This window comes from Heloderma suspectum, chromosome 2 (genome assembly GCF_057233095.1).
Source record: "Heloderma suspectum isolate Gila_16-S chromosome 2, 16-S_ref, whole genome shotgun sequence".
NCBI classification, from domain to species: Eukaryota; Metazoa; Chordata; class Lepidosauria; order Squamata; family Helodermatidae; genus Heloderma; species Heloderma suspectum.
The window spans coordinates 119,100,069-119,209,657 of NC_139459.1; the positions used below are offsets into that span (position 1 = coordinate 119,100,069).

The 109,589-nt window shown below is 41.9% G+C and overlaps 3 protein-coding genes across 13 annotated transcripts; 1 reads left to right on the top strand and 2 right to left on the bottom strand.

Annotated features, from left to right (window-relative positions):
* Positions 1-3,559: 3,559 nt before the first annotated feature.
* PLAA (phospholipase A2 activating protein) lies at positions 3,560-29,393 on the bottom strand. Of its 2 annotated transcripts, XM_084834616.1 has the most exons (14): positions 29,162-29,393; positions 24,800-24,993; positions 21,976-22,076; positions 21,744-21,864; positions 17,189-17,356; positions 16,073-16,208; positions 14,479-14,648; positions 12,736-12,893; positions 12,403-12,622; positions 12,060-12,128; positions 10,730-10,801; positions 8,574-8,675; positions 5,855-6,019; positions 3,560-4,795 (listed from the first exon to the last, which is right to left on the bottom strand). In XM_084834616.1, the coding sequence occupies exons 1-14, from the start codon at positions 29,308-29,310 to the stop codon at positions 4,230-4,232; spliced, it is 2,391 nt and encodes a 796-aa protein (XP_084690742.1). In that variant the 5' UTR covers positions 29,311-29,393; the 3' UTR covers positions 3,560-4,229. The 2 variants fall into 2 exon arrangements, with proteins under 2 accessions (XP_084690742.1, XP_084690744.1); XM_084834618.1 differs by lacking the exon at positions 24,800-24,993.
* Positions 29,394-29,490: 97 nt separating this feature from the next.
* Positions 29,491-100,369, top strand: IFT74 (intraflagellar transport 74). 10 transcript variants are annotated; one of them, XM_084834624.1, is made up of 21 exons: positions 31,521-31,748; positions 33,348-33,438; positions 34,408-34,550; positions 35,697-35,832; positions 37,933-37,981; positions 39,450-39,548; positions 39,717-39,777; positions 40,023-40,082; positions 42,168-42,229; positions 53,761-53,899; positions 55,657-55,719; positions 57,571-57,714; positions 59,547-59,587; positions 60,892-60,971; positions 65,623-65,676; positions 68,217-68,314; positions 70,364-70,490; positions 88,496-88,659; positions 89,859-89,984; positions 97,221-97,281; positions 99,415-100,369. In XM_084834624.1, the coding sequence occupies exons 3-21, from the start codon at positions 34,431-34,433 to the stop codon at positions 99,528-99,530; spliced, it is 1,800 nt and encodes a 599-aa protein (XP_084690750.1). In that variant the 5' UTR covers positions 31,521-31,748; positions 33,348-33,438; positions 34,408-34,430; the 3' UTR covers positions 99,531-100,369. The 10 variants fall into 10 exon arrangements, 8 of the variants coding, with proteins under 8 accessions (XP_084690747.1, XP_084690745.1, XP_084690750.1 ...); XM_084834625.1 differs by having other exon boundaries at positions 31,521-31,682; XM_084834621.1 differs by lacking the exons at positions 31,521-31,748; positions 33,348-33,438 and adding an exon at positions 29,491-29,654.
* On the bottom strand, positions 42,143-52,078 carry LRRC19 (leucine rich repeat containing 19). The gene is made up of 5 exons (XM_084834629.1): positions 51,966-52,078; positions 49,072-49,161; positions 46,866-47,376; positions 45,283-45,465; positions 42,143-43,710 (listed from the first exon to the last, which is right to left on the bottom strand). The coding sequence occupies exons 1-5, from the start codon at positions 51,996-51,998 to the stop codon at positions 43,403-43,405; spliced, it is 1,125 nt and encodes a 374-aa protein (XP_084690755.1). The 5' UTR covers positions 51,999-52,078; the 3' UTR covers positions 42,143-43,402.
* Positions 100,370-109,589: the final 9,220 nt, after the last annotated feature.

The window sequence follows — 109,589 nt, forward strand, 5'->3', positions numbered from 1 at the left end:
CCCCAGCCTTTTTGGACCCCTGGGCACATTTGGGAAAACTCCCATGGGCACCACCACAAAATGCCTAATCAGTGGATCACCGCTTGGATTCTACATGTTGCATCTATGGATCGTAGGTTGTGTTTTATTCAGCAAAAAACTTCTGTGTCTATTGGACACCACAACATCTCTTTACTAACGGATTGTCTAATTCACCTAATTGCTGGTGGTGCAATACAGCTAATGCTTCTTTTAAACATGCTTTGGCAATGTCCAGTAGTTGCTTCTTTTGCGGGGGGAGGTTATTACACAGATACATTTTTGTACTGGAACAGTCTTTAATATTTGCTGATGTACATGCAGGTAAATAATTTAAAAGAGCTTCATGGAAATTAACAAATGCTCAGTAGAAGTGGATTCTCTGCACCCTTTTGACAGCTAAATGACTGATATTACAACACTGGAAGGGATAAACACTCAGTTCCTATAATGCAGTGGATTGAGGACCTTACGATACTTTCTGTATTTGAATTGGTGGCATATAGACACCACCTTCAAAGGGATTCTTCTTCGGATATTTAGTCCACTTTTGTTGAAGCCTATGTATAATTGCTAGAATGTTGTATGCATTTCTTACATATCCATGTACATATATTTTAAAAATGGCATAAAATAAATTTTTGGGAGCCTGCAGGCACCACAGTGAGGACCTATTTGCGGGTGCTATTGGAAGTGCTCATGGGCACCAAGACACCCACGGACACTGCATTGGGGACCACTATTCTAGAGGCAGGACTTCTGCAGCAGTGAGTCTGAAAAAATAGCTTCTGGAGGAACCCAGCAGTAAGAAAGCCTCCATAAAGTCTATCAGAAATTTCTGTCAGCCAACCCAACAGCTGTTAGGTTTTTCTTTTGTAGGCAGGGCAAAGATCAGGCATGCCTGTCAATATTTACATTTGTTCTGTATTAGAACATGCCTTCTCCCCATATCCACCTCTTGCAGATACTTTTCTCGTTCCTTTTACAGGTACTATTAGGCCCAGCATCAAGGAGAGGCATAACTGGGCACCTGCAGAGGGCCCACATCCCAGCATGGGCCTACTAACAGGCCCCTGGAGTTGCTCCTCTTCTCAAATGCAGCCTACTTGTTCACCTGCCTCTCGCTCTGACCCAGGCAGTGGTGGTGGGGAGGAGGAGGAGGAGCAGTAGATGCCACTGCCTGCTTGCTGACTGGCTCTCTGTCTATCAGGCAAGCAAATGGTAGCAGTGATGAGAAAGAGGGGGAGGAGCAATAGCAGCAGCTGACAATGGCAGTGAAAAGGTAGACTCATGGATGGACGGGGCCCATGGAGGGTGTCTTGCCCAAGGGCCCTCAAAAACCTGGAACTAGCACTGGGTACTGTACGGGGGGGGGGGTGCCCCCTCCCATATAGCATAGCCTTCCCCCATCTGGTGCCCTCCCGATGTTTTGGACTTCCAACTCCCATTAGCCTCAGTATGACTAATGGTAAGCAAAGCTGGGAGTCTCTGTAGTCCCAAGAATCTGGAGGGCACCAGCAATTTCTTAAAAGCCACAACAACAGGGAGCTCACTTTGTGACTTTTAAGATACTTAATAAAGGTATGATATTACTGTTTTTCTTTCCTTACTGGAGCAACTCGGCTACCTGCAAATGCTGGCTCTTGCCCCTGCCAATTTTATATGTTTGCAGTGGCTGGCATGTAAGTAGGTATCAGAACATTCTGAAAATGAAATTGGCAGTAGTTTCAATGTAGGATAGGGCTCCTGTACCTTCTAACATTGGATACAAGAAGGGAGTTTTAGAAGGTGTAGCATACAAGGCTGAGAAAAACCAGACGTGCTACCCTTCCTTCTGCACAGTTGTTAGAGGGGCAGAAACCCTGTCTTTGCAGGAGATCATTCTATAAAGCAGTGCAGAAAAACTGCTAACTTAAGGGTGTAAGCCTCTTGCATAAAACAAATGGACCCTTTCCCATCTCCATGATTACATTGAGGTCTAGGTCAAGACGTGGAGATTTAGGTCTAGACCAAAGGTGGTGAACCTGTGGCCTCTAGATGTTGTTCGCTTTCAACTTTCATTATTCCTGACCATTGACTGTACTGGCTAGGGCTGTTGGGAGTTGGAAACCAGCTGCTGGAGGGCCCCAGGTTTCCACCATAGCATAAACCAGCCTTCCAAAAGCTGGTGCCCTCCACATGTTTTGAACAACTCTCAGCATCTCCAGCAAGCATGGCCAATAGTCAGGAATGATGGGAGTTGTAATCTAACACATCTAGAGGTTACCAGTTTAAGGAAGTCTGGTCTAGACTATACTTGATGCAGACACCAGCCTGGAAAAAAAAAACCTATCCCAAAACACTACAATATTTTAACAAAGTCTTCTACAACTCACCCAGCGGTGTAATGTAGAGCCAGTGTGGTGTAGTGGTTAGAGTATTGGACTGACAGGAGATTTGAGTTTTAGTCCCCACTCAGCCATGGAGCTCACTGAATGACTTTGGGCCAATCACTGACTCATCCTAACTTACTTCACAGGGTGGTTGTGAGGATAAAATGGAGAGGAGGACCCTGTAAGTCTCCTTGGGTTCCTTGCATGAGGATAAAGAGTGGGATAGAAATGTAATAAATGTTTTAAGAGCATACAGCTATTCACCAAGTAATTCTAGATGCTTTTGCAGGAAGATATGTCCCCATTTCCCCACAACTTACATTCTCCAGCTTTCCACACAAATGTGTTTCATTTTTATCTGAACTATTTCAATTCTGCCTGTCTTAAAAAGATATCACATATCTTGTCCTCTGGTTGAGTTGAGCATTGTTTAATATCAGTGGGAAATGGGAACACCTTGCATATATTACATAGTGGAACAGAATATCCTTGCGTAGACCAATGCTTATCCTTACATGCTTGGTCAAGAGAAGTAAATTGACAGCGCAATCCTATACATGTCTACTCAGATCTAAGTCCACTGAGTTCTGTGGTGCTTACTGACAGGTAAGTGTAGAGGATTGCAGCTGAAGAGACTTCAGTTTTATCAAGTATGATGTGTCTACTAAAAAAGAGATTCTTGACAAACCTTGGCATAGCACATTGGAATCTGGCAAAGCACCTTCTCCTAACTACGGAAATTTTCCAAAAGTAAAATGTGAACATTCAGATCTCAAATACTTATTTGCATATTTAGTGCTGCAGCTATATTTCTAAATGCACAAGAACAAAGGATAAACACATGAGCTGCATGTTTCTGATAAAGAACTAAGAACTAATGCTGACATTTAGGTATAAGGGATTAGACTTTAGAATGAACATCTCATCAATATGAATGAGACAGCTCATACTCTGCAGCATTATTATTGCAATCTGGCTGGCTGCAGATAACATTACACTTTCTTCAGCATTGGGAAGGTTATCACTGAATCCAGAGGGAGATAGAGCCACATGTATTCCAAAGGAACATTTTACAGAAAGATAATAAAAAAAGGGGGGAACCCCATAGCACACCTGGAAATGCACACTTCTTTCCTAGCATACTAGATTCTATCCTATTTTTTCTATAATCAGATAAAGAAAAGAATATGTGAAAGTAAAAGTTCTTGCATTATCTTCAGTTTCACAAGTAATCGGGCAGAGTGCCTCAATGTAAAAGCTAGAGAAATGAGTAGAAGTTATACCTTAAAATAAAAGTTTAAACAGATAATAAAGCTAGGATAACCTGTTCTTACACTCGGTGAGCTACATCCAACATTACATGAATGGACATCTGCTCATACAAGAGGACCCTCCCTTCCCTGCAGCCCCCCATGCCCTTATCATAAACATGCACACACACCCACAAACTGCTCAAGAGGGTTCCTCTCTCCTCCAGAGAGAATTTGGGGGACACATGGAGGCTGCAGGGAAAGGGAATCCATTCCACCAGTGGTGTCTGTTCTGGTAGAAGGACACCATTAGATACAACCCAGTGAATCAAGATTGCCTTGTTGATTTCTGCTTTGACCTTTAAATTCCCAACACTAAGAAATACCAAGGACAAACTGCACAGCAGGCTGTCATGAATTGCAACTTTGAAGGACAACACATCCCAGATCAGTGTGCAAAAAGATTTTATTTAGATTTTTTTCACTTACTGTCCAGATAGTTAACCCACAGTATTTATTCAATTCTTGTAAAATATGAAAAAAATATCTTCAGCATAGTTCTAGACTCTCAAGTACTTAAAAAAAGAGGTTAGAGCAAGTTAAGGACAAACCTACAGCATTCGTTTACTTTAGCTGGTTCTGATACAGAGGAATATTTTTTAATTTGAGAGTCAACCCCTAGAGACTTAGCTAACTGTACAGCGTTTGAATCACCACTGATTAGTGTCCCAAGAGCCACAAGCAATCTAAAAATAGCTTCAAGGTCTTGCACAGCTTCCATGACTGTGCTGATCACTGACAAACACTGAGCTTTGCCCTCAATATTGCTAATTTTATGTAAACAAACAGCATAGTTCAGAGCCAGGGTAGCTAGTGCAACGTGAATGTTCTTATTGCTGCACAGTTTCAGTTCTATTGCTTGTGACATTATCGAGTCTCCCTGTGACATCATGAGCTTTTGGCCAACTGAGTGGGTAAAACAATTGCAGAAAATTCTAAGGGCCAGCATCTGGTTGGCTTGCTTTTCTCCAGGGTTCAGAAATTTGATAAGGTGGCTGCAGAACTGAATGCCATCCTCTTCACTGCAGAACCTTTCATTCACGCTGGGATGCTTGATTGATAATCGAAGAATATCTAGCACTGGAAAAACAATGTCTAAAAAGAAAAATGTAGTTACATTGTGAAATTCTACAGTACTTTCAGTAGATTTGTGACTCTAATATTAACAGTTCACCTAGCCTGAACACCCTATATTAGGAAAGAAATAGGATTCTTCTCTGAAACATTTACATTTCATATTTATTTAACTCAGACAAACACTGAGAAACTAAATGTCACACATGCTAAAATAGGCTAGCTCACTGAGGCTGTAAGTATGATAGTAGACTGAGTAGATAACTTATTTATAAAACTTTTGTTGGCTATTGCTAAAGGCACGGCATCTTTGCTCTTCTGCTAAAGGCACAGCATCCCCAAGCCTATCAACAACCGCTATATGAAAAAAGCAAAACAAGAAAAGAAGTTTTAGGAACCCCCCGAATTTGGACAGAAGTGTTTGTTCTGAAAGTCAAAAGTATAGCAAATCGCCAAGTAAATCTATGCTTTAAAATGTCTGATGATCATATGGCATTATATCTACCTTTTTAACTGTTTAACTGAAAGCCTACAACATGAGCCATTCTAGTGCAAGCACAGCATCCACATCCTGAGGGATCAGCATAATGCTCGGCAGAGCCCCATTGCCCATCTTTCCTCCTTGCTGCATGCTTTGGGCCATTCTCAGGAGCATACCTCATTTTTCATATAAGGGCTGAGACAGATGTATCTACCCTACGGCTACCTAGTGAATTCTTGGCTGAGGTAAGATTTGAACTAAGGGAATTTCCCAGCTCAAACTCATAGCCAATTCCTGCAAAAAACAGAGCCTGCAATCAATAGGATTGTTGAGGAGGTGAAAGCCTACTCTCTCCACAAAAACTAGTCACGAGGGGCAGGGAGAGCTTTAGCCACCCTGCGTATCCCCCCTTAAATTACATTTCTATGGGAAAATGTAAATAACAAAAGATGGATTGCACTACCCAGCAGTCCACACACACACCAACTATCAAAACAGGAATTTTGCTGGTAATATGAAGTAAGGTATTTGTGGGGTAAAAATGGCTTCATTAAAAATATAATTTTTTCAAATTACTATTCCCAACAATGATTTCATACCATTTGGCCAGTTAATTGCTTTCCACAAAGTTTGCTGTTGCTGCGCAGTGGGAATTTCAACAGAGTTATTGCATATTATAGACAGCATCTTTTCTAGAAGACCTAAATCATCTTCCGTTAACTGTTGTTCTTCAGGTGCACTTCCATTAAGTTCTTTCAGTTTACCTACATGACAAACAAGAGATGTTTTAAAATTATTCTATGCAACCCTCTGCAATCCACATACTTCTTTTACAAAAATACTACTTGATCTTTCTGCTAACTGTTGATTCAATTACATTTTAGTACTCCTCATATAGTGTGGGCATATTTCACATCGGCCTAGATGCCTGAATTACAGAAGTGGCCAACTCCTACTCAGTGGGAGTTGCCCACTGAGATTCAATTTTACGGAATCGCAAAAATGTTTACAAATTGAGTTAGCGCTGTGCATAAACAGCTTGCTCTGTAGTATTTGTGTAACAGTTCTTGGTATTGTTTCATAACTGTTTATATTCAAAATAGGTATTACTTTTCTCCTCATTTCCCCATACAGCTAGGTGTTAAATGTATGTTTGGCTGCCTGTAAACAGTTATCCTGATATAGAATTTGAAAAGGAATCCAGGAGACCACCTTATTCTAGCACCTACTCTGAATTCCAAAATTATTTACGATAAGCATCTCAAAAATAATGAAACTAAGGTTGCAGTCCCGAGAGCACTTAAGTAATCAGCACTAGACACAGTAGAAAGTACTTCTAAAAGTAAACATTTAGGACTAATTTACAACTAAGAGGGTGGCCATATTAGTCTACTGCAGCAAAACCAACAACGGCCAGGTTCACATGTAACGACAACCCAGAGTACAGGTTGAGTATGCGTTGTCATTGAATCATGGGATTGTTGAATCGTGAGTTGTCCTTACATGCAAACCCTGTGCTGTGGTTTAACTATGGGTTAACCATGAACAACTCAAGAAGAGAAACCATGGTTTGTTGCTGGGTTGTGAACTTTGGGCTGTATGTTGTTAATCAACGCAGGATTTGCTGCTGTTACATGCAAAGGGGGCATTTGTTATATTTAGGACTGGTGGAAGTTGAAAGTTCGACACTAAAAAAGTTATTCAAGAGTAATTATGATTGCTTTGAGCTTCTGAAAACTAAACCATAGATCAGTGTTAAGCACATGCTTTGCAAGCAGAAGGTCCCAGGTTCAATCCCATTGTGGCTCCAGTTAAAAGGATCAGGATGGGAAGTACCTTTGCTTAAGACCCCAGAGAGCCACTGCTAGTCAAAGAAGATAATATTAATCTACATAGACAGTCTACCTTGGTACAAGGAAGTTTTCTATGTTCCTGACTCTTGAGAATGCCTTTACAAGTTTGTTACCTATGTTCCTTGGAGTTGTATGGTCCGTGGGTGCATGTTCCTGTCCTGGGACTCCTTGTCTGATCTTATGAATTATCTGAAAATTGTGAAAGCTCACAAGCTCACTAAGTAACTGAAGCCTAATACACTATTGCCAGCATTTTAAAAAATCATTTTTCTTCCATCATTAGAATTAATAGTCTGCGCTCCAATTCAGAGACTTACCTGGGCAGCAGTGCAACTTATATAGTAAAGATGAAGATAGGTGCCCCTCCCCTCCACCACCTACCTGAAGTAACATGGAATGGGTTGTATCCAATGGTGTTGTTCCACCAGCGGAAGGGAAACCACTGGGGGAACGGATTTTGCCTTCCCCCTGCAGCCCCCAAAAGCTGCTTTGGGGGCATGCAGGGAGCTGAAGGGGGGGAAGAGAGGATGGAGCAGTCCCACTGCATGAGCAGAAGTTCTGCTTGCATAACTGTTGGATCCAACCCAATGTGTGTGTGTGTGGGTGGGGTGGGGTGGGGTGGGGTGGGGGAGGAGATGGCACAAATTAGCTGATCATGTGCACAGGCCTTCCTGTGAAACATTCACATGTTCTTTGAGGTACACTGTGGAGAAGAGGGGCTCCAGAATGCAAGTCGGACTGCTGCCTGAGAAAGGTGTCTAAACAAGCTTGAGTTACACCAACGTCCCAGATGATTTAAGAAGTGCATCCTAATATTCTCTCCTTGAGGCAAAAGACATTCTTGTAATGAAAGTCAACAAGCTTGAAACTAACCTTACTTTTTCTAATGCCTTAAGAGCAAAAAAGGTTTGTATCGTACAGGTTTGTACACAAAAGTCCACTTGCTACAAGGCATATCCATGATTAGGTTGCTGCTCACTGTTTGCACCCCTTGTCATATATTCCAGCTGCATAGAAAGGGGAAAGTAGGCAGTACTTTTAATGCTCCCCTCATAGCAAAACTGCTATCTAGGGAAGACTGTGGTTGACAGTTTACCATAGGGGCAAAAAAAGCAAGTACAATATATTTAGGATTACCCCAGTTGTAATGGAGTACCAGAACATTCACTTCTTTCCAACAGGGGAAAGCAAAGCTCTGTGAGATAAACAAGAGATACTGGAAGAGACTGACCTGCAATATGTATACTTTATGAGAAGCAAGTAGTTACTTTAAAACATATATTAAAAACATAAATCCTGTGTGTAAGCAAACTACCCTATGTGTATTCTCAGACATATAAGCAGGGCTGAAGGGGTCTGTCTGAAAGTGACAGGGGATTAAATTATATGTTTTACAGGACTAACATGCTTGAAGGTTAATTGCTTCTTGAAAGTGTCATTTAATAAGCCATATAAATACACTCACCCAGTATTTGTGTAGGGTTGGCCTGATCAAACGTAACAGCTTCTTTCTTTGGAAAATAAATATTTTCAGCTTTCATTGTAGTTGATTTGTAGGCACTAGTCCCTAAAAGCAGTGGGGAGAGAGAGGCTGGCAGTTGTTAGTAACTTATCAGAGAACTAGTTTTGCATATCTGAAAAAAAAAGTACTTAAGGTTGCTTGTCACATATTATTCAAAGTATAGCAAAATAATAAGTTATTCCCTGTCTGGTATTTTTTTGAAAAATACTTAAGTTCACTGAACGGCCTCGGACAAGTAATTTATTCTCAGGTCCAACCTATGTCTCGGGGCTGTTATGAGGTTCAGACGCTACTCTTTGCTCCTTGGAGGAAGAGCGGGATAAGAATCTAATAAATAACTCCCACATGAAAAGGATTATATGAACAGTATTTAAATACTAACAGTTCAGTTAGATTTTTTAATATATTTTGTTTACTGAATCAGAATAATTGTTCAATTGAACATTGAAGGGGAAAAGCCTTCAGGCCATGCTATCCTTTTTCCAGGGCTCATCCATCCACCAGTAGTCCCACAGCAGAAGCATTACATCCTTATCAAAATATAAGGGGGTAGGGAGTCTTATTCGAGGTGGGTTTGTCCAGGCTTCCCTAACTTCAAGAGCCTTGTTTTTAAGGCTCTAGCAGCAGGCCAAAAGGCAAGCACATGAAAAGCCCCAGGAAACCCTAGTGATTGACAGCTGATGGTGTCAATCATCTATTAGAATTTTAAACTGCCCCAGGTTTAATAAGCCAACAAAAGATACATATGAATAAAATGAATGATTAACTTTGGGTAATATTAGACAGATTATCCAGGAGACCAAGTTTATTGTTTTCCTGCTGTTCTTCCAAGGGGCCCCTCCCCATTTTATCCTCAGAAAAACCCTTTGAGGTAGGCTATACTTAGGGACAGTGGGCAGTACCCAATGGAATGCAATCGCTAATGTAAATGTTATTGCGCTAGCACAAACTACTCTAGTGCAATGCTATTGGCACTGCACTAGATTAGTTTAGGCTAGTGCAACGTAATTTGAGTTAGTAGTTGCGCCTTATTGGATACTGCCCAGTGACTGAATGGGGATTTGAATCCCGGTCTGTCCGGTCCAGTTCAACACTCTAACCGCTACACCACAATGGGTTAGGTCAGAAGGGCAACATTAGCTGGTAATGGGGGTACTGCCCAGAGAAGGCTAACCAAAGGTTCACAAGTGGCTCTCTCAAGCCATCGTGTTATTTACTTAAAACATCTATGTAGTGCTGCACATCTAATCAGATTTTGAGGCACTGAAGTGGTTATAAAATCACAAGTATCTAAATTCTAGACATTTTTATAACCAGTTTTATTTAACGAAGCACAATAGATATTGGGAAATTGATTCAGGTTCCAGATTTTGGAACTTGGAATCTAGAACCTAAACTAATTTTCCAGTATCCATTGTGCTTTGTTAAATAAATATAATTTTGCTGCTATGAACCAACTGTTAACACTTAGCAGTCTGTCAAGCCCAGGTAAGACCGCTACAGCTGGTACACTCCCCTGCTCCCAAGCCGCCTTGAGAACACACTGGAAGCCGCCTTGAGAACACACTGGAAGCCGCCTTGAGAACACACTGGAAGCCGCCTTGAGAACACATAGACTGTTCACCTGAGCTCTTCTTACCCTATTCTTTCTGTGCTCTTTACCACTTCCCCTTACCTCAGCTTCCCCTCAGCCTCTACTGCAGTTGCTACCAAGCTCACTTACTTTTTCCCATACCCACTTTCCTTCTTCTGTATATCTGCAGCTACTGCTGTTTCTCAACCAAAACTAACCATACCACATGAACCCTCCTCACTACAGTATTCTAAAGGGTAAGTAACTCTTTAAATCTTGCAGAGAAAGTGTGCTCAGCTACAGTAGCTCCATGCTCCTTTTCTCCAGTTAGAAAATAGTGGCTGCAGCAATACAAAGGAATTCAAGTTGATTAAGTGGCAACAAGAGGCTTGGGGTGGGGGGAGAAAAGAGCGACAGTGCCACTCATCTGCTCTATCCAGGATAATAGATAAAAGAGACCAACTGAATGGCTGCAATGCAGATCTTTGGCATAGTTAGTCTCTACTGTGAAAGCCTACTTACTAACCTGTAAAAGGATCAGCTCTACTTAGAGGAGCTGCAGGGTCAGATGCTGAACCTGGGACGTAGCGACCAGTACCTAGAGATAGATGAGCACTAATGAAGTTGTATTTACAACGCTTACGTAAACATCTACAGTATAACATGTCACTTTAAAAGACACAGCATCCATGTTGAAGTATTTACCAAAGTTTGACATAATTATAGGCTATGCATGTTTACTCAGAGGTAAATCTCACCACATCATACAAGATTTACTTTTTATTATTTCTACACACACATCCTTCAAATTGCTCTCTCTCATGTAGTTAGAAGACTAAAACTAGAAGACACGAGGCAGAAATGAGTATGACAGCATCAAACAGTTAATTCCCACAGCTACTGCTGTATTTACATGTGGTGGCCCTCCTGATGTTGTTGGACTGCAGCTCCCATCAACCCTAGTCAGCATAGCCAAAGGTGAGAGATGATGGGGAGCTGCAGTCCAACAACACCAGGAGGGCCGCACGGTTCCCACCCTGGCTTACAGGCTGGTAAGCGGGAAGCACTTCAATGGTCTGCTTAAGACTGAAGGTAAGCTAATACAACATCTCCATGGGAGTACAAAATATAATCCATTCCTATTTATCACCTTAAGCATATTTTATTTGCATCTGGTTATATTAAGCAGTCAACACTGTCAACTGTTTTAGTAGATGATGTTGCCTGGGCTACAAAACAGATATACCAGGGTGTTCAGACAACTGCGTTGGGGGGAAGAAGCCATCATGGCTCCCCCCCCCGGCCCCCACACATGCCCTACACAGGGTGGCCATTTGCATTATTTCCTGTGATGCAGCATGGGTTGGCGTGTTGTTTGAACCCACTGCACAGCGCGGCAGGGGTAGCTTCATACCAAACCATCAACCACTACTGCAAGTCACGGGTGTAGGGTGGGTACAAAGCCACCACTACCATACACTAGGTTCAGATGACATGCCAACCCACACTGCATTGTGGGGAATAATGCAAATGGCAATCTTGTGTGTACAGCAGGGGTGGGGGGAGAAGCCACAATGACTTCTTCCCCTGACGCAATCATCCAAACCCAATCTATATGTTTCTTGAAGCTTATCTTCCAAGTTGTCCTACAGGATGGTCAATAGAACATTTCTTTGCCTGATCAAGGTCTGGAACCACAAACTTGTGACCACAGTTAAAAAGAGAGTTTGCTGGTCTAGCCCCTTCTTTTCATGTGGGGTGTCTCCCCAGCCTCAAGCATGCTACAGCAAAGCCCAATGTCTACATTTCTTTTTCACATGCATACAAACTTTTACTAGCTTTGAGACAAGTACTACCTGTAAACGGATCTGCTGCAGGCCCTTCATTAGACCCTGAGAAAGAACCTGGAACATAGCGGCCACCACCTATGAAACGATAAACCCAAGAGAAGAACAAGGGTTTTTTTTTATCCCACACACTATTAAAACAGTGAAGCTCTCTTATTAAGTTCAAACCAAGACTTTAAATAAATACTGAAGTGCCCACAGCTTTAAGTATGCTCTGCTTCATCAGCCTTAAGTGAAAAGGCAAATTAATGCTTCACAGAATGGCTGGGAACATAAGAAGTCTGACATCCTGCATTACATCTGTCACATATTTCAGAAGCAAGACAAAATAAAGGGCCTAGTGCTTTGTTACCTGTGAAAGGATCTGAAAATTCATTGTTTGTATGTCCCAGTGTTTGTCCTTTGGTATTATCTATTATGAATTTGGCCACCTGATCCAGAAACATGGCATTTAGATCATTCTTCTGCAGGAAGCTATATGCAGTCTGCCATGGATCATCACTGACATTGTACGGCAACTTGTAGGAAGGTCCACCTTCACTCACATCAATACTGAAAACATAGTCGTATTCCTTTATATGGAAATGAAAAAGAAAGTGATTGTTCTACATAGCTCCAAAGCAGACAGCAAGAATAGGATGCGCAGTAGTGCTTTAGTAAACATTAGGAATAGAAGAGTACTTACCCTTCCTTCAAATAACACTTTTCCAGATGTCTGCTGTGTAGCTCCAGCTGAGCCAACAACATCCCCAATTTTGATCCACATGCTCTGACTAACGCTCCACTGGTAAGCTTCAACTTTTCCACCTTCTTTAATAAGTCTTGTCTGACCATCCCTTGTACCTTCAAAGAGAGGAGAAAATAAACTGCAGGCCTCGAAAGAATGATTTTTATAACCAATGCTTTCTCTCCTCAAAAACAAGCAATAAATTCAACAGTTGGAAAGAAAGCTTACAGATACAGAACATTTAGACAGCACAGTTCTGTTGAAGAAAGAACTCTGTCCCAGATCCAGTGTGCACACACATAGAAAAGAGAAACTATTGTCAATTTTCTGGAAGGGCTGCAAGCACAGAGTCTCAGAAGCTGGATCATGGGTGAATACAGTAGCTGCTGGCACAAAGTGTCCCTGATCTATTTTAGGGCAGTGGCAATTGCTCAAAGGGCCTCTGTGCCACAGTTACGTTGACCACAACCGTCCTGGCTTCCTAGTTATCTGTGTGTATTTTGAGCAGTGACCGCAGTCAACCTGTATCACTGCATGTTTCATGACATTTTAGTAAGCTGCATGGGGGAAATGTGCATGGTCGTTGCAGTGGTTCTATTTAGCTATCACTGCTCGTAGATCTTTCCTCCATGAATGTGTGTTGTGCTTTATAAACCATCTTAAAAGCCACTTTGTTGGAGAAATACATCATTGCAAGGATTTTCAAATATAGCCTCGTAAGAATAAAGTATTTGTTTTTCCCTTTGGTACTGGCCGCAGCCTCTTTCAGATACTAGCTAAACAGTGAATCTTATCACAGAAACAATCAAGCAGAAACAAAGAGAGCAATGAAGCAGTTAAGAGAAAGAAGATAGCAAGTAAACCCACATTTCAGAGTAAAAATGTATAGATTGAACACCCCAGCTTTGCAATGGGTTGGATCCGTCTAAAATGAATTAAAGATTACAGGGTTCAAGGAAACAGCAAGTTCGAAAGACTAAACAAGTCTGGTGTTCTGGGAATAGTAACCCTGCTATTTTACTTTTTTATAAACGTGTTTAAGGCTGGGTAGCAAGTTTGCTGTTCTGACAATGCCTGCTGAAACTCTATCCAACACTGCCTTGAGAGAAAGGTCCACTGAACTGCGTGGGACTTCCTTATGACTAGACTTGTAAATTTAAAAATCCTGTACTACCATGGTGGGAACACAGGACTATAGATCTGTCATGTTTGTACCTTATACTTTATAAAACTAGCTTTCAGGGCTCATGTCCCAAAATTGCCTAAGGCTCTATGAACTTGGAGGTCATCCTCCAAGCATGAGAGCATGTTTCTATGTACCTGTGTCCCCTAGCTGGATTTTTAATGAAAGATCACTCTAAAGCAGTAATTCCTAAAAATTATACCAGGGCATACCAGATGAACAGGAATCTAGGTCCGTGTTCAGGTCAGCCCTGAACACAGCTATAAACTTGATAATATTTCTGCTATCAACATTATTTTATTTGCAATGTTCTTTACTTTCTAGTTCTCATGTTATTCTGTTACAACTGGCAGTGACAAGACAGCAAGTTATCATACCAGAATGTATTAATTTTTAGCAATTAAGAAAAAGTTATTTAGCAATTAAGAAAAAGTTAGAACATGCATATTAGAAAGCCTTGTATATTTGTTTGAACTGGGGAGGGGGGTGGAAAGTGCCATAGAAATTGAGAATTATACCTGGTTCATTCAAATGCTCTCTACCAGGAAGCTCATCAACATTGATATCACCTAAATCACCAGTTTCAGGATCAATAGTTGATTGAGAAAGCTCATTTTCAAAAGCCTGAATCTCCTCCAGACTTGCTGTGCGCTCCAAAGATTCTGTAAACACTCTGATAATGCCATCACTGAAAAAAGGAAAAATAAAAATATTTTCATTATCCAAGGAAGCAGTTCTGTTAATATATTCCTTCCCTTCTTGCTGCTGTTTTCCCCCTTAGAGATCCAGATGGCAGAACAAACATCTGATATTTTATCTTTATTATAAAATGTATACCCCACCTTCAAAGAGATTTTTTCCCAGATGACAAGGTGACTGAGTTCAGGATAATCCAGTGAAATACAGCAGGGATGGGCATACTTCAAGTCTGCATGGTCTTTTATTTTTAAAAATGCACATGCTAGAATCCATGTAAGCCAGTGATCTAATGCAACTGTTTTACATTTACAAAACAAATTTACAAAATGCAAACTCACAGTGAGGGCGTAACTAAACTGTGTTAAATAATCCCAAGTACAGACTCTTAGTTAAAAACAAAATTGCCTTCCTTGCTCAGACCAAGCTTGTCCTAATTTTCTCTCACAACAACCACCACATGCCTCTAGGAAGCCCACTGGTATAGCTATGCACTGTTTGTCCCCATTATCTGGAGGTCAGAAAGCTTTACTGCTTTTGATTATGGAGGTCCTATTTGTGGCTATGATGGCTAATAGCTTTTGGTAAACATGTCATCCTTGACTACCAATTCAATTTTCCACAGGCCTCTCTGCTTCCTATTTCAAAAATGGAGATGAGGGTGGGGGCATGAGTCAGAGCTGCTCACTGCAACACATGGAAGTGGCAGTAGCAGTTGCTGGGGGGGGAAGCCAGCTGCCTATGTTTTTCAAAAATCCAGAACACCAGCAGGGGTTGTCTACCAAACATTGGCCACTGATGGACTACGGTCTACCTTCTGCCAATCCCTGAAACACATAATGAAATGACCAATATACTTTTAAAACAACTCCGAACAATACCCATTTATTTGATGGCCTCATTTGGACATAGTGCTAAACCATGGTTTAACATTATGAGAACGAGCCCCAGATTTGTGCATATCCCCCTCCTCCAGTGCAGCCGCAAGGAGTTTGGAAGCTTTCATGTCTGTTTTAGATTAACTCTAGCTTGTCATGTCATCTGAGCCCAGACAAACTACAATTATTCTTAACTAGTGTTTGCTGAAACAAGCCAACTTCAAACCAGAGTTTATGAAGCTGGCTTGTTTCAACTAGATTCTCCACAGTTTAGGGTTAGGGCATCATGCTGAATTGTGGTTAATAAAAACTGGAAGTGGAAGCTTCCAATCTCCTCCTCACAGACACACCAGTGGAGGAGAGGGGAGGGTGCAAGCCCATGGCTCGCTGACACTAGTTCTCATAACACTAAAACATGGTTTAATGTTATAAACAAATGCAGTCGATGCCTTGTTATGCCCCCAATCATTTCTTCACACTATACAAAAGAGACATCTTTATTGATGGATAGCATGTTAGCAGACTGAAGCTTAGGTACCTTGCCCCAGCAACAAGGTCTCCATTGTCTAACACACAGCAGCACCAAATAGACTGAGCTGGAAGTCTGATTGTCTGTGTGCATTCCCCTTTTCTCCATATTCTGAGTGATCTGTCTTCACCAGTGGTAACAAAATCTATAATGAGACAAACCGTTTCATAAATAGAAAAAAAAAACAAATTTAAAACTAGCTTCCTGTATATCTGATTTTCAAAACACAATCATACAAACATTAATACATATTACATGTATATGACAATCCAATTCTAATGTCTGACATTTTTACTTATGACTTTGGTGATCTAATGCATTGTAACCCACACTGGAAGATGGCTCTCTGAAGCAGCTTTTTGAGGTGTACAAATAAAACTCACTAATATGCCAGTAGAAGTGCTTCCACTCATGCTAAAGGATCTTTTGATCCAAGCCATTAGTTTTAACTAAATCAGGGGGAAAACCTGTAAGCCAAGAACTGCTTGCCAATCAAACCACTCTCCTGCCTAGCTAGCTAAAATACAGGATTGTTATTAACATTAACATTTTGTCAGATTGCAAGGGAACTAAAGAAATCTGTTATTTGAGTTTGTACACAGCACTGAAGAGGTTGTTTGGCATCCCCTTAAGCCCCGAACTAGTCATTTTCAAACTAAGTTTGGGGAACCGTGAGGGCTCCTTGGAAGCTTATCAGGATCTCCCAAATAAGAGGAAAGTTCTGCAAGTCACCTTATCATTACCTTCATTTAAGATGTTCAGTAGTTGGGCTTGTTCTAAGGTGCACTCTCAGTCCAGGGGGCAATGGTGAGGACTAAACAAGCCTGGGCAGCACTCCACATATACTGAGTGAACACCCTAGAACGTGACCCAAGCCCCTCTACAATCCACAGAGGTTCTGCGGCAGATGCACCAGGATACCTTGGCAGATAAATTAACGTGGAGAAGATTCTCCTAAGGTAGGAAGTTTGAAAACCATTATTTTAATGATAGGAAAAGAACACTAGGAAAGGAAGTTCTCTTTCATCCTAGTTTAGTTTTACATATACGACTGCTTAGAAGGAACACTCCTGTTTCTAACATTTCTAAAAAAAAAAAAAAAGTGTCTTGAGGCCACATTCTTACCTTTACTTTGTGGGAAGACAGATATGCAGTATATATAATTGGTGTGCCCATAGTAAACTTGAAGACATTCTCCAGATATCTGCCATCGTCGAATGCTGGCATCATTTGCACAAGAAAGAAACTCTGTCTCACTTAAAATAGCTAAGCCTCTTACACAGTCTTCATGTCCTTTATTAAAAGAAAGGTTTGATAGATAAATCATTGGTCTCATTGATAACTTTTGAAAATATACTATTCGCTAGACATGAAATGCTGAAACCTCCTTAAATGACTATTACCAAGGCTTGTGGCCAGGAGGGAGTGCAGAACCTGTCAACAACAACAATTTGCTTCCCCTAGTCAGTGTCTCTGCTAGACTATAAGCCTAGCAAGTATCATTCATATTCGTAACCTCAGACTCATGACTGCTCTCTACTTGAGTTTTCTGTTGGAGATTGGAGGCTATGTCTGGAATGTAAGGTGGCTCAACTTCTGTCCAAGCATAGGCAGCTGAGAAACATTATACTGGTGCTTCAGTGTGAGCATTTAAGATTAAACTGAAAGCCACTCTTAACAATACTATTTATGAACCACATTCAAAACATACAAGCATGGAAAGGCATTCCTCAGTGTCGCTGCTACAGCTTAGAGCTCTGCTTTCATTGGAGGCATTTTAATTGTCCTTCCTTCTATATACCAATACTGATTTGGAGATGCTCTATGCCCATGTAGCCAAAACTGCACCACCTGCACTCATGGGAAAGGTATCAAGACTCTACCAAAAAATCTGCAGAAAAAAATGGGGGGGGGGTTGCAACCCACCAAATAGCCCAAAATAATTCAGTGGAGCAGAAAACATGGTTATAGCTGTGTTGATCCATGAGAAAAAAAACCCTAAAATTTACAGGTGGGCAATACGTTTATTAGGACCAACCAAAATGTCACAAAATAGCGTGCAGACTTCCATATCATCCCCATAACTCCAGTCTCCAGAACAGACCCCTGAGTGAGCAAGAGGAAGAGAAACTGACAACCAAGTAGAAGCAGGGAATAGACTGAAATGGCTAGAATAGCAGGGCAGAGACACAGATATAAAGGGTAGAAAAAAACATTGTCTGGATAAGTCCTTCCTGGTTCACACCAAGAAGCTACACTTATGTGTCCCCAAGGTAGAAGTGAGATCTGCCAACAGACTTCAAAGGAAAAACCCAAGATTTTCATGTATGTGTCGACCCCACCCATCCAAGTGGGGTCGACACCAAGTACAACCCAATGAGGACTGAGAATGCTCAGTGGGCACAGAACACTGACAGTGTGTTGGTGGGGGGGTGGGGGGAGGAATGGAATGGAGTAGCTGAAACTTTGAACAGAAGGACTGCACTCTGCAACATTGTGCGGCAGGGTCCCATTTGATGATTATATTCCTAGATGTAATTGCCTAATTATTAGGGCAGGCAATTAAACAATTTAGGAGATGAATTAATCAAACATTTCGGTAAGCTTGTTGTGACAAACCCTTGTATATTAATGTAGCTCAACAGTGAAGTAGCTCAACAATAAACCCCTGTATATTGATGTAGGTCAACATTTTTTAAACTAAAAAGCATCTAGTAAGTTGGTACCATTCCAGAATGCCTTAATAGGCTTCTCATCTCTTTGTTTCCCAATATGCATCCAAAACCTTAAGCTCCTTTTTTTGAACAGACTAACTGGCTCAAACTGGCCAAATCCTTTGGGATGCAAGCTTAGAGTACTTAGGGAAGTGGGTCCAGATACTAAGTAAATTTCTGATTTGCTGGTTAGATCACTGACATCAGAAATGGGGGTTGGACAGAGTAACAATCAGTTTCTTCTAAGTGTCTGGCTTTTACTGAAGTCAGTTTCCCATAAAAGAGTTGACTCACTCCTAAGGATAGCCTTCCTTATATGATCTAACTGGAGGCCAAGATGCTTTCTCTCAGACTCTCTTCTCCACAATGAACTCTGCATATGCTCTGGAACTCAGGAGTCTATTCAAGTGGATAACATAATTAGATAAGTTAGATGACTTTTTGATTTTATTTGTGTGGGGGGGGGATAAGAGAGAGAGAGATTGTTGCCTTCCCTTGTTTTTCCCTTTCCCCCAAATAAATGACTTTTTTTTAATATCTGGACATCTGGTTCATTGTTTTAAAAGGGGATTCTCACTAAGCTCTTCCTCGTGCAAAAGACTGCACAGTTACAAAACTATCATTTGTGTTTTTATCATTTCATCATTAGGATTTTTACAAGGTTTTTGTTGAGTTGTGTGTTTCTGGGCTTTGGGAAAGAACATCCAAAGCATCTTTTTTTCCTTCCTAGGGCTGGGACTAAAGGTAACAGGACTCTGAAACTTCCCAAGCAGGTGGACAGACTAGGGTATATCAGGAGATTCATCTTGACTGGTGGCAGCATTCAGTAATTATTTTTTGTGGAACCCTTGTAAAGAAGGGGTCCAGTAACAGGAACAGTTATTCCAGCTCCTAGTCCATAACACTTGTATATAATCAGAACTTCAGGGCAAGTCCCATTTCAAGCATCTGAAGGCAATGCAAGATCTTGTTACAAGGAAGGCAAACTTTACTTTCCCCTTTATTCCTAGATTAAGGGTGTATCTCAGGTGCACTTTCCATGCAAAAACTCAAAAGTTAGTGGCTCTCATTTTGCACATTTAGGCTATTGTCACTGGCAGTTGAGTACACGATATCTCCAAGATTACCACTAACCATTTTCTTCTTATGAGCAAAAATAGTAATAAAAAATACACAGGGTACAAAATTATCCCAGAAAACAAATAGACTTTCCCAGACTGTAACTTTGTACTCTTGCTCAAGTTACAAATTCACCCCAGCTAAGTTTCATTCGTTCAGTCCTAACTTTCATTTCTTCACACCAAGTTGAGTTTCTGTTCTCTGCCACACTTGGTTTCATTTTTTCTTTCTTTGTGCTAGCTCCTAACTGCTCCTCTTTCAAAACACAAAGATTTAAAAGCACAGCCCAAAGTGAAAGAGAAAGACTAACAGCAGCTCTGATTTCAATCTAGACCTTTCCACAATGAAGAGGCATAACCTTCAGGCAAAAGCTTCTGAGAACTTCTCCCCCATTCTATTCTGTGCTTCCAGTACAAGCTATACTTTTAAGAGACACAGAGAAAAATCAGTTCTAGTAGGAAATTCAAGCATGAAGCAACCCTCCAGAGATTGGAAATGTTTAGGAATGGCTAGAAATCTTCACAAATCATTAGAAACCTAGCTAAAGTTGTTTATTCTGTATTCAATAAAAACTTACTTTTATAAAAAAGACAATTATAATCAGTTACTGAATGGCAGTACAGACATACACAAGACACAATGTGTGTATATGTATTTATGTGCAAGACATGTGATGGTGTACAATGCGTATTGTGACAAATACTGACTTCTATTGCCAAAACAATTTAGGGCACAATCCTAGCCAGCCTTGCAAGCTGGGGAGTGCTGGGAGGTGTAGGTCTTTTCTCTGACTAAACATGCATAGGATTGTGCCCTAAGTTTCACTGTGGTTCATTTGTACTTCATTCACAGAAAAATCTACCTAGGCATAACCAATTTGCACTTCCCCCACCTCCCAAAACAGTTTTTCTGTCACTGGGTGACAGAAGTTTTAATATTTTCTCTCTCATTCTATCGTAACAGCAAACAACCTCAAAAAACAGCCCAATCCTACATATGCTTACTCAGAAGTAAGTCTCACCAAGTTCTTTGGCACCTTACTCCCTAATGAGTAGGTTTAAGATTTCAGCCTCACTTACCTGGTACCAAGCCCCACTGAACTCAGTAGGACTTATTTCCAAGTAGTCATGTATAGAATTGTGCTGTGTGTCACACTCACAGCCCCACCAATAAAAAAATCCATCACTGATCAATCTCAACTACAGCTTATTCAACTTAACCAATTATAGATAATTGATTGTATTTATATAACACCTTTCTGCCAAAGCACACAAGGTGGTCTACAACTCTAGAATATTAAAAGAAGCAAATCATACAAAATTTAGAATCGAGTTCTCATACTGACTGATGGACCCTTCAGGAGCTTGCAATTGAAGCTTATCCTACTAACAGAGCATATTTACATGCTCAAAATAGAGAGTATGAACAATACTCCCAAAGTCACAGTGTCTCCACAATAACTAAAAGTAAGATATTAAGCACTCCAAGACACCCAAGTATTAGAAAATTCTGACACACATTTGTGTCTCTAATAGCCCAAACTCTGGATTGGATTGGGAGATTTCCAATGTTAGCCAAACGCCGATCTAGGCTTGCAGAATGCAAGCTGAATTTACTAGTACTAACACAGTTAGAGAACTTGCCATTTCCTCCTCTTCTAAGTGAGCCTTCAGGATAGGAAAAGATACCTATTTCTACAAATAAAGGTGGGGCGGGGAGCTCCCAATACCTCATTATAAAAGTCATAGAGAAAAATGTAGCGCTTTCAAATTCTCTGAAGATTACAAAGTGATGGCATATAAATATGCAACATTCATACTTAGAAACTGATTTAGTCAAATACCTACCAGTAAATGTTCTCTCGCATCTACCTGCCTTCCACAGTTTAATGGTTTTATCAGCTGAACCACTCAACATTAATCCCTGTTCAGGTAATATCTTCACAGCCCAGACTGCTGCAGTGTGGCCCTATAGTAGAAATAGAACTTTAATATTGCCAGAGACAATCTAGGTTTTCTGAAGCTCAAAGTACTAATCACTGTTGATAATGAACTGTTGTCAGTGGCAGGGCTTCCATACCTGTAATGTCATCATGCATTTGTCATTCAACCAGACTTTGGCTGTCGCATCCCATGAGCCACTAAGCAGGGTGCCAAATTTCCCAGATGAGAGGCTACAAACTGGAACAGAAGATTAAATCAGCATTGTCAAGTTTCACTTCTAGTACAGTTGAATAAGGAAAAGAATTCTCATATGCTAGCAAAGACAAAACAACTTCGATTTGGATATATTTTCAGATGAACACTGCAAGCCTAATTATATGGCAGGGCAAGGTTTGCTAACTTGATTTTCATTACTGCAAATGCAAATGGTGATAAGGATTATCATACAGAACAAGAGAACTGCAGCCAAGGTTTTAGCTGATGAACACCTGTGCAAGTAACATTCTTTCCTCCCAGTCATCAAAAGACTGTGGAAGAATATCCTTGCCCACCCCATGCTCTGTCGCCAATCTCTCACTCCTGCATGATACTAACACCCCAACCACACTGTTTCCCCTCCCTATGACCATCCTCTGAGATGCGGTTCACACGTAACAGCAACAAATTTTGGGTCGCTGCCTAAAAATGGCCATAAACCGCATGCTGGGGGCAGTCCATGACCATTTTGAATATTCAATCCCCAACATTCAAACCCAGATACTATAGGTTAATCATACTACATTTAGTAGTTAGGTTAACTGGGTTTACTCACGATTAACCTATAGTGTCCGGTTTCGGACATCACATAGCAACCCCCAACCAAGGGCTGAATATTGAAAAAGGCTGCAGAGTGCCGGCATACACTGCAGTAAATTGTGGGTAAATTAGCTATGGATGTCTGAGGAATCCAGTTGGGGGGAGGGGTGGAGCTTGACGAGCTTTCGTCAGCTTGGCCTCCCGGACTCTGTTCCATCTTTTGCCAGGTGGCCTGACTTGGCCCACAGCAAGTCAGGCCAGCTGTCGGATTTCCCATATTTTTAAAATTTGCATTAATAGACATTTGTGCAAATTACAGGAGCAATTTGCATAAATGTTTATTCCCACAAATTTTAAAAAAATTAAAAGTCCCCGGAATTAATGGAAAACTCTCAGCTCACAAATTCAAGCCAAATCAGGTGTGCCACGGAAGTCCAGCAAACCTGACCCTTTCAGGATTTCCTGGCAACGAACATCCATAAAAGTAATCCACGATTTACCACCATTACATGCAAACAGCCTCTGTTTCGCCCTCCCCAATACATGCACTGTTGGTGGCTAGGCTTCATGCCCACAAGTACAATATAATGTAAGATCAATGCTATGGATAACATTTTTATAATTAGTTACTGCATAAATTGTATGCGTATCAATACCCAGTTTTTGTTACACAACAGCGTGGCCTTCATTTAAAGAGAACATCTGAACCTGCCCTAATTACAGTGGTTAAAAAAAAAAGTCAACATTCCTGAAACAGACACTCAATTGTAATATGACATTCCCTAAAACAAAATAAGGACGCGATCCTATGCATGTTCCTACAACTCCCAGTATTACCTAGCCAGGCATGGAAGTTGCAGGACGTTTTTCTGTCTAAACATACATCGGATTGCACCCTAAATTAGTGAATCTCGACACCCTATAGCAATTATTTTATTTAACCAATAATATAGCAACATCTAGCTGGTACATTATTTTTATATGATCATGCCAGCAGCAAGATCTATTCTGACCATGATGTGGCAACACATGTTGGAAACGTCTCTGCTAGCAATGTATGCTAACACAGATTCATTGAAAATTTTGCAGTACAATGGGTTTTATTCTACTGTGTCTGTCCACCTACAGAACAGACTCCAGTGGCAGAATGGATTTTCCCTCTCCCCTGCTACCCCCAGATCTATTCCAGGCAGTTTGGGGACCCTCTGGAGCAGATTTGGGGGCACGGGGATACAGGGAGGAGAGGAAAACAAAGTCCTGTTGTGTGAGTGGAAGTCTCCTCACACAACATTGAATGGAACCCAATGTTGAGTGGCACATTTTCAGAAAAATGTGTATTGTCACATTATTGATGGTGGACTTCTGGGAAATTCTCCAGACAGTTGCTACACCTTGCTTAACTCAAATCAAGGATATATAATTGAAATTTTAAAGATACTGTTGATTTAACGCCTGGAACTAAAATAGTTACTTGTTGCTAACTCTGCTTTCAGGTCAGCCATTCTAATAAATATTTCTTGTTCTTATTATTATGTTGTACTACTTGTATTTATGACCTATTTATCACCAATCCCTCTTTTCCGTGTTCTACCGTACAACCCCAAGGGGATGCTATGGAGCACTGGTGACGAAGCTGTGTCCCTCCAGATATTGTTGACTCTAACTCCCATCAGACCCAGCCAGCATGGCCAATGGTCAGGGATGATGGGAGTTGCAGTCCAACAGCATCTGGAGAGTTAAGGATTCCCCACCTCTGCTGTAGAACAATTTGACTAGTTATAGCCCGCAATACCTTGGCAGAACTCGTAAATATTCTTGAGATAAAAACTTAACGTATAAGCACTATTTAAAAATAATCTGATATATTACCTTGTTTTCGGTTGTGGTAGTATAGTAACCCCCTGGAGAATTTCTCAGATGTCAATCAATGATAATCCAATTCTACACATTTTCCTGAAAATGGTGATGTGCCACTCAATGTTGTATAATAACATTTTTCTATGGTTACAGTTTTTTTCAGGAAATAAAATGTCCACTCATTACAGTACTTCAAAGGAGCTTAATTCTTACATACAAAGAACTCAACATACAAAGCCAAGCTGCTCTGTGAACCATTATACTTCAAAAGCAGTATATTGAAAATAATTAAAAATATTTTTGCTTGCCTGTGTTTTTATGACCCTTAAGGACATACAGTGGTGTAGAGTTGTCCAAAGCGAAGATGTAAATGTTGCTGTCATTACTACCAGTGGCAATTAATCCACGTGGGTAAAGGTCACTTGGAGGGATGACACACACGCAAGAAACAAAATTGGTGTGGCCACTCATGCAGTGCATTTCAGTAAATCCTCTGTTGGGACTAAAGAGAAAACAGTTGCCAATGTTTTTATATTCCTACAAGAAATCTTATCCATTCATCCAAACAGAACCTACTTTGTACCTAAACCTCAAAGTACCACTTTTAAAAATAAGCTGAGTTCTGAAGAAAAAAGTACTTTGAAGAAAGGAAACAGCTTAAGGGCACAATCCTATGCATGTTAAGACAGAAAGAAGTCCTATAATTCCCATCATTCTTCAACCAGCTATGCTGGCTGGGGAATACTGGGAGTTGTAGGATTTTTTTCTGTCTAAATATGCATAGGATTGCACCTTAAGGGTGCAATCCTATGTGGATTGCCAGTCACCTCCAAGCCTGGGGACAACTGCCTATCCAGTGCAGGGCAGGAGAAGTGGTGAGGAACTGATCTCCTCCTCGCTCCCCTGCCTTGTTTTCATGGCTAGACAGCTGATTTCGTTTGTCTACATGAGGGACCTCGGAGTGTGGGAAGGGCAGCCGGACAACACACAGGATATGTCATACTAGCACTTCCAACCTCCCCACCCCACCCCCAGATGGGGCCGATCCACGCGGCCTATGAGGTGGCGTGGGAGGGGGTGGGGGTCTGTTCTCTGGGAACCAACCTATCCTATGGCCATCTAGCCACTGACTAGTAGCCATAGGATTGCACCCAAAGCGTACCTTATAAAGGTGTCATTATTTTTTTCTTAAAAGCAAAAATATGAGACTTACTAAAAATTAAGATGGCTAGAACACCAAAAGTCACTATGCTCTTTTAAAAATTATTAGCCTTAAAGTATTTTTATTTTTTAAGAACTGCTTTGGGAGGCAAGTATGAATCTCAGAGTAATTTCTGCTAATGAAAAATATTGAGTACAGATCACATTATACATAGTGTACACTGTAGTATAAATGTTGGCACTGTATACTATATATTTTCCTTGACTTGATCTTCATTTTTTATGTATTATGGCTGGTTGACTAATTAATCCGGAGTGATTAGTAATACATCCTGCAGAATTGAGCTCCATGTTCGATCAGTCAAAGCTTCTGTCTTGCACAACTGTAGTCAGTTTTGTCACTGATCTCATTGGCTGTCTTTGGACTAATTTCTACACATAATCCTTGGACTCATATGCTCCCTTGACTCATCTTCTCTTCCAGTGAGGCCATGAGGCAATTGGAAGCTTTTGTTTCCATTTCAACTAATTGTGATTTTGTTGTTATGTTACCAACCTATGGTTAGTCTCATCTACAGTTTGTCCAAGCAAGCTAATTTCAAACCATAGTTAATTATCCTGGCTTGTTTAGACAAATTCTAGTTAAGACTAATCCCATTTTGTTCGAGTTTACACATAACGCCAAATTGCAGTTAGTCGAAAACTGAAGCCAAAGCTTCTAATCTCCTCCTTGTGAGCACAGCGGAGGAAAGGGGAGTGCACAAGCCCATCGTTTACTGTTACATCCGAACCCGGCCATTGTGTTTAGAATTTAGCTATGCATTATCAGCTTTTATGTGAAACTTTCATGGCACCTAAATTAAAGGTCTGCTCTACAAATTAGCAATCCATCTTGATAAACTTTTAAGGGCGCAATCCTATGGAGACAGGTGGCTGCCTCCAAACTTGGAGGCAACCGTTTATCCAATGCAGGGCAGGAGAAGCACGGAGGGGATTGCTCCCTCCACACTTCTCCTGCCCTGCATTTGCGGCTGGACAGCTGATTTCGGCTGTCTAGCCGCAGGAAGGTGGAGTGGAGGAGGAGGCTGCCGGACGACACATTGGATGTGTCGTACCAGCATTTCTGCCTTCCACGCCCCGGAACTCCCCGTTTTGGCCGCTCCGAGCTACTCTTGTGAGCGCGGAGCACAAGACTGTTCCAGACTATCTGTGAGGCAGCGTAGAAGGGGGAAAGGTTGGTTCTTTGAAAACCACATATCCTATGGCCATCTCACCACTGACTAGCGGCCATGGAATTGCTCCCTCCATCACTCATTTTTTCAGAAACTCTTGGTTCAGGCTGAAGCACAAATAACCCTATGTTGGCTAAAACCATCACTGCCTTGAGAGTTCTTACTGAAGCATAGGATAGAAATCTTCAAGATAAAATAAAGTTGTATTTCGTGCCCACTTATTTCTGAACAAATCCCTTTCAAGTTGAAAACAGTGGGATGTACTTCCAAGTAAACCTGCTCAAGCTACAGCTCTCTCAGTTTGTGAACTAGACATGACATTTTAGGGTGTTTCCTCATGATTTTATGGCATTAGAGAACAGGGTAGTTTGGCCTATGTTAGGGAAGAGATGCCCAACAGAAGGGTGCAAGGATGACCTTAACACTTAGGGCGCAATCCTATGGGTTGCGCCCTGGGTACTCCTAAGCCTCCGAACTCGGAGACTTATGTGTATCCTATGAAGAGAGGGAGGTGCCTCCTACTCCACATTTAAGCTAGGCAGGTGTTTTCGCCCATCTATCAGAGGCTTCAGGGAGCGAGGGGGAAGAAGGCTGGGGCAGCCATAGGATTTCTCATACCGGTGCTGTCCCGGTCTCCTCCCCTCCCCCCGGAATGCCCCCTTTTCCCCCATCTCCACACCAGCTATGAGAGGGAGGGGGCAGGGAGTGCGGTTTCCTGGTTCCAAGCTTGGAGTCCTGTCTCTGAGCCAGGAAACTGAAAATCCAATGTCCCCCAGATGCTGTCTAGGGGACATAGTATTGCTCCTTTAGGCAGCTAGCTACAGAAATACAGTAAGTGCTACTTGCCAGCAAGGGGGACATTTGATGGTTTAAAGTAGTGATTTACTATAATGGCAGTCACAACAGACTTTTCCTCTTTGTCCTAAGAGGCTAAATATATTCAGCTTGTTCAGATGAAAGAGTGTGACTAGGGTACTGTAGGCTGTGATAAGATTATCCTACTTTTATTTACAAGAGCAATAACTGGCATTTAAGGGGATATTCTGCCATAACAATTTAAACCCCAAGTAGCAGCATTTCATGAATACCTTTACTCAGTAAGTTAATTTGTAGATAGAAAGCATTCCCCTGAATAATCTGAACCCTTAGATGAGCCTATCTTTCATACTTCTACCTAAACTGAATTTTATGGGATTAGCTCCAAAACCTGCTGTAATTATTTGCTATCTGGCCTGATGAAAGTCAACATTTTTCTACGGATTTCTCAATGTTTACCCATTCAGAACAGTGATGGTAGGAAAAGGTCACAAGAATTACATGTATTACTGGTAGCAGTTTTTTAGGTACTACAAAATAAGCAGGGACAAGAAATAAAATGTCTTAACTTTCCATGTTAATTAAGAGACACCGTTGACTGCTGAAGTCTACATTTGTTCTTGTTTTTGCTTATACTTGTAGCTCTTGGTTATTATCCCAGCCGCTCATATGGCTCATCCAACCCTTGAGTGTTGTAACATCCAGACCAGACCAAAGTCACATGACAGAAAGAACCTGATCTTGTCAGCCAAACTATGGCCCAAGAACTCTTGGTATTTGAGGAGCTAATTTAGAAATACATACATACATACATATATACACACACCTCAATAAGCCTACGTCAAAAATACAAACCAGCCCATAACCAAAGTTAACTTGAATACAAAGTTGTTTTTCCCGTGAACATGATTTTAGCTCAGGCTTATAAGTTGCTACTTGTTGGATAAGAAATACTTTCAAGTAACCATACAGCAATGTTTTTATGATCTGGAAGACCTTGTTCTTACAGGCCACCAACACAGATATGCGCTAGGAGGCAGACTAATAAACATTGTTTGTAGGCAGTGCAGTAGGGTACCTGTTACTAGTGAAATTGTCTTTGATGGGAGGCCACTGAAAGTCCTGTGCAAGAAGACGACATCACTTGAGGGTTTGTTTTTTTTAACAGACTAGTAATAAAATAATAATAAGTAGACTGGTAACTGTAGCAGACTTACGACTCAGAACAAGTGCACCTCGACACTCCCAAATCCACTGAAATCAGCTGATCCACTGCCAGCTTGCCTGCCCCACCTCAGCCGGAGCCAGCAACAGATGCGTCATCTCAGAGGTCCAGATACAAGCTATCAAAACTGTGCTGCCTCCAAACACTGAAACCGTACGTAATGGCACCAACTGGACGGCCATGTTCCACTTCGTCCTTCCCCCTCCCCTCCGAACCCCCCTTCAATTAGGGCTCACCTGTCCGGCGCCCAGAGCCGAGCAGTCCGGTCCCGAGATGCGGACACGAACGACCCGGTCGGGAAGAGACAGCAACTAAGCCCCCGCACGTCCGACTCATGCCCCACCAAGGAGCAGCGGAGCCGGTAGGTGGCCGCCGCGCCGGCCATCGCGCCGTCCCTCAGACACCCTGACACAGCACCAGCAGCACCCGCCTCCTTGCCTTTCCTTCCTTCCTTCCTCCACCGGAATCGTTCTCATCCGCAGGGCGCCGGAAGAGACACGCCACCCAGAAGGCACTGGGGGGAAGAGGGAGAGAAAGACTACATTTCCCAGAATGCAAGAAGGGCTCTTTCGAGTGGGGTACCGGGGAGAAGCAGGGAAAAGCGCTACGTAGTTTCCCGTTTTATCGGGGAGCTGCATTTTGCGCTATTAGAGTCAAAGCAGATCGCGTCTGAATAGAGGACAACCACGTCTGTATGCAGCTGATTGCTGGAGTCGTGGCATTCGGAAGGTTAAGAGTCTTGTGGCACTTTAAAGATTAACAAATATATTCTCGCGTAAGGTTTCATGGACTATAGACCACTTTATCAGACGCATGGAGCACGATGGAGAATGTCCGGTTCTTATACAGTAGGGGGAAAAAATAGGACCACAGTTGTAGAAAACTGAATTATTGAACTGCATTTGGCACAGCACTGAAAAGTGGTCTAAGTATAATAATCAAATTATTATTAATTGTTAAGCACCAGACAGGCCGCTTAACAAGATCAGCCTCGGATGGCCTTCTCTCTGTCCCATCAGCCAGGACAGCTAGACTGGTGGGGACGAGGGAGAGGGCCTTTTCTGTGGTGGCCCCCACTCTGTGGAACTCCCTCCCTAGGTAACTCTGTCATGCCCCCTCTTTAATGAGCTTCCGTTGTGCATTAAAAACGTGGTTGTTCAGGCAGGCATTTGGGGTGGGTTAGGGTATTTTAGAAAATGTTTTTATGGTAGAATTTTATTGTTTTAAACTGTTTTGTTGTATGTTGTACATCGCCCAGAGTGGCTGGGTGACCAGCCAGATGGGCGATTAATAAATTTAATAATTAATAAATAATTAATCAAATAATAGAACAATAGAAACACACGATCGTTTATAATATTTGCTGAGTTATCTTTTAGTGAAAATAATTAGTGCTTCAACAGATAATATAAATGTGAAAAAACAATGTAAATACAATATTATACATATAATAGTAGAAAATTTGAACATCTATATCAAAATATATATTCAACAAAAGCTTTCTGAAAATCTTTTTCCAGGAATCTTTTCTGAAGGTCTTTACAGTACCCAGCTTCACATATATCTGGCTTGTTCAGATTGAAAAAACTGTAAAGATATTGCAGAAATCAAGTCTGTGAATAATTTTTTAAAAAGTGAATATACCAACAGAACTTATAAATCATTATTGTAATTATACATATATAAAAGCACTGTTTCAAATTATAACTGAACTTTTTTTTTTAGAATTGTAACAGTAACATTTTCAAAATCATTTTCAAAAACCGGGGGCCACAATTTACAAACAAACAAGTTGTTTGTCAATTGAGGCGGTGAGTCTAAGTAACGTCTTTGTTAACTTCTTTGTTTGTGAATTGTAGCCCCTGGTTTTTGAAAATGTTTCTGAAAATGTTTCAGAACTGTAGGTATGGGTGTGGGGGAAGACTTGTAAGCACTGAGGCCTGAACGAAATTAAATGCAGAAATCACATTATTAACAGTGGTCATTTACAGTGCAGTTGTTGGTAACACAAACATCCTGGGACTACGTAAACCAGTTATCACCTACAGAGTGTAGTCCTGTACTTGCCTACTCAGAAGTAAGTCCCACTGAGTTCAATGGGACTTACCCTCAGGTAAGTGGGCATCAAGTTCTACCCAAGTTGTGAAATGGAAATTAATTATAAACAAATAATTAAACCTCTTGCTCTAATCTCCCTTTGAAGTTTGTCTGCTCGCTCCACAACGGCCACTTTATGGTCATTAGAATGAATCAATGGGTTGAATCGCCAGAGGCTTGAATAGGAATGAGTTTTTAATTAAATTTAAAATTAGTTTTAAAAACCTTTAAAATTATCCACATAGTAATGCCTGAGTTTGACAGAGCGTGCATTAGTTCCTATCTCTGCTATTTGGGGGGACAGACAGCGAGGACACGTTCGCTGCCAAACGAACGTGAGCGAAGAGGCACTCTACATGTTAAGTCCTACAACTCCCAGCATGCCCCAGCCAGCATGGTGGGATGCTGGGAGTTATAGGACTTTTTTTTCCCCCTGTCCGAACATGCGCAGCTTTGCGCCCTGAGTGGAAGACTGGGGTCTCGCGAGGACGTGTGCGAGGGAGAGATTTCGGCCAGGCAACGGAGCGGCTGTGGGAAAGCAGTGCCGTGAGTTGGCGGGCCGCCGGGTTGCTATGATACGGCTGTCAGCGTGAGGAGCCGAGCTCCGAAGGAAAGCTGTTAAACGGTCTCCCTTGCCTGGTGCGCGCGCGAGGGAGGCAGGTGAGGCCGGAGATTGGAGGAAGCGAGGGGCGCCGACCCGTCGCGTGCCTCGTCGGGGGAAATTCGGTGTGTAATCGAAAGGGGGCGGGGATGATATAGAGACTGCCAATCCCCCGCCCCCCAGGGCGCCCGTTTCTCCCCCCGCCCCACACCTTTTGTATAGATCACTGCCCCTGCGTCTGTTGTGGCTGAAATGGCTTTCCCTCTCCACAGCTGCTTTGTCCCCCCGCACCACAGAATGAGGCAGTACAGCCCTGAGGTGACCCAGTGTGTACTGTTATCACTTAGGTCTGCAGGTGAGGGGAATTCGTTTTTGAATGAGCCCCCTGCAAGTAGAAAACGAGCCTCTCAGGAAGAAAGTTGATATTAGGCCAGCCCTCCAGCCAGTGGTGTAGTGGTGAAGTCTGAAGTGCAGGCGTTCGTCGTGACAGCCCCCCTAGCCCCCCTTGTCCTCAAGGACAGTCCAAAAATTCAGGCAGTCGTGTCGATCCATATCCACAAGCCAGTTCCAGTGGTTTTATCTCCACCAGGAACCGGTCTTTTGGAAAGCTCATGGGTCTTAATTGCCCATTCCAGATCAAGACACCACAAAATACTTTGCATTGCAGCAGGGAACAATATATTGTTGCTGGGAGAATTCATTTCTTCCTAGATACTGTGAAGATTGCAGCTAAGCTCAGAAGAAACAGGGAAGGTGGGGAGGGCAGCAGATGATGTCAGCATCGCTTCTAATAAAAAAGTGTCAGTGCTTGTCGCTGTGAGCCCTAGCTCCACTGCACTACTGCCTCTAACTCTTGTGCTGGTTTTCTTTGTGCATGGTTTTGTGTGTGTGTTGTTAGGTAAGACAGCATTCTACAATTATCCCACCAGGCTAACAGGAGACTACTATGGTTTCCTAAGGTGCCCCATTAATAGTGATCTTTCCTTGCTGTTATATATGCCTGTGCTATAGCACAACAGTATGATTACTTCTTACTGCTACACATTTCAGTGAACTGATTGTCTTACTTATACAATAGGAGCAGTGTTAAAAACAAGCCCAGACAAGGTAAAATAGATAGAATTTAATTAAAAGGTCTGACATAATTAAAATAATTATCTTGGTGCATATACATTTCCTTTTTTTAGCCCTAGTTCCCACTGGGAGTATTCTTAACCTGCAATAAGATACCTAATTCTAAACACATAGCATAATACTTGTTTATTCATAAATTAAGTCCCATTGAGTTCTATGAACTTTGTTCTTTAGTAAATGTGCTAAAGATTGCTGCTTTAATGTGTACATAACCTCAGAATAAGTCAATATAATTCTGATTTACTAATCTGAAGTCTTTCTAATGTCTTTCTTTCAAAATAAATGGCTTTCAGTACCATCAACCATGGTATCCTTCTGGATCATTTATCTGGATTGGGCTTGGGAGGCACAGTTTTAAAGTGGTTCCGGTCCTTTCTGGAGGAGTGGCCTCAGAAGGTGGTGCTGGGGGACTTCGGTTCCACCCCATGGCCATTAGCCTGTGGGGTGCCCCAAGGTTCTATCTTGTCCCGCATGCTTCTTAATATCTACATGAAACCACTGGGGGAAGTCATCAGGAGGTTCAGGCTGAAATGTTACCAGTATGCAGATGATACTCAGCTCTACTGCTCGTTTCCATCTGCACATCCCAGGGAGGCTGTGGAACTCTTGAACCAGAATCTGGAGGCTGTTTGGGGATGGATGAGGATGAACAAGCTGAAACTTAATCCAGACAAGATGGAGGTACTGTGAGTTGGGAAACCAACTACTTCGGATGGAGGTTTACAACTGGTCTTAGATGGGGTTGCACTCCCCCTGAAAAACTGAGCACGCAGTCTGGGAGTCCTCCTGGACTCTGAGCTAACTGGGGAAGCCCAGGTGGCTGCGGTGTCTAGGAGTGCTGTTACCAACTTAGGCTGCTATGCCAACTGCAGCCCTATCTGGAGAGGACGGACCTTGCATCAGTTATCCGCGCACTAGTGATGTCCAGGCTGAACTACTGCAATGTGCTATACGTGGGGCTGCATTCGAAGACAGTTCAGAAACTCCAGCTTGTGCAGAATGCGGCTGCCCAAGTATTGGTAGGAGCAAGCCGATTCGGTCACATAACACCTATACTGTGCCAGCTGTACTGGTTACCGGTGCGTTTCCAAGCCCAATTCATAGTGTTGGTTTTGACCATTGAAGTCTTAAACAGTTTGGGACCAAGTTATTTGAAGGACGCCTTCACCCATATCAGCCTGCCTGCACTTTAAGATCAGAAAGAGAGGCCCTTCTCACTTGCCCACCTGTGGGAGCAGTCAGGTGGGTGAACACATGTGAGACGGCCTTCTCTGCAGTGGCCCCACACCTTTGGAACAAGCTGCCATTGGAGGTCTGCCGTGCTCTGTCACTGCAAACTTTTAAGAAGGCCTTGAAAACATTATTTTACCTTGGCCTTCTCATGATATGACTGCTATTGCTGCTGGTGTTGTTAACATTGTTGCTGGTGTTATTGTTGGCTTTTATTGTTTTCATGTTTTTATCACTTGTAATATTTTAACTGTTTTTATGTATTTTATTGCTGTAAGCCATCTTGGGAGGGCTTCTGCCCTGAAAGGTGGCCAAGAAATATATTAAATAAATAAATTTATCAGTGAGTTAAAAATTATCCGTTAAATCCAGAAGGCATACAGAAAACTCTAGTGTGGAATATGTGTGGTTTTTTTCTAGAGAGACATTTGAAGAAAAGAAAAATGGCAAGTAATCACAAGCCTCTTACAGCACGACCTTCTTCAAGAGCAGGAATGGGGCTGGGAGCCAGACCTCCTTCATCCTCATTAAGGCCTCCCTCCGCAGCTTTACTTGGTGGAGGAGTAAGTTAGTATTAACTTGTTCAAAAGTCTGCTCTCTCTGATTTGTGATATAGATGTATAAAATAACTTCTACCTTCTGTACCTGTATGATGTTTGTAATTTTCTCTTTATTCTGATACTTTTTTTATTTTCCAAAGCTAGAGCCTCTAGCTTTGGAAAGTAATCTCTGCAATGCAGATTTCTTTATTATTAATGTACGTGGTTCATTATAAAATAATATAAGCAAAAGATGGGTCCTTTTCCAAGGAGCTTACATCCTAAAGGCAGCAGCTAAAAAACAATCTGCTCAGCTAGGCTTCTGACACTTGATCTTTTTGTCCATCTTTCTTTCTTCTTGTTTCTCATGTTGTCTTCCTTCTAACCCTCTCCTATTGTAAGCCTGGAGGCAGGCTTCTCCTATGTTTCAGGTGCCTATATGTTTGACGCGCTTATTGATATTACTACTGTGGTTAATAATAACAACCACAATGGCTTCAATCCTAAGATCCATTCCACTCACTGAACAGGGCATCTCCCTTTCCTCCACAACAACCTGGAAAACAACTTTTAAGGGTTGGGGGACCCTTGGGAGGAACAGATTGGCATGTGGCAAAAATCACCACCAACCCCACTCATGTGAGCAGAAATTATTTCTGCATCCACAACAGCACTTGAGGATTCAGACCAATAAACAGCATATCCTGATCAATTCAGATATTCTCTCTGTGGCCAAGTTTCTGTTATAATTGTTTTTCCATCCTGCACTGTAATTCAAGTTACTCCATTTTGTTACCCAATTTCTTTCATTCAAACAGAGATAGCTATGGTCCTAACTACATAATATATACAAATGTGTATAACAGAATCCTGGTGTTTGTTTTTAAGCAGCTGTTGGCGAGAGCAATTTGTAATAGAGGAGCAGTGGGGGTACTTAAACTCTGCTCCCATTTCAAATACATGTTTGTCCTTGCAAAATGTTCTTCCTGAAGCTGCTTTCACTTAAAAAAAAAGTATGTTGGGTTCCTGTTACATATTTGCATGTAACATATAATTAAACTATAAGTTTCCTTCAAATCTCAAGGCCTCACTATTTATTCATAGATTACAAAACTGAATGGACAGAATGTTCTGTACTTTTCCCCCCACTTATTCTGTTTTCTGTGGCAGATCCCTCCAGGCACTTCAAGGCCTGGTACTCGTGGTGGATCCATTGGTACTGGTGTGGTTTTGTCCTCTCAAATTATAGTTGCAGACCGTCCAGTGACGCAGCAAGGGTTGAGTGGAATGAAAACGGGAATGAAAGGTATTTTAAGATACAAAGGCACACAAGCATTTGTTAATATAGTTTGATCATGTGTGGTGTTTTGCCTGTGTAAATAAGGGATAACAGGATAATGTACTTTATTGTGGTTTTGGTCTCATAGGGCCAGTTCACAGGATCAAACAGCTCACCAAGATTTATTTAAGTCATGGTGGATTGTGGCACATGCAGGTGGCCATTTTGAATATTCAGGACGCAGACATGGCTTGTCGTATTGTCCAAACCTGGGGAACATGTATGATGTGATGATTAAAAACCCTAAAACAGGCCCTGGGTTCTTCAGGGGTTACTAGCCTTGCCTTGTCAATATCCTTGTATCTTTTAGCTGTCAAAGGCAGCTTAGTACAATATGAAACATGAAAGGAAATTGACAAGACAAGACTGCATGTAGTCTAATTTATGCACCATTGTCAGTGGGAGGTCTGGGAACGGGGACAAGATTGCCCACTTAGAGCACAGTGTTATTTAGATAGGCGGCCGCCAAGCAGGAGAAGCACAGGGGGTCATTCCCTCTGCGCGTCTCCTGCCCTGCTTTTTCTGCTAGACAGCCGATTGCGGCTGTCTAGCTGCGGGGGGGCCAAGCAGGAGAGGAGGCTGCTGTATGACACATAGGATGTGTCGTTCACGCAGTTCCGCTCTTCCTGCCCCAGGACTACCCCAGCCACACCCCTTTTCAGCTGCTCCACGCTCCTCTTCTGAGCGCAGAGTATGAGGCTTCTCTGTGGGGGGAGGTCAGTTCCCAGAAAACAGCATATCCTATGGCCATCTAGCCACTATCTAGCGGCCATAGGATTGCTCCCTCTGCAAGGTGATCCTCTGGGTTTTAAGTGTTGAACTGACATTTGTGGGTGCTGTGCTTCCATTTCTTACTTCCCTGAGGTTCCAGCAAGTCCTGTTCGCAGTAACTGCTCTGAATGAGAGCCCTGAAAAGGGGATGGACCCTAGATCTCTCTTATAAGGAGCTTCTGGGCGATGTTACCCATGATGGGGTGTCATGTTGTACAAACTCAGTCAATGTATGTAAAGCATTTTATTAGTGTGTTTAGATTAAAACAGCTCATAATTACTAAGTAATACATTATATACTTGTTTATATAGCACTTTCTCATTCCCGGTGTCATTTAGAGAGTTTTACATAAAAGCAACACAGTAAATTATAAAACAATCACATTTAAACATTCATTTTAAAAGCATATTTAAAAACAAAAATTAGGGTGAATTAAAGGTTCATTAAAGAGATCTAACAGCGGCTCCTCTAAAAGTATTTGGAGGATAAACATGGCTTTTGGTTCTTTTTGTAGGTGTGGGAGAGAGATCTATATAGAACTTCCTCCCTCCAGAAATTCTAACCACATCAAAGGCCAGATCACCTGTCAGCTTAATACACAATACTGAAAATTTCTAATAGCAGATCAGGTTTGAACACAGGCTCAGTCAAGCAAGCCTTGAATCTAGTCAGGGCCTATACTGATTCAAATTTATGGATGACATGTCATCTTTGACCTTTTAGAGCTGGGGTGGGCTGAGTTCAGATTTGCAGGATCTATTTTGTTTTGTTTGCTTGTTTGTTTTACTAAAATCCTGAGGCCCACCAACTGGATTTAGGTGGGAAATGGTGGTTCAGAGGGGCTGACATACATTAAGAAATAAGGAACAGGATGCTCTGAGCATATACTTAGCCCAGGAATTTGTGATTGGTACCAAATTCAAGTTCACAAGTCCTTTCCCACTCAAATCCACTCCTGGTATTCCCCCCAAGTGTTCTTTCTTCTAATTTAGAAGAAAAAAGCTTTTTAGCTGTTGCTCTTGTTAGACAATTGGGGATCAGAAACCCTTGCTGATCTACTGAAAACCATACAGAGATTTACCAGTAGATCTCAGTCTACCTTCTGCCCAGTTTTAGAGCATATTTATGCTGTATTCACAGAGATTCCTTTTATTATTTTTGAAGAAATACCCTCTTTTCACAATGATTTTGTTACCTTGCATGAATACTACTGCTGAGTTCTTTATTAATACAATTGATTCTCCTTATAATTGGGTGTCATCTAACAAATTGGCCCATTTTCTCTTCTTTGTTAGGTCCACAGAGACAAATTATGGATAAATCATATTACCTGGGAGTGCTTAGGTATGTAAAAGACATTTATCACTGGTATGTGCACTCTCACTGTGTAGAATGGGGCCAGGTTGTGTCCAGAGATTTGTCCTATTCCCATCAAAGGTTTTGTGGCACCAGGCCATGGAATATAGGGACTTGGTGAGATAGAGAGGCCAGGTTAAGCACTCCATCACCTCTCTTCTGGATCCCACTTTCTTTGCAGTCTCTGGTGGGGTGAGAGAGGTTCTTTTGCTCTTGCTTCCTTGGTGGCAGCTCTTCCTCCCCTCTTAGTCCACCCAGTCCATTTTTCCAGTGTCCACTGCAGTCACAGAGGATTGCCCCCATAGGTCTTATCCTTAGCTCATCCCACCAATACTTTCTTGGCTGTTCTTTTCCATTCTGCACGAAGGACTTCTCTTTCATTTATTTCCTGTTTGCTCTAGCAGGGACTAGCTCTCTCTCACACTTCATTCTGAATTGCCATAGCTTCCCTTTCCACAACATGCTTGGTGATTTAGCCAGTATCCAGCTGGCCTCCTGGCATGCCTCTGTACTGGGGACATCACTACCTCCACCTGCCCTCACACTATCCTCTTCATAAGTCCGTCAGACTCAGGATGGTTATAGAGTGAATAAGACTATGTTCCGTCCTTCTCTGCACATGGTCTTCGGCAGCCAGAGGAGATCTAGCTCAAAGCCCCTAATGCTGTTGGTCTTTTTTTAAGGCATTTTCACTCTGTAGTTCGAATAGAGAAGAAATACTTGTGTTATATTTGTATTATATTCTAAAATAAACATTTCTTGAGGTTCTTTTCAAAGTTGAGGGGAAAGAAATTGGTGTAGAACTTGCTGCCTTCAGAAGTGCTCACCATAGCTAAGGCTAGGTCACCTATCAGATTAATACACAATCATGAAGTTGTCAATAACAGGTCAAGTCTATAGAATATTTATCTTTTTCAGAACTCTATATAGGCTGTTCAAAAATGTATGTATTAAAAAAGCTACTGATCATTTTTAGAATTGGATTCAGCTGATGGAGGATCCTGAACAAAGTCCAGCCCCAGGTGATATGCTGCCTAGCCCTCCAGTTGCCAGCCTAAAGGATAAAGTAGGATCCATAGTATACAGCACTTGCTGACATTTCCAACTTTAGGGTAGGAGTTGAGACTCAAGCCCCATCACCCTACTGTCTTCCCAGAATGGTCTTCCAAGAAAACTAGACATTCGCTAGGGTTCTAGAATAATATAGGCTATCATGTAATTCAGTGATAGGGAAGCTGTGGCCTTCCAGATCTTGTTGGAGTCAAACTCCCATGAGCCCTCACAAGCATAGCCAATGGTCAGGAATGATGAGAGTTGTAGTCCAATGACATCTGGAGGGCCACACATTCCCCCATCACTGGTGTAATATAATCACTAGAAATTTATGGTATGTTAAACTAGGGTCTAAAAATTAAACTATACATCTTAACATGAGCACCCATTTGTTTTTCTACAGAAGCAAAATAAATGAGCTCACCACAGAAATTAACAAGCTTCAGAAAGAAATTGACATGTATAATCAAGAGAATTCTGTCTATCTGTCCTATGAAAAAAGGTGAGCTAGATTGCACATGTTATCAGAATCTGTAATACATTTATCTTAAAGTCAGAGGGATCATGCATACAAGTATCTTTTTGATTGGATATGTTAAAACCTAGAGTAGAAAAGTGCATTTTATTACATAAGCTATGCTACCTAGTAATCTTTTTCTTATTCTATTAGAGCAGAGTCTTTAGCAAGTGAGATCAAAGAGTTTCAAGGACAACTAGCAGACTACAATATGGTATGTTATTGTTTTACAGGTGATTTTAATTTGTATTGATTATACGTTGAAAATACCAGTTTTAACTTTGAATTGCAATTGAATAGATGTTTTTAGAGGTAGTTTTCTATCCATTGCTTCTCTAATCCATTTGTAACATATGTCTATTTGAGGATAAATGTTCAAAGCAGTAGTCTCTCTTTTTTATTTGGCTATATTCTTATGCGAGTCCAAAATGAGCCATTAATTGGGTTTCTATGTTTTAGCTGGTGGACAAACTTAACACCAATACTGATATGGAGGAAGTAATGAGTGACTATAACCTGGTAAGTATTAAGATTGGTGTTTTATAGCAGTTCATCTGTGTTTGAACTGGTGATTTATTGTTGGCCTTAGTCTACTATTGCAGCGTTCCTACTTAGAATCATAGAATAGTAGGGTTGGAAGGGGCCTACAAGACCATCGAGTCCAACCCCCTGCTCAGTGCAGGAATCCAAGTCAGAGCATTCCTGACAGATGACTGTCCAGCCTTGTCTTGAATGCCTCCAGTGTGGGAGAGTCCACTACCTCCCTAGATAATTGGTTCCATTGTTGTATTGCTCTAACAGTCAGGAAGTTTTTCCTGATGTTCAGCTGGAATCTGGCTTCCTGTAACTTGAGCCCATTATTCCGTGTCCTGCACCCTGGGATGACAAGTGGTGTTACTTGACAAGTGGTGTTACATTACTGCTGGAAGATGTTTGAAATAGCACAGTAATTGGTTCTCAAGAAGCATGTTATACACCTGGCCAAAGTAGTTGTGTAGAATGCCCTTTCCGAACTGGCATCCTCTTGCTCAGTGCAAGAGAGTATGGAATGTCACCACTCTTCCAAGCATTGGACCATAACAGAAAAAGAACCACACCATTTTTATTTCCACTCAGATGGCACTGCAAGCAGTACAGAAGTGAAGTATTTTACTACTGAAGTAAATATTTGTTACATCCTGGTGCAACAGGAAAAGGATACATTGCCCTGATCTACCGAAAGCCATATGATCATAGAAGGGGACTTCCATACACATATTCTTTGGTACAGTTACACAAAATAGGATTTCACGTGCATAGCCCTGGCAAATAAGCTGAAATTATACTGTTCTGGAAAGGGGAGTAGAAGGATGGATTAACCTCTCCCCCCACTGGAAAGTAATAATTGAGATGACTGCGGTTTATTTGAAAGGACTAAGCCTCGGCTTTTAAACATACACACAGCTGCATCAGGGCCTATGGCTTCAAATTTGCCTACTGCCTACCTTGGTATTTCAGCACTAGGCAAAGTCCTTTTTAAATTTTTGCAGGCTTTTTAAACCTTGCTTGTTGTTTTTAATTCCAGTGACTGCTTTTATACTGCTCTTTTATATTGTGGACTTTTAATGTTTATCAAACTACCCCCCCTGGGAGAAGGATGGAAGCGTTAATCTTAAGGGAAAATCCTCAGCGCTCACCTCTCGCTCTTCACTCAGAAAGGGAGAGTGTGTGGGTCACTCAGAAAGGGAGAGTGTGTGGGTCCTTTTCACCCCTCCAGCAGGTTTAAAAAGCTCAGCTCATCACTAGGACTTTTCTGCAGCAGTTTCTAACTTGCTCTGATACCTACACCTAGCCCCTCCCCACTTCAACTGCTTCTGCTATCCCCCTTTTCCCCCACTTCCACTGCCTTCGCTCTTTTTTCCCTTTCCAAATTTGCCTCACCACTGGGCCCTTGGACCTGGAATCACTTGTCTCCTTCCCCCTCTTTTGGTGTATACAGGGAATGGGCAGTTAGCTCACAAACTCCTCAGCAAAGTTTCTTGAAAACTCACCCTTCCTTGCTGCTGTGTCTGTTCTCCATTAAGGTGGCCACCACCGTTGCTACTTCTGCTTTCTCTCCATCCAACATTTAAATGCCAGTGGAAGGGCCATGGGAGTATTGGATGCCCAGCCGCCACTACCTTGAGTCATCTTGGCCCCAAGACACTTTCGATCCATGGAGTGGAGACAGGAGCCCACCATGCCCAAACCACCACAGTGTTCTTGTTTTAATGTTTGTTTTATTGTAATTGTAACTTTTTGTAAGCCATCCTGAGAACCTGTTGGCGTGGTATAAATCAGAAAAATTAATGCTTGTGGAGATCTGTTACTTCATAGAGCAAAGCAGTCCTGCTACCCGTATGCACAATCCAGTTATTATGCATGTGAGCTGGTAACAGCATATTTAGATTGCCTTAAGTTGTTATTTATGTTCACTTTCTCATTTGTAGCCTGATCTGTATATAAGCTGTAGTAGCAAATATAGTAGAATAAAAGAAGTAGCAATAGCAAATGTTTTCTCATACTTGTTGTAGAAATAGCACATCTGGCACAGTGAAATTACTGATGACTTTGTCTTTTTAATAGTTGAAAATTCAAAATGATCGTGAAGCTCAGGGCATAGACATCATTTTTACAGAAAGACAAGGGTAAGTATATGAATTTAAAATTCAAAATGGAAAAGTCAGGTTCATAGAAATGTTATCTATGTCTCAGCGCCAACTGCAGTTTCCTGGTACTTGTCCAGTGTTTGTCCTCAAGCACTTAAGGCAAATGTCCCCCTTTCACACTTTAGATATTTAATACAACTAATGCCGGTGTAAGTTGCAACAACAATTGTCACAGAAATTGTTAAGCAGCTCTTATTTCAATATCCACCAGTCTTTTGTTATTAAGAGTATTCCACCTTAATCCTAAACAGACTTTCTTGGAAATAAGTCACATTGGTTACCTACATACTAAATAAATGTGCACATGATTGAAGTCTTATAAATTCGATGTGGTCAGGCCATTAGTAATTCAATATCTCATGCCATATATTTTGGATGAACTCATTTTGTCTAATATGAGGATAATGCTATAGGTCATAGCTTTAGGTCACGATCACATGGCAACTCTCTCTGCAACTAATTCAGGATTGTAGTGCAATCCAAAAGCATGTAAACAGTTCATAGAAAGATTAATACCCTTTCTTCCAGGACAGGACATTTCCATGGTGAAAACAAAAAGGCAGTCATGCCTTCTTCAGCGCTTATCTGCTTAATTTCAGGGATACAGATTTTATGATTTATTTATTTTTAAAGGTCCCACTAAAGTGTAAACAAGTTGAAACATTTTACATTACCTTGTATTTGTAATAGTTTGTTTCATGCAACAAAAGTAAAACCCACTTAGTGAGAATTATTTTTTTTAAGGTTAAAATATTTCTCTTATGTTCAGATAGGGAAGATTTGATTTATTTCTCTGTTCATCACATTTTAAACCCCTACAGCAAACCTCTGTAATGACTCGTATAACTTGTGTTACTTAGAACACTGAACACTTGTTTTGCCTATTTTTAAATACGCAGAAACAAGTTTCTCTTTCTTTTACTCGAAGAAAGTGCACTGATTTCCACATGAAAAAGAATGATCCTCCATCATGATAACCAATGAGTAGTAGTTTTCCTTAGTATGTTAAGAATGAATCATACATACTTTGATTTATTACAAACAATAATATTTCTTTATAGTCCTATAGTGTATAGAGCTAGAGATACAGTGCTGTACTGATATTTCAGGACAGGGCAAAGAGGTTCAGTCTGCAATATTTATAGGAAATCTTCATGAATCAATATATTTGTCTTCAATATATCCATCATCTTCTGGAACAAATGTGTGAAATTGTTCAAAAACTACTATAGATTCTTCTTCATCAGTAGCTGGTGTCTGTGGGGATGTGCACATATGAGGTGCAAAAGTTTCTTCAAACATCTCAGGTTCATCTTCCTCCAAACGGCTATGATTATAGCTAATCAGATAATGATACCACACTGGGAATTTGATGGCCGCTACGATCAGTAAGGTAGTGCTGACAACAACTACTAGTACACCCATCAGAAAGGTCCAGCTTTTGCCAAAGGCCTGAACATCTGCATGTTAAGATAATAAAACATCTTTGTAGTATTGTTCAGTATAAACATGCTCTACAACTCCTTATCTCACTTTTCCTCACAGATCTTCTGTGAAGTGGGTTGGCTTTAAGAGGGTATCCAACAATGTCTCTCCTCCCATAGCAAATATGGTGTTTAGGAAATTTGTCTATTAACATTTTAAAAGCAGAACTTGGATTTAATGCTGTAAAATTTTAAAACAGTATTGATACTTGATTGAATATATTTCAGCAGTTGCTGTATTTAATAAAGAGTCCTGAAGGAGTCTGTTGTGGGAATAATAAATGTGGGGATTCAACTGGTACAGTTAAATGTACAAAATGCTGCTTGGATCTCAGACATCTACCTCAATCCAGATCTAGTTTGTATGTGATTAGAGGCCCAGTTAGGGTTACTCATCTGCATCAACCAATAATTCATCACATTCAATTAATTAATTAATATCATGGATGAATATCATGAGGAGGTTCTCTCTTGCCGAATCAGATCAGTTGAAGTTGCAGGACAGTTTAACAGGATAATTTAAACTTTTGAGCTACCAGTAACTCAGGATGATCTGGGTTAATCTGAAGTTTGCCAGTATGAATATAAAAATATCTAATATCTTGTAGTTTAGCATTCCCAATGATTATCTACTCTAGAAAAGACTGTTTCATAGATTTATACAGTGTACACAAAATTATTTCAATGTATTACATATTTTAAAATGCAAAACCAATGGTGGTAATATATCTCAAGTTATGATATTCTTAAGTAGAGGTGGATATATATCATAAATATTCTAATTTGTGTGGCAATAGGATAGACAGCGGAGTCCTTAAGCCAAGCCAAAGAGCTGCCTTCTTGAAAAATTTTGCTCAAAGTATACAAGATTGTGCAAGTTCTTCTTTCAGAGAGATGTGGAAATGATTATTTTCTTATTTTATAATAAATTGTGAGATCACTTTTAGCAATTTTTAAAGTAAAGGATGGGCAGATATGTGTTTGTAGATAGTCAGTGGTTTAAACTTGTGTAAGTTGAGCTAAATGATCAGGAGAGTGCTATCCTATGGCCACTAGACACTGTCTAGAGGGCCATAGGATTTTTTGGTTGCTGGGAACTGACTCAGAGACAGCACTCCGAGCTCAGTTCCAAGAAACCGTGCTCCCCGCCACCTCTTAGCTGGTGCAGTTCTTTCTATGCTGGTTGCTTCTCCGTGCTTGCAGATGGGGCATGGAGAGGGTGAAAAGGGGGTGGTCCTGGGGGTGGGGAGGGGTGGAGACCATGGAAGCTGCTTTAGACAGCTTCCTGTTGGGTCTCCAGGCCCCTTCCCTCCTTGTCCCCGAAGCCATGGCTAGAGGCGCGAAAATGTGCATCTTGTCATAAATGCAGGGTGGCTGGAGCATGGAGGATGCATTAGATGGGTGTCAGCTTCTGAATTTGGAGGCTGATGTCTATCTCGATAGGATTGTGCCCTTAGTGTTCTTCTGGGCCTATTCTATTGTTCTAGAAATATGTGGCTCCTATCTCCAAATGTATGAGCACTGCTGGTAACTTAAACTGAAATATACCTGAATTTGATGATTTTCCATTTGTATTATTGTATTCTGATGTTAGAGTATCATTGTTAGGATTAATAGAAGTGGAAGGTATGGTGGTCACTCCCATGTTGTGACAAGTTGGCAGAAACGCTGTCTTGATAGGATTTTTTTTCAGACTATTTGGAGATGTACACACAGTATTGTTTTCATTTTCTGTAAATACAAGCAGTTTAAAAAACAGTATTAAATATTAAGGTGCAATTCTATTCATGTTTAGACAGAAAAAAGTACTGCAACCCCCAGCCAGAATGACTAGTTGGGGCATGCTAGGAGTTATGGGACTTTTTTCTGTCTAAACGTACATAGGATTGAAGCTTTAAAAGTGTTTGGCCAATACTGCTATAAAACATAACCTTACTCATATAAAAAATAGTATTGTTTTAAAAGTTGGATGAGACCATGCAGCATGATATAGGCAAAAAGGTCATTGTTGCTTGACACAATTTATTTAAATGAATTTATATTTAAAATTGCTTCTTATTTAGCCCTTTAGGCTGGCTATAACAGCATAGGTCATAGTCATCTAGGCCTAAGGGCAGAAAACACAGTCTTTCTCCTTATTCTGAGAGCATTCTTAATAGAAAATCAATCAGTCAGGGTCATTTCTTCGCTTCCACCCAACCACAAATCCAAACTCTTCTTGAAGGCTTCAAAAATGATCAGTACCTGTTTTCAAACTGTACTCAGAGAAATTCATCTTGTGTTTTAACTACCAGTTTCCAGGTATCTGATGAATGCCTTACACCAGCCTTCTCCAAGTGTTCTCCAGATTTATTGAAGTGCAACTCCTATAATTCCCAGCCAGTATGACCTGTGGTCAGGAAAGTTACAATCCAACACATCTGGAGGGCACCAGGTTGGCGGGGCTTACTTCTGAGTAGATGTATAATAAGATTGCACTGTTATTTTTCTGAAACTGCATTATTCGAGGCACACTAGGCATTGTGCAGACCTCTCTTTTTCTTTTATGAAATCAGTTGGATAAATAGGCATCTCTTAAATTTAGCCTTTTCAAATATAATTTTAAGATATGTAGGGCTGTGCTTCATTCTTACTAGGCTGGTCTGCATGTAACACTAATCTCATGGTTTAGCACTACATGCATGAGCTGGGATAAGACCGAGCAAAGTCTCAGGCTCATAAGCTTCCTTCTCCTCCTGTGATGTCAGCAGAAGGACTTTGTTAGTGTTGAGTTTCACTTTCAAAGAATCCTGGCATATGGTTATGTATGAACCAGAGATCATGGTTTAAAACAAACTTTGGTTAGTTATAAAGGCCGGTTTCATAACCCATAATTTGAAGTTGGGTTCTTTTTAGAAACCATGGTTTAGCTTTATGTATGAACCAGTCCATGTTTGTAATTCATTGTTGTTGTTTTACTGATTATTCCCGCTTAAGATTTTTGGCTGTCAGTCTAAAGGAAAGTATTATTTCAGAAAATAGAAGATATGAGGATAGCTACTGCCACAAGCCAGTGAAGTATAATCAGTACTCCACAAATGAAAATCATGTAGATAAAAACATCAAACCACAAGTCATTTTGTGTTACTTACCCATTGTTACATTAGTGTTATTCAGCCAACTCTGTAAACTATAGAGGCCACACGAACAATTCCATGGATTTCCACTTAACGTAATTCTGATTAAACTAAATGATAATTGAATATCAAAGTATCCCAAGTGGTTATTTTGTAGGTTCAAGACCTTCAAGCTCTTTAACAATATGAATGCATTAGAATCTAATTGTGCAATTTTGTTATTCTGTAGATTCAAAGTCATGAGTTTATTTAAGCCAGCAAATGCTGCTTGTTCAACTGCTGTGATAGAATTATTACTGACATCTAGAATTGCTAGTTTTGAAAGACTGTAAAAGCTGAAATTACGTAGGACAGCAATGGTATTATTGTTCAGGTATAACTCTGCGATATTAATGTAGTTGCGAAGAATCTCTCTATCCGTCTCATTTAAAGTAATGTTGTTGTAACTGAGATGTAGTACAGAAACGTTTTTGTTTAGATTGGGAGGAACAAGAAAGTAGCTTTTTGCTTTTTCATCACACCTGACCTGTTAAATGAAGAGAGAGAAAAACATTATGAAAATAGATTAGAAGATATTATCTAGTGGGAAAGAGAATCAGGATAAAATAGAGGACATGGTAAACATAAATCTCCTGTAATTAAATAGTGCTCTGAAAACTTTTACTAAAAATATTTGCAATACTAGTTTTTTGTAAAAGTTTCTACCCTACTCTTTTTCAAGAAGAAACCAGAGCAGCTTACATAATAAAATTACATTGCAACAATAAATGTGTACTGCAATACAGAAACAAAAGCAGTAGCATAACAATCACATAATCATAAACAAAGCAATAACTGATCACACTTTATGGTTCTTCCTAGTAGAAGCATCCTTATGTGTGAGAGAACTTGACCATAAAGAGGTAGTTCAGGCTGTAGGAAAATAATCCTGTTACTTCTGTGTTGAAATCTCAAAACTCAAATGTCAATTACGGTCAAATTGCTTTCTCTGGTAGAGTATTAACCTTAGAAATTCAGAGTCTCTAAGGGAGCAATCCTATGGCCACTAGACACTGTCTAGAGGGCCGTAGGATTTTTTGGTTTCTGAGAACCAAGTTCGAAGCCAGGGCTCTGACCTCGGTTCCCAGAAACTGCACTCCCTGCCCCTTTGTAGCCAGCACAGTTCTCTCCGCACCAGCTACGTCTCCATGCTCTGAAACAAAGCATGGAGTTTCTTCTCTAATTAGAATCCATTCCATGCAGGAAAGATGCACAGCTTCTGATTATAAACTCATAGGAGTTTTGTGTATTTCAAATTGTCCAAATTGTAATTAGGCCGCCAAAAATTGGGTGGGATAAATAAAACTTCTTTTCCTGAATTTTTCTGGGTCTCACCACAGTGACTATAGCCCTGCTCCATTCCCCCCTGATCTCACCCACACTACTTTATAATAATGAGTTGTCCATCTTTGCTAAAATCTGATCTGTTTTAAGACTGAGGTTTACTCAAATTATTTGGCATGGGCCTTTTGATTTAATGCCAATGAAGACAAGTCCAGAGGCATAAGTTCCCATCTTGCCCAATATGTTAGTTGCTCATACATAGGTGCTGTAAGATAATGAAGTGACTGTACTGAGGCATAAGATGGGGGAAAGGGGGCGGGGAGCGAAGGAGACTGCAGAAGCTGCATTATGCAGCTTCCTACACGCTGCGCAGCCTTCCCCCCTCCTGCTCTGAAGCTCCCCAGCTAGACAGACGAAGTCACCTGTCTAGCCAAAAATGCAGGGCAGCTGGAACACGGAGATGAGAATTGCCTCTGTGCTCCAGCCACCCTGCATTGCATAGTCGTCGGCCTCCAAATTCGGAAGCTGACAGCTATCATCATAGGATTGTGATGTAAATCACTTAGGCTTTAATAGACTTTATGTCGATAGGGGTTTAAAAAGTAGCCATAGGTTGCAGTCCACATACACTTACAAATAATCCACATTGAACACAATAATACATACTTTTTAGACACAATTGGATACATCCTCATATATCCTATGTGCCAGGAAAACAGGCATCACTGGCAGATTTGGGGGGGCTGCAGGGAGGAGAAGAGGAAGGGAAACTACCACTGCACAAGTGGAAGTCTGCTCACATAACTTTGGATATAGCCCATGTATAGGATTGTGCTGTTAATAACTTTCTGGGAAAAGTAGCCAAAGAGAAGTAGCTGGATTTGGTTATAAAACTTACAATTTGAGAAGTATTGCATTCAGTAGCAACTGGGTGTAGGAAGAAAACTGCAACCAATATCAGGAGCCAAACAAGCTTCATGTTCAAAATCTGTCAATTTACAATATTAGGTATAAGTTGTTACTTGAATATTAGGATGTATTGAGGTTCAGTATCATAATAGGAAGTGTAAAGCTGTTACCATAGAATCATAGAAGAGTAGTGTTGGAAGAGGCCTGTAAGACCGTCGAGTCCAACCCCCTGCTCAATGCAGGAACCCAAGTCAAAGCATCCCTGGCAGATGGCTGTCCAGCCCATCTTGAATGCCTCCAGTATGGGAGAGCCCACCACCTCCCTAGGTAATTGGTTCCATTGTCATATTGCTCTAACAGTCAGGAAGTTTTTCCTGATGATCAGCCAGAATCTGGCTTCCTGTAACTTGAGCCCATTATTCTGTGTCCTGCACTCTGGGAAGATCGAGAAGAGATACTGGCCTTTCTCTCTGTGACCCTTTCAAGTACATGTAGAGCGCTATCATATCTCCCCTCAGTCATCTCTTCTCAAAGCTAAACATGCCCAGTTCTTTCAGTCTCTACTCGTAGGGCTTTGTTTCCAGTCCCCTGATCATCTTTGTTGCCCTCCCCTGAACCCTCTCCAGTTTGTCTGCATCCTTCTTCAAGTGTGGTGCCCAGAACTGGACACCGTACTCCAGATGAGGCCTAACCAGTGCTGAGTAAAAGGGAACTAGTACTTCCCGGGATTTGGAAGCTATGCTTCTATTAATGCAGCCCAAAATAGCATTTGCCCTTTTTGCAGCCACATCACATTGTTGGCTCATATTCAGCTTGTGATAGACAACAATTCCAAGATCCTTCTCGCTTGTAGTATTGTTGAGCCAAGTATCCCCCATCTTGTAAGTGTGCATTTGGTTTCTTTTTCCTAAGTGCAGAACTTGGCATTTATCCCTATTAAATTTCATTCTGAATTTTGTTTCTGTCTTCCAAGGTATTAGCTATCCTGCCCAAGCTTGCCTATGATTCTGTCTGTGGCAAATCATGAGCATAAAGGGTGTCAAGAGTTTGATTTCAAAGTCAAATGAATTTATAGGAGCCTTAGAACTGAATAAAATACAGAAAATGTGAACTATATAGGGTTTGTATCACCAGGTCCCCCTCCCTTCCCTCTTGCCATCTGTCAGTGTACAGGAGACAGCTTCGCCTTGTATTCTGACACTTAAAAAGCTACATGGCCATAATCTATATAGATGTCTTACACACGTGCAAAAGAAATAGTATATGTTCACAGGAGTTCTTTGGTCAGCTCCCACTCCCATATTCCAAAATCATTTTTATTTTGAAAACAGGGGGAATTGTAAACATTTGGAGGATTGGCATGAGAATTGTTGGAAAGCAAACTGACACATAACAAACAGAATGCATGTGGATTTGGTATGTGTGCATCTTTACAAAATAAAAGAGAATCAAAGGAGCAAACAGGAAAGTTTCACTAGGGGATTGCAAAATATGGCTACCCAAGAAATCCAGTAATTTATCTGTGAGGCAAAATAAGGGTCGTTTTTTGCTTTTGTTTTCATTTCTAACATTCCCAAAACATCCATACTGCAGTTCATCAAAATGACCCAAAGGTGAAACTGTGTCAACTGTTCTAATGAATGGTTGACAAATGATTACATGCTAGATGGCTAGAGGTTCAAGCTTTGATTATTCTCATACAGGACAGCTGCCTTCAATATGACTCCTGTACGAATGGGTACAGATCAGTCACATTGGCAGAATGTAGTTCTTGCCAAATAACACTTTTGTGTGCTATAGTTCAAGAGTGAATAACCTTTTCAACCCTGAGGGCTGCCTGTAATGCTGGAGCAGAGACCACACCTGCACACATATACACAGAAACACACCTGTACACACGCACACACCCCACAGATCCTGATATTTATTGCTCTTTCCTCACTGCTAGCAGGAGCAGGGAAATAGTGATATCTGGAGTAGGGAGTGGAGAATACAGGCATCAAGGAATTCAGTGGTGGGGAGGTCAGGGCTCCCTGGGGGGTGGGGCCCAGGTTATGCACCCCTGCTATAGTCCATCCCTGCTATAGTGACTGTTTATGAACAACTCACTGGGCTGGATACCAGGTATGTATGATAAAGCACAAGTCCTTTGCTTCATAAAAGGGTACCTGTTCTCTGTTAATACTGCTATATTTTTATGACATATAAAAAGTAAGCACAACAAATGTTCTTTAAATACGCTGCTTTAATCTGCAGTCACCAAAGAACACATTTTTATACCTTACTAAGAACCTTGCTCCTTGCCCTCCACTGAGCTCTGAGATGGCGTTGCTGATCAGGGCCACATAAGACAGGAGCCATATCTCATTGTAGTGATGAGGTCTGGGTGACCCTTCTTTACAGAGAAAACTTCATAAATTTTGCAAGGATAGAAGTAAAAACACAGCTAATAGGTTGTGTACTAGAAACATCGGTGAACCAACCAACGAAACCCACATTCTGTTAGATTATTGTTGTGAAAGTTCATCTCAATCTCTTCTTAGTCCGTGTGTGTGTGTGTGTGTGTATATATATATATGATCAAGTACAAACCAAGATTTCACATTTATTATGATAGTGTTCCACTAGAATCCCTACATTTAAAAATAACAAAGAGTACAGTTTGCAGGATTAGCTGAAGGAAAACATTGAAAGATATTGTTTTCCGAAGATCCAAATATGTCTGCTCACAAGGTATAACACATTCAGTGACTTATCCCAAATTCATTAAAGTTTTAAAAGCTAGACAGTATTAAATGTATAATCGTAACTCCTGGCTTATGAACAATATATTTCATTACACACTTGTAGATTGTCCTATCAGCAGTTTCCAAACTATCTTACCTTCTTAGATTTTCTCTGGAACATCGTATGCATGCTTGCGTGTTTTCCTGTGGATTAAAAATGAAGGGATGAAAGGTGCAGTGTTACTTCACTTGGCTTCAACCTTTGTACCCAATTAGCGGGCAGGTAGTTAGTTTAAATGAAGAAGTGCAGGACTCCTTTAGCAAAAGATTGACTAGGTTAAGTAATTTTTTATGTTCATCTATGATTTAATAGGCTCGCAGCCAATCAGAAGTCTTAGGTTATTATCAGTTCATGTTCATGACACTGGGGGAGAACAAGTTAAACTACTTTTAAGAGTTTCCAATAAAGCATAGTTATATCAGATACAGAGAGCTAAGAGGTGAAGTTTATTTCATGTAGGACATAGTTACCAATGTCCATAAAAACATCAGTCACAACACCACGGTGAAGCCTGTGTGTAAAAACTGACTTTTTCATAGGGAAGAATGTGTATGCTTGACTATAGACCAACGGTCAGAAAGAAGGTTTTGACACCTAACAGCTACAGATACTAACAAAGCTATAGCATGAGGGTCTGGACAGTACAAGGAAATGCTGTTATCTCGCTCTTCCTCTACCAGCCTGTTTCTATTCACAATTGACTACAGTGGTTTTCAGCCATAAAGTTATCTGCTGCTTCCCAGCCCTTAGAGGATGCAAAATACAAAAGCTTACACAAAATAAAAAATATATAAAATTCCTTCCAGATATTAGTTAATCTGCGCTCGTGCTAGCTCTGTCCACATAAACAGCGAGCATATGGGGATTGGTGGGTTGGAATCACACCCATTATCACCCCTCTTGCCCTCTTCATAGCCATCTCTCTCTGTCCATGCAATCAGGTATCTTGCAAAATGCAAAACTGAATGGGGAGGTCTTATGCACATACAAGTTATATGTCTGTAGGTTTTGTTCACAAGATTAATTGGGGCAGTTAGAAGCAGGACAGTAGGCTCAGTCCTGAACCCCTCTCCTCATATTCAGTGGTCATGTGAATAGGTCTATTTTGGGGGACCAAGGTGTGTACTAAAGCCTAAAATACAGTTTTTCTAACTGTAACTCCTTATTCTAAATCAGTGATGTGATTTGTTGTTTGGGCTCAACAAAATCTTTCAAATAATGACTGATGTTATCGTCTGTTCTGAGGAAAAAATAAAGATTTGTTTCAGATTCAAGTTCAGTTTATTTTTCTGACAAAGTGGTTTCCATCACCCTTCAGAGTAAATATGTCCCATCAAAATTCCCCATAAAAAGTACTTCTCCTCCCACCACCACCCCTGGAATTATACAGCAAAGAGAAATTTAGGTGACTTCCTTGTTTCTCCTGTCTAAACAATCCTAGTGCTGCTGGTACAGGCGAGAAGATCGGCAGCAGCAATGATGAGAGGGATGGTTTATGGGAATATCTCCATGTGCCTGTAGCACCTGCCAGAACCAATAGCTGCTACAGCAAGCCTAATACTTACGTACACATTAAGACTGATTGACAGGCTTTTTGTGTAAATTGTCTCTGAAGCAGGTCAAAATCTGAACAGGCTCTTGGGACATTATGCTGGTTATTTTATGATTTTGTCTAAAATTCTGTGTTTGGGATTTTGTATTCTATACTCTATGGTTTTTATGTTATTTCTGTTTTGTTCCTTTTCTTTTTCTTCTTTTTTAAACTGTTCTTTGCTTTAAATGTCTTTGGCATGAAGACCAACAGCCTGCCTGTCAAAATTAAACCAGGGACTTGAATTAAAAACAAACAGTACTGAATCAAGTTTACAGAATATTTGTTCTTGTGATGCAGCAAAGAAAAGCTAATTCAAGCCGTGGAAGATGACATCCAACAGGAAAAGCAGGCAGCGGAAAACATCATCAAAAATATGACTGAAGAGGACCAAAGTAAATACATGGAGACAAAAGTGACAAATGAAAAACTCTTACAGGTGACCTTTCATATTATTAGTCTTGTATTACAGCTTGTGACCCAGCCCAGTTTAAGATTTGATAAAATGAAAAGGACTTTTTTGAGACAGTAAGTTAAATCCAACACACCAACATTAAAACTGGAAAGTGAAAAACACCAAGGACCCCTTCCTTATCCAGCAAATCTAAGCAAATTTTACTCTCATTGATTTAAAAGGGAAAGTTCAACACATGATTAACTCTCTCCCATAGAAACCATAGGTCTGGATTTCCCCTGCCCCCCCAGCCCCGCAAGCACTAGCTCAAAGTGGTTGGGAAACCCTTCAGAGTGGCTTGGTGGGAGGGCCTCAGTTGGGAAGGGGGGAATCAGTAGCCCCCTTGGCATTTCTGCTAGGAGCAGGATCCATGGATCCAAGCCTTTTAACAGAGAGATGACTATAACTATTACATTTGTTTTACAGACTAGGAAATTTACATACACTTTACATGGACTATTGAAACAGGAGCAGTATGTATTTATTTATTCAATTTATATCCCACCTTTAAAATAGCTCTCAAGGTGGATAACAATAAAATACAGAATAAATGACAGAGTTAGACTTCAGATATTAAAAGTCATCAATTAAGGGTGCAATCCTATCAAGATAGTCAGTCACCTCTGACCTCCTCTGGATGCAGGGCGGTTGAAGCAGGGAGAAGAGGATTCCCTCCGTGTTCTGCTGCCCTGCAGTTTCCCTTAGAACCTGATTTCTGGTGTCTAAATGCAGCTTCGGGGAGGGACCGGGGCTGGAGACCACATAGGAACACCCCGTTTTCGCCCTCTTCATGTTTGGTATTGCAAGCATGGAGGGGCAGCCTTTGCGGTTCTCTCTGCTCCGGTTATCAGGGGGAGGGGGCCAGGGGAGGCGGTTTCCCAGCTCCAAGCTTGTAGCATCGTCTAGCATTGTTGGAGCCAGGAAACTGAAAAATCCCATCTCCCCAGATGGTGTCTAGGGGACATAGGATTGCTCTCTAAAACACATCCAATAAAAACACATCCAACAAAACACAAATAAAAATAAAAAAATAAGTAAAAGCACATCAATAAGAAAGAAATGGTAGCACCCACCAGATTAGAAATCCCAATTCAGCAGCAAATCAGCTTAGATGCCAAGAGCTTGCCTGAATAAAAATGTATTTGCCAGCTGGCGGAAGAATAATAGAGATGGAGCTAGTCTGGCCTTCCTTGGCAGGGAGTTCCAAAGCTTGAGAGCAGCCACCAAGAAGTCCCTCTTCTCGTGTTCTCATCAAGTGTGCTTTTGATAGAGAAGGGCCTCTCCTGAGGATCTTAAAACTCTGGCTCTGCAGGAACCTGGTTAAGTAGTTTAAGCTGAGAAAGTTCCCAGGGAGATCCAGTAAGCATCATACCTGAGTGGCAAGTTGAACCTGAGTTTCCCACATTCAAACCCAACATTCTAACTACTGTACCAGAAACGTTCATATTCCCAGTACTTGGTTTACTTTTCTTACCCTCTTCAATGGCCAAAAGTCTCCAAAGGCAGGTTATTCCCTCTGTTTGGGTACTTGAGCAGCAGGAACTTCTTACAGTCAGGAAGCTTGTTTATCACATAAAAATAGATGCCTTCTGCTCTGCATTTTTGTAGAATAACATGGTCTTGGCTGGGCTGTCTTATAGAGCACTGAGCTCCCAGAGAAGTTGATGGATGTGGGGGGTTACTTTTCACATGCACAACCTCTGGTAGCTTTCATTAACTATAAATGTTATTTCCTCTCCTAGGACTTGTGTGCTTTACAACAAGAGCTGGATGCTGTGAATATGAAAGAACAAGCTCTAGAAACTGTATGTATGGCATTGAATTGTTTTCTTTTCAAATTGATTACAAAATGTGTGAAAATGGAGGGGTGTTCAAATCTGAAGGCTACTAAAAAGCTGTCTTAAGTGGTTTTGTTATACATTTTTAAAAATGGCCAAAATCCCAGGCTCTCATTATTTTTGCTTTATTTATTTTTGCTGGATGCTGAATATCAATTAATGATTGCCATTATAGGTTAGGACTTCGTTACTCAATTATTGTAGGTCACCCCTGGTCCCAGGCTGCTTTCCTACTACCATTCTCCTTGGCCACTGTTTATTTATGATACTTGTATGACATCTAGAACTCTGGAAACAGAAGCTACCAGAGGAGCATAGGAAGCAGCAGAAGCAATGAAAAAGAAGAGGCACAGGAGGAGGAAAGGCAGGCACTTGATGGCCTAGTGAAAGAATCCACTGGGCCCTGTATAAGCCATGGCTACTTAGAACCAGCTATATTTTTAGCTTTTTAATTTTAGCTGTAAAATACTGGAAAAGGAATTACTTGCCTCTGTTTTTGTTCGTTAAAAGAATATATCACTTGTCTGATTCCCTTTTCAGTGTATGCTCCTACTATCAGGCTAATGCTGCTACAACTCAAGATCAATAGTTTAACATAATGTTATGTATGTTAAAAGGTTGTAGAGTTTGTGGACATATTTCCCAAATGTTTGGTACTCTTGGTGTAGAAGGTAAAATTATCTGCAGAAATATCTATCTGTCTATATCTATATTTACATACTGATCTATATCTATCTTTATCTCTCTGTCTATATACCTAGATAGATAACAGACAGACAGACAGACAGACAGTCAGTGCAAGCAGCACGACAGCAAAGCTGGTGTGGGGGGCGAGTAATGACCAAGTGAAGCTCTCTGGGATAAACATAGCTTTTGTTTATACCATCAGCAGTTCTAAGCCAGATTGTTTTCCCATTTCAACATCCTAAAGAAAATGTATGGAATATGTAAAACTTTAAAAGCTTCAATTGGTTGTGACTGATAATGTTCCTCTCACTTTCACAAGTTAGTGGGAAAGTGTACTTTTACAGCTATTTTTATTATGTAGTTTCAACACAAGATGTTATAACGCAAATTGTTTTAGCCAGGAGTGAGGAACATCTGGCCCATGGTCTAGGTGCAGCCCACAGGGCCTCCCCAACGGGCCCCAGGATCTTTCCTGCACAGCATTTAGGCTTGAAAAAGATTTCCATTAATACCAATGAGAGGTTTCTTCAAGCCTAATTACAGCATGGGGACAATGGGGGCGGGGTCACAGCTGAAGAAGGAAGGGTTAACTCTCCCTTCCCCATGTGGTGTGACCTCTGCCCCCAAACTCAGCACGCATCCCTGTGCTACAATTAGGCTTGAAAAAGCCCTCCCATTGGCACCAAAGGAAGGCTTTTTTCAAGCTGATTTGTAGCGCGAAGAGGGTGATTTGGGGGGGGGGGGCACAGCTGGGGACCCTGTGCAGTAATTAGGCTTCAAAAAAAGCTTCCCATTGGTGTCAGTGGAAAGTTTTTTTCAAGCCCAAGTGCTCCATTGGGGGGGCATATTTGTATGTGAGTATGTGGTGTATATATATGAGGGTGAATGGGTGTGTGTGTATGAGAGACTGTGCGGGGAGAACCCGCCCACTTTATATTTGACCCTACCCACTTTTTGCAGGGGCCCTTCAACCACTGGCATGCAACCTCCGGACAGTTAGCCACAAGGTAGTGTGGCCCTTGGGCTGAAAAATGTTTCCTTCCCCTGGGTTTAGCTAACTGCTCACATTACATAACTGGCAAAACACCTTGCAAATGTAGAAATTTCCTCTACCAATGTTTCTCTCTTCAGGAAATAGCACATTCCCAGGTTAAACAGGAGGCCCTACAGCTGTATGAAAAGCTTCATGGTCTCGAAGAACATCGGAATCAAATGATTGCAGAGGACAAGAGTATGGGATCTCCGCAGGAGGAGAGAGAGAGGTTGCTAAAACAGGTAGGCAAAAGAAGGATGTTGCCAAAAAAAGGTTATTTTCCATACAATTTTTAAAGGAGGATTAAAAAGTGAAAATACAGACCCAGGGTTTACCATGGGACAGCCACACTTTATTTACTCACCTTTAATCTCCATGAAGTTGTCATTAAATACATATAAATACAATATAAAAACAATGTAGAATAATATATACATTAAAACGTTACAAGAACAGTAGAAAAGAGCAATGCAATTATAAGTCAGAGGAAGCCTGGATCCCAGGGTGAGGTACCTGTTAGGATACTCGAGAGGCAGGAAAAGTGCCCACATTTTCTAGAGCCAGGCTGTTTTGTGCAAAATATTCCTTTTCTCCATAGTTAGCCTCACCAGGGTTCCCCCTTGTCAGCTCTAAATGTACACAACATTGGGCCAGATAGCTATAGCTCCAAGCCATGCATCCGCTCATCTAATTTATGTTCTCCCTTTTGTACTGGTGGCCCTGTGCTGTGACTGGGTGTTGTGCTATTCCACATTTTTATAAATTACTTGGATGAGGGTGCAGGGGGAGCTTATCAAGTCTGCAGATGACACAAAGCTGGGAGGGATAGCTAACACCATAGAAGACAGAATTCAGATTCAAAATGATCTTGACAGGCTGGCGCACTGGGCCAAAGCCAACAAGATGAAATTCAACAGAGATAAAGGTAAAGTTCTGTGTTTAAATACAAATAATCATGTTCATCTTGGAGAAGAGAAGGTTAAGGGAGACATGATAACAATCTTTAATTATCTGAAGGGCTATAATGCAGAAGATGGAGCAGGCCTGTTCTTTGTTGCTCCAGAGGAGAGGACTAGAACCAGTGTGTGTAAATTGCAGGGAACTGTATTTGGCTAAATATTAGGGGAAACTTCCTAACGTAATTTAAAGGTACTCTCATGGGTTGCTTGACTTAGCAGTAAGGGAGGCATTTGCATGTATTCAGAGTTCCCAAGCTTTACACACTGCAGGAGGGCAACTTCTCTTAATTCAATTAGGGTTGAGCACATACAAGTCATGAACTTCAGTTACAATAAAGGTGGGTAGCCTAGCATACTACTATCAGGATCCCTTTGCTCCTAGCTGCCATGAGCCCCTTGTTCATGCAACCTTTCCCAGAACAGAAGACATATTAGACAAGGTACTAGGGTGATGCCAACAAACATTCAAAAGCCAATTTACACGTGTACAAAAGCCAGCATGGCTGAGCTTCTCAGTAACAAGGTAGATCCAATTATACAAAATATGACTGGTCAGAGGAAGACTAGTGCTACCATAATAACTGAATAAGGAATCATATTGGCAAAATTAAAGTTTGCAGAGTGGAGAGAATAATGAGGCAAGCTCTATCCTAGGTGAAGGCAAGGAATGGACTGGGGAGAAGGAACCAGAACAGAGGGACTAGGCAAAAGCCTGGTCACGTGTTCCCTGCCTTGGGTGGGGGATGGGGGTGGGGGGCACAATCCATGTCGATGCCTCCTTGCTCGAACAGGGAATGTTACTCTGGCTGAGCTGAGTGGCTAACTGCAAGGCTCTTTTAAAACACATATCAAAAAGGAGGTGATATATTGTCACCAAAGCTCCAGTGTTAACACTGTGCAGCGAATACTGCTATTGTATAGACTTCCAGCATGACAACCTTTTATCCAGTAAAGTAATTATACTATACAGCTGACATCAGTCCATTCTGTTTCTAGTGTTGGGTCTCCATTCTTGGCATAACTGAGTAATGTATTTGTGTCTCATAGAATTTTGCAAAGGGCAGCACTCTAGTTTTCTGTTTTTATTTAACTGACTATTTTATCTTTTTTTTAAGGTGAAAGGAGACAATCAAGAAATAGCAAGCATGGAGAGGCAGTGAGTGCTTTTCCATATTGTTCTCTTAGGCCCTGATTTTGCAGCTGCTCTGTATATGAATGTGGTTTCATAACCCATTTTTGAAAGATTGATAAATCATATACACTCCTGGTATAACACAGCTAATAATAAGGTTACATAAAGAAGTGGAGTTGGTGTTTTGGAATGCCTGCTAAAACCTTTCGAATGTATGGGATGTGAGAATACAATTGGAATTGGGATATCTGATGACTTGAACTGTTATCAAAGTGCAAACACCAGGGTGGGATGTAAGGCCCAAAAGCCATATTTGACCCACCAGGTTTTTCCCATAGCTTATGAGGCCTGCGTGTCTATCACATGGATATTCAGTGGGAAAGGGGAGGGGAGGGAGGTTAGGGAAGATTTCATTTCATTTTTTTTTTTTTTCGTTTCTATACCATCCAATAGCCAAAGCTCTCTGGGCGGTTTACAAGAATTTCAACTTAATAAGAAAATAATATAAAATCTTTAACATACAAAATTTAAAAATAGCTAAAAACAGTTACAGTAACATACCGGGGCCTGATAACACAACTGACATTAAAATCCCCATCAGATGCCATCAGATTCCCGGGAGTAGAGGAAAGTCTTAATCTGGCACCAAAAAGATGACAAAGTTGGCCAAGGCGGACCTCAGTAGGGAGAGCATTCCTCAATCAGGGGCTATTACTGAGAAGACTGTCTCCCTTGTTGCCATCTTCCAAGCCTCCCTTGGAGGAGACACTTGGAGGAGGGCCTCAGATATTGATCGTAATGTCCGGGGAGGTTCATATCGGCAGAGCACTCAGTCAGGTATTACTCAGTGGATAGGTTTTGGAAGGTGAGTACCTATCCGATTGCAATAATAGGGGACAGTAAAGTAATGTCCTCACCTGTATAACACAGTACATCCCATTTGCATATGCCATCTGGGTTATTTTGGTTAAATGTATTGTTCAGTCTACACTCATCTCTGACATGGCACTCATTTAATGTACAGAATAATTAAAACAAACATGCATTATTCTATTATAATAAAGTCATTCTTGTAAAGAGGCTTAACAACCTGCAGGGGGAACCATTTGTTAACATAAGCAAAGCAAGGTCACTCCTGTTTCTCTCAAAAATTAAACATAGTCAAGTCAGTTCTAGAATACTAAGAAGCTAAGAGGTGTTAGAGCTTTAGTGTTACATTAGTTAAATCATGTGTCTATTTCACTTAAATTTGATATTTTCTTCCTAAAAAAACCTGCCAAAATCTATACAAATTTAGTTTTCATCATCCAATGTTTGCATTGTTTCAGGCTGACAGACATAAAAGAAAAGATCAACCATCTTAATGAAGGAATACGGCAGCTTGACATGGATCTAGAGGAGCAGCAAGGTAAAACAACTTTAAAACTTGTTTTTCAAAATCTTATTTAGATTTTCTTGCCTATAATAGATCTGTCTGGTTCAGAAGTGGATTTTTCATTTAGGATGTATGGATTTAGGGTATACATTAAAAATGTGTTCACACAAAAAACCTGCTGGTGACAGGATTTTTCTTCTTGTCTTGAAAGACCTTGAGTGTGAGTTAACAGTGAAGTTAAAATGATAGAATGCTCTCCTAGACAATGTGTATGTACTCTGTACCAAAATAGGCCAATTCTTTACTAAGCCCTGCATGACAGACACTCAATTCTGTGATCAAAATAATTTTTGCAAATCACATATTTGCCCATTTTGCATATTGCATATTATTTCCAAGATCCAGGCTTTCAGTGGCTCAGAAGTTTTGTTATATGTTTTTTGTGATCATGCAGAAGGCTCCAAGAATAGGAGAACCCTTCTTGCCTAGATAGGGTTAGCCTCTCACTATTAAGCGGGAGGTTTCTGAATGCATGTGTGTATTCAAGACCATTTGCGAAATGTGTGTGTATACTTCTCTAGATACGTATTATCAGGCCTTGCTATTACATTTAACTTCATGAGAAAAACATGTTTCAGAACTGATGATGTGGACAATTGTAAGACATTTAGACTGAGTATTCAGTTGGCTTATTCCTAGGTGTATTCCTAGTTCCTCCCGAAGATTACTCTGTTAAGGAACTTAAATAGTGTTGCTCTTCTGTCTCAATTGCAAGCTTTGTATAATAATCACTACTTTATTTTAGTCTCTTCATAATAGTTCGGTCACTTTCTTTTCATATCGTTTGCATTATTTTCTTCTATCATATGGATGACTAGATGGTAAGGAATTTATTGCTTTGTATATAGCTTATCAGCAAAAGCATAGCAGCTTTCACATTAGTCTGTTCTATTTCTTACGACAATACTGGCCATGTTTGAAGGTCTCAAATTCTGACTTATTGTGAACTTGATCACTCTTGCTTGGCTCCTCGTGCCAGCAGGAGCAGCTAAACAAGCCAGGGACTCTCTGCCTCTAGAGATGTCTCTAGTTTGTTGAGACTGACATACGAACCAGATGTTTTCTCCTAACAAGCCAAAGTCATAAGCCAGGGTTTGTTCTTGGCTAATGTCTCTGGCTTCTTGGAAGAGGAAAAAGCCAGAGATCCTGGTTTAAACATCATAATAAACAAACCCCAGGCAGAGAGTTTCAAGGCAAGCAGGAGTGATTGAGCAGCATGCACCAGCACACTTACTCATTCACAATAATTCTAGAAAATTCTGGCTTGTCATGACTTCCGAACACAGCCAAAATTAATTATCTTTATTTAATGATAATAAAATGACAAAGTAGGTACTTTCTACTTTTGAAATAGTACTGATTTACCTAACACTCATGTCATTTGCCCTAAATCTACGTAGAAAAAATGAATATTTTCAGAAATGGCTTTACAACAGTAATTCACTTAGTTCGTGAAAAACTATTGCGGTCTGATTGTTTCTTTGCAGCCAGGTATGTGGTGCTTCTATAATTTTTCTTAGCAGTTTTTATAGATCTTTCCTTTTGAGAAATCATAGTTCTCACTAGGGATCTCAGAGAAGTCCACCGTGGACTCAAATGAAGCCGGATTCTGTGAAATTTGGCCTCTGGAATCCGCGGCAGAACGGAACCACTTACCTCCAGCTCAGGAAGATTTTCTGCAGACCGGCACTCCAGCTCCGTAGCGTTTGCAATACGGTAATGGCAGCCGCCATTACCGTATTCCTGGGAAAAATACAGCCGCAAATGGCATAGTGGACGCCACCTGCAGCCGTAAAGCCCTGAGTTTAATGTAATTGCAGCCGTTTACGGCTCCATTTATGTAAAAAACAGCGCTTTACAGCCGCAGGTGGCATCCTCTATGCCATTTGCGGCTGTATTTCTCCCAGGAATATGGTAATGGCGGCCGCTATTACCATATCGCAAACGCTACGGAGCCGGAGTGCTGGTCCGCGAAAGCCTCTGGATGCGGAGCCACTCCAGAGGATTCCGGGGGGGAGGAACGGATCGCCTCCCCACTCCACAGACCCCAACGATGGAACGGAAGGTAGGGAATCTGTCCATCCCTAGTTCTCACCCAGTAACCCAAGGAAAGCAACAAGCATGTGGGCAAATGTTGACATTTCTATGAATTCATTGTGATGTGTGTACTTCAATAGCCACATCTCATTTAAATAATTTCTCATATAAATAAAACTTGAAAGTAGTCTGAGAACCAAAATGGTCTGAGACCAAAATAACTGTGCAACTAGTTCTTCCAGACACACAATAGGAAGTAATTGGAATAATATTTCTGTCCACCATGAGACATGGCAAACTCTTCTTTAAACCGAGGAGAGTTTCATAAGCAATTTTTGACATGGCAAGGAACAGGAGCCAGCTGCTCCATTCTTGCCTGCAACACAGTTATATCTTGCAGTAGGTGTTCTGTAAATATATTTCACAGTTTTCAAAGAAAAAATGTACACATGGGCTATGTGTTACGTTACTGAGAAAATTAAGTTCTGGTTCACACAATACTTAGTTAACTTATGGGGCTCACTGTCACAGGATATGGTGATGGTCACTGAGTTTTTTTTAAGGGTCAGACAAATTGATGGAGAATAGTTCTATCAATGACTATTAACCATGATAATTAAAAGGAATCTCCAACTTCAGCAGCACTGTATGTTTGAATTCCAGACACAACAGAAGAGGGATGTTGTCCCCATGCCCTGCTTGTACAAGGCTTCCCAGCAAATCAGGGCTGGCCCAAGACATCTTGCTGCCTGAGGTGAAGGACAAGATGGTGCTCCCCTCCCCATTCCATTTACTGGAGCTGGTAGCTGATTCTTACTGCAACACTAGTGATGGGAGAGCACACATGAGGGCAGCAGTCTCACTTGGGGAATGCATGCAGGCTACATTGCATATGCAGCTCTGTCCTCCAACACCTCACTGCTGCTGCTGGCCGCTTTACTCTGCCTAATGATAGGGTCAGTCTGATAGGGCTCTTGCATTTTTAATGCACTCAGGCCACTTTGTTCATTAGCTAAATTCAACCCAAACTGTAAGTTCTTCAGTCCACATGACATGTTTTGGCTTCTGTTGCCAATGGACAAATCACTCTGTTTTATTATTTTAATATGTTATTGATTTTAAACTTATGGAAACACAAATAGTAATATAGCCAACAATCAAACATCTGATCAGATGGATAGTGTGTTCATTCTTGTAACACATAGTGTAACATAGTGTGTTATAATTAGTGAATTCCTTATTGTTACTCTGTTTTATCTTAAAATATATGTTTGGCTTCAAGATCCAGCTGGCTCGTACTTTGACAATCTAGGAATGTATCCATGGTCCTCTGAAAAGTGGATCGAACTTTTTGAGCTCTGTACTGCAAAGTTTTCCTGTATAATCATGAAAGGGAGAGTCAGCAAGGAACAGGATCACAGCTGCAAGGAAGTTTAAGGAAAATCAGTCTCCTGGGGCCATTGCACATGTTTATAATTTGTATATGCTAGATATGAAGGAAAGGAGAGGGGATGTCGATTTAATACCGAGGGAAAAGGAGATGGTGGGATTCGCGTCTCTAATGTGTCTATATTTAGCTTATTGTTTCCATTATTTATTTATTTATTTTGCTTATGACATCTACTTATGTTTTTTGTTTTTTATTTTAAAGATTGAATCTGCCTCATTCCTAATATCAACGTGGGTACAACAATTAGTAATTATGTGAGCCTCCCAGGGAACTTTTGTTATGGGGCAGCTATATAAATTCAGTAAATAAGATAGATAGATAGATAGATAGATAGATAGATAGATAGATAGATAGTCCCCCCTCCCCATCCAAAGCCCTGAATGTGTGCATAAATATTTTTTTAAAATCTGAAGGCGTCTGCAGTTGGATGCCAGTCAGCTCTAAAAGATCTACAGAAACAAGTAAGAGAACAAGGAGCACAGAAGTTCAGCAGGGATCACACAAGAGAAAGTTCCCAAGGCATAGGATTGTGTCTCATGCAGTGCTATTGCAAATGCAATTCCCCAACCCTTCCTACCTACTGCAGCCCCTATATCCCCCCTACAAACGTCTCCTGAGGGCCAAAGGACTCTCTGGAAAGGCTTGGGGTGTTTTTGAGGGACCCCAGTAGGAGCTGGGAATTGTGGGAAATCAGGCAAAAGCAACTTGCGCAAGTGGGGCTCACACAAACTGCCTCCACCCAATTTTTTTGTGATTTCCCATCCCACTGCAGCCCCCCATGCCAAATCCCAAGCCTTTCCTGAGGGTCCTTCAACAAACACACACAGACACTCTCACATTTTTTCATTTTTGGTGCAGAAGTTAAACTACTGATCTGTTCTACCAAATTTTGGACATGCAAGGGATACACACACACTGTTATGTTAACACTGTTAAATGCTAGGCAGCTCAGAAGTAGTGAATAGTGCCAAACTGCAGAATCTGAAGGCAGGCAGAATTCCAACTGTAGCCAGTGGAAGCTTTGCTTCTCTTGAGACTATGAAAATGAAATAAATAATGGACATCAGTTTGTTTTAATGTGCTACTTTAAATAACTGAAATTATTAATTCTTTAGTTTTAAATGGTATTTATTGTAGGTGAGAAAAACCTGAAATACAAGGAGTTGAAGAAGAGAGAAGAGAGCATGGATAGTAAGTGGTTACATATGCATGTACTGTAGTATGTACTGTCAAAATGCAGCCATCTATAGGGAAAACATTCCATTTGTATTAACAGTCTAATCCTAGACCTGTCTACTCAGAAGTAAGTCCCACTGAGCTCCATGGGGCTTACTCCCAGGTAAGTGGGTATAGATTGCAGCCTCAGTCACCTAGCACAAATCTTAGTCTTACTTAAGCAATTTTATCTGAAGATGTTTTGCCACATGGTGATTGACTTTGCAGTTATGTGCAGAGGGGGAAAAATAGGTTGCTCTTTGAGGTCTTTGAATTACCAGTCAGGGCACTCCTCCTGGCTCTTAGGCTGAATTCAGAGCTTTAAACCACACAGTTGTGGAAAACTGATAGTAAATAAGAAATCCTTCATCATGTCTCTAAAAGTATTGCATGTAGAGGAAAACAAAACACTTGAAAAGACTGTGAAGATCAAACAATAGCATGTTTTAACTTCCAAGTACTTCTTAAGCTATTTTCATGTAAGAATGCATCTGTACTTTGTAACTGTAGTCTCAAAGGAGAACTAGATAAGGAAGGCATCCAGTGTACTTTGACAGAGCTCTAGGAGCTGCCTTGAGCATGCAGGACCTCTGATGTACATTTGAAGTTCCCATACAAGCCTGAGCTAGAGCAGAGGTGCAGAAACTCAGGCCCAGGGGCTAAATCTGGCCTTCTGGGGTGCCCAGTCTGGCTATCCAGGGTTCCTCAGATGGCCACACCCCTTTCCCCAACCTCCAATCATTTGATGGTTTCCTGGCAGGCTTTTTTCCCCTCATTTTAAAAGGTTGAAATGGCTCTCCTAAAGCTTAATTATTGACAGTAAGAGCTTTAAGCTGAAATATGCTGGATGATTTTGAAATTTTGGTCCCGCCCTTTTGCCTTTGGTCTCGCCCACCACTGGATTGCAGGCCCCAAAAGCTTTGTCATAATGGAAGTCAGCCCTCAGGCTGAAAGAGATCCTGCATCCCTGAGCTAGAGCTCCCCTGTTTACCTCAGTATCAGAGACAGCTAAATTGACATATCTCCATTGCACCCACAATGGAGATATGCTCCACACTGGAAAGCTTTCCTCCTGCAAGTGCTCCATATGTGCATCACAGGAGCCCATAGAGCTTTGAGCCATGCTAATGGGATAGACAATCTAGTGCCCTCCAGATGTTTTGGACTGCAATCCCCATAATTCCTTATGGCCTTTCTTGGACAGGGATAACCTAGCCACAGTAGTACATGTGCTGGTAACTTCCCGATTAGACTACTGCAGTGCACTTTATGTGGGGCTGCCCTTGAAGACTACATGGAAGTTGGAGCTAGTGCAAAATGCAGGAGCTAGACTGCTGACCAGAACATCTCATAAAGATCATATAACACCAGTTTTAAAGGAATTGCACTGGCTGCCAATACACTCCTGGTTGGAATTCAAGGTTCTGGTGATGACATTTAAAGCCCTAAGCGGCTTGGAACCTCGATATTTGAGGGAGTGCCTCTCCCTATATATGACTGTCCAAGGACTGAGACCTGTTGGAGGGTGCCTTCTTTGTGTCCCACCAGTGTGAAACATAAGCTATGGTGGGATGTGGAAGAGGGCCTTCTCTGCAGTGGCATCCCGGTTGTGGAATGCCCTCCCCTTGGACGCCCGATTGGCATGTACACTGGTTTCATATTGGTGCCAAGTAAAAACATGGCTTTTCCCCAAGGCCTTTGAGGGCTAAATACATTCGCTAAAGTAGCACACTGTTTTAACTGTTGTATTGTTTTAGATTTTAATTGGTATTAACTTGTTTAATGGTTTAACATGTTTTTAGCTGTTTAAATTATTTATTGTTTTATACTGTTCAATTTGATTTTATCTGTATGCTGCCCTGAGATCTTAATGATATAGGGCAAGACACAAATGTTTTAAATAAAATAAATAAATAATAAATCCCTGACAATAAGCCATGCTGTGTGGGGCTTGTGGGATTTGTGGTCCAAAACATCTGGAGGGCACCAGATTACCTACCCCTAATGCAAGTCAATTCAAGACTGTTTTCTTACACTACAGGTGAAATCTGTATCCATGGCTTAACTAAGAATTTTTTAAAAGGAAGGAAACTGTATTGAATGTTAACGGAACAGCCTAAAGTTCTGCAGGACTCTTATGGCGTACTTCTTTGCAAGTGCAAAATGTTCCCTAATTACAGAAGAGTAAGAGAGTGGCTGTACATGTAGATCTTCATGTGTGCATTGAATGTCCTGTGTGCACATACTCTCATTGCTGAATCACCACATAGATGTTAAAAGGCCAATGAAATGCAGCAAAACTGGCCTGCTTTCTAGAGTTTCATGCAAACTATCTCTTTAAATTGCTTTGTATTTAAATTTAGTTTTGTTCTATTAAAATTGCTTTCACTTTGTTTTTATTTTTAAATTTGCTTTTAAATTCAAAATACCCATTGCTATAAGTAACATTTCAGGAATTGCCTGCTGTTCCTCTTATAAACAGCCTTATAAACAGAAAATTGTTTTTCAATTTTTAGACTTTCTCGAATCTTTTGAAGACACGAAGAACCAGGAACTGGAACGGAAAACACAGATAGAGGCCAATATTGTGGCACTTTTAGAGCACTCAAGCAGGGTAAGTGGTTTTGGCTCCAATCCTTAGCACAGTTATTAGAAATAAGCCCAACTGAATTCACTATAATTTAGTACTAAGTAAATATGTATAAAGCTCTTTATCCCTTTTTCATAAAACAGGCAATTATTACTTAATTTTACATCAGGCTGAAGAGCTGTTAGCCACACTTACTTGTATCTTCAGAATAATAAAGCCATGTAGTGATAATATATGTACTTCTGTTTTTGTTCTTCCACTTTTCGTCAGAAAGCAAATCAGGTTGAAACTTACAATGGTTTACCTACAAAGGTTGAGAGAGAGAGGCATTGGGGTTCTCTGCACATTCAAAGACAGTTTTCCCACCCCTTTTATTCTTTGAGCCAGTGTAGAGATAATGCAGCTTCCTGTTAACTGCAACTTTGGAAATATGTGTTCCCTAACTTCTCCTCCCTGGAACAAATTCCTCTACCTGCCTGATCCCAGTTCAAATCATAGTTTTAGATACTAATTAAAAGAGAACCCTAGTTAACTTTAACTTTGGGTAACACCGGTGCCAACATACCACTTAAGAGCGGTTAAGACAGATGGGGAAAATCTTCTCTAGGAAGAAAAAGGGCTGTTTTCAGAAGGCTGGCTCCCAATTTTTTAGCCACAGTTAGTAAGAAGCCATCATTACATCTGCTCTGGGCTTTCTTTTGTTCTTTTCTTCCTATTTCTGCCCTCCTTCACAAACAGCACCATCCTTGTTTCTCCTTCTGACATCTCCGCCTTCAATTACGCTATTAGCCTCTTATGGTCAAGAAAAGAAGAAAAACATTTCCTATTGTATTCATCACATATGGCACTAAAACCAGATAGTGATAGTCATTTATGATCTTTGTAGCCTTAAAGCATGAACCTTGAATTCATTTCCTTTAATACAACTCCCAAAGTTCTAAATGTGCATCAAAATCCTTGGGGGGATTTAGAGAGCAGTCCTACCAGGTACAGTGGATAGATTCAAAGGAGGATGAAATGCCTCATCCAAAACCTGGCTGGTCTCACACCAGAAAGGCAGAAAAGAGGGAGGAACTAGATTTTCAAAGTTTCCTTCCTTTTCCAGGTTTTTTTTCAGACAATTTCCCTCCTATTGCAACCAATGGGAGGGAAATTATGTATGTCAGCTCACCCCTGACCCCTCATGTCAAAGCCTGCCTGGGGACACACAACACTCCTCCCGATCCTCTCCCTTTTTGCCTCTGACAATGTCAGAACTCACTCAACAAAAGGGTAAGGGCCTCAGGGATTTCCACAGGGGCGGGGAGGGGGCATCTTAGGTCGGATCCCTCCCTCCAGGTTGGAACTCACTCACGTACTCTATCCTTGGAGGGTGAGATCCAATGTATCCTATGGCCCCTGGGATACCCTCCTTGGGACCATGGGATTGCAACCTTAATTGTTGTTTTAATGTTTTGATGCCTATAGCTCATTAGCTGCATTGACTAAGCTTGGTTTTCCTTACAGGATGTTCATTGATCTGTTACCCAAATAGATTTTTCTTAATTGGTATTTTAATAGCTCTTGTGTACATGGCTTCATAGATTCAAGTTCTTTCAATACAAGGCCGCTTAATGAAGAAACAGATTTCACGTCTTAATGCTGCATGCTGCAGTGAAAATGTCCTGCTTCATTTACACTGGCAGGTCTTGCTTAGCAAACCAGAATTTGATTGTCACATTAGCAATTTGGGAATGACTTTTCCTTAGGATACATTGCCTTTGAAGAGTAAGGTCTTCTATAGCATATGGGGTGGTATACCTTTGTGGAGGACAAATGTCTGTCCTCAGTTGAACTTATTCAAATGCACAAGCCTCTAACATTTTGGGCCCTGTCTCTTCATGTTAGGTGAGGTAATGCAATGGTTCTTTCGATATATAATCTCTGAACAGTTAAAATATTTTTCCTAAGGGAATTTGGTGTAGCTGAATGAAGTACTATGGAAAAACTCCAACTTCTCTCATTGTCCAGCCACCAATCATAACAGTACATTTAGAAAGTGTCACGTTCCACTATTCTTGTTTCATTACACAGAATGTAAACCGTATAAAGCAGATATCTTCTGTAACAAATCAAGAGTTGAAGATCATGCAAGAAGACCTCACTTTCAAATCAAGTGAAATGCAGAAATCACAGAGTACTGCAAAAAGCCTGGGTTCAGGTAAGACAAGCATAAATAAAGGTATTACTTTATTTATAAAATTCTGTCCCTCGTTCCAATGCAAAAATGGCCTTAAGGCAGCTTTTAAGAATAAAACACAATAAAATAGTACAATTCAACAAACAAGATAAAACAACACCAGCAGATAAAAGACCATTAAAAGATCACATATACCACTGGCGCTTTTACCTATGTATATATAATACACTTTTAGCAAGTGATAAACATTTTACATTTGCAATTGTATAATTCGACCTAAAGCTTCCCCCGCCACTAATTTCCCACTAAACTCTGTTTCTGCAATAATCCACCCATCCTCTTTTATATCTTAAGGACCCAGTTATTGCTAACACCAGTACTTCTTCGTGGTCTCTGTGCATCACACGTATGGTCTCTGCACCTGCACTGAGCCTCATTCAGGAAACTTCTAAAGCTGAGGAACATTTTGGCAGGAACCCTCTCACACCATCCACTGTGCATGTCCCAGAGGGTTCCCACCTATTCCCTCAGTTCTCTTTCGACTGCCTAGCAGTAGCCTCTTCAGGAGCTTCGTCCGGGAGAACTTTTTTGTCAGTGTTTTTCACTAGTGCAGAGACCTTTCTTTGTTTTTCTGTTTTTCTCCCCCTTTTTGTCATTGTCTTTATCTAAAAATAATAATCATCTTTTTTTCGTCATCTGTTCATCCTTCATCATCTACCTGCATATGGCCACAAAGGCCCCGTTCTGCATATGTGTCAAATGTGGAAGTAAGTTGCCCCCCACTGACCCTCATTCCCTTAGCCGTTTTGTTTGGGTGGCAAACCTGATGCTTGTTCTTTGTGCCAGTCCTTTATGGAACAGGCATGAAAGAATAGACCTGACAGGCTCAAACAGAGCTGTGGAGGAGGGCTTTGATGGCCACGGATCCGAAGAATTCCACCGACTCTTATGTAAAAGAGAAGGGAGCAGCTGCTATGTCTTCATCAAAGCTGTCATCTCCTCGTCCCTCAGGTTCCTCTGAGCAGCGCGACCCTCCGACCTTGGGGCACTCTCGGCTGCAAGGAAGATTTTAAAAAAGGCTAAAGTTCCAAAGTCGGGATCTGCTAGCCTTAAGAAACAAAAGAAAAAGAAGGTGGGTGATAAGTCTTCGTTCCCTAAGGTCCTGACACCCCCTCCTTTGCTGGACTCACCTATTTGTATCATTTTATTGGTACAGACCACTCCTGTGATCAAGCCAATTGGCATCGGAAGGTGAGATCAGAGTTGTACCCTCCGCAGCCGGTTTCTCGGGACTGAGAAATTTCCCCATTGGGGGATCGTCATTTGCCATCTGCAGTGGCAGATGAAGGCTCCTCTGCACCGATTGCCTTCTCCTCGGGACCAAGAGCACCTCTTCCTCCTGAGTTGTTGAAGTCTCCATATGGTGATCGTCGTCGTGAAGATCAATATAGGGAGAGGTCTAAGTCTCCTCATGGTGGTTGGGATAGAAGTTCTGAGTGGTCCTACCCGCCACCACGGCATTATGTTTTTGAGGACTGGCTTTGTTTTCGGGATCGAGAATATTACTATGATTGTACAAAATACTTAGGTGTGGCCTTGCCTTGGTATTGTCCACGGCCATCGGCATCTATCACTCATCCTCCTGCAACCAATGAGTCTGTTCCACCTCCATCTGTGCCACCTCAGTCTTCATCCTTGCTACAGAGTCAGTCAGTAGCGGCCAAGCCAACACCGTTGCCTTCTTTCTCTGTGGGGCAATCAATCCTTCCTCCGGTCCCAGCTCCTCAACTGCCCTCACGTCATGATTCGGCTGATGATTACCAGTTCGATTCTTCTTCATACTCCTCCGTTCCACCTTCTGTTCTCTCTGGAAGATGTAGCAAGACTGCAGGAGGGCACATCTCCTTCGGACGACATGTTTAACTTTGCTAAACAACTCAGCAGAATGGCCCATTCATTGGGTATCGAAGTACAACAGCTGGAGCAGCAAATTCAGGACCGGGTTTTCAGTGCAGTCCATACAGAATTGTAAAAAACAGTAGCGGTCCCCTTCCCCCTAACCCTCCTCCAAACAGTGCAGCAATCGTGGAAGGCCCTGTCTTCAATGGCACTGATGTCTAAGCAGCTCGAGTCCCTCCACCGTGTGCAAGAAAACGATGCGGCATTTCTATATTTACATCCACGACCAAATTTCATCATTGTGGAATCAGCACAGGGTCAGTTGCAGGAGGTTCATGCTTCACCCGTTGACAAGGAGGGTAGAAGATTGGATCTTCTGGGGAGGAGTATGTATTCTTCCGCTGCTCTCAGACTCAGTGTGGCAAACTATCAGGCCATGATGGCCAGATACCAACGGTTCCTATGGGAGAAAATGGAATCTCTCTATGCTTATCTCCCAGAGGACCAACGGGATCTCGCCAGGGTTTTCCACGTGGAGGCTGTTCAGATGTCAAGGCAGCAGATTAACAGTTCCCATCATGAAGCTGACCGCAGTGCCAAGTCAGTGGTTGGTACAATTGCCCTCTGGAGGCATGCCTGGCTGAGGTCTGCAGGCTTAACTCCCAAGGCTTGGTCGCGAATTGGGGACTTGCCCTTTGATGGTGAAGCGCTCTTTAATGCCAAAACAGATGAACAAATGGATTCTGTCCAGAAAGCAAAGACGACCTCCCCCAAAATGGGTTTGGGTCCTCAACCTCCGCAGCATCAATACAAGTCACGTAGGTGGTTCCATCACCAACCTTTTGCGACCAAGCAGCAGTTTGATCATTACCCACCATACCAGCCTCCTCTGCAGCAGAAGAAGCAGACCACCCCTTCAGAATATCATCAGGGTCATAGTAGGCCTGACACATCCTCTAAGCAGTGACTTTGACTCTCCAGTGCTTCTCATCCTCGACCTCCCCAGCCAGCCCTTTTTCAGGTCTGTCCTGTCCTGACTTGTTTTTTGCCGACCTGGAGGGTAATAACAGACAGCTGGGTGTTAAGTATAATCAATCAGGGTTACATGATAGAGTTTCACGCCCTTCCCCAACTGAGTGTTGTTCAAGTTACCCCTCCCTTGCAGGCTCTTCTTTTGGAGGCAACTACCCTGCTTCAAAAGAGAGCAATCCAGAGAGTTCTTCCATACCAACTAGAGGACACTTTCTTTTCCCAGTATTTCACCAAAATGGGATGGAGGCGTCTGTCCCATGATGGATTTGAGGAACTTGAACAAGTTTATGACTCTCAGGAAATCCAGAATGATCACAATGGCTTCGATCCTCCCTCTCCTTTAGAAGAATGTTTGGTTTGTTGCCATAGACATGACAGATGCGTATTTCCATATGGTGATTGCTGAGGCTCACCAGCAGCGCCTACGCTTCATCATTGGTACTGACATGTTCCAGTTTCAGGTCCTGCCCTTGGGGCTAGCAACCACCCCAGGAGTCTTTACAAAATGCATGGTGGTTGTGTGTGCATATCTGCGATTTCAGGACATCAGTCTGTTCCTATCTGGACGACTGGCTTGTTGTCTTGAACCCCGAAGATGCCCTTTGTTGTGCCATCGAGATTGTTCTGAACCTTCTCGGAGCGTTGGGGCTGTACATCAACAGGGGGAAGTCTACTTTGAAACCAGCATAATGGCTCCAATTCATAGGGGCGCTGCTGGTTTCGACAGTTGCATATGCTTATCTTCCTCGAAAATGGGAAGACCAGTAGATTGCTCTTGCGGAGACCATATTCTATCGTCGACAGGTCACTGCCCACACTGTCCAAATACTTCTGGGGCACATGGTGGCAACAGTCACAGTTGTTCATCGGGCAAGCCTTTGGATATGACCACTTCAGAACTGATTGCTCCGGAACTTCGATTCCGCCTCTGACGCTCGATGTTGTTGTCTGAAAGTTCCAGACAGAATTCCTTCCTATGGTGGATGCAGCCACGCAACCTGCATCAGGGAGTTCCCATCGTCCAGCCATCCCCAACACGGATATTGATAACAGACGCTTTCCTTTTGGGATGGCGAGCTCACTGTGATCCACGTTGGATTCAGGGAACCTGGTCTGCAGTGGAGCGGAAACGTCACATAAATTACCACGAATTTCTCGCCACATGGAATGCAGTGTGGGCATTCGAGACTTACCTTCAAGGAAGGCATGTCCAAATCCTGACCAACAATACTGCAGTGTTGTGGCACATCAAAAAGCAAGGAGGTACGCATTCATAGAATCATAGAATAGTAGGGTTGGAAGGGGCCTACAAGGCCATCAAGTCCAACCCCCTGCTCAGTGCAGGAATCCAAGTCAGAGCATCACTGACAGATGGCTGTCCAGCCTCATCTTGAATGCCTCCAGTGTGGGAGAGCTCACTACCTCCCTAGGTAATTGGTTAGTCAGAAAGTTTTTCCTGATGTTCGGCCAGAATCTGGCTTCCTGTAACTTGAGCCCTTTACTCCCTGTCCTGCAGTCTGGGAAGATCGAGAAGAGATCCTGGCCTTCCTCTCTGTGACAACCTTTCAAGTACTTGAAGAGCGCTATCATATCTCCCCTCAGTCTTCTCTTTTCAGGGCTAAAGATGCCCCATTCTTTCAGTCTCTCTTCATAGGCCTTTGTTTCCAGTCCCCTGTTCATCTTTGTTGCCCTCCTCTGAACTCTCTCCAGCTTGTCTGCATCCTTCTTAAAGTGCGGTGCCCAGAACTGGACACAGTACTCCAGGTGAGGCCTACCCAGTGCTGAGTAGAGGGGAACTAGTACTTCCCAGGATTTGGAATCTGTGCTTCTACTAATGCAGCCCAAAAGAGCATTTGCCTTTTTTGCAGCCACATCACATTGTTGGCTCATTTTCAGCTTGTGATCAACAACAATTCCAAGATCCTTCTCACTTGTAGTGTTGTTGAGCCACGTATCCCCCATCTTGTAACTGTGCATTTGGTTTCTTTTTCCTAGGTGCAGAACTTGGCATTTATCCCTATTAAATGTCATTCTGTTATTTTCTGCCCAGCGCTCCAGTCAATCAAGATCACTTTGCATTTTGTTTCTGTCTTCCAAAGTATTAGCTATCCCACCCAATTTTGTGTCATCTGCAAATTTGATCAGCATTCCCTGCACCTCCTCCTCCAAGTCATTAATAAAACTGTGGAAGAGCACTGGGCCCTGGACTGAGCCCTGCGGTACCCCGCTCGTTACCTTTCCCCTCATTACGTTTGGGAAGATTCCATTGATAAGCACTCTTTGAATCTGATTCTGTAGCCAGCTGTGGATCCACCTGATCATTGTTTCATCTAGCCCACTTTGAGCTAGTTTGTTCATCAGAATATCACAGGGCACTTTGTTGAAAGCTTTGCTGAAGTCGAGATTTGTTATGTCCACAGCATTCCCACAGTCCACAAGGGAGGTTACTTGATCAAAAAATGAGATCAGATTCATCTGGCAGGATTTGTTTTTGACAAATCCATGTTGGCTTCGAATAATCACTGCATTGTTTTCAAGGTGCTTCCAGATGGATTGCTTTATCATCTGCTCCAGAATTTTCCCAGGGATTGATGTCAGACTGACTGGTCTGTAGTTCCCAGGTTCCTCTTTTTTACTCTTTTTGAAGATAGGGACAACATTAGCCCTCCTCCAGTTATCTGGCACTTCACCCGTCCTCCATGATTTCTCAAAGATAATAGACAGTGGTTCTGAGAGCTCTTCTGCCAGTTCCTTTATTACTCTAGGGTACAGTTCATCTGGCCCTGGAGATTTGAACTCATTCAAAGTAATTAGGTGTTCCTTGACCATATGCCTATCGATCTCAAGCTGCAATCCTGCCCCTTCAGCCTGTACTTCGCCTTTGCCAGGGGGGTCATAGACCCTCTTTTGGGAGAAGACTGAGCCAAAGGAAGAATTGAGCACTTCTGCCCTTTCTTTGTCAGCTGTTATCATTTTGCCATCATTATTTAATAGCTGAACCACCATTTCTTTCCTCTGTCTTTTACTGTGCACGTATCTGAAGAAAGCTTTTTTGTTGCTTTTAGCATCCCTCGCTAACCTTAGCTCGTTCTCAGCTTTAGCCTTTCTGACGCCATCCCTGCAATTCTGTGCTACCTGCCTGTACTCTTCCTTTGTTGCTTGGCCTTCCTTCCACTTCCTATATGTGTACTTTTTTGTTTTCAGGTCATCTCTAAGCTTTTTGTGAAGCCACATTGGCTTCTTCTGTTGTCTTCCACCTTTTCTTCTTGTTGGAATTGTTTGTGATTGGTGCCTTGAGAATTTCCTTTTTTAAAAGCTCCCACCCATCTTGGACTCCTTTCCTCGTTAGAGTTGCTTGCCATGGGATCTTACTTATCATTGTTCTGAGTTTATTAAAATCAGCTTTCCTAAAATCCAGGGTACACGTTTGGCTACACCCGACTTTTGCTTCCTTTAGAACCATGAACTCAAGTATAACATGGTCGCTTTCCCCCAGAGTTCCTGTAACTGCTACTTTACCCACTAAGTCATCTCTGTTGGTTAGGATCAAGTCAAGGATAGCCAGTCCTCTAGTTCCTTCCCCTACTTTCTGTAGGAGGAAGTTATCCGCCACATGAGTCAGCAATTTCCTGGAGGGGCCATGTTTTGCAGAATTTGTCTCCCAACAAATATCGGGAAAATTGAAGTCCCCCATTACTACTACATCATGCTTCCTTGAAACATTGGCTATTTGCTTTTCAAAAGTTTCATCCTCGTCTTCTCCTTGATTGGGTGGCTGGTAGTAGACTCTGACCACCATGCTCCTTTTATTCTTTGCTCCATTTATTTTAACCCATATGCTCTCAATGGGGCTACCAAGCTCATCCTCCTGTATTTCTTTGCAGAGATATGTATGTTTAACATATAGTGCAACCCCACTTCCCTTTCTGTTCCTCCTGTTCTTTTTGAACAAGTTATATCCTTCAGTTGCTGTATTCCAGTCATGAGAGTCATCCCATCAAGTCTCAGTTATACCTATGAAGTCATAATTTCCCTCCTGTATTAAGAGTTCAAGTTCGTTCTATTTGTTTCCCATACTCTGGGCATTAGTATATAGACATCGAAGACCATGTGCTTTATAGTATAGCTTTCTTCCTACATGTTTGTGAAGACTATTATTGGGCACTATTAGAGCTGTCCAAATCTCTCTTGTCGGCACCACCTTCATGGCCGGTCATTCACCCGGAGTATTTTTCTTTCCCTTTCTATCCCTCTTCTAACTACTGGATGAGAAAACTATCTGGGCCCCAAAGTTCTTGAGTTTCCTTCCCAAAGTTTCAAAGTCTGATGTGATTTCTTCGTAGCTCCGCTTGGTGGTATCATTTGTTCCCACATGGATGAGAAGAAAGGAATACCTGTCAGTGGGCTTTATGAGTGCAGGCAACCCTTCAGTCACATCTCTAATCCGTCCTCCTGGGAGACAGCATACCTGGCGATTCCATGGGTCTTCGCGACATACTTGGGTTTCGATCCCATGCAGCAAGGAGTCTCCCACTACTACTACTCTTCTCTTCTTGTAGTTGTAGGCCTTTGTTTCATCACCTCTGCTTGGCTGACTTTCAGCCTCTTGCTCGCTCTCATGATGGACATGTTCCAGTGGGCAATCGAACGGGACATTCTTTTGAGAGCTCTTCACAGTGTCGGAGAAGACAATGCCAGACACTCTGAGTTGATCGTACAAGTCGTCCCACGAATGGCAGATGTCTACCTCTATCCTGTATCACCTGTTTCTGAAATGGGGGTGGCCCACGATGGACTTGTTGGTGACCCTGTTGAATGCGATATGCAAGAGATTCTGCATGAGAGGGGGATCGGGCAGTCGTCATTGGGCGACACTTTTCAACTATGCTGGCCCAGGGAACTGTTTTACCTTTTCCCTCGGTTTCATTTTCTCTTGAGGGTGCTCCAAAAATTAGCACATGATTGGACGGACTGCATTTTGATCACTCCTTGGTGGTTGAGGCAGCCATGGTTTGCAGCCCTGCTGCGTCTGTCCAAAAGGCGGTTTTTGCATCTCCCACAGTCTTCAGATCTACTTTCTTGGGACTTAGGCAGGATCCGGCACCCGGATCTCAATACCCTGAAACTAACAGCCTGGAGGATTCAGCTAGGAGTACTGGTTCTTGACTCCCATCAGAAGTTCAGGCAGTTTTGGACCTAACTAGGAAGCCAGCTACATGTCAGTCCTATACTGCTAAGTGGTCATTGTTTTTGAAGTTTGCAACTATCCATGGTTTTGATGCTATTTAGGGACCAATTGAAAATGTTCTTTTGTTTTTGCATGACTTATTTCAAGAAGGTTTAAAACTTTCATCCATAAAAGTTTATTTGGCAGCTCTTTCATTTTATAGAGGGTAAGTTCAAGGTTTTTCCCTCTTCACTCACCCTACTGCTTGCCAGTTTCTACAGGACCTAAAGAATTTGGCACCTCCAGTAAGAACTCTAGTACCTCAGTGGAGTGTTGTTTTGCGTGCCCTTATTTCCAAGCCCATTGAACCTCTGGCCAGTATGGATCTTTGGTTGTTATCGTAGAAAGTGGCCTTACTGGTTGCCATCACGTCCTCTAGATGGGTTAGCGAAATTTGTGCCTTGCACGTGGATCATCCCTACATGATCTTTCATAGGGGCAAAGCTGACCTGAGACTGGACATTAACTTCTTACCAAAGGTGGTCTCTGATTTCCATGTTAATCAATCCATCTCGTACCAACGTTTTTCCCAGATCCATCTTCTGATCTGGGAAGGAAGTTGCATCCTCTTGATGTAAAGAGGGCACTAGCTTTTTGTAAGTTGAGGTCGGTATCTTTTCATAAGACACAATGAGTTTTCATTTGCTATGGTGGTCCTAAAAAGGGTCTCCCTGTTTCTTCCCAAAGGCTGGCTTCCTGGATTGTGCAAACTATTGGCTTAGCCTATGGCCTGTCAGGGTTAGAGCATCCATCTCACATCCAGGTGCATTCCACATGAGGAGTTGCCACATCTACTGCCTTTGGCAAAGGTGTGCCATTGTCGGACTTGTGCAAAGTGGTGACATGGTCGAAACCCTCGATGTTTGTAAAGCATTACAAACTGGATGTCAAGGCACATTCCAACTGTGCTTTTGAGCGAGCTGTACTGTCATCAGTCTTGTTATGAGACACCTACCAACCACCAGTAAGTTAGCTTGTTAATCGCCTATATGTGACGCACAGAGGCTATGAAGAAGCAGTGCAGGTTGCTTACCTATAACTGCAGTTCTTCGAGTGGAAGAATAGTGAAGGACTCTGTTAGGGAAGGTTGGGAGGAAAGGATTAATGAAGAAGGTTAATGCCTTTATTGGGAGTTTTTAGGAATGGAAGAAAAGCGGGATGCTTAGGACTGTTTTTTGGTCAGGTGTGTGCCAAGAGCTCTGAAGATTTCTTAGAAGGAGAGTGTTCATGTTCCTCACCCCATTTCTGCAGCCAGCCAATGAGCTGGTAATGTGGTGACCCCTTGCCAGTTGTCGAGCACCGCAAAGGGTTTCTGTATAGCAGCCAGGAATTCACAGAGGAGATGGGGTAACCAACAAATCAACATTAGGCAAAGCCAGCATTAGGTGAAACCACAGTGTATTTGATGGTCTGTGAGCCTGATTCTAACTTGTTCAGCAAACCATGGTTAAAACAAATTATGGCATAGCATTCTATCTGAACATGGCCCTTTTCTCAGCTCTCTTTAGTGAGTTTTGTTTCTGTCTTTTTTAGGACACAACGCTATTATTTTCATCCTTTTCTCTAAAATTATGAATGCTAAAAGCTTGCTTACAAAATTAACGGCTGCAATGCTCAGGTTTCTGATAGGTGTTCGTACACCGTGCACAAGTGCTAGAGGGCCACATATAATAGGGTTATACAGTACTGTGCAACAGTCTTAGGCCACCATTAGATTTGTTGTTTTAGCAATGGTATAATGACCATATATAATTATTTCTCAGTCTCCTCATTAGAATACAACCAGAAAATACAGGAAATTTGTATGCAGTATTCAACAACAGAAAAAAATAAATAAGAAAAAACAGCTTCCATAGGCTAAAGTGGCAAGTATTTAGTGTGACCCCCCGTACACTAGAGTAAGAGCAGGCGCCTGGCTCCCCTAAACCTAAATGGAATGGAACCCTAATGACTGTCATTGCTAACACCTGTATATGTCCTACTATTTCATGGCAAACGGACTGTGTGGAAAAAGGTTTTTTTCACCAGGTTTGTGCAAGACATGCTTGAGCAGTACATACAGTACATACACATGTTGTATGAGTGTAATTCATTGGAAGCTTGCTAGAAAGACCAACTTTCAATCACATTATTCCAGTCAATATGCCAAAGATTACAGAATTGGGCAGATACAAAATCATATTTTTGCATCAGCAAGGCCACTCTCAAAGGGAAATCAACAAACAAACTGGATACTCAAGATGTGGTATTCAAGCTGTTATGAAGAAATTTGAAGAAGCAGGAGAGGTCAAGGACAAAAAAAAGGACTGGAAGGCCAAGAAAACTTTCAAAGTCTGATGAGAAGTTCCTCATAGTTACTTCTTTGAGACCGGAGGAAGTCCAGCAGGGACCTGGCTCAGCATCTGGCAGCTGCATCAGGATGCCAAGTTGACCCTTCTACAGTCCGAAGAAGCTTGATGTCAGGGTGGAAACTGAGCCGATAGAACCCTAGAGCAGTTCTGATTCTGAGGAGGAACAGCAATCCGTGGGAGAGGAGCTAGCTCATCCCTCACAGGCACAGCAGCTGGCAGAGATTCCTCCTGCCGGCATTCCTGAGATAGATAGTGACCCTAGCAGTGAGAAAGTGCGGGAACGGGGCTTGCTCGACGCAGACGCAGGGAGCGAGGAGCGATGGAGGGCGCGGAAAGGAGGCGTAGCGCCCGTTTGGCGCGCAAGCAACGGCCGCCTCCCGTGGACCCAAGGGAAAGAGGGAGGATCTCTCCCTAGCCCATAAGTTCAGGGTCTTCAAGTGACTCTCCTTCAAACAGGGATCAACTGCCTACTCGGAGCATAGGCTACTCTGCTGTTCCTTGCTTAGTCACTGGTGATTAGCATCTGAAAGAGTCATTAAGTTGTAAAAGGATTAAAGCCTTGAAAAGAATCCTTTCATCTGTGTCTTGAGTTGGCTATTGGAGTGTACTGAAAGAGGCCGCTAGGGCGCTCCTGACAGCTGATCAGGAATGGTCTTCGTGCAAGGGTAGCAGCCAAGAAACCAATTTTGCGGAAGGGGAACAGGGTGAAAAGGCGAAGATATGCTAAAGCTCACAAAGATTGGAATGAGGATCAGTGGAAAAGAGTATTATGGAGTGATGAATCCAAGTTTGAAATTTTTGGGTCCAGTCATCGACAATATGTGAGAAAAAGAGTTGGAGAGAGATGGATGAATGAGTGCTTGTGGCCTACAGTGAAATATGGTGGAGGATCTGTCCTGGTTTAGGGCTGCATTTCTGCCAGTGGTGTTGGCGATCTTGTCCGTATTGATGGGATCATGAATGCTGAAAAGTACAGACAGGTTTTAATTCATCATGCCATTCCTTCTGGAAAGCGCCTGATTGGGAATGGTTTCATTTTTCAGCATGATAACGATCCCAAGCACACTGCTAATGCAGTGAAATCATATTTAGCAAGGAAAACAGCTGATAAAACACTGACAGTCATGGACTGGCCTCCACAGAGTCCAGACCTGAATATTATAGAGGCAGTATGGGATCACCTGGACAGAGAAAGAAATAACCTACATCTAAAGAAGAACCCTGGGAAGTGCTGAAAGAAGCCTGGTATAATATACCAGAAGACTACTTCAGAAAACTTCAGGACAGTCTCCCCAAAAGAGTTCAAGATGTGCTTAGAGCGAAGGCAGGTCACACTAAATACTGACTTTTGCCTGTACATATTTCCTGTATTTTCTGTTTGTATCTTAATACAGAGACCAAAAAATAATTATGGATGGTCATTAAAACTTGGCTAAAACAATAAAGCTGGTGTTGGCCTAAGACTTTTGCACAGTACTGTATATTAATTCACTTCTGTAGTCCTTTCTGGTTTGGATGGTTGGAAGTGTGTTTTGGAAGGTCATTTGTCCCTATGTTATATGAACAAAAGCATACCTTCTCTTTTTTTTATCTTTTTTAAAAAAACTGCTTGGGACTAGTATAGTATCAGGCTTGCGCAGCTGATTTCCCCTTCTCAACGTACAGATTTATGGAAGCATACTTTTTGTTTCAGCTAGGAGCTGTCTTTAAGTCTTCCAGAAACAATTAGGGTTCTCTGCAACAGAACACTTCTGGGGTTTGTTAAACCATAATTTCCCATTACTTGTAAACTAGGAACCTGTGGTTACTCTTTCTTTACTAACTATGATATGAAAGCAGGATCACAGCCCTGGTTTCATATCCTAGTTTGTAAAATACAAATGAAACTGCAGCTTAATGGGGGATGGCTCTTTTGGAAAGAGGAGAGGAATTCTAATTTAATTCAATAAAATAAGTTTCTACTTTCTTCTGTACTTTTTCTCTTACACTTTTTTAGTCAGAGTGTAGGCTGGTGGTTGGGAGGTCCATTGCCCCCTCTCCCACTGCCGGAGCTACTGGGGGAGGGATGCCACCACTGCCAAAATTGTTGCCGAAATTGCCACAGTGGCAGCAACCCCACCCCCCACCCTCGGCTGCAATTTTGGAAGGAAACAAGGCATGTGAGGAGTGCACCCCTTCTTTCCAAGCAGAATCGCACTCCCAGCAGGCTTCCAGGAGTGTGATTCTTCTTGTAAACAAGGTGCACGCTCCCAGCACACCTCATTTCCTTCCGAAATTGGGGGGTATGGTAGTAGTGATAGGGAAGGATGCATGGGAGCCCACATGCAGCCCACAGGCCACGTGGTTGCCCACCCCTGCAGTAAGACATTGTGGAAGTCATTGCTTATTTGTTTGCTTAAAAAGATGAGCAAAGAGACATATGACATTATTCTACTTCATTTAATATCTGTCTCCCATTCTGTCTTGCATTCTCAGTGCTAAGGTAGGGTTGTGACAATCACATTTTTCCATAATACTATCTATGCTTTTTTGCATTACAGTTTCCAATTTTGTAAATATTAAATAACATGGAATTCCCTGTATTGGAAATTCCTCTTGTCGTCGCTGTGCATCACACACAGGATAACCAACAAGCCAGGAGTTAAAATGATGATGATGATGATGATGATGATGATGATAAAAAAGTTGTATCCAGACTTTCCCCTCTGTGAATGGAAGAACTCCTGATCACAAAGGGAACTGGGATCCAGTGGAGGGTTCCCAATGAAGGGAGGCGTTGGGAGTTTTCACCACTTCCCCCTTTCCTCCACATCACCTTCCCTGTCCCAGAAGGTTCTCTAACCCCACAGAACAGTATGGGAGGTGGCACTCGGGGGCTGCAGGAGGAATCAGAAAATCACCACCTCACTCTCTTCCTCCATTGCCAGCAAAATTCCACTGAGTGCAAGTCTGGATCCACTCCATTTTTCCTTATAATTATGAAATTGATTTTAAGATCAGGTGCTGAAAAAAATAAAGGTGGACTGTTCTTATTTGCTGTCTTGCTTGTGATGCTGCAGAGCTCATTGCCATCATCTTCAAACTCTGTCCTGCAATGACAAAGGTTTTTTTTAATACTCTAAAACAGTAACAGGACAAAGTATGAAGGAAGCAATGTCTAACAACTAGGAATCACATTCAATCAAATTAATATTATGGATACAATCCAGCCCTCTGCTTATGCACATGGAGAACAAGGTTTGGCAGCCTCCATGCACACAAATAAGCCCCAAAGGCTTTAAATCAAGAATAGACAAATTTAAGGCCATCTAAAAAAATAAAAGGGAATTTGGGGTATCACATTGTTGAAACATATTTCTTCAATCATGAGGCCTAGAAATTTGCTTTCTTCCTTAACAAAAAGGATGTTGGGACTCTGAATTCTGATTTGGTCTTGTGGACCATGCAGAAGGACCATTCACATTGTAACAAGACCTGTCATAAAACAGAAAAGTTTTTGGGGGCACAAGCTCACTCTTTGGTTAAAAGATCATTGTGCATAAGCCTCTCCTTCCCTCCCCAAAGGAAACTTCTGTGAGTAAACATATTTGCTGATGGCAGCATTTCCCACTAACATTTCCCTGGGTCAAAGCACAAAGCAGTTTTGTCTCAGAATTTGCTACTGTGTACACATTGCTTGCTGAAGTCTGTGACTTAGTGGCATATCAGAAGGAACTGGACTGCATCCTCTTCCTGTCTCTTCCCAGAGAGAAGGGTTGTTGTTTTTTCTTTTTCTTTTCCTTTTTTCACTCTGGGATGGTAGTTAGTTGGATAAAGAAAATCTTTACCTTCTCCAGATTGTTAAACAAAGGAAGCTGCCTTATCCCAAGTGAGACCATTGGTCTGTATAGCTCAGTATTGTCTACAGTAACTGGCAGTGGCTCTCTAGGGCTTCAGACAGGGGTCTTGCCCAGCTCACCCTGAAAGTGCCAGGGATTGACTCTGGGACCTTCTACATGCAAAGCATATGCTCTACCAGTGAGCTGTGCTCCGTCACATCTACATGGTATTGTCTCCAAGCTTTGGCATGCTCTTAGTTGAGATGCTCTCAGTGGGTCCCCTCCCTGAGTGGGCCCATCTTCTCCCCATTACTGTCACTGCTGTGCATTCACTTGCCTTCTTCTCTCTCCACATAGCTGTCCAGAGAGAGAAGGCAAGGCAGGTGGAGTATAAGAGTATACTATACTCCATAGTTCTCTATCTCCCCATTCTTGTCACTGCTCAAGAACAGTGACTGCAAGGAGAAGGGGGACCACCGCCAGAGGGCTCTGGGGGGGTGGGGGAGCTTGCTGGGGTGTGGACCTCTGAAGGTGCCCAACAATGTTGGCCCTGCCTCTATGGCCCTTCCCTCTCTAGAAAGCATGGCAGGTCTTTCTTCTCTAGAAAGCATGGCACCGCATACAGGGGCGGGGGGGGGGGGTACACACACGAAGCTGCCATATACTATTGGATCATTAGTCCATCTACTCAGTACTGTCTGAGGCAAAAGTAGGGAACCTCAGGGGATAGTGTCAAGGGATGCGTATTGCTGGGTGGTGCGAGCTGGGCTTGTATTGGCAATGGGCAGCACCAAAGACAGAAGTGGACTGGGCACCCCTTGCTCTTTTATTCTGCTCTTTTTTTCTCTCTCCCATCCCCTTCTCTCTTTCATACACCCCATGCACCCACATCAACACACTTTTCTTTTTCACACCCCATTCAGACACTTCCATCCACATACCCTCTCTTATCTCTGCCATCCCTTCTCTCTCTTTCACACACTCACATTCACACACATCCATCCACCCACACACTCACTAGGATCATGGAGTGGACAGAAGGCTCACACTTCCCATAGGTTATATCTGGTGTTCTGGAATGCAACCTATCCCCCATGTTTTCTAGATGTACAGAAGGGTGTAGAGTTAGTGGTGTCCTTGGCAACAAAAATTGCTAGCAGGCCACTTTGTAGGGTGATGATTGCAGCCTTGGCCCTCCACTCATTCTCAATATAGTTCTCCCAAGAGAATGAATTGCTGACCTAGGCTATGAGATACCAGAGTGGAATTTCTCGATTGCGGCTTAATGCAATCAGCCAGGTTACTTCTTTATTTTGTGGGGAATGCAACTATCTCAGATAGTCTCTTCCTCAGACAAGGGGTATTGTAATTAAAGAACCTGGTGACACCTATACCCAATCTCTGTTCTGTCCCTGTCTTGGTCACGTCATGGGGCTTTGAAAGCTGAGTGAAATAGAGTGCGTAAATGATGAGCTTCTCTCTTCCTCTTCTGTTGCCCTGTTGGCTTATTCCCTGTAGTTGGCACTGCAGAACAGAGGCCAAGTTCAGAGGCAGCCTCTTGGACAAGAACGGAGCATGGATGAATGTTGTCACTGTTTAATATGAAACTTCTTTAGTTCTCCCACTTGGGTCAGTGACAGTTCTACCAGTTGTGTTATCAATCCAGCCATCCTGCTGCCTCACCTAAGGGCCAGATTCAGTCCTAATTATCTATATGGGGACATAACAGGCTGCTGTTGGGGGGGAAATGCTCCATTCAGTGATGTGTGTTTCCCTGTTCAGAGATTCCTCTGTGGCAGCATATACCAGATAGCCACAACTGCAGTTGTGGACACACAGCCATTTGCACTCGGTAATTCCTGGATTAAAATAATGATCTGCTTCATTCATCAAGAAAAATGCAAACACTTCCCCCCACCCCAGAATGTCTCTCTGTTTGTGGTATATTGCAGATTCAGCCTACACAGATTTAGCCATCACTCATAACATTCTAGTAAATCTGTTCCCAGCAATTAACTTATCAGATACTACAAAATCTCTTTTGAGGAAAATGCTGCTGATCTTCTTCTTGTAAACTTTATTTACGAAAGCACTCCTTCAGTGAAGTAGCAGGTATTAAATACCTTGTCAAAACCAATTCAAAATCGAGAAAGACTACTCCTCCAACCATATAGTTCAAGTTGTTAAAATCTAACTGCCCACACTAGAACCCTTCCTTAATAATGAATGTAATGTGCAAAATATATTTCCTACTCCATTTCCTCTGTCCCCTGCCATTTTCAGATTTCAGTATCCCACAAATATATCTGAGCTATACTTAAGAAGTCAACTTCCTGAAGAGCAACGATGTCACCCCAGGGAGAAACTAAGTGCAGTTGTAATAGCAGTTTACTGTGATACCCACTATTGTGGATAACAGACAATTCAAATAAAATGGGACTGTGTTTTTTATTTGTTTATTGAAGCCTTTCCTGAAGGCTTAGAGCAGGTAACAATATACAAATCACAACACCCAATATAATGAATCAGAAGTCCCAAAAGAAAATACTTGGGTCTGTTTTGTTCAGATCTAGAATAAACTAATATCCAAAACTAACTGGGGAGAAGAACTGCTTGTCACTAAAGCCCTATGCAGCTTTTTGAATCCAACATTGGGGGGGGGGGGGGGCTGAGATCTTGCTGATGTATACCATTCTCTTCCAACATGCTTACCTGATGAGTTGGACATCACATTTGCATAGAGACCTATGCATAAAATGTTCTGTCCTGCACACTCTTCTTATGGCGTATAAATTTATTTATTTATTTATTTATTGCATTTATACCCCACCTTTCTCCCTCTCGCAAGGAACTCAAGGCGGCTTACATTATCCTCCTCCTCACCGTTATATCCTCACAACAACAACCCTGTGAGGTAGGTTGGGCTGAGAGTCTGTGACTGGCCCAAAGTCACCCAGTGAGCTTCCATGGCCAAGTGGGGACTAGAACCCGGATCTCCCGGCTCCCAGTCCGTCACTCTCACCACTACACTACACTGGCTCTCTACACTACACTCTCTACACTACACTACACTCTCTACACTACACTACACCATACATAAATTGTATGGTTCAGGCTTAAAAACATTGGGCTCTATGCATATAGGCCCGTATGTAAACCTGGTGTTCAACATGATGTGAGTGCTTCTGGCTTAAATTCCCAGACAAGTCCATGCACTGGGGAAAATGAAGGACTTGTTTGTCCCAAATTACCAGCATAACCACTGAAGAACTTAGATAGCATGCCTATCAAGACTGATGGCATAGGGGAAGGGAGCATGTTGCAAACTAGAGAGTTTGCAACATTTTTGTATATTTTAAAACTAAAGAGGGCAATAGGACCCTTTAACATACATTTTATCAACAATCATAAACAATGAACAACAGTGCTATTTTCTGCTTGGCAGCATTTGTTGTGAGCAATAAAATATGTCAACAGTTGTCTTAGCCATACTACTAGTTCATCAGATAATAGCTGTTTGTATGTAAAAGATAAGAACATACTTAAAAGCTTTACTGGACCAAGGCCAAATTGAATAAATCAAGCAGGAGTTGGTTTTCCCCTTGAATAAGTAAATTTTATGATTCAGTTCTCTCTGTGCTAGAGAACAAAGTCTACTATATGTCAGCAATACTTATGAGCCATTTTCCTTTGTTACAGATAGTCAGCGTTTGCGGATGGACCTCCAGAAGATGGGCCTATTGGAAGGCAAGATGGTTGATGAACTCACATCTCTCAAAGTAAAAATCGAACAAATGACCAAGGACTTGGAACTTTACAATAATCTTCCAGCTCTGAAAACAGCAGGAGAAGAAAAGAAAAAGGTAAGTTAACTGTCAAAACACACTTGCGATATTTGCTTGAGACCCAGTTATTTAAATATTCAGACTAAGACATGTGATATGTGCTGTCTTGAGCCTCCTTCATATGCTCACACACTAGAGATGGGGAAGCTGCTTCCCCAAAGTAGTTGTAGTATTCACATACCTACCACTTCCATGTGGGAGAGCACCAGGAGGAAGCAGCTCCGACACTGTGCCTCATTTTTATGGGATCGTCAAAGGAGAGTGAAAAGTAATTTTGGTCTAAAAAAGAAAATCATTGCTATCACTTTTAGACCTAACACTGAAACGAGATTAAAATATGTCTTATATAAATAATGTTTACAATTTCCTGTCCAACTGGATAAGATTTAATAAATAACTTAGAGCGAAAAAAGTCAGAGAGTAAGGTTTACCCCACTTACATGAAAGTAAACCGTATTGCAATCAATGTTGCTTACTTCCAAGTAAATATGTTTCAGATAGGGAACAGAAGTCTCTTTTGTTCCCCATCCTTGCTAAACATCTGCTCCCATTTAGAGCTTATTTTATGGGCTTGCATGTTTACAATGTTAGCAGGGCTTTGATGATAAAAGTGTATTATTTTCTTGAATATTTCTATAGCAATTGCACTTTTCTGCCACTATATCTTGGTCACAGCACTGGAAGACTATAAGCATTGATTTTAGTTGTGTGTTATCTGTAGAAGGTGCTTTATTATCTGTGTATCTTTTATTGCCTTGAACCAAAAGCTTTCATGGGAAAAGGAAATGTGTATCAAAGTAGATGCTGGAAAGAAAATAATAGAGGACAGTACATTTGTAAGTGTGGGCTGGGGATCAATATTATACCTAGAAGGAACACATCTTGCACCATGTAAAGAGAAAGATATAAAAAGTATGAGTTTTCATTTCTAAAGAAATACAAGCCTTTACGTCTGAGAATAAATCTTCACTTTTCTGTTTTTCAATTTCTCAAAGATAAACCAACTTCAAAACCAAACTCTAGTCACTTCAAAATAAGCAAGTCAGTTCACATGTAGTTCGCATATGTGAGCCAGCCACTTACTTTTTCCGCACAATCTCTCGAAGTACAGGGTCATGTATTCTTATGGAAATTCTTAGAAATGCTTAGAATTTTGAAAATAGTCCAAGTGCTTTTAAGATCAGTGTCTAATCTGTGTATTATTTTCTTACACAAAGAAACTGCAAGAAGAGAAAGAAACACTAACAAAGCGCAGGGATGCTTTCAAGAAAATTATGGAGCATTTAAACAGAGAATATGAAGGCCTGAAGTTACAACTGCAGGAGAATGAGACACATTCGCAGGTACAGTTGAAAATACTTTTTGCCCTCAGGCATTGCCTGTCTTCAGCTTTTAAGAGTTATGAAGCTTTGTAAAGTATATATATGCATACACTGAATTGCTTCAAAGCCTCTTTGGAGAAGTCTTCAAAATGTGGGAGGACAAGATTTCTGTCTAAAGAAAGCTACCTGTGGCAGAAATGAATTAGAAAGACCAATTTCTAATTAACTCATGGAAGTTTTCCAGTTATGAACCCATGAACCATAATATTATAATTCTAACAGAAAATACTTGCAAATATCATTGGAGTAACTAAGATTATTCTGGAATAACTTATCCACATGAAGTCAGAATATTTTCCGCTCCATTTGAAGCAGGGGTGGGAGGAAGCAAACATGAAAATTTGCAAAGCCATTGTATTGGGTTATACAATAGTAACCATGCCAAATTTTGCATAACTCTTTACAGTCAACCTCAAGCAAATCTAATTGATCTACATTCCTCTGACCTCTTAAATTTCTCCAATCCAGCCAGGCTATTAATGGAATAAGGTATTTGTCCCTGAGCATCCCCTGCAAAGAAAAATAGCCACTGTGGCGGGAGGTAAAACCCCTTCCTCCACCGCCACAGTCCAGATCAATTTTGAATTTGGTAGAATTAGGAATGTTTAGTTTCAATTTGTTGTGTTTTGTTTTTGCTCACTTGAGGTTGGAGGGTTAATAGTCATAAGCCTGCTTTAGATGTAACCAGAACAGTAACCCTGCCTGTTTGGTTCGTTTTGATCCTGGTTAGTAGGGAGTGCTCAAACCACAGTTTTTGTAGTTCGGGCATCATCAAAAACTCTGGTTTATCAAATCAAGAAGTACTGAGTTAAGATGCAACAGGGGAGGGATGATGGGAGGAGAGGATGAGCAACCACACATCTCCTTCCCAGTGGCTTGTGGGACCATCGTTATGTCTGATCCAGGCCATAGAATACTGGAGAATTATGAGAGTATAAATCAGATGGATAAAGGTATGGCTATTCTCCAGGTTGGTGTGAGGAAGGCATCCCACAATGGGTTATCTCCCCTTTATCGCCCGCATCAAGCAGGGACCACGTGACTAAAACTTTTCAATATTCTATTGGTCCCAGGCTCTTCCTTGCCAGTTTGTCCCTGCTTTTTGTCCAGGACAAAGCTTACTTTCATCTCCTCCTCCCCAAAACCAATACTGTCTTCAAACTCTCTTTTAAATTTTCATCTTTCTTACCTCTTAAAATCTCAATCTGTTCAGTAATTCCTTCCCCTTAAAACATATATATATTTCTCTGCTCTGCCTTCGAAGAGAAAAAGGCTTCTAAGGCTGCAAGAAAGAACAAAACAATCACGTATCTCCAGATCGTTAGGAGACCATTGAAAGACAATTGCCCTAGGTTCTTACCTCACAGCAGGAGAGCGATTTTGCAGACTGGGCTGGAGAGAAGGGGAAGCGAGATCAATGGCTTGCAGGCCTATGCTGCATGCCGAGTCTTGAAATAGATCACAGGAGCGTCATTATGGCCAGGAAAGAAGCTGTCGAGGGAGTTGGGGCACCTGAGTCTTTGGACCATGCCACCCTCTTCTGAGACATGGCGGAGCTGGCCATCAGACTGAACTTGGACTCGGAGGAGGAGGAATCAGCTCATCAACAACCAGACGCTGAAACAGCCAGGAGGGTGAGATCGAGGGCACTTTCCCTTCTCCACTTGAAAGCTTTCCGCCAAATTAAGTAGGCAGACATTTTGATAGCAGTTGCAATCCACACTGCCAAAATGAAACCTCTCCCCCGACCCCTTCTATCTCCAGCAAGAGAATAAGGAGCACCACCCCTCCACTATTAATGACACTTCCCAACTAAATGACTAAGTTCTCTCCAAGTTCACAAAAGGTCTGCTGGATAATTTCACTGATCACCTCTTAGACAAATAAACTTTAAGAACAGGACAGGCAATAAAGCATAACTGCAACTCACACACCTCTTGAGTCTTCTTCCTCTCCTCCTCCAAACACTAGAAATAAAAATAAATAGAAGGATAAAACCAAGGATAAAAATCCACAGCCAAGTCAAGCTAATACTATTGCCAGTCCTCATTCCTCTGCAGATTCAAGGGAAGATTTGCCAGGCCCACATTCCATAGCCATGTGCCGCAATACTAAAACTCAAACTATTTTTACTGAGCATCACCCAGGCAGTAATCCATCCATGCATGCCCATCAGAAACTTTATTCAGATGGGGAGGAGGGAGTTGGGGGTCAGACATAGACATGGTTGAGGAAAATTCATCAGATAGATTCTTTAGCAAAGATTTTTTTTGCCTTTACTGGCCAAAGCAGTTGCTTCCCCAGCCATTATCCCTGCAGGAACAGAGCAGAAACAATCACTGTCCAGAGGAGCAGCAATGTTTCCAGAACTCAAGCTTGCAACCAGAGAGGTACCTTTTCCTAATTCTTTCAAAAAGATAATAAATGAAGAGTGGAAGTCACCCCTTCGAAGTAAGAAGGGTGGTAATGTTGCTCAAAAACTCTGCACACTTCCACGCAACATTATGGAAGAACTTAAAACACCCCTGGTAGATGCTCTAGTAACAGCACTACTCTCAGGGGCAATAATGTCCAAAGACGGGGACGCCTCCCTCAGAGATCAGGGGGAGAGAAAGTCTGATGCTGCATTAAAGAAAACCCATAAAGCAATAGCATTAGGACTAAGAGCCTCAGCTGTCTCCTCCTATTTTGCCAGGGCTTCCATTTTATGGGTGGAAGACAAAATAAATAATAAAGAACTAAATCAGTTCTCTCCAGCCTCATCTTGAATGCCTCCAGTGTGGGAGAACCCACTGTCAGGGTGGAAACTGAGCGCATAGAGCCCCAGAGCAATTCTGATTCTGAGGAAGAGCAACAACCCGTGGGAGAGGAGCTCGCTCATCTCTCACAGGCACAGCAGCAGGGAGAGATTCCTCCTGCCTGCATTCCTGAGAGAGATAGTGACCCTGGCAGCGAGAGAGTGGGGGATGGGGCCTTGCTGGATGCTCGGTGCAGATGCAGGGAGCGGCACCAGATGGAGGGTGCCGAGAGGAGGCTGTCTGCTTGCTTGGCGCTAAAACAACGGTCACGTCCCGAGGTCCCAAGGGTAAGAGGGAGGACCTCTCCATAGCCCATAAGTTCAGAGTCTTCCCGCCCTCCTCCTTCAAACGGGGACCAACTGCCTTACCTGGAGCTTAGGCTACTCTGCTAACTACCCCAGTGCAGTTCCTTGCTTAGTCATTGGTGATTAGCATCTGAAAGAGTCATTAAGTTGTAAAAGAAATAAAGCCTTGGAAAAAATCCTTTTCATGTGTCTTGAGTTGGCTATTGGAGGGGAATGTAAGAGGCAGCTAGGGCGCTCCTGACACCCACTACCTCCCTAGGTAATTGGTTCCATTGTCGTATTGCTCTAACAGTCAGGAAGTTTCTCCTGATGTTCAGCCTGAATCTGGCTTCCTGTAACTTGAACCCATTATTCCGTGTCCTGCACTCTGGGATGATCGAGAAGAGATCCTGGCCTTCCTCTCTGTGACAACCTTTCAAGTACTTGAAGAGTGCTATCATATCTCCCCTCAGTCTTCTCTTCTCAAGGCTAAACATGCCCAGTTCTTTCAGTCTCTCTTCATAGGGCTTTGTTTCCAGTCCCCTGATCATCTCTTTTGCTCTCCTCTGAACCATCTCCAGCTTGTCTGCATCCTTCTTAAAGTGTGTTGCCCAGAACTGGACACAGTACTCCAGATGAGTCCTAACCAGTGCTGAGTAGAGGGGAATTAGTACTTCCCAGGATTTGGAAGCTATGCTTCTATTAATGCAGCCCAAAAGAGCATTTGCCTTTTTTGCAGCCACATCACATTGTTGGCTCATCTTCAGCTTGTGATCGACAACAATTCCAAGATCCTTCTCACTTGTAGTGTTGTTGAACCACATATGCCCCATCTTGTAAGTGTGCATTTGGTTTCTTTTTCCTAGGTGCAGAACTTGGCATTTATCCCTATTAAATGTCATTCTGTTGTTTTCTGCCCAGCGCTCCAGTCTATCAAGATCACTTTGAATTTTGTTTGTGTCTTACAAAGTATTAGCTATCCCGCCCAATTTTGTGTCATCTGCAGATTTGATCAGCATTCCCTGCACCTCCTCCTCCAAGTCATTAATAAAAATGTTGAAGAGCACTGTGCCCAGGACTGAGCCCTGCTCAGACTGAGCCCTGATCAATACACTTAGCCCTGAAACACTTCTCCCATTAACTACAACAGTCCCACATCCTTATAAGGACAGACAATGCCACAGCCACGGCGCACATTATTTGTCAAGGAGGTACCAAATCACGTTCTATTCATCTAGAAGCCCAGACCATGCTACTTTGGGCTAAGCAGAACTTCGCCTCCATCACAGCACAACACATCAAGGGAATACTGAACCACACCATGGATTTCCTGAGTCAACAACAGATAGATCCAGGGGAATGGAGCCTCCACCCAGCAGTCTTCAAAGAAATCCAGAAACAAATCCATTAACTTGGGACCTATTCGCCTCCCAACTCAAATCACAAGCTGCGAAGATTTCTTTCAAGATTCCACTGTAACGGAATTGAAGGAGTAGACGCACTGAATAACAACTGGCCAAAGGAAAAACTCTATGCCTTCCCTCCATTTCTACTACCAGCCAGAGTGCTACAAAATATCAGAAAAGAAGGAGCAACAATAGTCCTAATAGCTCCCTTCTGGCTGCAGAGACCATAGTTCTCAGAAATCCTAGCCCAAGCTCAGAAAGAACCATGGTTTCTGGCACAGAAGTCAGGCCTCCTATCTCAGGGTCCAGTTCTCCACCCAGACCCACAATGACTCTGGCTAGCCGCTTGGCTACTGAATGGAGAATCTACACCAACATAGGCTACTCAGATTCTGTCATAACACCCTATTGGCATCCCTTAGGGAGTCCACAACACAGATCTATGAAACAACATTGAAAAGATTTTACAGATGGACCAGGAGAAAGAAAGTCATCATACAAACAGCCAGCATAAAGGAGCTCCTAGCCTTTCTACAAGGAGGACTCAACGTGGAACTTAAGCCAGGCATTTACACAGACAAACAGCCATATCATCGGTCTTCTCCAAACCAGGACAACAGTCACTAAGCTTGCATCCTCAGTTTAAAAGATTTCTCCACAGAGCATCACTTATAAAGTCCTCCTATGGTCCACAGATTTCTCTCATGGAATTTACAGGGTGTCCTCTCACCCCCTTTGAGCTGCTTAAAACAATACCACTAAGGACCCAGTCACAAAGGTCCTCTTTTTGGTTGCCATTACATCTGCACAAAGAATATCTGAATGCTCGGCCCTCTCAGATAGAAAAGGGCTCATCAGCTTTCAGAGGGATGCAGTCATTCTCAGGAGTGATCCAACCTTCATACCTAAAGTTAATTCCCTGTTTCACATGTCAAGCAGCCAGTTCCACCCTCTTTCTGTCCTAATCCTTCTCATCTTTGGGAAGAAGACTGGCACAAGCTGGGCATACGCAACGCAGTCAAAATCTGTATAAAACTTACACAATCTTGCAGAGAATCAGATTCACTGTTTATATCCTTGCATCCTACAGCCACGAGTAAGAAAGTATCTAGGTCCACCTTGGCTAGATGGTTAAAAGCATGTATTTTCTCAGTGAATGAGGCTTCACACCTTCCAAAACCTTTAAGGGTTACAGTACACTCAACCAGGTCAGCAGCCACTTCAGTGGCCTTAAGCACGAATGCACCTTTAGCAAATCTAAGGCAAATCCAAATTCCTTCACCAGAAATTATAAAATCGACACATATGCCTTGGTGGATGCTTCCTTTGGAAGGAGAGTTCTTCAGCAGGTATTTACACCATAATAGATCAGTTTGCTCTAAATTATACTCCTACCTTAATTGGAGGTTAACTTTAGCATATCCCATTGTGAGATGCCTTCCTCACACCAACTCTGAGAATGGAACATTGGTACTTACCAAGAAGGTTCCTTCTGGGTTGGGGTGCAGAAGGCATTTACTGAGACTCTTACCTTGTCACTACGGATATCCGCCTCTGTGTCCACACATCAGACTGTGTGTTTTCTGTTCCTCTGTGTATCTAACCTTTACTCCAACTAGGAGATTGACCTGTACTCTTCTGAGCTATAGCCATGGATGGAACTGGCAAGGAGGAGCCTGGGACCAATAGAATACTCAAAGGTTTTAGTCACATGGTCCCTGATTTTCCTGGGTGATAAGGGGGAGATAATTCATTGTGGGATGTCTTTTGCACACCAACCCAGAAGGAACCTCTTTGGTAAGTACCAATGTTCTGGTCTGGAAGCACTATGTAGTGAAAATTTTCCACCATTACTAGAAGCCCGACTCATTTAAACCCTGATCAGTGGCTCCAGTTCATAAATGTTGTTCTGTGGAAACAGAAGCTTCTTTTTTTCTGTTTAGTGTCAAGTAACGCTCCACACAAACTGAAGCAAATGTGGGGCAGTGGGGCAAAAACTATTCTGTTACAATTTTTTCCCATAATTTTTATTAATGCATAATTTTTTCTAGTTAATCATCTTACCTTTAAAAAGCAGTTGAAGGGAGCTATTTTGGAAGATTCATTGAAAATAGTCTACATGTCTTGACACAAAAACATTGAATACTAGCATCAGGCAAGCAAATGATACTGTAAAAATTGTATTGTTAGGATACAGCCATCAATATAATAGCCACATTATTTTCCTGTTGAAGTAGTGTTGAAGTCCCAGTATTTAATCTACTTGCTTACAATCTTCTCAGTGCAGTACTGCTCTTATCACAGTTTCTGGAATCAGACAGGAAATTCAGCTATAGAAATGAGGAAGTTTTTTCTGTATAGTTCAGGGTCCAATATAGTGTCAAGATATGTTATATGATAAGCCTTATGTATTCTGAAAACAGTTATTAAACAAAAGAAACACAGATAATGAGAATTCAGTGTCTTAATAAATCAGTCGTCACACACTGGTGTAAGTGAAGCAAGTAGTCCCACAGTTTACAATCATTGCATTGAGCCCCATTGAGGTCAGTCAGACCTTCTCACAGGTAAGTGTGTGTTAGAGCCTTGTCTGGATTGTGCCTGCTTGATAGAAAGCAGCATTCCTAAAAAATAAATATTTTTTTCATTACGTTAGTGGGAGCATGTTTTCATTTTCACTGTTATCATTTTTTCATTTTATACTTCCAGCTTACAAATTTGGAAAGGAAGTGGCAACACCATGAACAAAATAACTTTGTCATGAAAGAATGTATCCTTTTTATTTTAATAAAAAGAGGGAAAAAACATAATAATCACAAAAAATTATTTTAAAATGCTTTTACCTGAAAAGGTAGCCAAAAGGATGCAGGTAGCCAAAAGGATGCAGGTAAAGTAGTTCACTTTAGGGAGCAATCCTATGGCCAGCAGACACTGTCTAGAGGGCTATACGATTTTTCAGTTTCTGGGAACAGAGCTCGGTGCCAAGGCTCCGAGCTCAGTTCCCAGAAACCGTGCTGCTCGCCTCCTCACCTGTCCCTTCATAGCTGGCGCAGTTCTTTCTGCAACTGTGACTTCTCCGCATTCAGGAATGGCACACAGAGAGGGTGAAAAGGGGGCAGTCCTGGGAGCAGGGTGGGGAGGAGACCATGGAAGCCTCTTTACAAGGCTTCCTATGCTCCATGTAGCCTCCTCCCTTCCCGCTCTGACATCCCTGGCTAGATGCACGAAATTGCGCATTGAGCCAAAAATGCCGGGCAGCCAAAGTGCAGAGGAGAGGGTTGTTTCTGTGCTTCAGCTCCCCTGCATTGGATAGGCACCGAGTTCAGAGGCTGATGTCCGTCTCCATAGGATTGCACCCTTAAAAGCTTACAATATTGTTTGGGCTGACCATTTCAACTAAAGGTTTGCTTGTATGCCGATATTTCAGTGGTACAATATAGTTCTCTTATACTGGAAAAGCAGATGTTAACTTATTTTGGGTGGTATAAATCAGTATGCTTAGCCATTGTCAAATAGCACAAATCACTACTAGCATTTCCTGCAGAAGCAACAGTGTATACTAAGGCCCACTGGGTTTTATTTCTGAAAAAATAGTTAGGATTAGGTGGTCAGTCATTCCAAATAGAGGTATGGGCATGAGTTAAGCACATCAAACTCCAACTGATTTCAATAAGAAAATAAAGCGGGCATAATAATAAATTTCTGCCATTGTAATTGTGACTTGGATTATGCCTACTCCCAGCACTCTAACCCCAAACAGTACACATAAAAATAATTTGTTTCTTGCACAATGTGGACTATATCACATATTACAGGCTGCCATCACATCTAAAGAAGCTACCCACGTGTGTGTTTTTGCCTGTGTATACATTATACTCAAAGAGAGGGACGTACTATTGTATTTGTTTAGGAAGAGACAATGGTTGTGAAAATACCTTTCTTCAGGAAATAATATATCTTGCGTAATGAATTACATTAGACAGCTGACAACTTGAAGTTGGCTGTTGTTAAAGCAATTTAGGTTCCAATCCTATACACATTTACTTGAGAGTAAACCCGACTGAACTCACTGGGCTTAGTTCTGAGTATACATGCATAGGATTTCACTGCTTGTTTGCTGAAAAATATGATCAGTGGGGTTTTCCCCTCCCATTAGCCCACACAGATGACCAAACTATCCTGGAGTAAGCCTTCTCACCCTGGGAATACCTTGATTGTCTATATTATCCTCAAAGTGGTAAGGAGAATGGTGCAAATGAGTAGTAAAATGTTTATCTCTTGAGTTCTTTTTGCGGACGAAACTATTGTAAGTGGTTATTTTCTTATCTGGGCTCTGTTAACTATGAACCCTCCAAACTAAGATCTCCTCCAAACTTATGCCAAAGGTTTGTGCTAGTCTAGCCACTTTGGCACTGATTTTGAAGTGCTATAACAATGTTGGGTTTTTTGGTATGTTAACTATGAACCCACATTCGATGTATCAGTACACAGTTATGGATGACAGCACAAAACTCAGGATTTGTGGCACAGAACAGGACAAAACTAGCACAAAACCTTAGCATAGGTTCAGAGGTGATATGTCACTGTCATACCCCACGTAAGCATTGTCATGCTTTGCGTACTGGCACAAAACTTGTGATTTGTGGCACAAAACTTACACAAAACTTTGGCACTGGTTTAGAGGTGATAGGACAATGTTGTTTTTTGGTGTGATAACTTCGAACCTGCACTTGATGTGTCAGTACACAGTTTTGGGTGCAGCACAAAACAAGGGATTTGTGGCACAAATCTTTGGCATATGTTTGAAGGAGATCCTAGTTTGTGGGGGGTTGTAGTTAACAGAGCCTCTTATCTGTACCTTTGATACATATTGGAAAACCAATTCCTTGACTTTTATTATCAGTTATAGCAACAAAAAGCCAGGAAAGTGATTACCAGCCCATAATGAAGAATGTGACTAAGCAGATTGCAGAATACAACAAAACTCTCATAGAAGCTTTACAGAGCAGCAGGAACTGAACCTAGGCACTTATTTTCTGTATTAGTGGACCGATGAGAGGACTTATTTATATGTACTTTATGAATATTTTCAAGATTATTCTTCAAACTTGTACACATAGACCCAAATACACAGTAGCAAATTTTGTGTGCCTATTTCATACATGCTAGATAACAGAAACCAGGAACATTTGCTTATTCAAAATTAACTTTGCTGAATGTAAGCCTGTATGCTCAGATGATGATTCATTGAAGATAACCAATTTACATTATTTTGGTCTTGTCAGTAGCAATTTGACTTCATTTAAGACATTTTGAAATGCACCTTCTGATGGTAGCTTGAGATAGAGTTTAATATCCTTTCTTATGTGAAGATATTAGTGAATTAACTTAAATGGCAGAGAAATTTATATTGATATATATGCTTCTACCCATTTATCTTACTCTATCAGAATTCTAAACCAGGGAGGGGTGGTGGTGGTTCTGAATTGTAGATATAGTATCATATATGTAACAGAAGGTAATAAAATAAATTCAAGGGGAAATTATCCAGCAATACAGTTTTCCAAAGATTATTATGTAGCCCCCTTGACCTTGAGACAAACCTACTCATGAGTAACAGCCTGCTTGGGAGTAAAGGCTGACTCATGAGCAAGGCAAAGGTGGCAGGAATGGGTGTGGCTGGAGAGTAACACGTAAAAGGCAGAGAAAGCCAGCAGAGGGGGGAAAATAGAGGGAGTGTCTGCTTCCTTCTGGCTGTGACTAAGGGACCCCAAAGCTTAATCCCCTCTCTCACTATAATAACCTCCTTCATATCACCTTTAAAAAAAAAACAGGGAAGGTCAGTATCATGGTATTTTCTGGTAAAACAATTAGGAGTATGTGTATGGAGGAGAGTGAGAGTGACTTAACTGTTTGTTATATCACATTCCTTAATATAAAATAGTAGAGATATAATTACTGTTTATAACACTAAGGAGGTCAGAATATGTGGAACTATACTTCTGGTGAGCACTGCCAGTAATATAATTTTATGAAAGTAATGGCATAGATAAGTCAAGGCTGTATCCACTCAGTCAAAAACAAAAATAGTTTACAGAGGAGTAGCCATGTTAGTCTGTTGCAGCAAAAGCAACAAAAATCTTGTGGCACCTTAAAGTCTAACAGATGTATTAAAGCACAAGTTTTTGTGGACTAGAGTCCACCAGAGAAATTAGAGCCCTTTTCAGTCATTATTACAGCGTGTTGTTTAAACATGGGGGGGGCACCAGCTCCTCCCCCCTCCGTTGTCGCTCTTATGCTGAACGTGTCAGGGCAACTTTGTGAAGCAGAGAGCCTCTATCCATGCGACACTCCACACAATTGAAAATGCTGGATAATCAGGGTTGAAATGGGGTGCTGTTTTGAGCATGGTAAAAGAATGGTGTTGCATAGATGGGGAAGCCCGAAGATTTCTTTTAAAACCTGGAATAGTACTTACGTACCTCTGGAGGAAGAAATTATTCACACAGTGCCAAGTCAGTCATGTCATTTTGCCTCTCATTCATTGCTCAATGACTCCCCCACCCCTTCTAAGCTCCCTTCTGAGTGTAGAGAGACAAAGTGGAAAGACCAAGCAGCAGCAGCTCCAGGTGTCTTGTAACATGCAGTTCCACCCTTTATCAACTTGAATGGACCCAGAAGAAGCAACCTATAAAAAGGCCAAACATATATGCTGCTCCATTACAGAATTGCCAATTTCCTGTTTCAAATCAGTAAGTCTCTTGCATTCTGTTTTTCATATTACAATATCTAGATAAGACAACACAGGATTCCTATAGGCCCAAATCTGTTATCTAAGGGAAATTTGCACTAATATCTCTTCCTTCCTTTGGGGGAGAGCTTTCAGTTATTCCAGTGAGAATCCTTTCTAAAGAAAAACTGAGATAAAACTGGTGTCTAATATCCTCACAGGAATCTTTTCGTCAGCCACTTCGTTTGCCCACAGAAAATCCCTTCATGCTAAAACAACACATTTTGATGAACAATGGAAAGAAGCCACACACTGAATAAACATACTGAATGAAATTCCCTTTTGCTCTTCACATGGCTCCTTATTATGACATGGCACTAATTTTGCAAAATAGCATGGGAAAGTTCACAGGCCTTTGTTCTGTCCTTCACAGGACCTCTACCATAAACAAACCCTGCCTGTAGAGGTATATACTCTTATTTTCTTTTCCATAAAGCTTTTCTCATTACCTTTAGGTTCTCGCTACCTGTGCTATAGGTTCTGTGAGTACCATCTTTGAATAAGGAACCCACGGCAAAGTTCATGGAAATGAAATGTAATATGGGCATGTAATTACTCAAGTTTACTGTTGATGCAAAAAATATATATCCCAGAAATGAGGCTGAATACAATCTGCTTAACTTAATATTTTGCTGAAGGCTAGTGGAGAAGAGACATCTCCTATATCAGTGGTGGGCTACCTTTTCACTCTTGAGGGCTGCATTCCCTCAATGGTAATCTGTCAGGGGCTGCATGCCCATGGTGTGAAGGGCCGAAGCCAGCAGTTGGCGGGGCTAGAGTCAAAAGTGGGTGAGTCACCCCTTTTGTCTTTAAGCCACTCTATTTTCCCTCTCTTCCTGCCACCCACTTTGCTCTCTCTCCATCCTTTCCACGCAGAGGGCTGCCAGGGAAGGGACAGGTCACTCTTCAGAGGTACAAACTGATCACATACAGAGAGCTTTTGAAATTAGGCTGAGGGCCAGAGGTTGCCCATCCCTGGCCTAAATGAAAGACCGTACTACAATCAGAAAAGCATAGATTTATTTTATGAAGAAGCTTGCATGTTATCCCCTCACCCCTTTTCTTTATTAAAGAAAGAATCTTTGAGATAGCTACAGTGACACTTTATGGTAAGGCTAGTGGGATAAAGGCATCTTAATATGGTGTCTGTGACCCGCAATCCAGTCAGAACAAGCTGCTGCCCTGTATCAGAGGTGTAGGATTACAGCAAAAAAGCAAAATAGAAGGCTACATGGTGGTCAAAATAATAATAAATAAAACTAGGTGTTGTACAATCAGTATTAAAAAAAATAGCTTTGCCCATACACTTACTGGCTAGTAAGGCTTTTTAAATGGTGTGTAGGTTGAGTTTCTCCCAGTTCTCCCACATGTCTATTCTACTTAGTTCTGCAGTATGTAATAACTTTGTGCATCATTCCTACACTACATTTTGTAATGATGGTTAATGTTGACACAGGAGTGCTGACCCATCCTGCTTGATGTCCCAACCAGCTGTAACATCATGGCACAGTTGCTGTCATGCCTTCTCCTCTGACTTGTTGGCATGGCACCTCATTGCACCAGGCTGAGACCTGGATTCATATTATATTCCCCTTATTGCTACAGTGGCACTAACCACATTCATAAGAATATATGACTTGTCTGACTGGATCAGAACAAGGTGTATCTAGTCCTGCAATATGTTTCCTGCGGCGGATCCTGCCCCTGTACCTGAGGTTCTACACCCCTCCTAAATGCATGTGGCTCTTTAAAGTAGCTACTCCATGCGCAAGGCTACTCCCATTTCAAGATCATTTTCTCATTTCTTAAAAAACCTGCCCTGCTTTGTGGTCTGTTGAGTGTTTGACAACTCCTACTATCTTTTACAATCTCTACCAAGCAGTAAAAACAGGAAGTTTGTTGAGCCAATGTTGTGCTATAAGACATGGCGAGGGGGCTGTGTTCAATTTGGTGGCTCATAAGTTGTATAGATATGATTGCAGTATGCACCATAATGCAAGTTTCTCAAATGGTGCCATTTGAGCATTTGACCACAGGGAGCCACATCTGTGGCGACAGCAGATTGCTTGACAAGTAGTCTGTTCTCAAAGCCTAACTTGTGGGCACAGAGGAGACATTCAATGTCAATGACATAAGAGGACATTCTATGCTGGATTTACTGAGCTTTGGGTCCATCTTGCTGCATAAACTGAAGAACTTCAATATGTCTGTGACTCATGAACCACCACCACCCCACGCGCGTGCGCACTAATTATATTAGTAATCCTCTCCAAAAGACATTGGAACTGATACTTCTTCCAGGCTTGACATTTCCCAGAAGCGCAATATGGGGCAAGTAACCTATCAGTTCACCATCTGCATGCAAATTTGATATGTAGGTGGGGTAGACATACATCGGAAATCATAAAATCACTCTGAAATTGGGCACATCATAAGAACTTTATGTGCCAGAAAATTATTGTGTACAGAGGTATCCATTCCAGCAAGAACAATGTTGAGACATTCATTAAGGAAGTGCCAGGAGAACAGAAATGAACTGTTTCCAAACCAAACAGTCCTTACTCAAAAAGAGCGGGAGAGAGGAGAAAGAGATAGGAACAAAGATTTATTTTGCTGTTTTGCGGGGCTTGAAATGTAACAGAACCACAAATGCATTCTCTTTTGACTATCAAATATAAAATGATGCCTGAATTTTATGAAAACAGATGTTTTTGCTATCCTCCCTCTCCACCAACTACCCAGCCTTTGCATGGTGCTAGCTCATATAAGTTCCATTTGTGCAAACTCTTGCCCTTCTATTGGAAGGTGATTTCTTTCCCTCAGATGGAAGGGCCTCCACGAGCCTTGGTCATACTTTACATCGGGGTGGGCAACTTGTGGCCCTCCAAAGTTTTGGCCTACAACCCCTACCAGCCCTAGCCAGCATAGGTAATGGAGAGGGATCATGGAAGTTGTAAGCCAAACATCTGGACAGCCACAAGTTGTCCATGCCTACATTACATCCTTTGTATGGGCGAGTTTGCACGTCATGCTAAAAATAAGCCATGGTGGGTGGGTGACTTGTCCATTAAAATCACCTGCTCAGCAGCTTGCTATGACTTGTTTCTCCCTCAGCCCCTCTCAGTCCTCCCAGACACAGCTGGAAAGTATCCCAGGGGCCTTTGCAGCAGAAATCCTTGTTTCCTCATTCCCCACATCAGCCCCCTTTCTGGAATTGGTCCACTGGAGTTGCTGGCTTACGAGGGAAACTGCCCCCGCTCCTGCATCAGATTGGCAAAGATTTCAGTTTCTGAGCCCTTATGAACATGGAAATGCGGCTGCATTTTTTTTCAGGATCTTGTGCAAGACTGCCTGTCTGCTGTTTAGCCAAGCATACCGATATCCCCTTCTTGCCAATGTCCTTGTCAATTTCATCCTGCACTTTGGAGCTTCCCTTGCTAGCAAGCACCTTTTCTGTAAAGGCTACTTCATGTTCTATTGAAGTAATAACACCTGCCCCTAAATCTCCTTCTCTTCTGCAGCCAGCTGCTTTCAGCCCCCACACCCACTTTGTGCTTGTCACTTCTCTCCCCCGGTCTCTGTTGCTAGCTGTCAGATATGCATATGGGTTATAGACCAGTGAGTAGGACTGCTAAACATACGAAAATGACATGGTAAAGCAGTAAAGGGGGGGGGGTGTAGATTTCAAGGCAGAGCAGTAAAACTAAGGGGGAAATTACACAAATTCCTTAGCAGCAGACATTTACTCCTGTGCACTTGCACAGTACCATTTTTTTTTAAAAAAGTGAACATGTTCAGGACACTTTCTGATGTCCTTTCTTCAAGATTTCTATGAAAAAAATGAATTAAAGATCTATCCTGAGGCAGAGGGCGCTGAGAAGGGATGAGGGAGAATGGCGGCAGCACTATGAGACTGTGAGAAGCGGCAAGGGTTTTCACTGCTCTTGCCAGGCAGCTCTCTGGACATTCCCAATAACCTATGATAAAATTGTCCTGCCAGGTTCAGACATCACAAAAAGCCACCCTGAGAACAAGCCACCATAAACAACCCTACTACAAGCCATGGATGGCTTGTTTGTGGAAAACAACCCACTACGGAAAAAACCCTCCAGGTTCAGACATCATTCTAAGCTACCCTGCAATCACCCACTTTAACAGTCCACTGTGGCTTACTGTGACATGTGAACCATGTGTGGAAGGAGTTGTGCCCAGTCCACCACCACACAAAGGGATTGCTGCCTCAAGTAAGAAACAAACTGGTCTCTGGGTTTGATTCATTGATATTTGTTGGGGTCAATGGCACCAATGCTGATGCTCCTCATTGCCAAGAAAAGATTCAAGTTTAAAACTTATTCCACCTTAAAATATGGGCTAGCAGTGCTTAGAATGAGGGATGAAAGAACAGAGCCACGCAGCCTGTCAGCTGATAAATATTTTGGGGCTCTGCATCTCTGATCTGAGTCTTTATTCTTTTTTTCAACCTGCAAACAGTAAGAGAAACAAACAGGTCTACTGCTTACATATGATTTTCCTAAATATAACATAATTCATATTTCAGGAATGCCACATGAGTGTCGGCTCTCCCCATATAGCTGCAAAACTGGAAATTAGATATCTGTATACAAGTATAATGAAGGGAGTCTACACTCACACAGCATCCCTACTCAAGAGTATATATGGATTAAGGGGAAACCATAATACAGATAGTATAGATAAGCACCTTTTCCATCCTACAGATCCACAGTGCACCATCATGAGCATTGCACTGTGAGTTTCATGCCATGCAAGCTACAAGTTGCTAAGAGTTCCCTCAGTTGATAAAATTACCCCTACTTACCTGCCATGCCATAGGATAAGAAAACAGTCCCCATGTTCTACACTGTGGATGGAGGACAGGACAGTAAGCCAACATAGAATAATGGGCAATCTCTCCACACCGAGGTGTTCTCAGAGAATGTTACACTACAAGTTTGGGCTCTGACTTCTCCGGAGGTCTACTGTATTTATTTTTAACATTTATATCTCGCTTTCCTTCCATGGGCAACAGAGCGGTGTACAAGGGGTTGTGGCAGGTAGGTGGTCTCCCAACAGAACTCTGACCAGACCCAGACCTGCTTAGCTTCAGGAAGGTTGCTGTTTCATGTGCTTTCAGACGATGCCCTGGGCTCCGCAGCCTACCTCCCCCTGCTCTTTGCTGGAAACCTAGAGAAACCGTACATGTACATGCATTCTGTGTTTCTTGCAATGTAATAATCCAATCTCACGCTAGCTAGAAATGTCAACCATTTAAAGTATTTAGTAGTTTAATCAGTTGCTTTAGTATCTCATAAGAAGGGTCATGTGGCATCAGACTGAAGGCCTATCTAGTCCCTTGTTCTGTTCAAACTGTGGTCAACCAGATGGCTATGGGAAGCCACAAGGAGGACATGAGCGCAATACCACCTTACTGCTCATGTTCCTCAGGAACTGGTGTACCTAGGCATGGTACCTCTGATACTGGAGGTAGTCTATAACCATCATGACTAGTAGCCACTGATAGCCTTATCCTCCATGAATTTGGCTAATGCCCTTTTAAAGCAATCCAAGTTGGTGGCCACTGCTACAATTTGTGGTAGTGAATTCCATTGCTTAACTATGCACTGTGTGAGGAAGCACTCCCTTTTATCTGTTCTGAATCTCCCATTACTTAGCTCAGCCTTCCCCAACCTGGCACCCTCAAGATTTTAGAGTTCGACTCCCATCAACCACAGCCAGCATAGCCACTGGGAGTCAGACATGCTGGGAGTTATAGTCTAAAACATCTGGAGGGCACCAGGCTGATAAGTCTCACTTAGCTTAATTGGATGACCCTCCACACCATGCATAATTTTATATGCCTCTATCATATTGTACTCACTGTAGCCCAATCAAATGTACTACCTTTAGGCACAGCAGCTGAAGTTGCCAAGTTGGCCTACAATTCCCATCATCCCTCACCATGGCTATGCTGGCTAGGGCTGATGGGAGTTGTCCACGTCTATCATAGAAGGAGAGAGATTGAGAGAGAGAGAGAGAGAGAGAGCGTTGGAAGAGCTGAGACACCAGTCTGTACAGTTTCCAGGAAACAACCACCCATGATGAAATTGGTCCCAATCTATGCTGCTTCTGGCCTGTAAGATGCTACACAAGAGGGCTGGAGGATACCCAGCCACACTTTTTGTGGTAACTATGCTACAGATCAACAGAGTGATGTAGTTTTTAGTGGAATTTTGCTGCTTCTTTTTTAACGCCTTAGGGTGTGTGCCTTCTCTTTTCTTCTCCTTGCTCCTGAAAACAGTAGTGAATACTGCCATATAACTTGTCCATCTTTATTTCCTCTCAGACCCTGGAAGGTTGCTTACTTACCTTGGGGGAGACTCGGAGAACCTTGTACCGGAATAGAATTCTAGGGCAATAGCATTTCTCTTAAGTTCTCAAAACTCTGCCTTTTGTTCTCATGTGGTTTTTGGCATTCATTACTGTTTCCAAAGCAGGATATGCATAATGCTGAACCAAACTTAGCTCCTTTTAACATTTCAGGGGAGATAGAAACAGGAGGAAATGAGTCGAGGTTAACCTCTTGGGTCCTCTGGATTATGCAGTGAGTGGATAACCAGAGGTAAATGGAGCATCACATAAGGGTGTCAATCATCCAAAATGTCATCATCCCCATACCCAATGCACCATGGGAACCTCAAACAGTGAATTCAGATCCTGTGGATTTACAAAGCTCCATTGATGTACAGCTAAGGGAAGATTCACATATCGCCTGATGTCACTGTTTCAGGGGAGAAATATCATTGTGCATGGGGTGGATTCACACAGCTATTTATTTTGACAAAGGGGTGAAAATCAGAGACATCCAAAGATTGGTTGGCCCAAAACAAGGATTAACCTGTTCTCTGGACCTGGCTATATTCTGTTGGCTCAAAAACTCACCTCATGGGATGAAAATCTCTCTAAACAAGATGACACCCATCTTCTTCAAACCACTCAGTCATTTTGGTGGCCTTTTCTGCACCCTGTGGGGTAGATCAGGCTGAGGTCAACTAGCCCATGGCAAGTTGGAGGGCTAGCCCTTCTGCATTTTGCTGAACTGAGATGTCATCAAAAGTTTAAAACAAAATAAAACAACCATTTGCAGTTTTGTTGCAATGTTGCTGTTGTCAGACTGATGGGTGGGAGGGTGTACCATTAGGCTCCATCCAGTCTCTCATTTGTTTCCTCCTGTCTCAGAACCATACTAACTTTCAGGAATGGTCTGTTAAAGAGATCTTTGGGAGAAGGGACTACTGTACTGTATCAGATACATTTAACATTGTTCTATGTTACTTTGCATAATAGCAGTGACCAGGAGTGCCTTTTAACCACTCTTTATGATGGTGTCCTTGCTTGGAGACAGCATATCTGGCCATAGTCATTAGTCCTAAATGGCCTGAGACAAGTGGAGACAAGGAGGAATCACCTCTTGCCATCATCAGCCTCTTCAGAAACTTTGCTTCTAAGGGCTTTCTTGTTGCCTCTCCACCACCGCCTCCACCCCATTGACAGAAGCTAGGGATGGTGCAGGCACCCAATTCAATCTGGGAATCTGGTGGACCCACTCCTGCCCGTACCCCCCGACCCCGTTCGCCAAGCCCCGGCCCCTGGTCACCCCCTGCCTGTGCTTGGCAAATGGCCTGCATTCACCCCAGTGGCCTTGTTGAGCGTCACAGTTGCCATTTTTTGAGAAATAAAATGGTGATCGCAAAAATGCGCTTATTTGCGCACACGTGAAAAAGTGCATTTTTGTGAATGTGCATATGTGCAAAAATGTGCATTTTCCAAAAAATGTGTGCCTTTGCAAAAATGTGCATTTCACACATGAGAATATGTGCATTCACAAAAATGCACATTTTCGTGCATACAAAAACATGCACATTTTTGCGATTACCCTTTTTTTTTTTCTTAATGGAGACTGTGGAGCTCAATGAGGCTGCTGGGATGAATGTGGGCTGCTCACCGAACATGGGAGGGGCTTGAGCGTGGTCCAGGAGCCAGAGCGCAAGGGCAGGCACTGGGTGGGCATCCAGAGAACCTGGACAGGGGTGAGTTCACGCATCCCTAACAGAAGCCCAGTGAGAAGTCGTGACCTGCAAATTATGAAAAAAAACCTCCCTGGAGAGGCACAATAGGCTTTTAAACATTATTATTTCAATGGACATATTTTAGCTAGGACCTTTGATTGATTTGCTCTACTGCTTCTTTGGTTCATGCTGTTTTTATTGCTA

Coding starts and splice junctions, on each gene's coding strand:
- PLAA (XM_084834616.1), bottom strand. CDS start 29,310: ATGGCCGGCGCGGCGGCCACCTACCGGCTCCGCTGCTCCTTGGTGGGG. Junction 14,649..16,072: donor GACCTTGTTGCTGGGGCAAG/GTACCTAAGCTT, acceptor TCCTTTTTTCAG/TGATGGCATTATCAGAGTGT. Junction 12,894..14,478: donor AGAGCATTTGAATGAACCAG/GTATAATTCTCA, acceptor CTCTCTTTGAAG/GTACAAGGGATGGTCAGACA.
- IFT74 (XM_084834619.1), top strand. CDS start 29,921: ATGGCCTTCTCTCTGTCCCATCAGCCAGGACAGCTAGACTGGTGGGGA. Junction 42,230..53,760: donor ATTTTTACAGAAAGACAAGG/GTAAGTATATGA, acceptor CTTGTGATGCAG/CAAAGAAAAGCTAATTCAAG. Junction 68,315..70,363: donor TTTTAGAGCACTCAAGCAGG/GTAAGTGGTTTT, acceptor TTCATTACACAG/AATGTAAACCGTATAAAGCA.
- LRRC19 (XM_084834629.1), bottom strand. CDS start 51,998: ATGCATACGATGTTCCAGAGAAAATCTAAGAAG. Junction 45,466..46,865: donor TAACACTAATGTAACAATGG/GTAAGTAACACA, acceptor TTGTATTTACAG/AAAATGAAAACAATACTGTG. Junction 43,711..45,282: donor TGGAAAATCATCAAATTCAG/GTATATTTCAGT, acceptor CTTAACATGCAG/ATGTTCAGGCCTTTGGCAAA.